The sequence below is a fragment of the Eumetopias jubatus genome, unplaced genomic scaffold (assembly GCF_037043125.1).
Source record: "Eumetopias jubatus isolate StellerSeaLion01/CBP00866 unplaced genomic scaffold, mEumJub1_p1.0 scaffold_9, whole genome shotgun sequence".
Lineage (NCBI taxonomy): Eukaryota > Metazoa > Chordata > Mammalia > Carnivora > Otariidae > Eumetopias > Eumetopias jubatus.
In genome coordinates, this window is record NW_028274815.1 from 118678107 (window position 1) to 118817943 (window position 139837).

Genomic DNA, 139837 nt, shown 5'->3' on the forward strand with positions numbered 1-139837 from the left:
CATCGGACGGTCAAAGCATGGATCAAGAGACAAGTGTGGGGGTAACGGAGCGCTCCAAGGGCAGGTAATTGCATCTGAAACCTTGAGTAAGGAGCGTAGCTGCAGTTGAGCAAGAAAGCAAAATGTTATCAATTTCCAGGCAATTATGTTGAATGGGTTTTGAGCGATAGATGGGCGGTATTGATTTGCACAGCCACTTGGCTTCTTTCCGATCCATGGCAGAGCCCCATTGTTGACGGGCGACTCTAGCCAGCTCATGTCTTGCCCCAGACGCCTGCCTGCACACCCGTGAAGGGGAGCCGAGACCTCATCCGCCCCTGACAGACACCTGGAGCTTGTCTGTCTGCCTGCCAGCCACTTCTCCATGGTTGAGATGCCATGGATCCGAGACAACCTCAACATGGCGCCTCTCATCAAAAGCATGTTCCAGAGCCCCTAACCATGGGGCTGAAGGTGCTCACTAGTCCACAGGCAAAGAGGATGGTGGTGGCCCTCTTTGACTTGGTGTCTCTGAGTTGGTGAGACGGTCAACCTTCTCGCCCCATCCAGCCCAGCCCCCAGGGCCACCCTCTCTCACCTCCGATGGGGCAGGTGTCCCTCCGCTATGAGGCGCTGCTCCAGCTCTCCGGACCTCGGGATCGGCGTTTGCTCGGTGGCTGAGTGGCGCTCCCATCATTTATACCTTCATTTTCCTAAGCGACGTCAGCGTCAGAGAATCAATTACCCACAAGTCAACCAAAGGACCGTTTTTAGCATCACACTGACAAACCCTAATAGGGGAAAGAGGTTTTCCCCATTGCAAATGAAGGCTTGGATGGAACTTTCCCTTTATCATGGAGGGAATGGACAGAGCACAAAGTTATGATATTATTCTGAGGTGAATGGAGAGTTTAATACTGCTTCTCTAGTAATTGGAGTAATTATAACAGGGAAACACCAAGGGTTCATTTACTCTCTGAGTTAAATGTGCCTTTTAAAAAAGTTGATACAATTTTGTTTGTCTGCGTGCAACTTTATTTCACTTTAGGGTGGTCAACGTTACAGATAAGCGTTTTTCTCTCCTTAGCGAGGAGCGTTGTTTGCTCTCTCTCTACCAGTGAGCACGATTTCCCCCTATTCGATTTACACCTGCTGCGGCCACTGCCCAGCAGAGGCAGCTAGCCCGGGGACTACCCGTTGTCATGTGTCAAGGCAGCTGATCATGGGTAGTTGCCTCAGAATGTGTGAAGGAAAGAGTTGGCAAACCTTGGGAGGGTTCTTGTGTTTCCAGATTTTGTGAGCCCGGAGCTAAAGAATCCTCAAGAACGGCATAAAAGCGTAAGGCAGAGGCACGGGTCTCCCACGCGACTGTTGAGTGGAAGGAGCTCTAAGCTTCACCCGCTGCTCCTCCTGGGTCTGTCAGTCATGACCTCTCTGACCCGCAGCAAGTTACTTCTGCCCTCCAGGCCTCCGAACCGCGAGGACTGCTAGAGAAGAGCGGCTTTCAAACTTAAAAAAAAAAAAAGTGGCATAGACCTTTCTTCAGAAATCTTCTTCTTCTTTTTTTAATATTTTATTTATTTATTCATAAGAGACAGAGAGAGAGAGAGAGAGAGAGAGAGAGAGAGAGAGAGGCAGAGGGAGAAGCAGGCTCCCCGCTGAGCGGGGAGCCCAATGCGGGACTCGATCCCAGGACCCTGGGATCATGACCTGAGCCGAAGGCAAGTCTGAGCCACCCAGGTGCCCCTCTTCTTCTTTTTTAAAAAAGATTTATTTATTGGGGCGCCTGGGTGGCTTAGTCATTAAGCGTCTGTCTTCGGCTCAGGTAATGATCCCAGGGTCCTGGGATCGAGGCCCGCATCGGGCTCCCTGCTCCGCGGGAAGCCTGCTTCTCCCTCTCCCACTCCCCCTGCTTGTGTTCCCTCTCTCGCTGTGTCTCTCTCTGTCAAATAAATAAATAAATAAAATCTTTAAAAAAAAGATTTATTTATTTGAGAGAGAGAGTGTGTGAGTGTGTGCGCTCCAGCATGCGAGTGGGGGGAGGGGCAGAGGGAGAAGGAGACAGTCAGGACCGTGAGATCATGACCTGACCGGAAATCCAGAGTCGGATGCTTGACCCACTGAGCCACCCAGGTGCCCCTTTTCGGAAATCCTCTGTGGAAGTGCAGTATATAAAGCAGATTTAAAACATGAGACTGCTCTGGTTGAAGAGGGGGAAGTGAAGACTACTTTTGGCTGCCCCTTGGGGGGAAATTTGTAGTTTCTGAAGGAGTCTCCTAGCAGGATTTTTGTGATCCTTCTTAGCCTGCACTGAGCCGTGTTTTTGGCACAGAGCACACAGGATATTTCCCATAGAAGCAGGGACTGAGTGGCACGTACCTAGAATAGACGCCAGGCCAGAGAGCAGATGTTGGGCACAGGGAGTAGGCTGGAGAAGCCATGGGGATCAGAATTCAACCTTAGCTGGAGCTCTTCTGCTTGCCAGGCTTTGTGCTAAGGGAGGCAGGCCTTTTCTCAGTTTTCTCATCTGTAACAGGAGAATGATAGGGCTCAACTGATAAGGCTTTTGGGTGAGGATTAAATGTGCCGGTGCATCAGGTATGGGGCCTGCTCTAGAGTAAGCCTCAAGAATGAGCTCTTACCATTGTTATTATTGTAGTGGTAACAAAGTGAGAAAACAGAGACACAGAGAGGTGACCCACTTATCCACGGTCACACAACTGGACAGAGGGAGAGCCAGGATGTGAACAGAGGTTTCTCACTTCCAAATTCAGTGCCCTGCACCAGGCGAATGTTCCCCTAAGGCCCTTCCTTGGCCTACCACTTCTTCTTCTACTCTTTTTTAAAGAACTTTAACAGTTTTGGGGCACCTGGGTGGCTCAGTCATTAAGCGTCTGCCTTCGGCTCAGGTCATGATCCCAGGGTCCTGGGATCGAGCCCCGCATCGGGCTCCCTGCTCCGCGGGAAGCCTGCTTCTCCCTCTCCCACTCCCCCTGCTTGTGTTCCCTCTCTCGCTGTGTCTCTCTCTGTCAAATAAATAAATAAAATCTTTTCTTTAAAAAAAGAACTTTAACAGTTTTATTGAAGTATAATTCACACACCATGAAAGGTACTTGTTTGACATCTATGGTTCGACAAGTTTTCGTAAGTTTGTAAAATGATGTCACTATCACACAACCCTGTTTAGAATACCTCTGTCACCCCACAAGTTCCCTTCAGCCTGTTTGCTATCAGTTCTGACTCCAACCCCAGTCTCAGACAACCACTGATCTGCTTTTTGCCTCTGTAGGTTTTTCCTTTGCTAGAAAGTTCATCTGAATTGTGGTGTCACATAATATGTACTCTTTGGTGTCAGGCTTCTTCCACTCACCCTCTTGTTTTTGAGATTTGTTGGTGTTGATCCAAGTGTCCACGGCCCGTTCCACTTTATGGCTGAGTAGCATTCCGTTGTACGGAAGTCTGACAGCTTGTTTATGAATCCACCGTGATGGATGTTTAGGTCAATTTCCGTTTATTCAGGGGCTATTATGAAAAAATGCCGCTATGAACACTCGGGTGCAAGACTTTGTACGAACGTGTGCTTTTGTTGCTCTTGGGTGGTTATCCAGGAGTGGAACTGCTGGGTGATGTGGTAAGTGAATGGTTAGCTTAAGAAACTGCCAAACTCTTTCCCAAAGTGGCCATGCCATTTATATTCCTGCACCCTTCGATGGAGAGCTCCCCAGGTGGTTCTGAAAGGAGCATTTCTTTATCCCACAAACACCTCTGAGGCACCAGAATTAGGCCCCCACAGAGCTCTCTGGGCTTGGTGTTCATCCGTCTCCGGAGGTCTGGTCCTATTTGTAACCTCAGGGGAGTGGGATGGGCCTTTCCCCCTGCACGACCTGTTTTTGGATGCTCAGAGCAAAGTGGCGTGCGCTGGTCTTCCGAGAGCTGCAGGGGGCAGGCGTGTGAGGGGCTGAGTAATTACGTCGGGCAGGGAGATCGGAGACAGACACACCGTTAAATGTTCCCAGAATGGAGAGAAGGGAAAAGTCACGGCAAAGCTGGCTGAGCATCACACGGGAGCAGAGAGAAGCCTAGAGCCTAAAGCAGAGACAAGCATGAGCCTGGGAGGCAAATGGATTTGGCTTGGAAACTCAGCTCTGCCACTTGCAAATTGTGTGATTCTGGGCGAGGGGTTTAATCTCTCTGGGCCTCGGTTATCGCATCTGTACAATGGGGGTGACACTAACTACCTGGACAGCTTGTTTTGAGGATCCAGAAATAGGCTTGTAAAGTGTTGGATGCACGTGGCAAGAGGAAGCTGTTACGGGAGTTCTTAAGGATCAGAGCCCCGAAAGCTGCGCAGGGTGGTGGCGAGGAGAGCTGGGAGCCATCTGGGAGGTGGGCTTCATTTGCAGTGTATTCTCAAGCCCCTTGAGGCAGAGGATGAGGGAGGAAGCCAGAAAGAGCCTTGAGAGTGAGAGCCCAGCCCCCTCCCCAACTCCTGCAGCCAGCCACCTTGTCCTTATCCCCTGAGAGGCGGTGGGAATGCCTCGCTCGCAGCCCGGCTTTCTTCCCAGGACGGGATTTAACCCAGAGTTAATTAGTGATCGTGCCTGTTCTAGGGGCTGGGGACTTGAGCTGTGGAAAGAAAGCGCCCCAGAGAAAGGCAGGCTCTAAAAGGCCCCAAAAGGCTAGGGCAGAGGGGCTCCACCGGGAGAGAGACAAGCCGTGCATTTGTGTTGCAAATTTCCAGTGTGTTGGAGCCAGCCATTCAAGGAGGGTGATGCTAAAGGCAGTGGGCCCCGGGAGGGGGGGGGGCGAGGGGGGGCGTCTTGGGGGCGGAAGGGCAGAGGAAGTCGACAAAGGGGGCCTGTCTGAGGGCCTCAGGCCCTGCTTTGTAAAAGCTGCTTTCATCGCCCTCCCTGGATGATGGCAGTGTTCCCAGCCTGAGGCCAGTGTGAAGGGAAGGGGAGGCCTGGACCCCAGACTCCCAGATTCCCTTGACACTCCCCACCCAGTGTGCCTTCTAGGCCTGTTTTTATGGAATCAGCAGAGCAGATGTCACAGGAGCGTTTATGAGTGCTATGTCAGGGTGAAAGACCAGGGTTCAAGTGGCTGGCCTTGTTGGGTGGCCTCAGGCAAAGCCTCCTCACTTCCCTGAGCCTCAGTCTCCTCTTCTGTAAAATGGGGCTAGTGGGGTCCTTTCTCCCGCTTCATAGCTTACCCAAGCAGAAGTGCCTGTGATTGGTTGGGGATCCAATAACCATCAGAAGTTCATCTCTTTCTAGAAAAGTCTGCATTTGGGAAGGTCATTAGGAGAGCTTTTTTAGAGAGGTGAAGTGGATTGTATTTAGCAAATCAATTAAGCAATTCTGGGTTGCTTGGAAATGTCACTCCCTTAAGTATTTTCAATGTTCACCTTGCTTGGAATTTTGGGGCCTGCCCCAAGGCAGTTATGAATGTTAACCAGGTTGGTTTTCTGGGTTGCTAGATGTGGTGTGGGTGTCAGGCACGATGGCACAGGAAGGCTGTCCCCAGCTGATCCTGGAGGCAAGCTCTCCCTGGTGGAGATCTGGCCAGCCTTTATTTTATTTTATTTTATTTTTTAAAGATTTTATTTATCTATTTGAGAGAGCACAAGCAGGGGGAGGGGCAGTGGGAGAGGGAGAAGCAGATTCCCCGCTGAGCAGGGAGCCCAATCTGGGAGAGTATGGTGGGGGCTCCATCCCAGGACCCCAGAATCATGACCTGAGCCGATAGCAGACGATTAACTGAGCCACCCAGGCACTCCCTGACCAGCCTTTAAAGGCCTCATTGGATCCCAGCTCTCCAAGAAGCATTCCCACACCCTGCTCCTCCCTTCTAGCCTTGCCTTGTGGTCGACGGATTTTATACGTGGAAGTGTCTCCTTTCCTGAGACACTTGGATGTCTGCAACCAGACCTGATGAATTTTTGGGCCCCCTAAAGCTTTCTTTTCCCAGCTTTATTGAGATATAACTGAAATATATAAAGCTTTCTCATCAAGGTGCGGTTCCTAAGACCAGCAGTATCAGTCTCTCCCGGGAGCTTGTTAGAGATGCAGAAACTCGGGCTCCACCCCAGACTGACTGAATCAGAGGCCAAATCCTCCTCTTTGTTCCAGGCTTTTAAAGGCGTCAGGCTCCTAAGATGGTCTCTGAAGGCCCTGTGGTTCTCTGAACAGGGAGGAGGGCCATGATCGCAGGCAGCCAGGAGGTGTCGCTGTTCCCCAGTCATTGGGGATGTCAGGTTTCCCAACAAACACCAGAGGCCCCCCTCCCTCCCCCGCCCCATGCCGGGTTTTGTTTGCTGTGAAATCCCGGAGCACCGAGGGGTCCGGGTCAGTTATGTCTGTCAGGCCATCCCCTCCTCAGCCACCCGGGCCGCCAGTCTTTCTCTGCCCAGTTCCTGCCCTGGGTTCTCAGCTATTGTTTCCAGTTAGGGGAGGCTGTGTGTTCCGCCAAGCTCAGCCCCTGCCCCAGGATCCCCGGGAGAAAGCCCAGAGGAGAAAACCCACCATATGGAGGCTTCTTCCAGCCTGGCTCATCAGGCAACAACATGGTCTGGCAGAGGAGGGGGCATCTCTCTGGTGGGAGGGCCCTTCTCCTTTGGAATCAGAGTTGGAGGATCTTAGTGACAATACGGCCTGCAGACACAGCAGAGGTTGTTGCCATTATTTGACTGTCTACAGGAAAAAACCCACAGCCTGTCTGGGACTCCAGTTTCCAGTTTCCTATCTGAACTGGGTGCCCAGTGTCAGGGCCAGGTTATGGCCTCACTCCGCCTCCGTGGTTATAGGGCAGCTAACGGAGCTCCATGAGCTGTGGATGCAGCAAACCTGGGCTCCAGAGTTAGGGCCAAAGATCGGGAGCAGAGCCACTGGTTTCTCTCCAGGGTTGAAGTTTCCAGTCTGGCCACGTCCGCCTGACCTTTCCCCACCCCATGTCATCTGGTCCCTAAACACCGAGGCCACGGGGCGGAATGTGGATCAGTTTCCACACCCAACCCCACCCTTGGAGCTGGAACTCTCCTCTAAACCCCAGAATCTACCCCTAATCCATGGCGGACGCCTGCCTTCCTGCCTAACTCCTGTCACTCCAGCTCCCGGGTCAGCCCCATTCACCCCCACCGGATCCCTTATAGGAATGCAGCTGTCCTGGATTGTGACAGTATAGCCGTAATAGCTCTTGATGCTTACCATGTGCTAGTCATGTAACATACATGATCTCATTCGATAACCTTAAGGGTTAGGAGCACGAAGTGGCCGCATTTCATGGTGGAAGAAGCTGAGTGTTGGAGACATTGGGTAACTCTCCGATCTCACTCAGCTAGTAAATGGGGGGGGGGACGGGGGCCCTCATGCGCTGGAGCAGTGCTACCCCCACCTCAGCCTCAGCATCTTAAGGCTGATCTCTTCCAGCCCCTCACAACAGGTATCAGATTTCCCTTTGAGCAGTATCGGTAGGGTCTCTGTGGACCCTGTGCGGGAGAGTGATAAATGTAATAAGTGAGGATTTCCCATGGCCCATGACAAAGGTGGCATTGCACTTTTCCCACGCACTTGTCGTGGGGATAGTGACATTTCTTACTAACATCAGAGCTTTGGTGGTTTCACCAGTGAGCTTGGAACCAAAAGTCACAGGCTCACTCACATCTTACCCAATTCACACATCCTTCAGGTTAGAAATAGACTCAGGCATGCCACGAGCGTTTCAGAATATTAATCAGTGATGGAAAATCCATCATTAACTTATTTGCATATTTCATCATTCATTCAGGCTTTCATCCATCCTTTGATAATTCATCCATCAGACATCAATGCAATTATGCCCGCTGGGTGCTAAGCATTACGTTTGGTAGCCAGGAACCAAGAAAAGGTAAGATACAATTCAAATCAATAGGTATTTTCTCCAGTGCTTGCTGTGGGCCATTCACCACGTTGGGGGCTCCAGGCGTTCTGTGGACTCACTCTGGTGGAGATTTCATTCTAGCTAGGAAGGCAGGTACCTACGGTCTGTAACAGAGGGGTGTGCCACGTGCAAAAGGAGCAGAGTGGGTGGGGGATCGGCTCTGCTAGGGCACAGCAAAGGCTGCAGAGGAGATGACATTGAGGCTGGGCCTTGAAGCAAAGGGAAGGAAACCTTACCACAGCATGAGTGGAGGCCGGGAGGCAGGATCAGTGCGTGACAAGTTGTCTGGTGTGGCTAGAGGGAGGGTCATCGGGCCTTTGTGTACATTGGACTTGGACCCCCACATTCAGTTGTCTGGGGGTAGGGCTCAGGGTTCTGCTTTTTTTTTTTAAAGTAGGCTCCACGCACACCCAGCACGGAGCCCAACGCGGGGCTCGAATTCACGACCATGAGCTCAAGACCTGAGCCGAGATCAAGAGTAGGACACTTAAGTGACTGAGCCACCCAGGGGCCCCACGGATTCTGCATGTTTAGCCAAGGCGCCAGGTGATTCTGATGCAGGTGTGACAGACCACAGTCTGAGAAACCCAGGCTACAGCTTCATTGGCAGGAAATACAGAAAATGATTCTGGAACCATGTGTGAAGGCCCAGCTGTGCAGGGTGTCAAATGCCATGCTTAGGAATGTGGGCCTTTTCTCTTCTCAGTGGAGAGAGCCCCATGGGAGGCTTTCAAGCCAGCAGCCCGGAGAGGGTACTGAAAAGCTGAGTGACCACAGGGAGGGAGCCTGGCTAGGAAGCTTTTACAGCTGTCCAGGCCTGTAGTTCTGAGGGCCTGAGCCAAGACCCACCAAGGAGGTGGTGGGGAGCTCATGGGGCTGGATTTGAGAGGGCTCTGGAAGATGGAACCACTGGGCCTGGGGCAGAAAGGACAAAGGAGGTGAAGGAGGGGGAGATGTTGAGAATGAGCTGCTGTTTCTCGCTGCGGGCCTGAGGGGTGGCTGGCTACTCTGGGGGAGCTGGTTGTGGGGAGGAGCAATGAGCTCTGATTTATATGCGGTGAGGTTTTAGGACTCCAGGGACCTCCAGAAGGAAGCAGGTGACAGGCTGGAGCTTGGAGCTGGGCCAGGGGCCAGTGAGGAGGAGGTAGTCAAAGTTGTGGAGCATGGGTGGGATCTTAGAGAGATGCACGCTTCAGGGCAGGTGGCCGCAGAAGCAGAAACAGGGGTCAAGAAAATAATTAGAAAACGACACTGTTGGGGCGCCTGGGTGGCTCAGTCGTTAAGCATCTGCCTTCGGCTCAGGTCATGATCTCAGGGTCCTGGGATCGAGCCCTGCATTGGGCTCCCTGCTCAGCGGGAAGCCTGCTTCTCCCTCTCCCACTCCCCCTGCTTGTGTTCCCTCTCTCGCTGTGTCTCTCTCTGTCAAATAAATAAGAATTCTAAAAAAAGAGAAAACGACACTGTTGGCAATTTACGACTTCCGTGTTGTGGATGGGGAAACCAGGACTGAGACCCATAAATGTCTTGTCTTTGGTCACTGTGCTCATCAGGGTGGAGCCTCAGGACTTTGAACCTGAACCTCTTTGGTTTTTTTTTTTTTTTTAAGGTTTTATTTATTTTTGAGAGCGAGAAAGAGAGAGACCACGAGTTGGGGGGGAGGGGCAGAGGGAGAAGCAGTCTCCCCGCTGAGCAAGGAGCCCAGTGCGGGGCTCGATCCCAGGACCATGACCTGAGCCGAAGGCAGACGCTTAACCGACTGAGCCACCCAGGCGCCCTTGAACCTAAGGCTCTTTGGCTCCAGCATCCATACTGTATTCTCTGCTGAGACTCCAGGAAGAAAAGCACATCCCTGGAGACAAAATAAATGGATTCATAGATTGGGGGTGGGAGGGTGGGAAAGACGCAGCAAAAAGAACTTGCAAGAGAAAGGTGGTAGGAAACAGTATATTAAGGGCGCTGTATTTTTCTTTACCTTTCCCCACTAGCATATTTTGAAGCAAATCCTAGACCTCTTATCATTGCCCCCATAAATATTTAAGTATGTAATCTCAAAAAGATAAGGGCTCTTTCTTGAACATAGTCACAATACCATTATCACACTTAAAAAAAAAACTAACAATAATTCCTATTAAGTGAACCTACTGAGGGCAATTTGACAAGACCTCAGAACAGAAGCCTGGCTTGCTTATCTTGAGCTGGTATTGTCACAAAGCCATGATAAGGAATTTAAATTTTCCCAAGATAATTACAGAGAAGGCGAACAAGGGATTGGAAATGCAGATTTGAGAAGCTTGTCAGGGCCCTGGGAAGGAAATGTTATAAAGGGGGGGGGGGAAGTCTGGAAAGATTTGCAGAGTACAAAAGAAAAGAATCTGCTTTCTGACTTCCCCTTTCCTCGCCCAAAGGCCTTTAGTCATAAATGTGAAATAGGAACCGGGTCTAAAGTGAAACCAAACAGATTAAAAATAACACAACGAGTAGTTGCTAAATGCAACAAGACAGAGTTCTGGGGTTCGCTTCCCACCAAGGCTCTCCTGACTACTCGCTTCGGAACTAAGGACCACTCCTCGGCTGGGTTCAGAATGCTAGCCTCCTGGGAGGCCCTGTAGATTGTTTATTAACTGGCTTACTAACTGGACTCTGCCCTTCTGCTTGGCATCAGGAAACCTGGATTCCGGGTTTAGCTCCTCTACAAAGTTGCTCTGTGACCTTGGACAAGTTATTTCACTTCTCTGAGCTGCTCTGCACCGAACGTGAGGGTGTGAGACCACAAGATCTCAACATTCCCTTCAAGTTCTGAATTCTCTGACCCAACGAACTCCTAATGAAATGTCCCTCATCTCCTGGGGTTTGGGATTTGGGGTGATGTTACCCGGTAGCAGCAAAACGCTTGGATGACTTAGTTGAACAATGCCATGGAGACATCCCGCGTTTATTATGCAGGTCTGTGCTTCCCAGTCACCCAGGGCTGCAATTGGTTGACCCCCCCCCGGAAGGAAATCCTAGAGGTGGCTCCATGGGCGCTCTCCAGAAACCAGTGGTGGGTAAAGCACAGATGGAAACCATACAGAGCCATCCGCAGATGGAGCCAGGTGCCTGAGGCCCAAGAAGCAAATGGTAGAAATAAGTTTAAGGGACAGCCCAGTGTTCTTTCTATGGCAGGTAAAGGGGCTGATGAATGGCAACCAGGGATTGGGGGCCGAGATGGCGCTGAAGGCAAGCGGTGGTGAGAAGCTGTCAGATCATGGAGCCACATGTTACTGGCATTCTGGGCCTTGGCCTGGGGAGCCGGGGTTGGAGGGGAGCCAGAGGAAGACTCACAGGAACATAAACCAAATGGGTAGGGGAGGGGTCCTCCCTGGGCCAGAAGAGCAGCCCCTTTTCTGAAAGGCTGTCCCCTTCCTCCCGCCCCAGCTCCTCACCAGCGTGAGCCAGTGCTGGGAAGGAGAGGGTGCGGCAGCGCTCCGCTCCAGCGGGCTGCGTCCCATTTTCTCCGTTCCTCCAGGGTGCTCTCTCTTTCCCATGACAGGCTTCCTGCCGGAGCACTGTCCTCTGCCTGGAAGGCGGCTCTCTTCTCCTGGTCAACTTCTGCTCAGACTGCAGCTCAAACCTGACGCTTTCATGAAGCCCTCCTTGACCTCCCTACCTAAGACAAACCACTCCATTTTTAGGTCCTTACATGATTATGTACTTTATATATATATTTTAAAGATTTTTGAGAGATTTGTTTTTTTTAAGATTGATTTATTTGAGAGAGTGAGAGCAAGAAAGACCTCAGAGGGAGAGGAAGAAGCGCGCTCCCTGCTGAGCAGGGAGCCCGAATCAGGGCTCGATCCCAGGACCCCGAGATCATGACCGGAGCCGAAGGCATCTAGATGCCCAAAAGACTGAGCCACTCAGGCGCCCCCACCATTATGTACTTAAAAAAAAAAAAAAAAAAAACAATAGCACTCATCACTGGTACAATTTCCAAATAGTTTTGTGATCCTTTTTAAAATTTCTTGAAATAACTTCATGCTTTCAGAAAAGTTGCAGGAGTAATACAAAGAACTCCCATATACTCTTGGTCCAGAGTCAACAATTGTTAACATTTTGTCACATTTGCTTTATTATTTTCTCTCTTTCTCTGTGCGTATGATAGATTATATAGGTTATATATACAAACTACATGTATAGCTCATATATTATATATATGATTGTTATTTTTTAACAACTTGAGGAAAAGCTGAGACATCTTGCCCTTTACCGCTAAATATTTAAGGATTATTTCCTAAGAACAAGATCATTCACTTACACAACCACAGCACAATTAAATCAGATGATTCTTTGAGTAATGTCTGTCTCTTTTCACTTACCTGTAGACTCCATGAGGTCAGGGGCTACTCTGGCTCACCGCCCGTGTGTGGGTCACCTAGCATAGTGTCTGGCGCATTGTTGGTGCTCTACAAATATTTGTTGAATGTATAAGAAATCCTGAAGTGGGAAGGACTTGTCAATGCTGCCTTCTTTCCTAGCCATGAGCTTTCTTGCTCAGCATGCTCTGGGTATTGGATGGGGTTGGGTGTTTGGATTTGTCTTCCTGTCTCCATTTCTGTGGGGAATCAGAATCCCACTGTGGTAAATTATAGTGCCCTGGAGATTTGGCTGCTGTCATTTTCAAATCCTCTCCAACCAGCCCTGGCCCTTACTCAGCCTCTGTCTTGAGTGGCAGCTGCCTTTCCTCTGGCCCAGCAGCACCTGTTGGCTATCGCACCCAGTTAATTAGCCCCACGAGAGAATTCTGGCAAAGACAGCTGGAATGCCAGCCAATCTTTCCATGCAATTGTTTGTATGAGGTGTTGGCCTCTGCCTTGGAATCTGCCCTGTAAGCTCTTGCCCACTAGGTGCTTTGAGCTACCTTGCAACCTGTGTTGGGCCATCCTTTGGGATGTTGTAGCCGCTTAGTTAACCGAGGACCCGATGGAGGGGACGGATGTGCTCAGGGCAAGCAGGAGCTGGAGCCCATAGCTCCTGGAATCCTGAGGTGGAGAGGTCTTTTTTTTTTAAGATTTTATTTTAATTATTTGATATATATAGAGAAAGCACAAGCAGGGGTAGGAGCAGAGGGAGAAGCAGACTCCCCACTGAGCAGGGAGCCCAATGTGGGGCTCGATCCCAGGACCCTGGGATCATGACCTGAGCTGAAGGCAGACGCTTAACCAACTGAGCCACCCAGGCGCCCCTGGAAAGGTCTTCAGAGATCTTTTAGGACAGTGGTTCTGTAAGTATGGTCCCCAAACCACAGTATTCACACGTCCTGGGAACTTGTTAGAAATGCCCTACCCCAGACCTATTGAATTAGAATCTCTGGGGATGGGCACAGCAATCTGTGTTTTAACTAGCCCGCCAGGTGATTTGGATGCATGCTCCAGTTTGCAACCCTCAGCTCTAGGCCAACCCCGCCAGTTTTCAAGGGGGGACCTCAAGCCCCGGGAAGGTCACCCTGATGCCTCCTTTCACACAGGACCCTTCGCTGCTCCTTGCTGCCTATCTGCAGCCTGCTGTGTGTGTGGTTTTTTTTTTAATGTTTTCAGAATCATAAATAAGCTTTTCACAGGCTATTACATTACCATGGCAACCTGGCAGCTAGCTAGAAAGAAGCAGGTAGCACGACTGCCTTGGGGTCTCAGTGGCACTAGAGTAATTGTGAGTTTCTCTCTGCTGGGGTCATTCTCTTTAGGCATGGCCTCTTTGTTTCTCTCCTCTTTTCCTCCTTCATTCTCCTCTTTGCTTCTCTGTTTGGCCCTTATTCCTACCTGGTCTCATTAGGAGCAACATGTGTTCTAATTGTTTTAGATCTTTCAAGGGCTGCCAAATCTGACCTTGGCTTTGACACTGACAATAGCACCGCAAGGTGGGCGGATGTGAGCAGGGCTATTTGACTGCGTTTGCGTTCCCATCAAAATGTTGTATTGAGGGGCGCCTGGGTGGCTCAGATGGGTAAGTGTCTGCCTTCAGCTCAGGTCATGATCCCAGGGTCCTGAGATCGAGCCCCACATCGGGCTCCCTGCTCAGTGGGGAGCCTGCTTCTCCCTCTCTCACTGCCTTTCCCCCTGCTCATGCTCTCTCTCTCTCTCTGTATCTCTGTGTCTCAAATGAATAAATAAAATCTTTTAAGAAATGTTGTATTGATTTTTTTTAAATTGATTAATTTAGCTTTCGAGAAGTTACATGCAGAGTGCAGAATTCAAAAGATAAAAATGGTGCACATTAAGAGGAAGTCTCCCCATAACCCGTGGTGTCCAGGTCCCCTGCCCGGCGGGTAGAGGGGGGAGCGCGTCCCATTACCTGTTTCTTGTGCATCTTTGCTGGGATAGCCCATGCACAAATAAGCATGTTCCTTCATCTCCTTTTTTATTTACACAATTGGCAGCATTCCAAATCCACCATCCTGTACCTTGTTCTTTCACTCAGTGATGTCTTAGTGATCCATCTCTAGCATTTCCAGTTGTCTCATGCTTCTTAATAGCTGTATATTTCATGGTGTAAATGTCCCATCATTTATGTAAACAGTCCCCTGTTGATGGGTATTTGGGTTGCTTCCAGTCGTTTGTTACTTTTCATTCCCATTTTACAGCTGGGAAAGCTGTGATTCGGAAAGGGAAGTGATTTGTGGATATTCCCAAAGCAATTGTGGGCATCTGTAGGCATCGCTCAGCTACAGAATCTGAAAAGAAAAAAAAAAAAAAGGAAGAGTTGATTGATCCCTGAATTACAGAAAAGAAGGAGCCATGCAGGCACCGGATTTCTTTTCTCACCCTGCAAAGTGTCTTATCCAGTTGAGTTACGTTCTGCTAACATTGCCTGATGACTGATGTGTAATCAATTAATTGTTTGTGGAAGGATTTTAAAATTGTCTTCCCTGCTATACAGGAACAGACGATGTTTTCCTCACTACTGCATCCCTAGCAAGTACTATATTCCTAGCAAGCCATGGGTATAGAGTAGGTGCTCAATAAATACTTGTTGAACGAAAGATCAAATGGGCCAGGATTGTGTGTGGTTAAGACAATGGGCTCAGAGGCCTGGGTTTGAATCCTGCCCCTGATACTTATTAGTTGTGCAATCCAAGACCCATCCCTCAACTTCTCTCCATCTCAGTTTTCTCGGCTGTGAAATGGAAACACTCCCTTGGGTGTGCTGGGGGAGAGCGAGTGAGTGAATACAGGCCAAGCATCCCTCACAGGGTTCTCTGTGTATAGAGAGCACTCTGTCGTTTCTCTCACCTTCTTTCACTGTCATGTCCTGTGGGGAAATTGTGAGGTGGGAACTGAAAAATCTTCAGAGAGGGGGGCATTTGAGCTGGGCCCTGAAATAGAAGTAGGATTCCAGCTTCTGTGGCGAGCGCCAGATCTCTTTACTGAGTTCATCCAACTACAAAATGGAGATGATGACACCCAGTTTCTGTCTCTCTCTGAGGAGATGTTCTGGCTTAAAGTCTCTCAAGAGGAAGATACCACACAATTAAAAGACACCATCATTATTCAGCTGGAAAAAGTGCCTTTACAGGACAAGTGAACTAATCCCTGCCAAATACGATTCTGCTTGTGCTGTGTGTAATTGAATATTTAGTGTGGATTTAACCCAGGGAGCCAACTGTGCTGTTGGTTAGAGTCAAGTTTAATGGGGCTCTTAATAAACATGGAGGCAATTAATATCATGCAGATGCTAGATGCATGTGAAGTTTGTGCTGCTTGTATGACTGAGGCATTTCAGAGAGATGAGAAGTTCTGGACTCCCTCCTTGGGGGGAACTGGAAGTGCCTGGACCTTTGCTTCTGCTGTAATCTCCTTCTGGAGAGTGAATGTCACCTACTCTGGGATGCCTTCCATGAATGCCAAAGGCGGAGTCCGATGCTTCTCCTGGGTTAGTTCTTCTTTTGTAGAACTCAAAATATCCTATTGTATTAGTTTGTTTCTATGTCTCTCCCCCACTGGAGCCTAAGATCTTGTCCCCAGTGTCTACCTGACATACACTTGGCACTCAATGAATGTCTACTGAATAAAACTTTTCAGGTTTCAAGACTGTGGGAGATCTTGGGTCTCAAGAACAGGTGAGAGTGTTTGGATTTTCCTGGGAAGGCCAGGTTGGTGTTGACATGTCATCTATCTTCTGATGGAAATTCTCTTTGCTGACCTCTCTAATGAGCCCAGCATTGTAATATGAGCCTCTCCTCCTTGTAGCAGACCTGCTCTTGGAAGATCCTAGAGCACAGGAACAGGACTCGGGCACCTGAGAGTGGAATCTAGTCCTGAGTTCATACTTTGTAGAAAGCAAGAGAAGAACAGGTCTTGGCAATCAAAGTTGGTTACCTGTTATGAGGCCCCTGGAGGCCCAGAGAAAGAGTCCAGGATGTGATGAGTCTCCACTGCTGTTTGGGCCCTGCTGCCTCTGAGGGAAACATGTCCCAGGCCTTTCTGGCACATAGAAGATACCCAGATCACCTGGAGGAAAGAGGACCCTTGTTTCGGTCCCGTGTCCTGGATTTATCAGGATCTGCCACACTTAGCATTCATTTATTTAGCTTCTTGGTTTCACACCTGAGCTGAACCTAAGGCAGAAGGGGGTGATGGAACACTGCAGAACTGGGCTCAGGCAAGAACCCCCCAAAGCCAGGTGGCTAACATCCTGCCCCTAGAACCGCCTGCTCTGAACAAGGCCCCCAACTCTGGACTCACCACTGCCTCTGACTGACCTTCACAGCTGGAATTTCTGCCTCCAGATTCAGTCTGGGTGGGGCAGGGGGTGGGGGGTGGATTCTGACGGGTCATGAGTACATCCAGCCTCTATGCTCTAGCAGGAACTGAGGTGAGGGTGTGTTTACCTCTTCCATCTGCCATAGTGGGAGAGGGGGCTACCTCTTCCTGTTTCTTGAAATTCTGACAAATGGAGGTTGGGCAGCCCAACTGACAAATGCCAGCTTCCCCCCCACTCCACGAATTCTGTATTCTCTCCCGTTACTCTTCAGGAGGGCTCCATCTCTTGGGCTCAGTTAGTCACACAACAAACATTCACTTATACCTCCATGGACCAGGCAGTGTGCTAGGTGCTGGGAGAAGTGAGCAAAGGAAACAGAAGTTACACTCTACTGGGGGAGAGACTGATGATGAATAAGCAAGCAAACAAGGCAATTGCAGACTGTGGTAATGCCATACAAGAAATGCGCAGGCAGCTGTGATAGAAAGTAAGAGAGGTCTGCTTAGAGAGTTTCTGTTATCTATACCTCCAAAATTAGTGGCTTAAAGTACTCATTTATTTAGCTCATGATTTTGTGGGCCAGGAATTTGGAAAACGCTGGGCTGGGAGCTTCATCTCTGCTCCATGTGGTTGGTGTCAGCTGAAGTGTCGGGGGCTGGAGAATCCACCTCCAAGATGGTTTCTCTTTTGGCCAAACTTTTGTAGTGAAAAATTCAAATATGTAAAGTCAAAAGGATTGAACAGCAAACACTCTACTTACCACCTAGACTGTACACTTAACATTTTACCATCATTGCTTGATCTCATATCTATCCATCTCTCCACCTCTCCCAGATGGCTTCTTCACTCCCTGATCTGGTGTCTGATGCTCCTTGGATTCTCTTCCTCCCATGTGGCTTAGACTTTTCACAGCTCACTGATTTCAGGCTAATCACCCTTCTTCTTCTTCTTCTTCTTCTTCTTCTTCTTCTTCTTTAAGATTTTATTTATTTAAGAGAGAGAGAGAGAGAAAGCACAAGGAGGGGGAGGGGGAGAGGGAGAGGGAGAAGCAGGCTTCCCCGCTGAGCAGGGAGCCCGACATGGGTCTCCATCCCAGGACCCCGAGATCATGACCTGAGTTGAAGGCAGACACTTAACCGACTGAGCCACCCAGGCGCCCCTCAGGCCAGTCACCCTTCTTTCTTGGCTGACTTCCAGGCCAGGTAGGTGCCATGCCTGAGGCTGACAGTCCCTTCCACAGTACGCTCTTGGTCAAAGCAGTCATGGGCAGAAGATCCTATGGTATGGGCACCGCTGGAACCATCTTTAGAAAAAACAACCGGCTAGAAAGGGTGGTCAGGAGAGCCCTTTCTGAAAAGGTGGTATTTGGGCTGAGCCCTGAGGGATGAGAATGAGCCTGGTTTGTGCAAAGCCAGGAGAGGAGAGCATTCCAGGCAAAGAGACCAACAAAGGCAAAGGCTCAGAGGTAGAAAAGCAAGTCTTGCACCTCGACTTTCCTTTTCCCATATTCAATCCAGCCCATGATCTGGGATGCTTCCTTCATGAAGCCTTTTCAGATACCTCAGTCCCTGTGGATTCTTCCTCTCTTTCTGGGGTGCCCATCTGGCTCACACAGGTTGGCTGGGTAGTCCACTGGTTATGTACGTAGTCTCTGTGAGGCTTTGGGAAATTGCTTAACTTCTCCAGCCCTAGGTCTCTTCCCTTGTAAATGAGAATAATTACAGCTGCCTTATAGGGTGGCTGGCAGGAGAATACTGATATATGTCAAGTGCTTGGCACTTAGTGAATACGCAATAAATGGCAGCTATAATTAATAATTACAAACCAGTTTACACTGTCATGTGTTCATTTGGTTTAGAAATTTTTTTCAGAGCAGAAACCATATCGTTTTCAACGTTTTCTTTCATGGTGCAAGCAGTGTGACTTGCATAGATATTATGGATCGGAGCAAGCATGGCCCAGAGCTCTTTCCCTTGCTGTGGTGCTAATGGAGCCATGCAGGGCACAGAGATGAGCAAGACTCAGCTGGAGCCTTCCAGGAGCTTCCAGAGAGTGAGCAATAATTATGCCTGCAGGAGCCACACTGGGGATCTTTTACCTTTGGATACAGAGTAACAGGTTTCAAGGCACCTGCACATCTGTATTAGTTTGCTAAGGCTGCCATAAAAAAAGTACCACAAACTGGGGGGCTTAAACAACAGATATTTATTTTCTCACAGCTCTGGAGGCTAGGAATCTGAAATCAAAGCTGAGGGCTGGGAGGAAGTATCAGTGTCGTGGCTTTCCCCTAACTTCCAGTGGTTTGCTGGCAACTTTGTCATTCCTTGGCTTGTAGAAGCAACATCCTGATCTCTCCCTTTATTTTCACATGGCAAGCTCCCTGGGTGTAGATCTGTGTCCAAATTTCCCCCTTAAATAAGGATGCCAGTCTTGTTAGATTAGTGCCTGTCTTAATCAGCTCATTTTAATGTGATTACCTCTGTAAAGACCCTACTTCCACATATGATTACATTCTGAGGTACTGGGGGTTGTGACTCCAACATAGCTTTTTTTGGGAGGGGACACAATTCAACACATAAAACATCTCTGTTTCCGGGCACCGGGATGGCTCAGTTGGTTAGGCGACTGCCTTCGGCTCAGGTCATGATCCTGGAGTCCCAGGATCGAGTCCTGCATCGGGCTCCTTGCTCAGCGAGGAGCCTGCTTCTCCCTCTGGCCCTCCTCCCTCTCATGTGCTCTCTCTCTTTCTCTCTCATTCTCACTCTCTCAAAATAAATAAATATAGCTTAAAAAAAAACAAACAAACTCTGTTTCCTATGACCCTCCTCATCCACACCCCACAGTGAGCCCCTTTAAGGGCAAGTACCAACTCTTGTCCTACATACCTGTGCCCTTCAGGCTTCAGCTTCTGCCCCCTTCTTATGCTCCAAACCTTTCCCACAGCCTTTCCACCTCCCACCATGCTCTTTCCTCCCTTTCTTTGCCTGCAAAATCCTACTCATTCTTCATTTGTTAGCTTAAGTGTTACCTCCACAGAGAGGCCTTCCCTGATCACCCTGTCTTGATTGTATCTCCCATGTTATTTATTCTCTCATGGTTTCCCCTTCTTCCCAACACATCTCCGGGTTCATATACATTCTCTGTGTGATTGATTAATGGAGGCCCCAGACATTAACCCCTACTCTGGGAGCACAGTGAGGGTAGGGACCCATCTACCTGCTGTTGTCCTCCCAGTTCCATAGTACATGGAAATCCAGGGCAGAAACTCCATAAGTATCTGTTGAAGGAATACAGGAATGCTACATTCTTGTATCCTCCATTCCACCTCACATAGTATGGAGTTAGTGGATGTTGTCTGAATTCTATTATTAAACTTAATTAATTTTTAAAAATGATTTTATTTATTTGAGAGAGAGAGAGATCACGAGCAGGAGCAGAGGGAGAGGGAGAGGGAGAAACAGACTCCCCACTGAGCAGGGAACCTAGGACCCCAAGGAGGGGCTGATCCCAGGACCCCGGGACCACCACCCGAGCCAAAGGCCAACACTGAACCCACTGAACCACCCAGGTGCTCCTCAGTTATAATTAGTGTCCTCTAAGAGTGAGCTCCTTGAGGGTAAGATTAGGTCCTGATCGTCTATGTATAGTTATCTATGCTATATAACAAATGACACTGAAAGTAGGGGCTGAAAGCAGTAACATTTATTATTTCACAATTTCACTGTATCTCCAGTAACCAGCACAGGGGATAGAAGATGTACTCAGTGAATTTTTTCTTTTTTTCCAAGTAGATTCTATGCCCAACGTGGGGCTCCAACTCATGACCCCGAGATCAAGAGCCCCATGCTCTACCGACTGAGCCAGCCAGGCGGCCCTCGGTCAAAGTTTTGAAAGAATTCTAATAACGTGCTTCTGTTTGCTAAGAATTCTTGTTCCTCTCCCCTCTTTGCAGGTTCCTAGCTCAGGGTCTAGCATAGAATTAAAGCGCCTATAGACGTCTATAAATGCCTGCTGAAATGAGCTGAGGGACAAAGGGCCTTAGAGGAACCGGGGAGGTCTGGATCTCGCTTCCCCAGGGATCCTCCTCCGGCTCAAACTCCCAGAGTTGGGACAAAGGCCGGAACCCTAGCAAGGTGGGCGGAGCGGAGCCCGCTGGTTGCACGGGGCGTCACTTCCGGGACCCGCCACGCGGAACCACTTCCGGGGGAGCGGCCGGGCGGCGCGGGAGGTGAGTGCGGCGGCGCGGCGGCCAGGCTCGGGCTTCGGGGCGGGGCGGAGTGGCCCGGGCGATGGGAACGGAGAGGGGGTTGGGCCCGGACGCCGCGGCCCGGCTGCTCCGGGCGGCGCTGCTCGGCCGGCCCCGGGGACGCCCTGCGCGGGACGAGAATAACTTCCCGAGGCGCTCGTCAGGAAGTTAGTTGCAGAGGGGAATTTGAGTCCCTGGGAGGTGGAGGGCCTCGCCCCGGTGTCGTCCAGTGTGTTCGCTCGGAGCCCGGGCCTGAACCCTGCGCTCGCTGTCGGGATCTGGCCTTTTCCTGCCACCGGCGGAGTGTTAGGAGGAGCCCGGCCTCCGGGGTCATTCCGGCCGGAGTTCGACTCCTGAGTGGGGCCCATAGTACTGTGTAATCGTGGGTAGGCCTTCTCTGGTTACCTCCCTGGTTCTCAGTTTCCTCCTCTGTAAAATGGGTACATAGGCTTGATCTAAGGATGAAATGAGATGGTGTATGCAAAGCGCTTAGTTAAGTGCACCGTGCGTGTTTTACGTAATGAACCAATATCGATAATATTAGCCAAAGTCCATGCTTTATTCGCATTTGGCTCAGTTTCCCCCAGTGCCCTTTTTCTGTTCCACGATCCTGTCCAGGGTACTGTATTACATTTAGTCGTCATGTCTCCTTAGGTTGCTTTGGGGTCTGCTAGTTTCCCAGACTTTCCTTGTTAGATCAACTTGACAGTTTTGAGTATTACTGGTCCAATATTTTGTAAAATGATCCTCAACTGAGATTTGTCTGATGTTTTTTTTCGCATGATTAGATGGGAGTTAGGGGTTTGGGGGAGGAAAACCACAGAGGTAAAGTGCCATCACATCACATCACATCACATCAAGGGCACATACTATCAATATAAGTTGTCACTTGATGTTAACTTGGATCACTAGCTTGAAGTAGTCCAGCTTTTCCACTGTAAACTTACTTCCCTTCCTCCCCTTTTCCATACTGTAGTCTTGGAATAAAGTCATTACATACAGCCCACACTTAAGAGTGTGGAATCATGCTTCATTCACATTTAAAGGCGGAGTATCTGCATAAATTATGTGGAATTCTGCATGGGAAATTTGTTAACTCTCCCCCATTTATTTACCTATTCAATTATTTATATCAGTAGGGGCTCAGATCTTTATTTTCATACTTTGGGTTTTAATCCAGTAATTCTATATTTTATTGCTCAAAGTGCTGCAGATTAGGGGCGCCTGGGTGGCTCAGTTGGTTAAGCGTCTGCCTTCAGCTCGGGTCATGATCCCAGGGTTCTGGGATCGAGCCCCACAACGGGCTCCCTGCTCAGCGGGAAGCCTGCTTCTCCCTCTCCCACTCCCCCTGCTTGTGTTCCCTCTCTAGCTGTCTCTCTCTCTGTCAAATAAATAAAAATCTTAAAAAAAAAAAAAAGTGCTCCAGCTTAGGTCATTGGGCTCTCCTCTATCCCTTTGACATGCCCCAGCGAGTGTGTGTGTGTTAACACTTTCTGTTCCAGGCTCATCCTGTATATTTCATGCCTCAGTCCTAGAATTAAACATTTCTCCATGGAGACTTGCTTCCTTTTATTGGAGAATGTACTAAATGCCAAGACCTGGTTGTTAGGTGTGATCATTGCTACGGGGATGCCCATGTTTCTAGACCCTCAGTGTAAGAGACAGAAGTGTGTATACTAATCTATATATATACATACATATCTATAAATATTTCTTTGTGTAGCTACGTGTATCTATATTAAGCTAAATCTGAGTTCGTGTCTGCAACTCTCATCAGTTCCACATGGATCTTTCTAGTCTCCTCTGGCTTATCTGTAACCTCCCACTCCATCTGTGACTAATCTAGCTCCCACCATCTACCATCAATTTACTCAGCTGTTCAATTTCAGGATATGTATATAGTGGTTTCAGAATTGTTAACGTCTGCCGCCTGTGGGAAGTAACTTTATCAACTAGAGAATACTGTACATATGCAGTTCCTTTTACCTTAAGTCCTACAGACTACTCATTTCCAAAGTTACTGAGGTCTGCACCTGATTCCCCCTACCCTTGCAGTAAAGTTGTTTTAATACATTTGTAATACGTTTAGATTCAGAATGTCACATTCTGTGTTCCATTCTGGGATACCCTGACCTCCTAAATGATTTTTTTTAAACATTTGCATACATTAAAGTTTACTCTTTGTGCTGGGAAGTTCTGTGGGTTTTAACAAATCCTTAATGTCTTGTTACTCACCATTCCAGTATCATACAGAATAGTTTCACCTTCAGGGATTATTATTATTTTTTTTAAAGATTTTATTTATTTATTTGAGAGAGAGAGAATGAGAGATAGAGAGCATGAGAGGGAAGAGGGTCAGAGGGAGAAGCAGACTCCCCGCTGAGCAGGGAGCCCGATGCGGGACTCGATCCCGGGACTCCAGGATCATGACCTGAGCCGAAGGCAGTCGCTTAACCAACTGAGCCACCCAGGCACCCTTCAGGGATTATTTTTAACTTAGTTCTTTCAGATTTTACCTCAGCAATGCCATTGGCTCTCTCTGCAAACTATATCCATAACCCCAGAGCTTATCACCCCCACTGCTGCTGCCCCAGTGGAGGCACGTCTTCTGGACTGTTTCACAGCAGCCTCCTGACTGGTCTCAGCGTTCCCACTCTTGTCCCCCTGCAGTCTGTTCTCAACACAGTGGCAGCCAGAGGGACTATTTTATTTTTATTTTTTAAAGATTTTATTCATTTATTTAAGAGAGAGCGGGAGCACAAGCAAGGGGAGTGGCAGGCAGAGGGAGAAGCAGGCTTCCCGCCGAGCAGGGAGCCCGATGCGGGGCTCGATCCCAGGACCCTGGGACCATGACCTGAGCGGAAGGCAGACACTTAATGACTGAGCCACCCAGGCGCCCCAGAGGAACCATTGTAAAATGAGTCAGACCTTGCCATCTTTGCTAAGTACCTTTAAGTGGCTCCCCTTTTACTTAGGGGAGAAGCCAAAGGCCTTATAATGGCCAGTCTGGCCCTACACAGCTTGCTCACTCTCCTGTTCTCCTTGATCATAAAGCTCATTCCTGCCTCAGGACCTTACCCCCGCCGTTCCTCCAACCTCGGGTACTCCAGCCTATATTTAAATGATGTTCCTGTCCTTTCGTTTTGCCTCTGCTGAAACGTCACCTTCTCAGAGAGGCCCTCCCCTCACCACCTCATATAAAATTGTACTCCCTCTTTATATTTTCTCATAATACTCAGCTCTGACATTATATTCCATTTGTATATGTGTGAGTGCCTCCATTTGAATGAAAATTCCATGGTGGGAGTTAGAATAATACTTGACGCACAGTAGGTGCTCAATATGTGCCCCATGAATGAATGTCTCAGACCACTAGTGTCTGGCATTCAGGGATGAGCCTCAGGGGTTTTAGTAACCTTATGAAATTATTTGTCATGTTTGGTAATAGATGAGTAAGTGGTTTTTATTAAATTCTGGTAGGGGTATGAGATTTCCCCAACATATAAAAACCTCTGCTCCTGTTCTTTTTTTTTTTTTTAAAGGTTTTATTTATTTATTTGACAAGAGAGTTAGAGAGAAGAGCACAGCAGAGGGAATGGCAGAGGGAGAGGGAGAAGCAGGCTCTGCACTGAGCAGGGAGCCCGATGCGGGACTCGATCCCAGGACCCTGGGATCATGACCTGAGCCGAAGGCAGACGCTTAACCATCTGAGCCACCCAGGCGCCCTCTGCTCCTGTTCTTAAAGCAAGTCTGGCGCACCGCAGGGCTAGAGACACCGCAGGACAGTCAGCTCTGCCCTGACTCACTGGGAAAGCCTAAGCAAGCCCCGTGCTTCTCCACTCCTACCCCCTCATTGTTAAATGAGGCAGTTGGTTGAGGCATCTGCTCTTGCTTTCCAGGTGGGAAACAGGCATAGGCTTCATCATTCACCAAATATTTGAGTCAGGCCCTGGAACAAACTCAGGGTGGGCCCAGGGCCCCTGCTGTCCAGGGCCTTATATTGGAGCAAGTAAAAAACATTAGACTCCAGACTCCTTATTTCTCAAAATAATAAGAAATATGTTTTGAATTTTGGCCCAGAACACACATACTTGGATGTAAATGGATGTAACTGAAAAAAAGCTTCAGGATACAATACTGACCCTTACTAATGTGATTATTTTTCCTTCCTTCCTTTCCTTCTTTTCCTTCCCTCCCTCCCTCTCTTTCTTTTTTAAGAGAGAGAGTGAGCTTGTGAGCAAGTGGGTGGGGGGGAGGGCAGGGGCAGAGAGAGGGGGAGAGAAAATCCTTAAGCAGGCTCTGCGTTCAGAGCCCAGAGCCCGATGTGGGGCTCCATCTCACTTCCCTGAGCTCATGACCTGAACTGAAATCAAAAGTCGGATGCTTAACCGACTGAGCCATCCAGGTGCCCCACTAATGTAATATTTTCTATTGTCATTTATTTAGTTAAATCAAGTGTTGGCTAATGAAGTTAAAAGGAAAAACTGCTGCTTGCAGCCCCCTAAGTGGTTTCCATGGCTCACTGATGGGTCACAGCCCTGCACTTTGAAAACCATTGACCTAGTGGGAAAGAGCTCAGGCTATGGAGGAGCCAGCCAGTTTGAAGCCTGTCTTTTCCTCTCATCAGCCATGTAGTCCCTGAGCAGGCCGCGTAACCTCTCCAAGCCTCAGTTTCTTCCTCCTCATTAGTAATACCTGCCTCCCCAGGTTGTTGCGAAGTGAATGAGATACTCACTGTGAGGTGTGGTGCACATCTGGCAAATGATTTGTTCCTTGCTGCTGCTGCAGCCATGGTGGGGGGTGGGGGGGTGCAGCCTCGCACAGGGAGTCTGAGGGCAACTGCCTCCTACTTGAGATCTGAAGGATGAGTAGGACTCATGTGACTTCTGTACTCAGGAATTGAAGACCCAGAAACACTGGCAGGAAGGCTGGGAAGTCAAGCGCAGGGGTGCAGAGAAAACTAGGTAAGAGTCGTAAAGCATACACAATCTTTGTAGGGCATTTTGTGTTTTCCAGAACCTTTTCCCAACCACTCCCCTGTAACACCTGTGCTGTCCAGTATGGGAGTCCTCGCTTGAACGGTGACGATTACGGTGACAATTCACATCTTCCTAGCCTGTTTGGCTCTTCGGCCAATGAAATCAAGTTTATACATGGTTGCAGTCACAGTGTTCATACAAATTGTTGTCTCTTTTCAGTGAACGTTACTTTGCAAAGACTTTCCACTGACCTGATATGCGTTGTTTATATTTGCCATTTTAGTGAAGGGGGAATATGCCACGATGTGCCGTAATTGGGTTAACTGCTTCTTTATTGTTGGATACTTTAGTTGCTTCCTGTTTTTCAGTATCATGAATAGCGCTGCTGTGAACTTTTTTGTACCTGAAGCCTTTTTTGTTTTGAATTGTTTCCTTACTGTAAATTCTAGGAAGTGAGTTATTCAGTCAAAGGATATAATCACTTTTATGGCTCTTGTTATATATGGCCTTATTGCCATTAAAAAAAAAAGCCTAAATGCATTATAGCTTTGAATAAATATTATTGTTGTTTGGTTCATGAGAACATCAAGTCTCCAGGAGGTCAAGAGATGGGCCCAAAGTATAGCTAATTGCTGAGTCAGGCTTTTTGCCCCCCACCCTCAGGCCCCATCTTTTTATTGTATTCCAAGTATTCATAACAGTGTTGCTATTGGTAACACTAGTTAATCTAAGTATTGATAAGTTCAGTAGGCTTGTTACAGTCTTAAGCATAAAGCTTGGGACCAAGGGCATTTTTAAAAATGTAGACTTTAGGGGCGACTGCGTGGCTCAGTCGGTTAAGCCTCTGACTCTTGATTTGGGCTCAGGTAGTGATCTTGGGGCCGTGGGATCAAGCCCCGCCTTGGGCTCTGCACTCGGTGCGGAGTCTGCCTCTCCCTCTGCTCCTTCGCCTGCTCATGCTCTCTCTCAAATAAAATCTGCAAATAAATAAATAAATAAAAATGTATACTTTGTTAGCTGCCACTGTGAAGAACTGAGAACGCTTGCTTCCACCTTGGTGTTCACATGCTGGTGCCCTGGCAGGACGGCACGTTTCTTCCAGAAAAGCTGTTCCCGTGGCCGTCCTGGAATTCACTTCGGGGCCAGTTCATGAGCCACCCCAAACAATCTGCCTGTGCCTGAGTGTCGTCATACCTTGTATTTGACCAAAAATGGTATTCCTGAGCTCGTGGCCCCACCTGATCCACCACACTTGGATTCAGAGGATGTTGGGTTCTTTCCAGAAGTCAAATCCTTCCTGGGAGGATGAAGATCTGCCAGCTCTGAGGTTTTTTTTTTTTTTTTTTTTTTCAAAAGGGGGCCCAGGCTTTGAAGGTGGCTCCCAGAGAAAGCAGAAGCTATGTGAAAGTGGACACCCTGCTGGCACAGGGGTGTGACCTTCCCAAGTGCCCAGGTCAAAAGGGACACAGTACACCTTTGCATAAGTCCCACTCTGTTTACTGAGAAGGTTGTTTTGCTACCCTTTAGTCCCTCTTCTGATGATGGTGCAAAGCAACGAAACTGCAGTGCCACCGTGGAGGAAGGTCTTAGAACATTCTCTTTGGCCCAAGCCTGTGCCATAGGAATACAATGCAGGCCAAGTGTGTAATTTTACATTCTCTAGTAGCCACATTTAAAAAGTAAAAAGAAGGATGCCTGGGTGGCTCAGTTGGTTGAGCGACTGCCTTCGGCTCAGGTCATGATCCTGGAGTCCCTGGATCGAGTCCTGCGTCGGGCTCCCTGCTCAGCGGGGAATCTGCTTCTCCCTCTGACCCTCCCCCCTCTCATGTGCTCTCTCTCTCTCTCTCTCTCTCAAATAAATAAATAAAATCTTTAAAAAAATAAAAAGTAAAAAGAAAAAGGGAAATTTTTTAAATTGTAAAATATACATAACATAAAATTTACCATTTTAACCATTTTTTTCCTTTCATTTTAACAATTTTTTTTAAAGGTTTTATGTATTTATTCATGAGAGACAGGAAGAGAGAGAGAGAGAGAGAGAAGCAGAGGGAGAAGCAGGCTCCCAAGGAGCAGGGAGCCTGATGCGGGACTCCATCCCAGGACTCCAGGATCATGACCTGAGCTGAAGGCAGACGCTTAACCATCTGAGCCACCCAGGCGCCCTCATTTTTTTTTTTTTTAATTATTCATCACGTTACTATTTTTTTTTTTTAAAGATTTTACCTGTTTGACAGAGAGAGAGCGAGAGAGGGAACACAAGCAGGGGGAGTAGGAGAGGGAGAAGCAGCCTTCCCGCCGAGCAGGGAGCCCGATGCGGGGTTCGATCCCAGGACCCTGAGATCATGACCTGAGCCGAAGGCAGTCGCTCAACCAACTGAGCCACCCAGGCACCCCTGGGCGCCCTCATTTTAACCATTTTTTAAGTGTGTCGTTCAGTGGCGTTCACAGTGGTGTCTAACCACCATTACTGTCTATTTCTAGAAGTCTTTCAGCGTCCCAAACTGAAAGTCCCCCATTAAACACTAAGTCCCCAGTCCCCTCCCCCAGCCCCTGCTAACCTATATCAAGTTTCTGGCTCTATAAATTTGACTAATAGAGGTACCTCTTACAAGTGGCAGCATACAACATTTGCCCTTTTGTGTCTGGCTTATTTCGCTTAGCATCATGTCTTCAAGGTTCATCCATGTTGTAGCAGGTGTCAGAATTTCACTCCTTTTAATAGCTGAATAGTATTCCTTTGTACGTATGTACCACATCTTGTTGATCTGTTCATCTGTTGATGGGCTCTTGGTTGGTGCCATTTTTTGACTGTTGTGAATGCACCTCTGAACACTGGTGTACAGGTATCTGTTCGAGCCTCTGCTTTTAGTTATTTAGGGTATATCCTAGGAGTGCAGTTGCTGGATCATATGGTAATTCTGTGTTTAACTTCTTGAGAAACAACCAGTTTTCCAGTTTGTGTTTTTACTCCCTTGATAGTGTCTTTGATGTACCAATTTTTAAATTCATTCTGATGATGTCCAATTTATTTTTTACTTTGTTGCCTTTGCTTTTGGTGTCACGTCTAAGAAATCATTGCCAAATCCAATTTCATGAAGATTTTCTCCTATGTTTTCTTCTAGGAGTTTTATAGTGTGGTCTCTCCAGTTTAGAGCTTTGATTCATTTTTGAGTTCATTTTTGTATGTGGTGTGAGGTTCCAGCCTCATTATTTTGCACGTAGATCTGCAGGTTTTCCCAGCACCATGTGTTGAAAAGACTGTTCTTCCCCCATTGAATGATGCTGGCACCCTTGTTTGAAAATCAGTTGACTACCTATGTGAGGATTTATTTCTGAGCGCTCTATTCCATTCATCTGTATCCTTATCCCAGTACCACACTGTTTTGCTTACTGTAGCTTTCTAGTAAATTTTGAAATCAGAAAGTAAATCCTCCAATTTTTTTTTAAGATCAGGTGAAATTAATAACACAATTTAATCCAGCATATCATTTCAACATGTAATCGATATAAAAACATCATTAATGGGATACTTTACATGTTTATGTTCCTGCTATGTCCTAACTTGAGTGTGTATTTGACTTAACAGCCATCTCGGTTTGGACCAGCTGTATTTCACCTCTCGAGAACCGCAAGTGGCTCATGGCCACCATATTGGACAGCTCAGATTTAGCCAGAAATTGCATTGTGGCGCAGATCTCTGAAAACACAGAGGGCTTTGGAGTCAGGTGGGCCTGATTCCAAAGTCAGTTTGCCCCGTTCTTGCTGCGGTGGGCGGAAGGAAGCCCCTTGTGGGTGCCGTGGTAGAAGGGAAGTCGTTCAGTCATACCAGGGTAGGAGACAGCAATAAGGAAGGCATGTTGGGGAGGTGACACTTGAGCTCAGCCTTGGAGGTAGAATGGGGGCTTCACCAAGTGGTCAGAACGGAAAAGGGCACTCTTGGCAGAGTGTGCAGCCTGGGCAGAGGCCCAGGATTTTGAAAGAGCCCATGCTCTTGGAGAACTACAGGCAGTCCTTTCAGCTTGGCCAGGGTATTAGGAGTGGGGGCCCTGGTGAAAGGACAGGCTGGCTGAAGCTGGACCTGCCACCACTGGCTACCACTGCCCCCAGCATCTCTTACTTGGGTTACTGGCAGTGGCCTCCTCACCAGCCTCCCTTTTCTACCCTGCAGCCCCTCTCCCCACCAATCAAAATGTAAATCAGATAATGTCACTCCTCTGCTCAAAATCCTCAGTGGCTTCAGTCAATCCAGAAATGTCAGGGTCCTAGTGGGGTCAGCCTGCACTTCTCCCTGGTCTTCCCTCCTTGAGCGCTCTCCTCTGGCCATTTTGGCCTCATTTCCCTGCCCCAAGGCCTCTACGCTTGCTTTTCTCTCTGCCTGGAAATGCCTCGCTCGGATGTTCCAGTGGCTCACTCTCACACTTCATATCTCTGCCACTCAGTTCAGCGAGCCCCTCCTGTCTGTCACCCCGTACAAAATAAAACAGTGCCCTTCGCAAGTTTTGTTCAGCGCCGTTGTCACCAGCTGGGACAGCACGTCCGGCTGTGCTGTCGGCCTCTGCCCTGAGATGTAGGCCCCAAGAGAGCAGGGGTTTGTCTCTTTTGCTCTCTCTCCAGTGCTTGGTGTTCAGCAGGTATGTGTTGAATGAATAACTGGATGAATAAATGAACAAAACCTGAAAGGTATCAGACCTTCAAATGTATGTCGATTAGAGATTTTTGTTGAAGTCTTTGCCTTTACTTATTTTCCCTAGCTTTGTATTTGGAAAAAATTCAAATATTCAAAAAAGTTGAAAGAATAGTCCAGTGACTGTCCATGTATCTTCCGCTCAGGCTTACGTGCTGCTAACATCTCACCGTGACCGCTTTATATATTCTCGTGAGTATGCATGTGTTTGTGCCAGTGGATAAAAGTCAGTTGTAGAAACGTGACACTTAACCTTTGTGTTTAGAAGTTGGCTCTGGAGAGTGGTGACTCAGAGGAGACCACAGGCAGCAGGTGGCCGAGGCCATGGCCTCCGACCTGGACTTCTCACCTCCCGAGGTGCCTGAGCCTACTTTCCTGGAGAACCTGCTGCGGTACGGACTCTTCCTGGGGGCCATGTTCCAGCTCATCTGTGTGCTGGCCATCATCCTACCTGTTCCCAAGTCCCACGAGGTGGTGAGTCCTTCCCTGTGAGCCTCTTCTCCTCAGACTGGGTTCTAGGTCTTAAAAACAGATACCATGGCAGAGAAAATCAGTTAGGACTCTGCCAGATTCCCGCCTAGTGGCTTTGAACCATGTGACCAGTACTTTATTTCTTCACACGTGTTAAGGAGATTTTTATTTACTGCCTGCTACATGTCAGTCTGCAGCAATTTGTGGTGTCCGTCCTCATGCAGCTTCTAGTCCTTGAGAGAGGGGCAGAAAGGACACCTGTGGATGTTTCCATGAGAAGCCCAGAGCACTGTGAGGGTGCATATCCAGGGGGAGGATCTGGTCTTCCCTGGGGCAGGGGAATTGCATTTGCAAGGACTCTAGTCTAGTTCAAGTCACTGAACGACGATGACCGTGGCCAGTGCACAGAGGGACATGATGAGAGGCGTGGGTGGGGCCCGGAGGGTTTTAAGTAAGACACTGACAGGATCAGATTGGCTTTTTGTTGTATTGACTTTATTCTATAGGTCTTTTTATTCTGTAGCATACTCCCTCCTTCCACCACCCTCTCTCCCCCACCCTCCCTTTTCTCATGACACTGTTTTGTTGGAGAAAGCGGGTCATTGTCATCTACAGTATCCACCTCCAGGATTTAGCTGATTGCCTCTGTGCAGTGTCATTTAACCCGTTTCTCTCTTCCCTGTATTTCCTATGAGTAGCAAGTTCAATCTAGATGCTTGAGTGAACTCAGATCAGGTTACTTGGTGAGAACACCTCCTAGCTGGTGCTGTGGACTTCCTGTTACATGTCATCGATGAGCATGTGGTGTTTGCCTGTCACACATTTAGAGATTCCGATTGATCAGTGCGTTCAGGTGGTGTTAGCTGATCCTTCTATTGAAAAATCCCCACCAGTCTTTCACCTAAGTGTTTTCAGAATCCATTGCTGAGCTCCATTATTTCCTTGTGCATTTATTGGCTGGAATTCTTCAATGAAGAAGACCTTTTCCTCATTACCTGTATGGTTATTCTGAAATGCTCTTCATATCATAGTAAAGGCTGGATGAATGCTTGGTTCTTTCCCTTTATTAATTTTCAGAGCAGTGAGTTTGGACTCTAGCAACCTCCAATCTCGGCCAATGAAGCTTTGATTTTCACATCATTTTGAACATTATATTTGTATTTTTATTTATATATATATATATTTTTAAAGATTTATTTATTTGAGAGAGATGGGAGGGAGGGGCAGAGGGAGAGAGAGTCTTAAGCAGAATCCACCGTGAACACAGAGCATGACACAGGGCTCGATCTCACCACCCTGAGATAATGACCTGAGCTGAAACCAAGAGTGCGATGCTTAACCGACTGCGCCACCCAGGCGCCCCTTGAACATACATTTTAATATATTTGATAAGTTTTTAGGTTTTTTTATGCTCAAATGGTTTCAAGGGGAGCCTCATCACATTGTGTGAAATATTGTTACCAGGGAAGTTCATTTAAGACTCATTGCCTAGGACTTCTCTTGGAGACGGGTCACATAAACACCCTCTGCTTATGGACCAGAATTCCAGACTTCCAGAAGGAACGTAGGTATTCGGCATAAACCATATTGTTTGATTTAGGTACAGTGAGTCACTCTTACCAGTTCTGGGAATTGTGGAAACCACCCAAAATCCAATTTCCCAGGTGCCAGCCAGGCTTTCTAAAGACAGCAGGTTTTCTTTATGTTGACTCTGTTGCACACACTTACAATATATTTATTATAATTTAAAAATAACTACCTTGTTTTTTACTACTAACATTAAGACTCAGAATGAAATATAAGATTTCTTTGGGGTTCTTTCTGGCTTTAGAATATATCCCAGTAGGGATGTATGGTCAGAGTACTGGGTTTAGTAATTCTTGTCTTCATATAGTTATACTCTCATTGTGATATACAGTTAGGCTAATTTGCTTCAACTTTTTTTGGAATTTTAGGGATTTTTTTTCCCATTTTAATTTAATTAAAAAATTACATTAAATGTTTATGTACAGTATTTCTCCCAAAGTCAAAATGATACAAGATACAATTGAAAGTCTCCTTTAACCTCAATATTCTCCACTCTCTTCCCTTCCTTCCTCCATAGGTAATAATTTTTATTATTTTGATTTATTCTTCTTTTGTTTCTTTTTGAAAACATAAGCAGGGGCGCCTGGGTGGCTCAGTCGGTTAAGCGTCTGCCTTCAGCTCAGGTCATGATCCCGGGGTGCTGGGACCGAGCCCCACATTGCTTCTCCCTGTCCCTCTCTGCTGCTCTCCCTGATTGTGCTCTCTCTCTCCCTCTGTGTGTCAAATAAATACATTTTTTAAAAAATTAAAAAAAAAAACATAAGCAAATGCATATGTGTGTGTGGTGTGGATACACATACATATGTCTATATATAAATATTCTCCCCTTTGATACATAAAAGATGGCACACTATTAAATGCAGTTTCACATTGTTTCTTTTTTCCCTTAACAACATATGGTATATTCTGGAGATCCATTTTTCTTGGAGATGACTATGTCCCAGAGATCCTGCTCATGTGGCTGGGAGGCTCATGGCCGTTTACTGATGCAATGGAGAGCCCTGGCGAAGGACCAGCTTGGGGTGGGGCTGGGGAAGAAGTGTGCTGAGTTCAGTTTTTAACGGGTGCCTTTAAGATATCCAGGTGGTTCTGCCAAGTAAGCAGTTGGATCCACAGGTCTCTAGCAAGAGGAGGGTCTGGGCTGAGTGCTGATCAACATGAGGGAGCTGAGATGTAATTGAAGCCAGGCAAGGACTAGGTCTTCAGGGCGAGAACGTGGGCTGAGATGAGCAGAGGACCTGGGCTGCAGCCCCGAGGAGCTCCAGCATTTAGGGGTCAGGGCGGGGGGAAGGCACAGCCACTGAAGGCATGGGAAGCCTTGGTGAACATGGACGGACTCATGGCCTCTGAGGGTCCTGTCCATCTCCGTTTCTTACTCTGGTGTTTTGAGAAGGAGGTCACGATTGGAGTTTTTCCACCCACAATTGTATCACACTCTAAAAACGTAATCCCTGTGCTCTGGGGCTCTGTCCTCGCAGACACGGCATGCTATTGGGTATTATAAATAACAAACATTTTTACTGCCATTGGCCACCGATGAAGCCTGCTAGGAGTCCCGAGGGAGGGAGGTGATGAATGTTTTTATTTTACAGGCAGAGATGTAGAGTCAGAGGTGTGTGGCCTTTTGGAGAGCTGCTCCTCACCTCCTGTAGTGTTCTTAACCCTTCTAGCTGGTCACAGAGGCTTGGGTCAGTTTAGCAAACAAGGAAGAGGGGGTGCCTTTTACTCATCTCTTTGAGGTTGGTTTTTTTTTTAAGATTTTATTTATTTTTGTGGAGAGAGAGCATGAGCAGGGGAGAAGAAGGATGCGGGGCTCGATCCCAGGACCCCGGGGCCATGACTGGAACTGAAGGCAGACGCCTAACCGACTGAGCCACCCAGGCGCCCCTCTTTGAGGTTCTTAGTGGCACAGTGGGTTGAGGCCTGTTGAGGCAGGGAGTTGACAAAGGGCTTAGCTGTATGCCTGCTCCCCCCACTCTCCCGCTCTACCATTTAGAGGTTAATTTGGGACAACAGCCTCGTCTTTTGAAATATAAATATAGTACATACCATCTCATTTTAATTTATCTTGCAGTTTACGGGACTAAGGCTCACATAAGTGAATTGTCTTCATAACTGAAGCTTACTGTTTTTAGCCTTTTTTTTTTTTTTTAAGCTTTTCAGTGGATCAGTAACAAAAAATACAGTACTGGTAATTAAACTTTATCTGTGCATCAGGCCAACAGATGGCCCCCAGTTATGCAGGGGTTCTACTGCAGGCTTTCCTCCGTGTGCCCCCAGAAGGCAGCCTCCTCTTACCCCCCACACTCCCAAATAGATGGAAGGGAGCACGGTGCTCTGTGCACAAACCGCCTCACAAAGGGCGGGTGAGTGCTGAGACGGTGCTCAGAGGTAGAGCCTGCAGCTAGCTGGGATTTGGAATTTGGATGGGGCTGGAGAAAAGAAGGGGATTTTACTTGGGGCCAGGGAGCTCTTAGGGAGGAAGAGTGCCTGTGGGGATAGCTGGTGGGGACCCCGGGGAAGCCCGAGGGCAGGAGGGGAGTGGAGGGTGCCAGGAGGTGGGAGAGGGTAGAAGTGGGGGTGGGAGGACCCAGAGAACAGTCTTGCTCTCTTTGCCCTTTGGCTTAGGGCAAAATCATCCCTCTTGCTTGGCCTATAGAAACAAGGTTTATTAGTGGCTTCTTGGGTCAGAAGATAATATTTTTGGCTCTAGATGATGGGAAAGCCTTTGAAAAGCAAAAGAATGTCTTTCCTGTTGTTCCAGTAAGCCGATTTTTTGCGACTAGTTTATGACTTCAGTACTTCAATACTTAGCAGATTATTTGAAAGCTCTTTTGGGGGTAATCAGGGAAGAAAAAAGGAACACATACAAATGCTTCCCACCCCACCCCCTTCTTTCCGTAGTGCGAGCAAGAGCCAGTTTGCTAAATCAAAACTAAAGTCCTTCCAGTCTTAAGCCAAATGAGAACGTGTTCTCGTCGACACCTCATTAAACCAAGACCTGAGAAAACAAACATTTGTGTGAGCCTGATTGAGGCCTGGGCTGCACTTACTCTAAGCATTTTCTCATAGGCTGGATTCTAAAATAAGAGAGTAGATCCTACCCCATTTCTCTCTAGTCCAAGAGGGCACATGCATGTCATCTCTCATGCCAAGTCTGATGGATTGTGGGGTGGCCATCATGGATGGATTCTGGGCCTGCCTCTAGGCTCCAGGTAAAGTGAGTGATCATTAATGTCTGCTGTGAGCAAGCGCCTAGGGAGTCCTTGGGCTGGTCCACCATTCTCCAGTGGCACCTGCCCAGGGGGGGTTTCAAAGGCCTGGGCTGCACCCATGGAGATTCTGATTCTGTTGTTCACTGTAGCCCACATCAGTATTTACTTGAAGTGCCCAGGTGATTCTGTTATGCAGCCACTGGTCTAGTCTTAGACTCTTTCCCTGAAGCACAGACCAATCTTGGGAGGGTAGGAGGTGTTCAGTTCTACATGTTAAGTGTTAAGTTTGAAATACTAGCAAGGCATCCAAGTGGGAAAGAAAGAGCCAGTGAGAAGTTGGGATAGAGACCTGGGGGGTATTTTATCCACATGGCATTACTACTTGAAACCCTAGAGTTTCAAGAGTGAGTTGCTGAGCTTTTTCAGGGAAATTAAGATTCAGGAAAGGCCTGAACCTCGGGCTTTCCCGACCTGCTTGAAGTAGTTTCTGTGCAGTGTGGATATACTGAAAAGATGCAGGTGCCATCCCAGAGCAGGGTTGCAGCTGGGCCTCGGGAAGGGGTGGGAACCAGGACCCTGTCATTCACCATCTGCATCCCCTCGGTCTTCCCTCCCTGTCTGTCTCCTGTCTTTCACTTCTCTCACCAGGGCCCTGCTTCCTCTGCTCGCTGTCCCTGTGGTGAGATGAACATGGCCACTGACAGCTTCTAGAGTTTATGTCTTTCAGCTGCAGTGTCTGGAGGCTGCCTTCTTGCTTGGTTCCAGTTCCAGAATCCCCAGGAAAGGAACTGTAGCTGACCCAGCTTGGGACAGCTAGGGTCCGTGTGGTGGGAGGGGCAGGCCACATCCCAAAGGAGCAGGAGTGCTGTGCAGACGGAGCTGGGGTCTCCATTCTGGTGGCTCTCTCAGAAGACAGGGCAGAGCAGTGGGCAGAGGGGCCTGCGGTCTCCCAGAAGACCGCCGTCGTTCGAGGAGAGCACCTGTCCATCCCGGTCCCCCCAGACATGGGGCAGCAAGAGCTACAGAGCAACTGAGGAAAGGCTGCTCCCCTCCAGAGTTTGGCTTCCATAGAGTTCCTGGATCCTTAGGGGGTCCCTGGATAGGCTCCAGAAGCTCCCCGAAACTGTGAACAAAATGTGGTCTTTATGCTCAGGCGTACTTTCTGGGAAGATAGGCTATAGCTGTTCTGAGAGTGGGGTGTGGTGCTTTAATGAGGTGGGAGCCAAATTCCAGGAGTTTAAGGAGTGGGTAAGGAGGAAATATAGGTAGGGAGCCCCTCTCCCCATCTCCCAAAAGCTCGCTGGAGCTGACTCCCAGCCTCTTGGATGTTTCTACACAGAAGGTTGATCCAGTTAACCCTAACCAAGTGGGTGTTGACTTTTAGTTCAGCGACTCACGAAGCAGATAGTAGTGGTTCATCTGGCAGTGACTCATAGACTCGCCTGGAGCTCGGGTGCTGACTGTCCCCATCTCTTCACATGTATATGTCACATCTCCGCGGCTGCTGCCAGCCCCTAGGCCGGCACCTTCGCTTGCACTCTGCTGTCTCTGTGTGGGCCGCCACAGTCTCTTCTTGCAGGGACGGGGACTCTTTCTGTTGAAAGTTCTCAGAAACTCACCTCCAGCACTTTCTCTGGAAAGAGACTGTATTGGTTCTTAGAACTGGGAATTTCAAGGCTCAGCTGGGCTCAGAGGCTTCAAAGGTCTTCAGGGCTCTGTCTCCATCTCCTGGCTCTCCTGCGAGTGTTGGCCTCATTTGTAGGCCCTCGCGACGTGGCTGGGAGATGGCCACAGCCGCCCCCGTCTGCTGCCTTACCACTCATTATTTACAAGCGAGAGAAGCCGTCTCTCTGCTTGTGCTCACTTTCCAGGTCTCATGGAAGGTCTGTCCTTGGCTCTGGCTTGGCCACTTGCTTGCACCTTGCCCCATAGGTGGGAAGGGGCAGTGGGTACCATTTCTGTCCAGGCCACAGTTAATTGGCCACGCCTGTGGCCACAGGGACTGAGAGTGCCCCCTAGAACCACATGGGATCGAGAAAGGGCAGAGCTGCCATGGAAAGGGGGGTTGGGCAGACAGAGACAACTGATGTGCAGCATTGTGATCCACTGGAGAACTCACCAGAATTGACAGCAAGAATGGTGGCCTTTCAGTGTGATGCCTTCACTGTCAGCTAGAAAGCTCTGTAGTTTTGGAGCCCTGAAAAGGATGGATTCTTCCCGGCAGTGGCCTAGAAGTTCAGGACCCTGTTGAAAAGTTCTGTCTGAGGCTGCCAGAGTAAGTCATTAACTCGGGCAAGTGTATATTATACCTATTCTCAACACCTTAGGAGACAGCCTCGGAGAACTAACTTTGCAGTTTCTGCCCTGTATTTTTTTAAGCTTAGGAGCAGTTTGCAGCTGAATTGGGCGGTAGGGTGTTTTTTACTTAACGAGCCCTTCTGGAGAGATTGTTGTGTGGTGGGCAGGGTGACGGTATAAACATGGTTTTGAGATGTGTACCGTCTCATGGGAGGGACAGCTGGACACACAAAGAGCCACAGACCAGCCAGTGGGAAGGGCCTGCAGTTGTGCTGAATTGTGTCTGGAATAAGCTCCAAGGCTGTTCTCTGTAATCACCGTTCTCCTGGCCTGCCAGGCGCATCCTGGACACTGTGTCTTCGTTCGCCTCGCTGAGCCCCTGTGGGCGGCCTCCCCCACTCCCTGTTCCAGTTAGTCCTAGCCTCCTCTCAAGGGCACTGCTGGCTCCACCCCTGCAAGGTCTTCTCAGCCCCCACCCTGCCCAGGGCCTGGGCCAAGATTGCGCAGTAGGACGAGCGGGAGCATCAGCATTGGGCACACCTGGTCTGAGTGTGGCCCACCCTTCACGTCCTTAAGCCTGTGTCCTGAGCTGTTAGAGGGACAGCGTGCATTCCCAGCCCAGAGTTCCTGGGGATCAAGTGAGAGCGGGTGCGTGAGGATACACGCATGTAGCACAGTGGTTTTCTTTCCCTGGACCGCTTGAGAGGAAAGAATGGTTTTCGGTCTGTGTGGAGTGATGCTTTGTTCTGATTTATCGGACTGAAACCACACTGAACTGTATAGTGGAAATCATAAAATTCTGAGTGCTTTCCCTGCTGGAAGGGATTTGCTGCATTGTGGCACAGATTCGATTATTTGAATCTGATGAATAGCAGCAATTTTCTGGCCTCGTAAGCAGCTGTGGAACTGCTTCATTATTGATGAGGCCTGTGTCCACAGAGGACTGGTGCCTCCGCAGAGCCAGCAGCCACCTGGCGGGGGAGGTTTTCTTTTACTCCCGACAGCGTGATTGTCGAGGAAACTTAAAACTTGCTTCAGAGGAGGCTCGGAGTTCCCAGATTTGAAGGTGGGGCTGTAGTGCTTGGAGTCTGCCTAGCTTGTCCCAGCAGCACGCATTTGAGGAGAAATTAAAAGCCAGCCATTCATTCAGAGTCGTTCTTGCTGGCTAAGAATTTGGAGCTACAGCTCTTCGTGGCTAGGACCCCAGCATCTGAATCATGTGCATAAGAGCTGCTTTTGCTTCCCTGTAGCTTGGAAACTCGGCTGTGCCCCGTTGGACCAGTCACTGAGACTCAGTGAGCCTCAGTTTCCTTGCTTGTAAATTGGGCTCACAGTGGCTGGCTTGTTAGGGTGATGCAGGCTCAGTGAGTGGATGTTTGGTGCACATCGCTAAGTGTGTCTTCTCTTCATTACCCCGTGGCACCTGGCACAGAACTGCATCCCCTGCATGCACACAGATAGGTGGGAGGGCTGGGAACCTCAGCAGAGCAGGAAAGGGAACAGAGCGTGTGGGCAGTAGTTGGCGGGCTGGTAGCCGGGCAGGACAGTAGGCTGCATGGGGGGCGGCGAGCCAGGAGGCAGGGCCAGCGCCGGAGTGGAGTGGCCTTGAAGGCCACAGGGAGGCTCTTAGAAATTTGTCTCCTACGAAGGGGGGACCAGAAACACATTTAAAGCAGCAGACAGACATGGTCCAGACTGTTGTTTTAGAATAGACTGAAAGCGTTGGGGCAGGTGGCGAGGAGAATGTGGGGGAGGCTGACCCAGCAAGGGGGCAGGCAGGGGGCTGTGGGGTCTGGCCTGGTGCAGCAGTGTGTGTCCAGAGGGGCCAGGCGGAGTTGAGAGCCCCTTGGAGAGGAGAATGCGCAGGACCTGGGGCACATTGGATATGGGGGCACGAGGGAATGGCGAGAACTCAAAAATGACTTGGAGGTTTCGAGCTTGGGTAACTGGGTGAGTGATGATGGGGCCAGAAACTGAGGTGGGGAAGGGAGGAGGAGGTCTGGGGTAAGGAGGAGACAAGATAGTATGTTCAGATGACTCGGTGACTGTAATATGAACACACACCCGCTGTAAAAAACAAAGCCCGGCGTGGGGAGCACCAAGCCGCTCCCCTGACTCCCGTCGGAACTGCAGTTACAAACAAGCGGTCCTAATGACCCATCGGCAGAATCCGGAACGGGCTCTTCTTGTTCCCCTATCACCTGTGCAGCCTGTGGTTCCAGGTGCTGCTAAGTAGAGGGTGGGTTTCACAGTTAACTCGGGTTCTCGGTCTACAGCCCTGAGGTCCCCAGGACACCTGGGACAGACTCTACCCTGTGACCATTAAGAGCTGCAGTTCCCGTCCTGGCGCTGCTGCTCACCAACTGTGGACACCTTAGGCAAGTCACATCATCTCTCCGAGTGTTTCTTCTTTCGTCTTTCTGGTGGGACTCAGCATGGCACTTTGCGAGGCTAAAATAAGGCGTGTCCACACCACATAGCCCAGGGCCTGGTACGTTGTAAATACAGGCGTCGTGGCTCTGGTAGGCTACGCCTAGCCGTACTTTAGGGAATGTGTATTGGGTTTGACATCTCCTTGCGTCCTCTGTGCCCATGGGAAAAGGGAGACCTGGTCCTAAGTGTTATATATATATTGTAAATATTTATTTAAGTCATCTCTCCACCCATCGTGGGGCTCGAACTCATGACCCCGAGATCAGAGTACACGATCCACCGACTGTGCCAGCCAGGTGCCCTTAAGTGTTCTGTTTCCATGATGATAAACAAGAGTGAAGTTTCCATGGTTATGGGAGATCTTGCCTGATCTTCCATATTCATTCATTCATTCATTCATTCATTCATTCATAATTGAAGCTGTCTCAAGGAGTTCACAAGCTAGTAGGGAAAACCAACAGGAGAATGTGTAACTGTGGTAACGTGTAATGTGGCACCATGTGGTTCCTCAGTACCAGGGGGTAGGGGTGGAGGAAGGGATGTGCCTTGCTGGAGGTAGAGGAGCAGAGAAGGAAGACTAGACAGTGAGTAGGAGTGCATTCTTAGCTGGGCCAGACCACAGGGGAGGGGTTTGCCGCGTGGCCAAGAAGGGTGCTCCTCTTGTTAGGGGTGACCAGCAGAAGCCCTGGCAGCTGACCCAGTGTGGGGTCTGGAGAAGAGCCCAGAAGAAGCTGGAGATGTGGCCTCCTTAGGTGCCTTCCTGAATGTGGGGCATGAAGCTGTGGGAGATGGAAAGCCCCTAGAAGGTTTAAGGTGGGGGGATCTGCACAAGGCGTGGCGTAGAGCAGGGAGGTCAGTTAGCAGTGGAGGAACTGACGTAGGGACTTCGGTGCTGGAGAGCGTGACCAAGTCGAGAGTTAAAGAGGGTTGAATCCCCAGGACGCCGTGACTGATTGGCCCGTTGGGAGGAGAGACGGGTGGGGTCACTGGGGCTGTGGTGGCTCTGCCTTCAGGCGGGGAGGAGGACCTGGCCTGCTAGAGAAGGGACTGTGCTGGGTCTGGGACAGTGCGGTTGGACGTTCCCCGGGGGCGGGGGGGCGCCGGTCCCAGCCATCACACAGATAGTTGGGTCAGGAAAACGTCTGCTCAGGAGAGAGGTCGGGGAGGTACCAGAATGGATAAGGCACCTAAGAGAGGGTCTGTGGGATGAGGGAGGCTCTGGGGCTGGCAGGCGGGTGTCACCGTCCCTGTGGATTCTGACCTGGGCCCCACTGAAACTGGAGGGGGCACCCAGCTTTGAGTTTAGAGGGTCGGGAGCTCCAGAGATCCTGGCAGGCTTGGCATGTTCCCTGTGCAGAAACCATTCATCTTGTCAGGGCCTGTTTGTCTCAGGCACTCAGGGACTGAGCGGTTTGCACTGGCCTCGTAGGCACTGACTGGGGACAGTTTCCAGCTTCCAGGGTCTCCAGAGACTGTGCCCTGTGGGGTTTGCCTTAAACAGTAGCCTTCCCCCGCCGCCCTGGCCCGCTGTGCTCTGTCGGGGGGGTGCGGGGTGGCGTTGGGGGGCTGCTCAGCCTGTGCACTTGACACACTGGCTCCTCTGAGGTTCTGTTTTGTTTGTCTTTCTAATGGGCTTTCTTTCTTTCTTTCTTTTTTTTTTTGGCCAAGTTACATTACAGTGTCGGCCCAAGTTGACAGGCTGGGGGAGTCCAGTGCTGCCATCAGAGACCTGGCTAGGGGAGGGGCCCGCCCCCTTGTTATCTTAGGAAGCTCACACAGGGGTACCTGGGACTGGGCTGGGTCTTTACTGATGTCTCAGCAGGCGGGCTGGCAGGGGGGGTGGAGGGAAGGATGGCTGATAAGAGGGAGCTGACAGACAACTGGAGTAGGCCCCACATAGGTGTGGACTGCCCCTCCCCACCCAGGGTCACAGCTCTCCTGCCAGCCCGAGGGCTTGAGGTGCAGGGCCAGGGAAGGAGAGAAAGCAAAGCAAGCGGGAAGCTGGGAGTCGGCCAGTTCAACCGAGGAAGTGTTTTTCTCTTCCAGAAGTATGCTCCTTCTTAGTATTCTTTGTCTGCTTTTTATTTTCCCATTTTTAATAAAAACACAGGTACCGAGACACATTTCCTGACCCTAGTGCTGGGGCTGTGGGAGTGTGGGCACCTGAATAAAGGGGCTGCCGTTGCCAGGCGTTTCACATTTTCAAGAAAAGCTGGGAGTCTCCATTGAATGGGAAAGCTACCAGTTAGCTCAGATTTTTAAAAATAAACACTTTAGGCCAAGTGAAGTCCACCTGAGGGCCGGAGGAGGCTCGGGGGCCGTGGTCATTGTTCTCCAGGCCGGTCACGCCTCACTAACATCCTGCCTGACCAAGGCACGGTGGGACTTATTCCCCGGGGTCAGGGAACACTTCACCGGACTGAGTCCCCTCCAGATTCTTCTCTGACGTGAGCCTGGGGCTGTGGTTTTAAACCTGTTTTTTAAAACAGCAGAGCCTTTACATAAACCAAATCTTACAGGGAACAGGACACATAGAAAAACCAGGGCTGCCCAGGTTGTAGGGAAAGTCTGGAGTTCTGCCCCAAGGCTGCCCTCCACCCTCCCCCACGGGGCACCTCCGCCGGGCCCCACAGAACACAAGGCAGTGGTTGCCCAGCTGCGGGCCAGCGCTCTCCACCCCTCCCGGCCCTGGCATGCTGTGGGTTGAATGGGAGAAAGAAGACAGCAGGGCCAGAGGGGGAGCGAGCCACGGTGGGTCTGCCCCACAGCCGGCTCCTCGCCCGCGCTCTGCCTCGTACCTGCGCAGGGCGAGCAGCCTGCCACGGGGTGCGGCCACAGCCGCTGGGCACTTTCCATGCCATACTTGCCCCGGCGCACATCACTGTTACCGTTTCACAGGTGGGTAAACCAAAACGTGGGAAGGGGAAGTGAGTTGCCCACCGGTCACTTGGCTGGCATGTGGAGAGGCCTACATCCACCCATCCATCCATCCCCCCACCCGCTCCAAAGGTTGCCTCCTTCCTTGGGGCCTCTTCTTCACTGGGAACTGCCCTGGGGGCAGCCCCGCCCACCCAAGGCTCCCGGGTCCCAGCAGTGGTGGTTCCGTGGGCTTTAGTTTGCAAAGCCCCCTTCAGACAACGATCTCTTTCTTGCTGGTGTCAGGCTGGACTCGTCTAAACAGGACTCTCCTTTCTCTTGCCATGCAGGAGGCAGAGCCCTCTGAGCCCAGAAGTGTGGAGGTGACGAGGAAACCCAAGGCTATTGCTCTTTCTGCCAGCAAGAGGCCCAAGAAGGAGGCCAAGAAGAAGCGGTAGAAGAGGCCTGCAGAGCCAGGCGGCCGGGCGGGGGCCTTTGGGGGCAACGTCCTGTTCCCTCAGTCGTCCCAGGGTCAGGGCTGAAGTGGCTGGGCCGCTCTCTGACCACAGAGATCTGGACAATCATGACAGTCCCCAGGCCCCAGCTGGGCAGCCCACCACTTCCTCTTCCTTCTGCTTCCGGGACCGTGTGGAGCCAAGGGGACTAAGACACCCTGTGTGCAGAGGCTGGGTAAGAAGTCTGTTGGTTCAGAAGTTGGGTCAGCTCAGAATGACATTTCCATACTTCATCATTGTGTCTGGCCTTCAGGCCCCCACTTGTGGATTCACACTACATTTTAGGGCGCCTGAGTGGCTCAGTTGATTAAGCGTCTGCCTTCGGCTCAGATCATGTCGCAGGGTCCTGGGATCGAGTCCTGCATCGGGCTCCTTGCTTGGCAGGGAGCCTGCTTCTCCCTCTCCCTCTGCCTACAACTCTGCCTACTTGTGATCTCTCTCTGTGTCAAATAAATAAATACAATCTTTAAAGAAGAAAAAAAAATGATTCACACTACATGTTAGAGTCGTGATCTCAGGCTGACGAGCACCGCAGATCTGCTCTCAGCCTCCTTTGTCCCTGCTGTACGGATGGAGCCAGGCCAGGCCTGCCCTGTGTGTTTAGGGCAAGATGCCATGGCCACTGTGCTGTAGGTGGTCCCTCAGGCACAACGGCCAGGCCTGACGCTGACGGGAGAGCCTGCGGGAAAGCCGGCCAGGGTTATGCCTGCTTCTCCCGTGGCAGATAGAAGGGATTTGGCTGTATGAGTGCATGTTCTTGGGCCCAGACTTTCTTAGCCTCTGAAATGGGGGGCTTCTCCATCTCAGACCGACCACTTTTCAGCCCACCATGACACATTCAGCCTTTTGGCTTCCGTCCATACACCTCCCCTCTCCCCACCAGTTCCTTCAGCCCTAAAACAGTGAGGAAAAGTTCATCTGGGCAAGTAAATGTCAATAAACTGCCTCACATGCTGAACCTCCTGTGTGCTCCCTGCTGCTGAGGGAAAAGGGGAGCCTGGGGCCCTGCCCTGGGTGCGGGGAAGGGGCTCACCCCCAGAGAAGGGGGAGAGTAGGGCTGAGGGTGGTCAGAGCAGCGCTGCAGGCCGAGCCATTCCGGGATAGGTTTCAGGAAGGGTCCAGCCAACTGCTTCATGTGGCCCTTAGTCATTGGAAACACTCGTGAACGTCCATGCGTGTGTGAGAGTTTCCACCGGGGCTGGGCCCCACTCATTCCCCAGTTCCCATTGCCAGAGGAAGACGCTGCTTGTCTTCCAAGCAGCTTGAAAAAAACCAACTAGAAGGCTTCACGTGGCGTGGGGTGGGTCATGCAGGTCCAGTCACGTGCCCTGCATCAGCTGCCAAGGAAAAGCCTCGAGCTCTGGTAACTCTGATTTGTCGGGCTGCTTTCCAGTTTGCCAAACACTTTCCCAAACATCGTCACAACCAGTGAGGAGACTGTATCACTTCCATTTTAGAGATGGGAGACTGAAGTCCAAAGTACTTGAAAGTGCCAGAAGTCGGGCTTGGGTCTAAGTCCATTGCCCTTTCCTTGGTATTTAACAAATACTCAGGGAGTGTCCGTAGGCGCAGTGTGTAAGGGGCCCCACTAAGGTCTGGGAAGTCTAGGGGCTGGAGCTTCGGTGGAGCAGGACCAGGCGTGGCCAGATGTTTATTGAGAGCCCATTAGATGACTCGCACCTGCTAGGCTCCCAGGATGGAGAAAGGGGGAAGCTTGCCTAGCCCAGTGGGAGACTCAGGCATAGAAGGAGACTCGGGGTGGACAACTTGGTGTCACAACTTGGTGACAACGTTGGACAATTTGGAGTTGTGCAACGGGGGAGCAGCAGATCCTGTGGGGGCTGAGCAGAAGGATACCCAGCTCCGTCTGGGTGGTCAGCAGAGCCACCTGGCAGAGGGGAGGTGACTGAATGGAGTCTTAAAGCCTGGCTGGAGGTGAGACCAGAGGGAAATCATGCTGGGAGAGTTGGGGGGGTGGCGACCTCTGGAGTGGACGTACTCCAGCCTCCTGCAGGGGAGACAACTTCTGGCTCACAGGAACAAGGCTGCCTCAGTAGGTCCAACTCCCTTAAATTGTCTCCCTTGGAGGCTGTTCGCCAGAGAACAACCCTCAGAAGCAAGAGGGTCATCCTCTGCTCCACCAACCCCTCATGCCATGCTTACTGTGGGCAGAGTTTGCAGCCTTTGGCTCCCTTGACTGCCAGGACCCCACCTTCATGTGCTTTTCCTCCCGCATCACTGGCTCCTCCTCATCAGAGGGGCCCCAGGTCTCCGTCCTCGGTCCTCTTATCTCTGCAAACATCCCTCAGAGATCTATGTCATCCAGGCTTTAAATTCTACCTACATAACCTGCTGAAATCTCCCAAACAAATCCCTCCAGGCCCCCATCCTGAATTCCAGACTCCCATATCCGACTTCCTGCTCCTCTCTCTGGGTTCCCAACACACGTCTCAGAGCAAATTCCTGATTTCTCATCAGCAGTCCCAAGTCTGAGCTTTTTGTGGTGGTCCCCATCTTAAAGAGCATCTTGATTCTTCCCAGTTGCTCCCGCCAAAAACCTCGGACTCATCCCTGATTCCCCTTTTGCAGCGCCTCTCCACTTCTGACCCTTAAGTGATTCCTTGTTGACTCGACCTTCAAAATCCACTTCCCTCTGTTGCCTCAGCCCAGCCCCCAGCCTCTCACATGGATGCTGCAGCAGCCTCTTCATGGGTAGTCCTTGGTTCACACAGCTGCCCAAGGGGTCCTGGTAAAACCTGTAGGATCATGTCCCTCACATTCTCCCATCTCACTCATGGAAAGGTCAGAGTCCCCGCTGGGACCCACGTGCTTGCAAGGGCTTGCAAGAACCACTCCACCACCTTCACCTTTCTGCCCTTGTGAGAGGTCATGCTGCCTTTGCCCACTCCACTGCATCCTCACTGGTCTCCAGCTTCCTCAGGCATGCCAGAAGAGCTCTGCCTCAGGGCCTTTGAACTTGGTATTCCCACTTCTTCTAGGTACCATGTCTCATATGGTAGACAAAATAATGGGCTGCCCAAAGATGTCCATATCCTAATACCCAGAACCTGTGACCATGTTACCTTTTATGGCAAAGTGACTTTGTAGATGTGATTAAGGATCTTGAGACGGGAAGATTATTCTGGATGGTTGAGGTGGGCCCTGTGTCATCACAAACATCCTTATAAGGAGAAGAGGGAGGGAGGAAAGTCAGAAGGCTATGTGATGACAGAAGAAGGTAGAATAATGTGGGATCACAAACCAAGGAAGGTGGGGCCTCTAGAAGCCAGAAAAGGCAAGGGGATGGATTCTCCCCTGGAGCCTCCAGAAGGAACCCAGCTCTGCTAACCTCTTGATTTCAGCTTGGTGAGCCCCATTTTGGACTCCTGACCTCAAGAACTGTAAAGAATGACATTTGGGTTGTGTAAGCCACGAGGTTTGTTAGAACGGCAGTAGGAAATGGATACACCTCACTTCCCTTGGGTCATCACAGAGAGAAGCCTTCTCCAGCCAGCCAGTTTCAAATTCTCCCTGAAACTTGCTGTCCCTCATCACTTATTTTTCTTTCCTTAGCTTATATATTACCAGCTAACATACTAGGTATTATACTTCGTCTATGGTCTTATACCCCAATTGGAATGGGAGCACCAAGAAGAAAGGAACTTTATTGTTTTTCTTGCTCCTAGTTGAATCCCCAGGGCCTAGAAGAGTGCTGGGTGCATAGTAGGTGCTCAATAAATATTTCTTTATTGGCTGTGTAGTATAGTAGGGGAAGGTGGCCTGCCCTAACAATACAGCTTAGTGAATAAACATGACACCTGCCCAGATGGTTTACATGAATGATTTTGTCCTATCCTCAGAGCAACCCCATGAGGTTGGTAACATTATCATCCCCATTTTACAGATGAGGGTATGAAGGTGCCTGGAATTGAACTCAGGCAGCCTGACTCCAGTGCCTGCCCTCTGAGCCATGTTGCTGTTTCCTCCCTTTCTGCCCTGGAATTCTCATGGGGGTTTCTCTGGGGGAGAAAAGATTGAGCCCAGGTGCTGGAGGCTTCACTATCCAAAGGACTAAATCACTAATGGCAAAATTATGCTCATCAATGAGGAAGAGACTCTAGGGTGGAGTTGTTGCTGTTTTAATCTTACTGAGGTAAAATTCACACAACATAAAGTTAGCCATTTTAAAATGTACAACTCAGTGGCATTGATTAAATTTACTATGGCACCTGGATGGCTCAGTCGGTTAAGCCTCCGACTCTTGATTTCGGCTCAGGTCATGATCTCTGGGTCCTGAGATTGAGCCCTGTGTCAGGCTCTAGTCCTTCTCTCTCTGCCCCTCCCTGGCTCGAGCTTGTGCGCGCATGCTCTCTCTCAAATGAATAAATAAAATCTTAAAAAAAATTTAATGAAAAAGAATAAATTTATGATGTGCAACGCTCACCTCCATCTAGTTCCAAATCATTTTTGTCACCCCAAAAGAAAACCTCATACCCGTTTAACAGTTTCTTCCCATTCACGTTTCCGCCAGCCCCTGGCAACCACCAGTCTGCTATCTGTCTGTAGGTGTCGATGTACCCATTCTGGATATTTCATACAAATGGAACCACACAGTATGTGACCTTTTATGTCTGGCTTCTTTCTCTTAGTATGAGTTTCTGAGGTTCTTCCCTGTTGTAGCAAAGTGTAGCATTCATCCTCTTTAGGGCTAAATGCTATCCCATTGTGTGCATGCGTGTGGAGATGTAGCTGTGTGGTGTTATCAAAGGAATTTACATCTCTGATTTTCAGAGTCCACCAAATGGAGATCACACAATAACCTTGCAGGGCAATTGTAAAAATTAGACATGCCGGGCGCCTGGGTGGCTCAATCGGTTAAACATCTGTCTTCGGCTCAGGTCATGATCTCAGGGTCCTGGCATCGAGCCCCACATCGGGCTGCCTGCTCAGTGGGGAGTCTGCATCTCCCTCTGCCCCTCCCCCCCAATTTGTACGTGCGCACACGCTCTCTCTCTCTCTCTCAAAAAAAAAAATAGACATACTGGGGGCATCTGGCTGGCTCAGTGGAGCATACAACTCTTGATCTCGGGGTTGTGAGTTCGAGCTCCACATTGGACGTAGAGATTACTTAAAAATAAAAATCTTTTTTAAAGATTTTATTTATTTATTTGACAGAGAGAGACACAGCGAGAGAGGGAACACAAGCAGGGGCAGTGGGAGAGGGAGAAGCAGGCTTCCCGCGGAGCAGGGAGCCCGATGTGGGGCTCGATCCCAGGACCCTGGGACCATGACCTGAGCCTAAGGCAGACGCTTAATGACTGAGCCACCCAGGCGCCCCTAAAAGTAAAAATCTAAAAAAAAAAAATTAGACATGCTTTGTGTATATGAGGTGCTGGAAGCATAGTGGGTTAGTTTATAAATGGTAGCAGTGAAAACGATTATTCAACCAGATAAATTTATCATTAAAACATTCTGACCTTGGAGTGCCTGGCTGACTCAGACTCTTGATCTCAGGGTTGTGAGTTTGAGTCCCACATCATGCATGGGGCCTACTTTAAATAAATAGACAAATATTTTCCCCCTTCCCTGGCAAACGTTCTGATGTCAGGTCAGCTGTGATCTTAGCTTCTTCGGAAGACAAGGATGTCCTTAGCTGCTCAGTCCTGGGAAATGAAAGTTAAGGGAGGGGTTCTGAGGTTGAGTTCATGCTTGCTTTTGTACTGGCAGAGCTCTTTATATTTCTAGTAGATTTTGTTATCAGTATTTCCCTTGCACATTTATTCAACAGTTTTTCAAATAATGGAAGTTGAAAGCCACCAGGCAGTGAAGGGGGGGGAGGAGCTACCTTTAAGGAAATTCTAAATAAGCACACAGAAGGAGTTCATTAGTCATCAGGGGAATGCAAATTAAGACCACAGTGTGATGCCAGAATGACTAAAACGGAAAATACTGACCACACCGAATGTTGCGGGGGGGACATGGAGGGACTGGAACTCTCATACCTCACGGATGGACATGTCAAATAGTACAACCACTTTTTTTTTATTTTTTATTTATTTATTTTTTAAAGATTTTATTTATTTATTTGAGAGAGAGAGTGAGAGACAGAGAGCACGAGAGGGAAGAGGGTCAGAGGGAGAAGCCGACTCCCTGCTGAGCAGGGAGCCCGATGTGGGACTCGATCCGGGGACTCTAGGATCATGACCTGAGCCGAAGACAGTCGCTTAACCAGCTGAGCCACCCAGGCGCCCTATAGTACAACCACTTTAGAAGACCATCGGAGAGTGTCTTAAAAAGTTCAACATACGTCTACTCTGTGACCCAGCACTCCACTCCTAGGTGTTTACTCAAGAGAAAAGAAAATATTTGTCCATGAAAGTCTTGCACTAAATCCTAGCTAGAATATTCATAGCCGCGTTATTCCTAAAAGGCAAAGACTGGAAATAACCCAGATGCTCATCTTCTGTAGACTGGATAAACCGTAGCATATTATACAGCAAAATACTACACACCATAAATAAATGATCTACTATACATGCAATAATATGAATGACTCTCAAAACTATTATGTAGAATGAAAGAAGCCAAATATACTCACAAACACACAAATACAATAAACACTGGCTGTATTCATATGGAATTCTAAAGTAGACTAAACTGTGGTGATAGAAATCAGATCATTGGTCGTTCCCAGAAGGATTGACTAGGAAGGGGCACGACAAAAATTTTCTGGGTTGATGGAAATGTTCTGTATCTTGATACACAGTTGCCAAAATTGAATGCTTAAGATCAGAGCATTTCATTATGTATCAATTACACCTTAATAAAACATCTTCCTAGGGCACCTGGGTGGCTCAGTTGTTAGGCATCTGCCTTCGGCTCCGGTCGTGATCCCAGGGTCCTGGGATCGAGTCCCACATCGGGCTCCCTGCTCCACAGGAAGCCTGCTTCTCTCTCTCCCACTGCCCCTGCTTGTGTTCCCTCTCTTGCTGTCTCTCTCTCTCTGTCAAATAAATAAATAAAATCTTTAAACAAAACAAAACAAAATCTTCCTGTGGGCCAGGCACTAAGCTATGTGCTTTGTAAACATTATGTCGTTTAACTTGTCAGCAAATCCCATGAGGTAGATATTGTCTGTGCTTTACAAATAAAAAAAAACAAGCTCAGAAAGGTTAAGCAACTTACCTCGGGACACACAGCTAGAAAAATTAGATTAGAACTCAGGCAGTAGGACTCCAAAGCCCATGCCTCAAAGGTTCTCTCTTCTCCCTAACCCATTTTCTTTTCTAAGATTTTACAGATGGGGAAATTGTGTCTCAAATAGCACCAGAGGTATGCTCAATGCCACCTCTGCTCTTTGAAGTCAGACTTGAACTAGAACCCAGATCTCTGGAGTTTTCCTTCTGTATCACACGTCTTCACTTGGGCAAAGAAGTCAAGCTCACTCCTACTTCTGCCCAGCTCAGGGTTGGGAGCTAGAAGTACAATTTTTAAAGAGTTGAGTATAACATTCATATGATAAGAGACCCAAACCTAGAGCATAGATACTGAGACTTCAAAATGAGAGACTCAATTTTCCATCTGTCTTTGTACTGCTAGAGTAGTTCCAAAGGTTTTCTGTGAGTTGTGGCGGTTCACCATTCGCTCTCCCCGAAATTAAGCCATGTTACCCCCCAAGCGCTGTCCCTCCCCCACACACACCAGACTCACCTGTTACTTCCCTCCATGTCTTTCTCAAGATGTCCAAAGCCTCCAGCACATTCAGCAAGCTTCCCTCTACTTAAGAGGAACATGCATGAGTTCCTCACCCGCTCGTTGACAGAGTTCTAGAGGGATTAACATCAAGAACAACAAAAACAGCCCATCTAATTTGGTTTTAACTCACATCCAATGAGTCAACATTAGGAGTGGTTGTTGTCGGGTTGAGCCCATCAGGTTTTTTTTTTTTTTAAAGATTTTATTTATTTGGTCAATCAGAGAAAGACGTGTCATATGACCTCACTGATATGAGGAATTCTTAATCTCAGGAAACAAACTGAGGGTTGCTGGAGCGGTGGGGGGTGGGAGGGATGGGGTGGCTGGGTGATAGACATAGGGGAGGGTATGTGCTACGGTGAGCGCTGTGAATTGTGCAAGACTGTTGAATCACAGATCTGTACCTCTGAAACAAATAATGCAATATATGTTAAGGAAAAAAAAAAAGAAGAAGATAGCAGGAGGGGAAGAATGAAGGGGGGAAATCGGAGGGGGAGACGAACCATGAGAGACGATGGACTCTGAAAAACAAACTGAGGGTTCTAGAGGGGAGGAGGGTGGGGGAATGGGTTAGCCTGGCGATGGGTATTGAAGAGGGCACGTTCTGCATGGAGCACTGGGTGTTATACGCAAACAATGAATCATGGAACACTACATGAAAAACTAATGATGTGATGTATGGTGATTAACATAACATAATAAAAAAAAACCTCACATAAAAAAAGATTTATTTATTTGTCAGAGAGAGAGAGAGAGAGCACAAGCAGGGGGAGGGTCAGGCAGAGGGAGAGGCAGGCTCCCCACTGAGCAAGGAGCCCAATGTGGGGCTTGATCCCAGGACTCTGGGATCATGACCTGAAGTGAAGGCACACGCTTAAGCAACTGAGCCACCCAGGCGTCCCCCATCAAGTTGTTCTAAAAGCAATGCAGTCTTTGGTGTTTTTAGAAGGCACTACCTTGTATTTTGGGGCAATTTGGCTTAAACCATGACAGCTTCTTTTCCCCAGAACTTGGTTCTCTGAGAGGAAAAACATATAATAGAAATATATAAATGTTTATAATACATAAATATGTAAAATATATATGTTCCCCCAGCCTGTGTCCACTAAAAAGAAACTTCGTCTGGAGATTTCTTTGTCTCCTCTTCAAAAGTTGCAGAATGTATTTATGGTCTGCCGTTTCTCTGGAACTGGCAAATGGTGCTGTGAATGAATCACCCTGTTTCTTGGGAATGTTTTGCTCCAAGAGCTCGGGGGGGGGGGTACAACAAGATGATAAACAGCCTCTTGAATGATCTCTCCTCCCCTCACTGCAGGGCCTGAGGCCTGTGAGCTCACAGGACTGAAGGAAGCTGAGCTTTTGGAGTCGAGGAACCCTGGGCTTTCACGTTTACGGAAGGGGAGTGGCAGAGCAGCGCCCCGGCTGTCTGAGTATATGATTCATCCCCACTGCTGGTGGGCCCATGGACTTCATTGCTTTGAGGTTCAGCTTCCTCCTCTGGAAAATGAGGGCAGAAAGCTGATACCCCTTTTAGTTTTCTATCACCCAGGGGCCCTCCGCAACTCCATGGCCGCTTGGTGGAAGTGCTGACCCTGAAATATGGCACCTGCCTCCTAAGCCAGAGAAGGATCAAGGCCTGTGGCCCCCCACAAGACACCAACTGGTTTAGTTCAGTGGTGGATGGTTCAACAAACACACCCAAGGCCCAGCTCTCTCCAGACCCTGACCTGGGCACCGGGGACACCAAAGTGGATTAGCCGTGGCTCCCTGCCTAAAATTTGTGGGGCCAGGTGGACACACAGATGATTACAATAGACTGTGGCAAGCCTGCTGATACCATTCCTGAGGGGTTTTGGGAATGCAAAGGAAGACCCTGACTCAGTTGGTAGGAGAGTTCAGGAAAGCTTCCGGGGGGAAGTGACAGAGGATTAGCATCAGGTGGCATTGATGAAAGGAGGGGATGGAATGAGAACTTGGGCAAGCCCCTTCCCCACTCGGGGCCTAAGCCTCCCTAGAATACACTCATGGAAGACAGCCGACTCAGCGGATGGCCGTGGTCTCCCCACTCTGGACTGCTCAGGTGGGGAAAGTGTCGATGATTTTTGTTGAGCTTGGAGGGTGCCTGGTCCAGCAGCCAGGAGACGCTTTACCCTGGCATTCAAGGCCTGACGCTCCTTGGCTCCTAGGCCCATAGTCCTCTGAGAGCACAGGGGCGCCTACCACCCTCTCAGCTCTGGCCAAGTAAATCCCAGTTGGTGTGGGAATGGCCTGAGCTGAGAGAGGTGGGAGTGAGTCATCCTTCCCTCCCCTGACCCCGAGCCCTGTCCTCAGGCCCCTGGAGAATTGCTGCAGGGCAGGTGGGGGAGGGCTCTCTAGGCTGACAAAGGGCTTAGAGGCACAGCAGCTGGATGATATCAAAAGGGAAATTATTGTTCAGAAGTGTCCATCCCTCTGGCAACTTGCTGGAGTCCCTGACCCCAGGTGGGCAGGGCAGTGTCCGGGGGTCCTCAGTCCTGTCAGCTGCTCTGTCTCACCCCTGCCAGGTTGAGCCCCTGGAAAGTGTGAGGCCCACTTGCTCTCCACCCTTCCTCCCTTTCCCTCTGGACCCCCGACTCCCCTGCCCCTGCAGGCCTGGGGGCAGCTACAGTTGCTCTGTGGCTCAGTCCCCCTGTGTTCTTGTCTTCACTCATGTGGCCTCTGGGCAACGTCTGACCCAGGAGAAGCCCCTTCTGGGAAGCCCAGAGCCCCTTCGGAGGCCTCTTGCAGGCTTTTAGACACGAGGGCTCCTTGGAATGCTGCCTGCTTTCTTCTCATCCTATACATAACGTCCTACCCCAAGCCTCAGTTTCCTTGTCAGAGAAACGGGCATAACCAAAGCACCTTTTCCAAGGGGTTGGTGAAGGGATTAAATGAGTTAACACGAATAAGGCAGTTAGTGCCTGATGCAGTGTGTTCAATAAGTGTCGGCTGAAGCATTACTGATTTTTCAAAATCTCCATGGATACCTAAAGGGCTTCTCCAACATAATTTGGCCAAAACTGAACTCTTGACTTTTTCCCCTCAGCGGGCTCCTACCCAGGCTTCCCCATCTCAGTAAATGGCAACTCCGTCCACCCAAACTAGAAGTCTGGGGATCGGTCTCAATTCGGTCTCTCTGTGCGCCCACACTCCCGATCCGAGGGAGGACCGTGGGTGCTTCCCCCGTGCACTTGAGTCAGGCGCTTCTGGCTACCTCCCTACCAGGACTGAGCCACCTCACCCCCTCCCAGAGGGCTGCCCGCCTCTCTCTGCCCCCCTCGGCCCCCCTCCATGCAGCTGCTAGCGGGATCTTCCAAAAACATATGCTGATGTGCTCATCCCCTCCTTGTCCCTCCCCACAGCCCACGAGGCTCTGGGCTCCAGCCTCATCTCCCATTGCCCTCCTCGCCCTCACTGCTCCACCCAGAGCAGACCCCAGGGCCTTTGCCTGAACGCTCACCCCCCAAATCTTTATGTGGCCATTCTTTTCAACCTTCAAGCTTTAGCTAAAATTCATCTCCTTTGAGAAGCCCTCCCTGTCCTCCCGCCCTCCTGCTCCCCACTGACTCCCACTGACTCCCGCTCTAACATGTAGCACAGCCTGGATTTCTGCATCAGTAGGTTTGTTCTCTGGCTTACTGACCACCTCTCATTTCTCTTAAGGTCTCACCCTGTGATTTGAAGGCAGGCGCTGTGTGGGTTTTATGAACCAGGGTGCCACCAGACAGGAAATATTTCATGAACTCTTAAGGCCTCAGCCAGATCTCCAGACCTGGGCTCTGGGACCTTGGAGAAGTTACTCACCCTCTCTGGGCCTTGAGTTTCTAATGCCTGGCAGGTAGAGGGGTCCGGCTGGTGATGGCGCAAAGTGCAGCGGGGGGGAGGGGGGGATGCCGCTGAGCCTGGCCCTTTCACCTGCTGTGTATTTCCCAGGGCACGTTTCCTCCTGTAGACACAGAGAGCACTCTGTGTTTGCGGAGTTGAATCAAATCAAATAGCCCTGCCCCAAGGCCCTGGAAACACCTATACCGGCATCTCTAGGAATGGGAAGGGGGAGCTAGTTCAAGACCCAGGGAGCTAATTTAACTATTGGATGATTAAATATGTTTAATTATTGGGAGGTAACTGTGGTGGGAAGTTGAACACAGACCACAAGCGGCAAGAGGCCTGGTTCAAATTCGTGTTGTGGGGAGAAGCCTCCCTGCCAACTCTGGGCCTCCCCCATCCAACCATCTGGATGGGAGAGGTCTCAGCCAGGGACTGTGGCCCCAGGGAGCTGAGGCCTGAGCCAAGATGGGGGCTGGGATCCTTCCTGGCTCCTCAAGAGATCCCCACCCCACTGAGCTGGCATGGGCATGGGGAGAAGGTGAGGCCAGACTCAGGGCGTGCCTTGGGGCAGGGTGGCTGGCTCAGTTCCTGGTCTGGAAGCCTGAGCTAATGTGCTAGCCTCAGGCAGGGGCTGGAATAGGCCTGGCACTGCTCCAGGGGACCTGGGCAACCCAGGCCTGAGGTTCCTGTCCCAACAAGCATGGGGCCTATTCAGGGTCAAGCCCTGGTCTGGGCATGACCCAGACCCAACCTCTAACCCCTGGAGCTCTTGGTCTATGGGTGGGGGTGGGGAGTGCAAGGGTTAAAATGAGCCTTCCCTGTGAGAAGTGCCGATGGGGTCTGTGAAGCTTTGGCCTAGGCTGGAGGCACCAAGAATGCACAGGATTAACCAGGGAGGAGAGGCAGGGAGAAGGACATCCCAAGTGGAGGGAAAGCGAGAGCAAAAGCCCAGAGGGGAGACAGTGGCATGGGTAAGGGGGTGACCAAGATGAAGATGGGACTGGAGGGGCTTTCAGGGCCCCGTGTGGCCTCCTAAGTACGGGGTCTGGTTGGAGGCCACAGGGAGTCACTGAAGGACCAGAGCTGTGGTTTAGAAAGAGGAACACGAGGGCTGTTACAGAACGAATCGGGGACGGGAGATCAGACAGCAGGATGGTGTCTGGATGAGCCAGGCCCCACCTGGGTGCAAGGGACCAGAGGAGGGGTGGTTAGGGTGGTAGAGGCAGCAGGTCTTGGGGGTGGGGTGGGGGTGGGAGGCTGGAATGCCTGGTTTCTGGCCGAAGGGCCTGAGAGGATGGAGCAGCTGTCCCTAAGTGGGGGACCTGGGAGGGGTCGAGTTTCAGGGAACAGAGGATGTGTTCTGCTTAGGAAAAGAGGGATATCCTGGAGCCCAGGGTGGGCACTGGGGGACTGTCCTGGGGAAGGGTCTGCGGGATGACGGATGGATGCATGCAGAGCTCTGTGGGGAGGCAGGCAAGTGGAGACGCTAGGGCTGCTGGGGGGGGGGGGTTGTTAAAGCTGGGTGGTTGTCCCTTCCTTCTCAGATCTCCCTCCGGCTCCTTGGAGGCAGGGAGCAGGCTTGGTTAGGAAGTGTGGGGGGAAATGTTTCTGGAAGGCATGTGGAAACCTATTGGAGGTCTCAGAGGACTGGGGCTCCTGTTGCCTATAGCAGTGACCTGGATAACACTTCTATTGGCTTCCCTCCTTCCCTGGCTCTGCAGCTTCTTGGATCCCTTCCCAAGTGAACACTTGTCTCAGGGTTGGCTTCAGGAGGGCCTAAGATAAAGTCTGGTTGAAGCCATGGGACTGTGGGCTCCTCTTGGGCTAGCATGGGCTGTGTCCTTGGCCTTAAACCCAGGCCCAGGGCCCAAGAGCCCCCACCCCCGCCATTTCCGCCTCTGTAGAGGGTTTGTGGAAGTAAACAGGGTGAGCCAAGGCTGAGGGGAAGGAGAAGAGCAGGGTCCTGGGACAGCAGGGAGAGAACTGGGCACTTCCCCTGGGAGTTTCAGTCTTCCTCATCAGATGGGGCCAGGAGTGAAATGAGCATCAGGATCCCAGGCAGATGCACCTCCAGGGGCCAGCCCAGATCAGGTAGAGAGAGGTCAAGTGCATGACCAGCTCACCCTTGAGGACTTTGGCTCCCAGGAGCCCTGAGCTGTGGAGCTCTGGGACCAGGCCTCGTATTGGGCGTTCAGATCAGTCGGGGAGCAAAGACAGTGATCAGAGTCACAAATAACCTATATTACTTCCTATTGCCCCAGTAACATGAGCTTATGGTAGAAAACTGCAAAAGAAAAGACAAGCACAAAGGAAAAAAATAATTCAGCTCATTTATGCTCCCCGACTCCTAGGACGACCGCTAAAAACATGCTAGCGTTTATCTTTTTCCTATGCCCACTTTTTTTTAAAACGGAGATGGGATTATATTATTTCTTATTTTTTTAAAGGTTTTATTTATTTAGTTATTTAGAGAGAGCACGAGCAGGGGGAGGGGCAGAGGAAGAGGGAGAGAGAGGATCTCAAGCGGACTCCCCGCTGAGCGTGGAGCTTGACATGGGGCTTGATCTCATGACCCTGAGATCATGACCTGAGCTGAAATCAAGAGTTGGATTCTTCACTGACTGAGCCACCCAGGCACCCCGGGATTATATTATTAATATAATATATTAATATGATATAATAAAATATAAATAAAATGTTACACAACATTTTAATTTACTAATATAGCATGAGCTCTCTCCATGGCAAAATATATAGATCTACATTGTTAATTTTAAGGCTGCCATCGATGTCCACTTTATTCATGGAATCTTAAGCTGGCTGCACTAGAAATAATAGTAACCACAACAATATATCCACTGATGGAGCACCTAGCCTGCGTGTGTCATGCTAGTCACTGAATAGCCATGTGAAGTATGTCTTGTTATCTCCAATTTATAGATGAGAGAAGTGAGGGTGTGAGGAGTCAAGTGACTGGTTTAAGGCCACCGGGCTATCGAGGCAGGATTCAAAGCCAGGTCTCTGTAGCTGCTCTTTTTTTTTTTTTTTTTAAGATTTATTTTAGAGAGAGAGAGTTGCGGGGGGGAGGGGAAGAGGGAGAGAAACTTCAAGCAGACTCCCCACTGAGCGAGGAGCCCCACACGGGGCTCCATCCCATAACCCATGAGATCATGGCCTGAACCAAAACCAAGAATCGGAGGCTCAACTGGCTGAGCCACCCAGGCGCCCCCTCCATAGCTGCTCTTGACAATGATGTTCGGCTGCCTGGTGGGTCCCCCTCCTTGGGCCCCTATATTTGTTTCCACCCAGAAATTTGGATGAACTGGAGCCCTGTTGTATGCATTTCACCAGTTCCTCTTGGAGGGAAGCCTTATATTGGGGTTGGCACTGTCCCTCCTGCCCATTCTCTTAAGGTTCCCTGGACGTGTCACTGAAGCTCTTCCCTCAGCAGCTATGGAAACAACGCTGACCCGAGAGCGAAAGGGACTTGCCTAAGGCCACACTGTGCAGAGACTGCACTGGACTGGGGTCCTGGTTTCCGATTCTCTCCCCTGAGGGTGGACAAAGCATGTGGGATGCAGGGGGACATAGACGTTAGAGGCCCAAGCTCCAAAGGACCATCCCTGTGGCATCAGCCCCCAACCCTGACACAAGAGTTGCCATAGGCGACCTGTGAACGGTTACCAAGGCCAGGACTGTGAGGGGTGTCTGTGGAAGGCTTCCAGGAGGGGCCCGGGGTGGGGGGCTCAGTAGGGTTTGGACAAACGGAGAGAGAGGAGACGGCGGACCACACTACGCGGCCAGATGTGTGGAGGCAGGCACGGGACAAGGACAATGACCAGATGAAGGGTCTGGGAGTCTTTCAGGGGCCAGAGAAGACCCAGAAGCCCCTGGCCCAGCCTTTGGGGCAATCCCCTAGCCACCGCAGAGCCCGCCTGGGTAATTCCTGACCGGGAACCGAAGGAGGAAGTTGTAGAAGCAACCCTCAGCCGGTGACTGGGAGGCACGGCTTGGTTTCATTTCCAGACTGAGGCCTGGACTGGCTCTAGTGCCCACCCCCACCCTGGCCCATCCCCTGCTGCCTCTGCCCTTGGCTCAGGCCGTTGTGAACCCCATAGCCCAGGGAGGCCAGGAAGGAGGCATCAAGGCCAGGAAATGGGGAAGTCCTGTCACGTGGAAATGCCCCGGGAGAGAGGCCTGATGCCTCTTTCTCTGCCAGAGCAGACAGTGAACTCCGGAGGCCTAGGCTGCTGTTTCCACTTCCTCCCTGCCTGGCAAACCCTTTCCTGTCTTTCAAGACCCAACCTGAATGACCCTCATCTGGGCGGCTCCTGGAGAAACCTAGGCATGCTGAGAAGTGGTTACCTCCTCCGACTCTCCAGCCGGCAGACTGCCCTTAAAAGTCTATGGAAAGAATACCTTGTTCATGGAGTATGTGCAGCGCATAAGGCACCATGCTAGCTAGCTACCTCTTGGCCTTGACACCTTATTGGATCCTCTCTCAGCATCACCGGTAGTTGGTACAATCGCCAGGTGCTTGATGTCACTGGCAGCAGAGTGAGGCTGGGCAAGGTCACACGGGCTGCACATGGTGGGGCTGGATCTTTTGATGGGGAAGTTCATGGCTTCTGGCCCTCCAGCTTGGGATGCGTCAGCATCTGTTTTCCCCTTCTGGCTTGAGAGCCCCCAAGCGTCTGTGTCCTTGGACACCTGGCCCAAAGGAGGTGCTGAGCCATGGACGAATCTTTGAACTTCTTAACCTGCCTTCACCATGACGAGGACATAGCCTGGTGCCTTGTATACGAGAGGCATTTAATATGTTCTCGTGATATCAAGAGGCTTTGATCGTGGCCTATACCCCACAACCAGTTTCCCCTCTGAGTAACATCTTGCATTAGTATGGTACATTCATGACAGCTAATGAAACAATATTGGTATATGATTATTTTTTTTTAAAGATTTTATTTATTTATTAGAGAGAGAGCAAGGGCAGCAACAGAAGCAGGGGGAGTGGGAGAGGGAGAAGCAGGCTTCCCGCCGAGCAGGGAGCCCGCTGTGGGGCTCGATCCCAGGATCCTGGGATCATGAGCTGAGCTGAAGGCAGACGCTTAACTGGCAGAGCCACCCAGCTGCCCCGTCCTTGGCAGTTTTAAGGAGAACTGCAGCTAATATTTGTGGAATATCACTCTACTGGAATTTGTCTGATGTTTTTCTCATGATTACATTGGGATTACGGGTTCTGGGGAGGAAGACCACAGAGGTGAAGTGCTGCTCTCATCACATCATATCAAGGGCACATATTATTACCATGACTTACCCCTGTTGATGTCGACCTTGACCACCTGGCCGAGTTGGTGTTTGTCAGGTTTCTCCACTGCAAAGTTACCTCCCTGCCCCTGCTTCCACACTGTTCTCCTTGGAAGGAAAGAAGTCACTAAGGAGTTATGCTCCCCTCCTCAAGGGCAGAGTAGAGTACTAGCATTTTTTCTTCTTGAGTATCTACTTTTCAAAGCCCTCCCACAGCACATTGCTACAGTCCGTCTTTCCAACCGAGCCTGGGAACCAGTGGAAATGGAGACATTTCATGAGGGGGAAGTGGAGGCTCAGGGAGAGGTGTGGGGTGGGGGTCAGCGGTTGGGTCAGGCTCTGTGGGTCCTGCCTCTCCCTCTTGGACTTAAAATAGGTGAAGGTCATGAAGGCCGAGGCTCATAGAAGGTCTGGGCAGGATAGAACCGCCAGAGTATCACTCTCAGAGGGACTTGAATTCTGCCTGGGTTTGAATTCGAGGTCCTGCACTCCCTCACTGTGTCATGTCACCTCCCTGAGCCTCAGTTTCCTCATCCGTACCATGGGGATAACAATAGCTCCTACTTCATAGTGCTGTGAAAAACACGAGCTACTACACACAGAGCCCCAGAACGGGGCACTGCCCAGGAAGTGGTGTGCACAGTGAACGTGAGCTGGGGCTGTGATGATTATTTTTACAAGTGTTCTTTGAAGCCCTCCTGTTGCTGGCTGTCTCCTGTCTGCTCAGCAGGTTTCTAACCCCCTCTGATCTGGGGGGGTCACCGCTTTGGCTGCAGATTTCCGCCCTGCCCTCTGCCCTCCCACCAGGCCAGGCGGATCAAGGGCCCTGGCTCCTTTCATCTTTCCTCACATTCAGAGACATGGTGGAAGGAGGCCTGGGCTGGAGGGGGGCTGGCTCTGTCTGCCAGAGGACCCCCCCCCCCGACCCGTGACCTTGGGAGAGTATCTGTCCTTCTCTGGGCCTCTACTGTGGCCTGAAGGGAGCGGTGGGATGATGAACGGCTGAGTTTCTTGGCTCTTGGCCTTCACATGAACCTGGGGGGGGTGGGGTGGAAGGTGTCTCCCTTCTCTTCACATGGGCAGGTCTTTTCTGCCTGTGACAGAGGAGGGAAGAGTAAGGCTTAGCCTTGCAGGCAGAGGGCCCAGCAGGTGTAAGGCCTCCAGGTGGAATGATCTGCTATGATGGAATGACTGCAGAGAGACCAGCTTGACAAGGAGGGAGGGCGATCAGGGCCCGTGTGGGAGGCCTGAGTGGTTGGCAAGGGCCAGATCAGGCTGATGCACTGAAGAACTGGGCATCTCTGTGTCACCTGTAAAGAGCAGTCCCCCGGAACGGGCCACGCCCCTTCCACAGCCTCAAGCCAGAGCCTGCCCTCTCTTCCACCCTGTTCTTTCAACCTGAGCCCCGTGGCTTCCAACAGACAACTTGCAGTCCACCTTCTGGGGGAATGACAGGGCTGGTCTGGAATTTCCCGCTGAGAGTATGTGATGGGTCAGCTTCCTAGTCGCTGCTTCAAGGGTGAGCTGGGCACCGGATGGGCGTGGCCACTAGGCCACCATTGAACCAGAGCCACCCGTGCCTTGAGTGAAGTACAGATGGGGCCTCAGATCCCATGTCACGGGAAAGCTCTCCCCCAGGGGACTCCTGCCCCTTGTGTGGGTCCAGGCCTCCCTGACACCCTGTCCTCCATGTAGCTTTGACCCAGGTTGGGCGTCAGAGGGAAGAGGAAGTTTCCAGAGATATAACGTGTTGACATCAGTACTATCTGTCATTTGCTGGGTGCTTTGGGTTCGGAGATTGTCCTTATAGTATTCCAGGCCTGGCCCAGGGCTTTGTGTCCCGTTGGTGGTCCACAAATGTTTGTTGTCCATTAACGATGATGAATAATTTGTGGGTATTAAGCAATGAGTGGCTGTTTTACTAACAAGGCTTTAAACAGAATAAAGCACAAACGGTTGCTTATCCACCAGGCCAGGGACTCTTGCATCTGTATAATCACGGAAGCTGGTACAGTTGTTGCCCCCACTCCACTGATGAGTAAATGGAGGCTCAGAGAGGGCAGGGTCATATAGTCAATGACTGGAGGAGTTGGAATTTGAACTTTTGTATGTGGACGTCCCTAGTCTGTGTGATCTCTCCAGCCAACTGGGCGGTTTCTGCTCTGTGTTGGGCATGGGTCAGACCATAGTCCCTGCCCTCAGGGTGGGGACAGACTTGCAGTGTGCCTCCATCAGGGGTTTGTCAGGAAACATGTCCTGGAAGGGGTGGCATTTATTCAGGACCTTGATGAGCGGGGCCGGGGGGAAGGGTTGGGAAGCTAGATATATGGGGCAAGCATTCCTGGCTGGCTTACAGCCTGAGCAAAGGCCCAGGGGGGTTGGTTTGAAAATAAAACACTTCCACCGCTCAGTAATGAAGCCATCGTATTGGCCACATCCTCCTGAAGGGCGGGGCTCCTGAGAACCTCAGCCTCTGAGCCAGCCCTCAAAACCCGTAGTGACTCCAGGTGGAAGGCGGCATCTGTGCTTACAGAGCCAAGACTTGTCCCAGTCGCCCCCACCTCCTTCAAGAGAGCATGTAGGGGTATGAATCCGGGGGCCTCACACATACTAAGTGTAGATCACCTGTTTCATCTTCAGGAGAGCCTTCTGAGAGAAGCACGATCTTTAGCCCATATTGCAGAATGGCACACTGAGGCTTAGAGAAACAGCATGCTAATGGTCACATATACAAGAAGTGGCAGAGTTGGGACTTGAACCCAGATCCATGGATCCAAAGTCTGTGATTTTAAATCCCTCTGTCCTTCCAAGTCCAGAAGAAACCCAGAATTTTCCATTGAACTCCTAGGGATGAATGTGCTGAGCTTGTAAATATTTAGCACACTGGAAGGAAACCCCCCCTCCACCTTATTACCAAGGTGTAACTATTCCCACCAACTATGGCTAATATCAAGCTACCAACGTGACATCATTGACCTTGGAGTTGGAAAGAGATGAGCACAATTAGCTCCTATAAATGGTAAGAGTCAGTTCCAGCACCCACTGGGTGACTATCCTATTCCGGCTGAGTGTGGCCAGTGAAGGCCTTCAGGAGCGAGTAAGAGAAACTGAGAAACTTGCTCCTCCAGCCAGGGGCCCGCCCAGAATCCCCGGAAGCTGCAGTTAATCTTTAAGTCAGCCTCGCAAATAAGCACAGCTATTCAACCAGCCCAGGCTGGCTTCTGCGGCTGGCTCTGCCGCTGACTTGCTATGGGACTTCAAGGGCACTGCTGCCCCCTCAGGCCTCAGTTTACCGACCATAAGAGCTACCATTAACTGATACCATTAGCTGAGCACAGCCGCCTTCACCCTTGTCCGTTCTGACCTTCTCCGGAGTCCTCTGTCGCCACGTTCACTTCTGTTTTACAGGCGAGGGGAGGCGCTGGGGAAGTCGGTGGGCTTGAACCCAGATCGGGGTGCCTCTAGGCCTTGCTCATTCCTGGTCTCCTGGAGGCTCTCTTGTGCTCTGAGGCCTTTGCCTCCTATACTCTAGGGTTCGCCTCCCAGCTCTTCTCAGGAGGAGAAGCCTAGGCCTGGTGCTGTTGGACCAGGCTGGGCCTTAGTTTCCCATCTGTGAAATGGCAGAACTTTCAGAGAAGGAGAGAGGAAGCAGGTGGTGGTATTTAAAGCTGGTTTTAGACCCACCTTTCCCTATGCCATGATCCCTGGAGGACAAGTGAAGAGCCAAAGGTGGGGTGCAGTTCTGGAGCATGGGCTGGGAGGTGGTGGGGGTAACACTGTTGGCCTAGTGTTTGAGGGAACCTTTGTGGCATAAAGCAGCGTTTCCTTATTGTCCCCTTTCTCTGCTAAACTCCTTGCCCCCTGCATCCAGATGTAATTTGCCTCTTTATTTACTTGGAAGTGTGATTGCCACTAAATACTGGCTTCAGCCCCCTCATAAGCAGGAATATCTAGAACTCAATGACTTCTGATGAGCTGCCTTAGTTACTGTTTTGTTTTTTAAATGCACATTAAAATGAACACATATCGGGGTGCCTGGGTGGCTCAGCTGGCTAAGCATTTGACTTCGGCTCCAGTCATGATCTCAGGGTCCTGGGATTGAGTCCCGAATCTGGCTCCCCACTCAGCGGTGAGTCTGCTTGTCCCTCTCCCTCTGCTCCTCCCCTTCTCCCTGCTCATGCTCTCTCTCTCTCAAATAAATAAAATCTAAAAAATAAATAAAATATAATAAAATGAAATGAACACATATCTATTAAAATAAATGTTGCTCCTCCCCACACTGTTCCTCCTGCCCCAGTCCTTACTTTGGGAATCTCAGGTCAAGGCCAGGGTCCAAGGCCTCGGACCTTCCTTCTCTGTGCCTCAGTTTCTTCATCTGTAAAATGGGGATAATCATCAGTCTGCCCAGCCTAGGTGTTGTTAGGAATAGATCCTAAAGTCTACGTGAGCCATTAGTATGGTGCCTGGCAAAGAGTGAGGGTTTCATGAGTGCTGATATCATCATCATCATCATCATCATCATCATCATCGGTAATTGAGAAAGAGGTGAATTTGGGGTAAATAGGGTGGGTGGGCTGCGGGCGGTTAGGGAGGGCATTTTGGCTTGAGGGTATTTTGGGGTCCCACAAGGTGGGGCGCTCTCTCTGGGCGGGGCGGGGGCAGGGTTTCTGTGCCTGCGCCCCCTGCCCCCGCCCCGCCCGGACCCCCGGCTCCAGTGGGGTGGGGGGCCCGCGTGTGGGTCTCTCCTAGGTCACCCGCAGGGAATCCGTCCCCGCACGCTTCCTCGTTCCTCCTCCTCCCGGCGGCCTGCCGGGCCCCTCCTCCCTGCTCGCGCGCTCCCTCCCTCCCTCCTCTTCCCTCCCCGGGCCTCCTCCTCCTCCTCCTCCTCCTCCTCCTCCTCTCCTCTCCTCTCCTCTCCTCCTCCTCCTCCTCCTCCTCTTCCTCCTCCTCCTCCTCCCTTTCTCTCTCGATCTGTCTCTCCCGGCCGGGAATCCATTCCGGCCTGGGAGCCGGAGCGGCCAGGCCGCCGTCTGCCCGACCCCCTGGCCGTGCGGCGGTCCGTCCTCCCGTGCGTCTGGCTGCGGGCGCGCCCGCCTGCCGACCGGCCCAGGTGAGCGCCCCCCGCCCCTCCGCGGGCCCCCGGTCCCGGCCGGCATGGGGGAGCCCCCGCCCGGGACCACCGTGGCGTCGGATCGCCCGGCCGCGGGGGGCTCCTGTCCACCCCTCCAACCTCCACCCCCGGGTCCGAGCCGCGATCCCCGAGCGCCGGGCGGGCGCACGGGGACCTGCCCGGCGCGGCCTTTTGTTGTGATGCCGCGGGGGGAGGGGGCTGGGCGGGGGGCTCCGGGGGGTACTGTCGGCCCGGGGACCACCTCCGGCTCACCCTTCCCCTACGAGCCCCCTGAGAGCGGGAGCCGGGCCGAGCCCCCGGGCCAGGTCTAGGCCAAATCTGAAATCTGAGCCTGTCGGCGCCGCCTCTGGCCGCGGCTGCCGGGCCTGGCGCCCCCCGGCCGGGGATGGGAGGTGGAGAGGGGGCGGGCAGGGTGGGCCTGGGGGCGCCGAGCCAGGGGCGCCGGGCCCGGGCACCAGGACCTCCCTATCCTCCTGGGGCTTCGGGTAGGGCCTGGTGCCGCCGGTCTGGAAGGGACTGGGCCACACTGTTGGTCCCCGCTGCCTCCAGCCCCCAGCCTCGCACCTGGCAGGCCCAGCCGCCTGCCTGCTCAGAAGTTGGCGAAACTTTTGGGTTTTCTCCACCAGGCCGGGTCCATCTTCCTGCCTGGGCTTCGGCTGGGGGTGAGTTTGAGTGCCAGCCAGCAGGGCCAACTACTTGCCTTGCCCTGTGTGGTCAGATGACTGCCTACCCTCTCTGATCTGGGGGTCCTGATCAGTGACAAGTGGGTCCGGTTGGGACTCCTGGGCCGGTGGAAGGATGGGGGTGAACAGAAGAGGCTCACCTGTGGGGTATCAGGTCCGCCTCTGGGGCCCTCTGACCGGACAGTGGGCAGAACAAGTGAGCCTTGTCCAGGTGGGGTCCCTGAGCTTCAGGACCTCCACAATGGGGGCAGTGGTCCCTGGGTTACCTGGGGGGAGTCCAGGCCCAGCCACAGTGCCGCTGACATCAGACTTGTTTCAAGAGGCCAGGCTGGTCCTGTTACTGACCCCCTTCTCAACCTCCTGACTGGGCAGACAAGACACCGAGATTTCTTGTCTCACTGGGTGACCTGGGCCAAGGGATGGCCCCTCTGAGCCCCCGCATGTGGAATGGGGGAATCTCCATGAAGGAGCTTGGTGTGTAGTAGGTGCTCAATAAATGGGCGCTTCACTGGATGAATTGCCTAAAATGGGTGGGGGCTGAGGGTGCTGGTCCTAGTGGGCTCGTGTCCAAAGGAGGATGGATTGGTGTCTGAAAAGCCACCTCATCACCCCTTGAGAAAGAGCTTGAGCACAGTCCTGCCATCCAGCAGCTGTGTGGCCCTTAAGCCACTCAGTGCTTCCTTGGGCCTCAGTCTTAAGTATAAAATAGGCCGCATGGAGAAACTGAGGCTCAGGGAGGGGAGTGAGTTGACCAAGCCCACACAGCTTGAAGCTGGAATTAGAACCTACACTTCAGAGACCCCAGTCTGCCTACCTACACTTCAGAGACCCCAGTCTGCCTGCCTTGCACCCCTCTCCAGTGTTGGGGGAGCAGGGGTTTCCCAGTCTGGGATGAGGCACGCAACAGTGTCGGAAAAGACTGTACTGATTGATGAGTGATTGCATGGAAGCCACGAGGCCCTTTTGGTGGTGTGCTGATGTGGTATGCCTTGGTGATGTGGTCTTTCCACCCAGGAAAGTGATTTACAATGTGTCACCTCTCTCAGCTGACTGCCTGCCTAGGCCCTCCTGGGCGGCCCCTGGGCTTTTATCCTGAAGATGTCCTGCCAGCATTGCCCTGTCCTCTGTGAGCTGCTTATCTGTTCTTGTTCTTGAAGGCTTAGCTTCAGGCCCACCTCTTCCAGGAAGGCTGCCTGGCTCTGCCTCCTCTCCCCAGCCTCTTCCTGAAGCATGAACTCTCTCCAGCTCACAGCACCGTGCCTGCTTTGGCTTCCTCCCTGATTGTGACCTGGTGGGTGGGTGGGTGGGTGGGGGGTATGTCTGGCTCCCCTAAGCCCCAGGAGCCAGGGAGGAGATGGTTCAGTGACCTGGTGACAATTACCTACCCGCCCCCCCTCCCACCAACCCCCTGGTCCTAAGTTGACCCCATTTTCCCAAACCTGCCTAGATGCAAACATTCATGACCCTGTATGAGCATCTGCTGTATACTAGGAGCTTCAAACTCAGGCTGAGCAGTGTGGTGATGGGGTTAGTAGTGGGAGTTGTAGGAGGCATCAATCAGGAGGCTTCCAGGAGGTGGTGCTGAGGGAGAGCAAGAAGTTTGCTCAACAAAGAAGGAGGGAGGGTGGTCTTTCTTCCCTTCTATTCAGACACTTCCCAGGGCCCCTGGAGTTGTGGAGTGTGGTCAGCCTGGGTAGGTCCTTGCTGTGGAATTGTGAACAGGTCCCTGGCCTCCCAGATATTTGAGTCTAGAGGGTGAGCCAAGTAGCAAACAAGTTGCCAAATAAATTAATATATAATCACAGATGCGATAAGGGCTCAGAGAGAGAGGCGTGGATTGCAGAGGAATCTTGAAGGAAGTATGTAGGAGTTGGCCAGGCATGGAGCAAGGGGAAGGGCTTGCCAGCCAGCGGGAACTGCATGTGCAAAGGCCCTGAGGTGGGGGAGTGTGTGTTGTTATGGAGAAACAATGGGAAAACCTCTGCGTCTAGAGTGTGGAGAATTAAGGAAAGTGGGTGAGAGGTGAAATGGGGGGTGTTTTGGGGGGTGTTATCAGCAGGGCCGGACCGTATGGGGCTGTGTGGGCCTTGGGGAGGAGTTTGACCTTCATCTTCACACAAAGGGCTAATCGGTGTCCCCCGTGTGAACAGCCTCATGCTTAAGGCCAGGGGTACAGAGCTGTTCAAGGCACCTGGTAGAAATAGATCTGTGGGCTGGACTCCATGTATTCTGTGGGGGCCTAGATCAGGAGTCAAGAGGAGGAGGCATTTGAGGTTGGGCTTTGAAAGTGGAGTAGGAGTTCACTGGCCAGGAAGGCAGGAGAAGCGGGGAGCCAGCAGTTGGTGAAGTGCATGCAGGGCGGCTGGAGGCTGGGAGTGGGGTGGGGAGCAGGCAGTGGTCATCTGGAGACCAGAGGTATGGTAAGGGCTCAGGAGTCAGACAGGTCTGTGTTTGAGTTCTGACCGTCTGCACTTGTTATGTAGCTTTGGGTCATTCACCGTATCTTTCTGAGACTTTCTTTCTTTGTCTTGAAAATGGAGACAATAAATATCTCCCTGTCAGGCAGCTGCTTAGGGAAGGGGACCTGCCTTGAGCGGTGTTCCACTGGGTGGTCTTGTCGGCTGTGTCTCTTAAGACTTTAAGTGGATGAGCTCACGGAGCCCGAAGGTGCTGGTCTGGGCAGGAATGGCCTGGGAGAGGCCTCCCGTGTGCTGGGTGATTTGAGTCCTGCTCAGCCCTTGCTATACGAGGAGGGTCAACTGGGGAGAGCACTACTGGTCTACCTCAGCCCAGCTTCTCGAAAGCCTGCCTTACGTGAGATTGATCCATTTTCCAGAGGTAAATACTAAGACCCAAAGAGGAGAAGCCACTTCCTGCCTGGGTCGTGTGGCTCCTACACCTCTCTCTCCCCTTGGGTCCCTACAGTCCTTTACTTCCTGCCCCCCCCAACTGCTCTTACCCCCTTATCTCCACGGTAAACCACTCTGGTTTCCACTCAAGCCACTGGGCGGGGCGGGGGGGGGGCGGGTACTTCCTCTGGGGGCACCTCAGTTTCCTCATCTGTGAAGTGGGGATAATATGAGTCATGCTCCTAGGATGCCCAAGAGGACTGAAATAAAGCATTTAGCACACATTAACTAGATAAATCGGGGTGGGAAAGACCCAGACCTGACTCAAGTCCTTCCTCCTCTGGCAGCGGAATCAGTTTCTGAAGCTGTAAAATGGGCCTGGGGCTTACCCTTAGTAGGGCCAAACGGAGAGTGGGAGGAGGTTGTACCTGCCTTTACCTGGTAGCTGGCTCTGCATCACACTTCTGGGAAAGGTAGGCCCAGGGCATGCTTCCCCTGTGTTCAAGGCCCCATTCCCACTGTACGTCCAAAGGAGCCTCGGCCTCTGCACACCTCCCTTGTGAAGATGGAATGCGCTCATTTCTCCCGGTGCCTTGAATCTACTGGATGGATGCTCAGTAACTGTGACATTCTTCTCGCTCCCCCTCCCTCGTGGGGGCTCAGGTAGTGTCCAGTCTTAGGATGGCCCAGGCCTGCACTGCGTGTTGAGAAGCCTTCTGAGGCCCAGTCTTGGCTTCCCGGAAATGAGTGCTGTGACGGAGTAGTGATGTCTGCCGTTGGCGGAGGATTAGAGCAGGTTGTACACGTGCATGGGTTTGTCATTCCTGGTCTGTTCTGACCTTCTCTTTTCACAGATGGGGGAATTGAGGCCAGAAAGACCCAGGACATATTATCCAAGCTGGGAGAAAAAGGCACGTCTCTTGTCTTTTGATCCAGGGCTCTCTCGACTCGGCCAGCCTGCCGCTTCCCACAGGACAGCCTGGGTGGGGCCGAGTCCAGGGGTAGATGAACGGGGAGGACCTCAGAGCCCACAGCCAGAAGCAAAACCCCTGTTCCCCGGCTCCCTGCTATAGGACCTTGAGCAGGTGACTCTCTTCTAACCTGGGCCCCAGTCCCTCTCCTCCCAGCAGGGCTATCCAGAGGAGTTCTGGAATAAAATGAGAAGCATCTCCTGCCCTGGCCCTCAGTTTCATCCTCTGCGCAGTGAGGTCTTTTCCCTCACTGAGGCTCTGCGGTGGGGATCCTAGCTGGGGGCTCCTCCAGGGCAGGCCTGACCGAGTCCTCTTTGAGCCCATGTGGGGCTGTTAGAGACTGTGGGAACGAGTCCTCTGAATCCTTAGACCTGCTGGGCTGCGAGGCCAGCACAGGCTGACTCCTGGTGCCGGGGGCGGAAGTTGGGGTTGGGATGGTGTCCGGAAACCCAGCTCCCCTGTCCAGGCCTGATTACCGTCTCTCGGCCCACCCAGATTTGCTGCCCTGCCTTTGACTCTGTCTGATGTGGATGTCCTCACGTCATGCCCTCTCCAGCCAGGTCACTGCGAGGTGGCCCATTCCATCCTTTGCGCCGGCATGGGGTGGGCAGAACTTTTGTTCCCATTACACAGGAAAGGAAACTGAGGCTCAGAGGGGACAAGGGCTGGGGCCACTGTCTCCCAGCACAGTAAAGTGTGAGCCCAGACTTCTGGCTTCTGGGTGATTTGTAGCATCCGATTCCCACTGAGTGTGCCCCCAGCTTGCCTGAAATCCTTCCCAAGGAATAGGGTTGGGGGTGTGTTGCTGAGGGCAAGTGGTCCTGACTTTCTGGGCTTCTGCTTCTGGATGGATCTCCATTCGGATCTGGAGTATTGGATCTTGCAGGGAGCCCCCAGCTCCACGGATTGGCATCTCACGGGTGCTCAGTGGGTACTCATGGCATTAAGGGAGTGGACATAGTGAGGCTTTTTTTTTTTTTAAGATTTTATTTATTTATTTGACAGAGAGAGAGACAGCGAGAGAGAGAACACAAGCAAGGGAAGAGGCAGAGGGAGAAGCAGGCTTCCCGCCGAGCAGGGAGCCCGATGTGGGGCTCGATCCCAGAACCCTGGGATCATGACCTGAGCCGAAGGCAGATGCTTAACAGCTGAGCCACCCAGGCGCCCCCATAGCGAGGCTTTTGGAGCCCATTGGTTCTGGGTTCCAATCTTGACTCTGCCATTTGCTGTGTAGGATTGTGGGAGAACAGTCGCGTGGGGCCCTAGTATCCTGTCTGTGACACGGGGATGACAGTGCCAGGACCAGCGTTGACAAGGTGGTGTGAGGATCAGATGGGCTAATGTCGGGCTGCTTTGGCAGAGTCCGCACACAGCAAGTGCTTCATGGTTCTGGGGGCCCGTGATTATGAAGGCAGTTCCCTGACAAGGCGGGGATTCGGGACTGGAATTGCGGGCCAATTGACCGGGGACTCCCCGGGGCTGAGACTGGATGCTTGTGCCTGTGGCAGGCCTGTCCTACGGGACGTGGCCGAGGGGAAGGTTAACCAGAGACGGTGCTCGTGACTGGGTGGATTGGAAACCACCAGCGCCGTCCAGCCTCCCTGAGCCCAGCTCCCGCCTCCACCCACCTGTGACTTGCCCACCTGCGACTTGTCAAGGCCTCCCGGTGCCCTGATCCCTGGCACTTGCGGCCTCCTCCCTGAATGGGTCCATCTGTCCGAAGGTGACCACCGATGGAGCTGTGAGGGCTTCGCATCTTGGCCTGCCTGGCCTGCGAGGCAGGAGCTACTGCTGGCCTGGTGCTTTTGGGGAGGTCGCTGAGGCTCAGAGAAGGGCCAGGTGGGCCCGGGGCTCCTCAGCAAGGGCTCCTGGAGGTGAGCTCTTCTCTGCCGCACCCTGGCCACACCCCCATTTCTCTTGTACCCAGGTGGCGCTTTAGCCACCTGTCTCCCTGTGAGCCTGGGTTGTCCAGCCTCCGTGGGCCCTCACTGTCAGTACTTGTCTCAGTGGCTAAGAAGCCTCTGCCTCCAGAAGGCTTGTAGTGACCACCCTTTGTGCCCCAGCCTGAGTCCATTCTTCCCTCCTCTGCACCCTGCTGCCCCTTCTCTGCCTTCCCTCATGGCGCTGGCACGTTCTGTCCCAGATGGCAAGTCTTTTTGCCTTGTAGGCAGTACGGGGGTGACCATCACTCCACGGGTGCCGCACTTGACAGTTTACAAAGCGCTTTCCACAGCCCCCTCTGGGCATCCCCGGCAGGGCCAGGGGGAAGGCAGAACCATCATAATCGTCTTCATTTGGCAGATGAGGAAACTGAGGCCCCAAGACAGGGTCACCCCAGCTGCTCTCTCTGCTTGCGCCGATGGGACCGAACCCCACCCCCACGAACCCCCAGTCTCCTGAGGCAGGAACCCCTCTCTCAGAGCCCCATGAAAGGATTTGGAGGTTCAGAGAGGTGAAGTGACTTGTCTGAGGCCACACAGCCTGCAAGGCGGGCAGAGCTGGGAGGGTTCCTTCTAGGACTCAGAGAAGGGCCAGGTTGTGCCCACGTTCCCACCCCTTCTGAGTGGAGACCCGATGCAACCGTGATCTTGAGGGAATGGTGACCAGCCCCTGGGGTGCCTTCAGAAGTCCCTGGCTCCCTCAGCACATCATTGGGCCCTGGGTCGGGTCCTCCCAGCATCCTGCAGGGCAGCGGTTCCAGCCCCATTTCACCTCAGACAAGCGAAGAGACTTGCCCAAGGTCACCCAGTGCATAAATTTGGACCCAGGACCCCGTGAACTCTACAGGCCTGCCCTGCCTCGTCCAGGCCGAGCCCTTCTTTGCCTCCTGTCTGACCCCTGGCCTTCTTCCAGGCCCTCCCCGGCATTCCTCTCAGGGCGATGAGGCCAGGGGACTGCTCTGGGAAGTCCCCCAGCCCCCAGCCCCAGCCCCAGGGCTTCTCCTCTGCCTCCGACTGCTGTCACCCACAAAGCTGTGTGACTTTGGTGAGTCAGTTCACCTCTCTGTACGTCCGCTTTCCTACCTGAAAAATGGGCCTCATGACAGTATCCACGTCATGGGCTTGTTCTAAGGATCAAGTGAGGTGCACCATGCTTTCAGCAAAGCCAGCATATAGCGTGCACTAGTAAATGTTAGCCGCTATTTTGTTATAATTTGTATCAACTTGAAGAGGAAAGGATTGACAGTCCCATGCTCCAGATAGGAAAACTGAGACTCAGAGAAAGGAAATAGCATCCACCAGGCCACAGAGGGATGTCACAGGTTCCTGGGGGCACATCCCACTTTCCAGATGGGGAAACTGTCCCCTCCCAGGACTCAGTTTTTTCATCTGTGCAGTGGGTTTGTGCATATTGTGGGGAAATAGTTCTATCACATCAAACCAATGTGGTTCCTCAGTCAGCAGCCACCTTAGGGTGGAGGTTGGGGGAGTTAAGGGCTCCTGTCTAGGCTGGTGGGGGCTGTGCCCTGTGCACTTTGTCCCTGAACTATGCCAAGTTCTCAAGGCTGGGCCTGCCTAGGAGGCTGAACCAGGCCTGGCCAGGCCTTCTGGGTGCCCTGCAGCTACCGGCACCCAGGTCCCACCGCATCACCTGGTTCACCCGCCGCCTCTGCTGTGTGCCCTGGACGGTTGGCTTCTCTTATTGAGCCTCAGTTTCTCATCTATGAGAGGGGGGCAGGCGTCTTTCTTCACTGGGCTGTTGGGAGGACTGGGTAAGCTCATTTCCGCCCAGATGCCTGCCCATGCCAGGCTTAGAGAAAGGCCCCAGCTAGTGGTTATTACGGTGATGAGAATGGGCAGGATTCTGCCTGGCAAGAAGGGGGAACAGCATTCCAGGCAGAGGACCCACGTGAGCAAAGCCTCAGAGATAGGACAGTTTAGGGAGCACCCTGTAGTTAAGTGGGGGCAAGTGGGTGTGGACTGCCACCTTCCAGGATTTAGACTAACCCTGAGGGGAGGGGGCAGGGGTCAGCGTGGCTGCGGTGATGTTGACCTTCCCGCCCTCCGAACTGCAGGTTTCCTTTCAGAGCCTTGCGAGCAGCCACCTGTGCTCCCCACCCCCCTCCCTGCCAGGTGTTCCCGAAGGCCCTGGAACCAGATGAGCCACAGTTCTATTTGGGGACAATTCTGCTGTTCCCGTTTCTCTCCTGTGCCCTAGTTTTAGAAACGACGTGGGTTTGGTTACCAGTTGGCCATTTGCAGAAAGCAACCCCCCCCCCCCCACCACTCCGCCCATACCTTAGATCTGTGGGCAGCATGGGCAAAATAGGACTCGTTATTGCCTCTGGGAGTTGTTCCTGGCCTCTGTCCCTGGATTCTCTGGGTAGGGAGTTGGCAGCTGGACTCTTGATTACCTGCTGCTGGACCCCAAGGGATGCACCCTGGGACCAGCCTGCACTCCGGTGGAGGCGGACACAGAGCCTGATCATTGCCCTACCACAGGGTAGGCACCGTAGGAACTCAGTCAGCAGCCCATTACAAGGCCTGAAGGGCTTCCTAGAGGAGGTGACACCTGGCTTGAGTCTTAAAGGATGAGCAGGAGCTCACAAGGAAAAAAGAATGGTGAGGGCAATCCAGGAAGAAGGGAGAGCCTGGGCGAAGATCTGGAGGTGGGAACTCACCTGGTGGGTGCAGGCAGAGCCTGGGGAGGTGGGGAGTGTCAGCTCATGTGCAACGTAGTTAGAAGGTGACTAGGTTGACCAGGCAAGGCCTCAGTACCTTGCCAGGCTTTGCTGAGGCCTTCTGCTAAAGGTGTGAAGGGAAGACATAGAGAAGGGTCAGACCTCTCTAGCGCTCAATTACTGTTGTCAAGTGAAGGTAGCCGAGGGAGCCTGGGGTTCCAGATGGGGATCAAGAACCCCTATCTGGGGCAGAAGGTAGGGCCTGGTCTGGGGCCTTGGAGGGAGCAGACCAGGGAGGACTTCCTGGAGGAAGCGGTACATGACATTCCTGAAAGGATGGCATAGTTCTCTGTAGGGAGGTGGAGCTTGAACCAGAGCCTGAAGGTGTGGTATGAGCAGCTCCTCTTGTTGGAGCCCCGAGTGGTAGAGTTTTGACTTGAGAGGTGCTGGTGCTCATCCATGGAGAGCCCTGAGCACCTGCTCGGGGAGTCTACATGCTGTCCCTGGGGCTGAGGAGAGACTGCTGGGCAGGACTGGCTCATTCAGCATTGTGGCTTTGGTGAGGTGGCCCTGGAGAGAAGGTGGGCGCCGGCCAGACAAATGGCAGGTCTGGGATTGATGGGGGAGCGGCAAGGTGAGGGGTGGGGGCCTCAGCCCCGCTCTGCCTGCCTGGACATCCTTTCCCTGTGGAAGCCCGCCTGGCAGGAAGTGGTGGAGACGTGTTGGGGCCTGGCTGGCCAATTCCGAAGGCGCCTGGGACATGGGCTGGGCATGGGGCAAGTGCTCTGGGTTCAGGGCCTGGCCTCCTTGCCTTGTTGGGCAAACCTTGCCAGGGCAAAGGTCTCCCTGCTTGGGTGCAGGGCTAGACATGGTTGTCCATTTGTGTCTCCAGAAAGGCCCCTCCACCCTCTTGAACCCAGAGGGTCTGTACTCCAGGCAAGGTGGGTTGAGAACCATGGCTAAAGACTGCTGCCAGATGGACATGGGTTTGAAACCCAGCTTTGTTTTCTGTGGGCCGGAAGACCTCGGCCAAGTATCTTTGTCGTTCTGAGCCTCAGTTTCCCCATCTGCAAAATGAGGGTCACCCTAGAGTCTTCTAGGGCTTAATGAGATTTCAGAGGGCTGTGCCCAACACCATGCCAGCCCCTGGGGTCTGGCTTGGAGCTGTTGGCCCAGCTGACCAGGGGTGGTGGGACCTGCTAGGCGGCTGAGGGGTGGCTTCCGGTCTGCCCCGGGCTCAGCGCAGGCACCGAGGACAAAAGCCCCTTTGTGGCGGGACAGATGGAGCCTGGGAGCCCCCCTCTTTAGGGAGCAGAGGGCCGCCTGCCCCTCCTCCTCACCCAGTTCCCCGGCGGGGGAAGGAGCTTCCTCAGACGGAGAAGATGGGAAATGAAAGTCGGGTTGTGCAGGAGGAGGGCTGGGCTGGCTGCAGCCGTGGGGGCCAGAGCCTGGCTGTGAGCTTGGGCGGATCTGTCCCTTCTCTGGGCCACCTTCTTAGGGCCCTGAGCATCCCTGGCAAGTCCCAAGCCCACTGTTCACTTATCCATCCGTCTAGCCATCCTCCCATCCGTTTGTCCGTCCATCCATTCAGTAATTACCAGGTATCCACTCCGTGCTAGGCCTTGTGCTTTCGGCCAGTGTGCACTCTGACCGGGTGGTAGCCGAGCAGCCCAGCTGTTAACTGTTTCGAATATTACACCGCTGCAGGGCATTCAGCTGTGAGTGAGACAGGAGTGGTCCCTGTCCGCCTCAGACGTGTGTTCTCACGGTGAGCTGTGTCATCAGAACTGTGGGCCGTGCTAGGAAGGGGAAGTTGGAGGTGGCCGCTTGGGCTGGGGGAGGTCAAGAGAGGCCTTCTGTGAGGAGGTAGCTTTTGAAATGAGACTCAAAGAGAGGGCAGAGCTGGCTGGGTGTGTTGCCATTTGAACAGGTGGTCAGGAAAGGCCCTCTGAGCCTGTGACGAAGGAAGTGAAGGAGGGACAGTCTGGGGACAGTGTGCTCTGGGCAGAAGGAGCAGCAGGGACAAAGGCCTGAGCGAGCGTGTGCACTGGGTTCTCAGGGAAAGGGGAAACAGTGGGTAGTGCAAGCAGATCAGAAGTGGAGGGGGGGGCTGGGAGAGTCCTCTGTAGGGGCCTGGGAGGCCCCTGTGAGGACTTTGTCCTTTGTGTTATAAGGGCCGTGAAGCAGGAGCAATGGTTAAGACTGACATTCCAGAGAGGCTTTCTGCCCCCAGTTGGCCAGCTTGGAGGAGGAGGCTGGACCTGGACTAGGGGGGTGGCTGTGGTGAGAGGAAGTGGCTTCAGGACGTGCTTGGAGGTGGGACTGGCAGGCCTTGGAACTGACGGCAGGAGGAATCATCTTTCCTCCTTGGGCTGCTGGTGATGAGGGGCTGAGTCCCCGCCACAGACCACTGTGGCTTCTGGTTTGTGTTCGTTCCCTCCCCCCAGTCCATCTGGAGGCACAAATTCCCAGTGCCTCCTTCACTTTGTCCTGAGGGCTGGACTGAGCCTTCCAGCTCCCGTGGCTGCAAACAGCTGCACACATGAGGTGACAGTGGCAGGACCCTGCCCATTTTACAGATGAGAAAACCGAGGCTGAGAGTGGTACGCCCACGGCCTGGGTTACACAATGGGGTAGGGCTGGGGCTTGGCCTCTCAGGCCTCGGGGGATCTATGGATTTGGGGAATATGGACCCTGCCTCCCCAGTTCCAGTTAAAGATTTCTGGGTGTACCTGAGATTTCTTTCCTGCCCTGAGCTATCCTGGGGAGATGGAGGCTGCTCAGTGTGACCTCAGGGGTGGGGTCAGGAGCCTGGACTCTCACTTGCCATGTGACCTGGACCTCAGTTTCCTCTGCGGGGGGTCCCTAGCTCACAGCGTGTTGGGAGGACAAGTAAAGTGGTCATGTAGAGTGTCATGCCTGATGCCAGGCATACGGTAAACACTAAGTGATCAGCAGGCAGTTTTATGATTGCTGTTTCTGTAGGGACTAAGGACCTGTGTGTAAGTCTGGCCTCTGGCTATGTCCACCCACGGCCGCTGGGCTTTGGGGCAGGGCTGCAGGTGCCAAGTGGTCTCTTCTAGGTAATTCCACACCAGAGGCCTGAAGGTCCCTGGAATCCATGCCCAATCCACTTTCCACGTGGGGAAGCTGACCACAAAGCAGCCATAGGGGCAGAGCTGGGTTTTACACCGGGTGGCCTGCAGCCTCGCCCCGCCCCTGCTCCACTCACTTCCAGGCCAGGCCCTTCTCCTTCCCTCTAGGGCTTCTAGGCTGGGGACAGGTGGAGACAGGTCCTGGCGGGAAGGGAGCCTGCACTCTACAGGGCAGGGCAGGGCCTGGAGTCTGGAAGGGGGTCCCTTTCCTGCCCAGGAAGAAACCCGAGAGGGGCTGGAATGGTTCTGTCTCTATGGGGCGGGGAGTGGTGGGAGCTCTGGGGTCCACTTGGCCTTTGCCCTCCCCCGGGCTGCGGGTCCTATCCCCAGAGGCACCCGGCACTGGCACCGGCACCCCGCAGCCGAGCCTGCAGCGCCCCGCCCCGCCCCGGCACTGGCAGAGCCGGTTTGAGGCCTGCCCGCCCTGAGTGTGTTTGCGGGACCAGACATGTTGCGGCGGCCCTGGCCCCGTGGATGGCCCCTGGCTCACTCTTCCCTCCTTGCTCACTCAGCAAACATCCCCTGGTCCCCGTTCTGTGCCCGGGCCCCGTGCCAGGTGGGGCTTGGGGCCTGGAGTTGTGTCCGACTTGCACACTGCCCTGTGTAGGTCAGGGAGGTCAGAAGCTCTGCCACGGCGATGCGTCAGGCAGTGGCCGGGGACAGGGGTGGTTGGGGTGTAGCCTGTGGGGGTGGACAGACCCAGCGCCAGGCCTGTACCTCTTCATTGTCTGGGGCCTTGGGTGGGACCCATTCATCCTTCCCCCCTCCCCCCATCTCTTCCTCCCTCCTTCCCTGCCTCCCCCATCTCTCCCTCCCTCCTTCCCTCCCTCCCCCATCTCTCCCTCCCTCCGTTCCTCCATCTCCCCATCTCTTCCAACCCCCTTCCCTCCCGCATCTCTTCCTCCCTCCTTCCCTGCCTCCCCCATCTCTTCCTCCCTTTCCTCCCTCCCCCATCTCTCCTTCCCTCCTTCCCTCCCTCCCCCATCTCTCCCTCCCTCCCACATCTCTTCCTCCCTCCTTCCCTGCCTCCCCCATCTCTCCCTCCCTCCCCCATCTCTCCCTCCCTTCTTCCCTCCCTCCCCCATCTCTCCCTCCCTCCTTCCCTCCCTCCCCCATCTCTCCCTCCCTCCTTCCCTCCCTCCCCCATCTCTCCCTCCCTCCCCCATCTCTTCCTTCCTTCCCTCCCTCCCCCATCTCTTCCTCCCCCTTCCTTCCCTCCCCCATCTCTGCCTCCCTCTTTCCCTGCATCCCCCCATCTCTGCCTCCCTCCTTCCCTCCATCCCCCCTTGTGAAGGGTCAAGGGGGACAGGTGGGGAAGCTTTGGGGGAGGGGACAGCATGTGCCAAGTCTGAAGGCTAGAGGGTGATTACAAGTTGAAGGGAGGGCCGAGGTGGAGGGAGGAAGGAGAAAGCAGTGGGCCTCCATCCTGTGAGCAGCAGGTAGGAGCTTTAGGCCCTCTTGCCAACCGACCCGCTGTCCCCAACCTCAGGCTCAGATGCCCCCTCCCCCGGGTCGGGCAGAGGCATCGTTTCATGGGTTAAGTAAAGGGAGGGCTGCATGCCCCAGGGTGGGCCACCTGTGTGTGGGCTTGTGGTTGGGGGGGGAGGTGGAGCTCAGGGCTGACTGTGTGGAGGGCCCCGGGCCACCAGGTGCTCCTGCCCACCAGTGTCCCTAGAGGGAGTCCCTGCCTGGGTGTGGGTGGGGAGGAGCGGGCACTCTGTGTTCCCAGAGCGGAGGGGCAGACCTGCTGGCAGGGAGCAGCGAACACTGTGAGCCCCTGAGTGCCGTGGGCAGAGGCCTCTGGCTGGCAGTTGTCTCCCCCAAGGCCCATCAGCCATCGGCCAGTGGGGGTGGGGCGGCAGCCGGGAGCCCCGAGAGATGACCTTGGAGAGGCTGGGAGAAAGCAAAACTTGTCACCGCAGTGGCCCCAGGGGTGGGGGTGGGGGTCGGGAGTGGTATCTGCTGAGGAACCCTTGGCAAGCCAGGGCCTCTGAGCCCGGAGATGGGGCGTGACTTGCCCGAGATCACACAGCGATTCTGATGGAGGCCTTCCATTCAGCCAGGTGGGACCTGGCTGGGTCCCTGAAACCTGCCTGTCCTGGGCCTAGTGCCTTTTGAGAATCTTCTCTTCAGTCCCGGTGCCCACACCCTCGTTCAGGGGCCAGACCTGCCTCGCTGTGTGACCCCGGGCCTGGGCGCCCCCACCTCTGAGCCTCAGCTCTTGGTCTGTGAAGGGGGATGATGTCTCACGAAGGCTCCCTGACACCGGGGCTGTGACCTCCTGGCCTGTGAGCCGTCCTGCTCACCCCCGGGCCGGGCTGCCTGGCCTAGGCTCTGGGGTAGAGAGGCCAGAGTAGGGTGGGTGAAACCTCCCAAGCCCGCTGACCTCACTGGCCCCAAGATGCTCCCATGGACGGGAGGACCCGGCAACTCCCTTCCAGTGACTGACCTCTTGGGCCTTGGGGCAGGGGGATGGTGGGAAGTAGGTGTGGGAAAGCTGGAGGCACCCACTGTGTGCCTTTTTCCCCATTTTTCTGCTGGGGAGACTGAGGCTGCAGGACTTAACACTGACCGGCTCCCTTCCTTTCTCTTAATGATCCTACCTTTAGGCCTTTGCCCAAGTTGTCGCTTCTGCCTGGATCATACTTCCCCTCCCTCTTTTCACACACTGCCCAGCCTTTGGACCTCAGCTGCGATGTCCCCTCCTCTGGGAAGTCCACCATGGCTTAGGACCCTTCTTGCCCCTCCAGCCCACTAGAGCTGTAGGTTACTGTGCTCTGACAGGATCGCTGTGGGATGAAGGCTCAGTTACTTTACCCTGCCCCACCCCACACCCTCAGGGGCCTGAGAAAACCTTCATGGCCTCCCCTCTCAGTTTTTCAGGCCTTTCTGATCTAAATTGCCAGACAGATTCCCTCTAGGGCCTCGTTCAGACCTCTTCAGGCCTGGGCCAAAGACCAGCAGTGACCTAGTTAAGCTGGGACCCACACAGTCCAGACCTCTCACTTGATATCCCCCTGCCCATCTGACCTTCCTGCCTCAGGGCCTTTGCACATGCTGTGCCAACCTCCTAGACTGCCCTTCCCATGCCTCCTGATAGGTCCAGCAGAGACAGGATGGGCTTTGGTATCACTCGGATCTGTGTTGGCATCTGGGTCTTCACTTCCTGGCTGGGCAGCTTCCTGGAGACTTTATGTCCTCATGTGTGACCTGACTGTGGCCATGGCTTGCTTCAGGGCTGTTGGGAGCATTTGAAGGGGTAGTGTGAACCCTAGGTGGGAGGAAGTGAGAGGGGAAAGTGTGGCCATCAGCATGCCCCAATCCACACCACCAGCCTGCTTTGGAGCTGCTGATAGAACTGAGTCCTACAGAGGGAGCCGAGGTGGCCCTAGACCCTACCAAGAAGAGCCCAGCCGAGGCTCCTTCCTTGTGCCCTTCCCTGTAGGGGGAAGCTCTGAGAGGGAGGGACTTGCCAGTTAGCTGCTAAGAGGTGAGATTTTATCCCATCATTTAATCAGAGGAAACAGGTCCGTTTCCTCATCTGTAAATGGGGTACTGAGAATGGCACATAGTAGATCCTAAATACATGCTAGCTAATCCTACTGTCATTGTTCATATTCCCGCACTCTGGAGCCAGAGTCCTTTCCATATTCCGAAGCACTTGTAGGAAAACATCTCAGTTTGACAGGTAATTCTTCTGAGAGTGTGAAAGGAAAGAAGGACTCAGGTGAAGACCCTGCTTCCACTCGAGTGTGGGAGGCTGTACGGAGGCAGGAAAGGAATGCAGCCCCCGTCTGTGAAATGGGAGCGTTGGACTGACACCCTTGCTGCGCTCCTCTGGCCTCCTCCGTGGACAGGGCCGTGTGAGGAGGGAGGGGGCGGCAGTTGGGGCCCCAGGCTTGGAGGTTCAGAAGGGTCCCATGTTCACTCCCTATGTGGCCTTAGGTCAGCCACTCCCCCTGTCCTGGCCTCTATTTCCCCATATGGCTGGTCACTGGTCACAGAGCCCTGCTTAGCCCCTGATGTGTGGACTACCTGACGGAGACCAACTGGGACCAGTGGCCTTGGAGGGAAGGGCTGACGGCGGCCTAGGCCCGGAGCCCCAGGAGCCCCAGCGGGCCTGCTTCTGTCTTGGGTGGTGGCCGGGGCACCTGACTTGGCTTCTCTGAGCCTCCCCTCCCCCCACCCTGTCCCCTCCTCTGCAAGGCGGGGCTGATCGTCCCTGCATAGCTGGGTCCTGGTGAGAACCAGAGAGCTAAGCAGTAATGGGAACAATCACGTTCACAGTAGTAAGGGCCCCGTTTATGAAGCGTGGCCCTTGCATTCAGGGCTCTGCATCGGTTAGCTCATTTGCCTTTTGCTGCCTGGGGGGGGTGACCATGGGCATCTCCATGGTACTGGAGGAGGCTTTGGTCCATTTACCCAGGGTCCTCCCATGGGCCGCGGCGGGGGCCCCCCTAACCACAATGCTGTAGCCCACCTGGCTCAGGCAGGTGCCTGTTGGGACCTTGCCAGTCCCTCTCCCCAGAGGTGGGACTGATGGCTGCCGATGGGCCGTTTCCCTCCCCACCACCTCCTCCCTCCTCCACCCCAACACATTCCTGATACAACCTTCACCTGCCACCCATTCTTCCCCACCCCTGGTTGGGTCACTGTTATCAGGAGACATTCCTGGACTGGCTGAAGAGCTCCCACCTTGGGTCCTTCTGAGAGAGGTTGTGACTGCTGATATAGGTCCTGTTGGTGGCTCCCTTGGGGTTGGGGCCCTGGGACATGAGGCCACAGAGCCCAGACAGTTCAAGTCCGCTTGCAGGTGCTGCCTCTTAGGAGCTCTGCAACCTTAGGCAAGCACTATGACCTCCGTATGCCTCAGTTTTCTCACCTGCAAAACGGGCTGACCACATAGGGCTGCAGTGGGTTTATTGGGATTCAGGCATGGAGTGCATCAACCCATCAACCAGCCGTTGTTATCATCTGAGAACCAATTGTCCCTCCTTTCTGTGGGGCCCCCAGTTTAGATGGTGCGTGTCCACCTTCTGAGGGGTACACATCAGGAGGGCCCCTGTGGGCTTTTTCTTCTCCAGGCCTGCGGGGTGAGGGAGAAGGTGGAGCTCTTTTCAGAAGTTGAGAACCTGCTGTGTGACCTTAGGCCACCCCTGTCCTTCTCTGAGCCTCCTTTTCCTGGTCTGCTCTCTGAGCAGTTGGATGTGAGGTTCTGCCCAGTCCGTCCTTGTCCCCATCACTACTGTCTGTAATTCCTCCGTTGGCTGGTTTAGCCACCTGGCTATTGCCTGTCTTTCCCACCACAGTGCCTGGCGTATAGCAGGGGCTCAGCTAAGCTTAGTGGAAGGAGCCAACGAATGCACAACACTTGAGTGAATACCCAGGGCTTTCCTATTTCCAGGTCTTTGCGTGCATGGCTCCCTTTGCCAGGAGCACTGTCCCCAGTCATCTCTGCTTGTGGAACTCCTTCTCATCCTTGAAGTCCTTCTCAAATGCCACCTCTCCCAGCAAGCCTTGCCCAGCTTCTCCCAGTCAGAGAGGATTGCTGGTTCTCTGCACACTTGGTCTGAGGGTCTCTGCCGCCACCTGTTACGATCCAACTTGGTGTACAGGGTGACCGATCGATAAACAAGAAGGACTGTGCCCTGAATGGGCACCAGGCACAGCGGGGAGCCCTGTGCACAGGCTGTCTTATTGACCCCTCCACGACAACCTTGAAGGTAGTTATTATCCCTGTCTTTGCAGAACCCAGAAGCTCAGAGAAGTGAAGTGACTTTCCCAGGTATGAGAGAGAGAGCACCAGGATTTGAGACCAGGTAAGCCTGTATTTTTTCTTAAAAGGAAAAGAAAAAGCATTAACACACACAGTAAAAAAAAATTCATAGTACAAAGGAAGACAGGGAAAAGCCTTTCTTGGACCCAGGTCTCCTTGCCAGAGGCAACCCTTGGCGGGGGGGCGGGTTCTGGTGTGTCCTAGGGAGATGGAGGGACATGGAACACACACACACACACACACACACACACACACACACACACACACGATAGCGTGTGGTGTACCCTGTTCTACACCTGACTGTGTTTTCTTGACAGGGTACGTTGGGGATTTGTTGCTGTCACTGCTCTCTTTTTCACGGTTGCATAGTATTCATAGTGTGGATGAGACCTCGCGCCACACCCCCTGGCTCTCCTCACTCTCACCAGTGTGGGTTGCTATAGAATTTTGGGGTCTTTGCCAGTCTAATACTCGAACAGTGGCCCTCTGCTGTCGTGTTTTGTTTTGTTTGTTTTTTTAAAATATCACAGCTTTACTGAGATATAGTTCACATACCAAACAATTCAGCCATTTAAAATGTACGATTTAATGGTTTTTAGTATATTCACAGAGCTGTGTAACTATCACCACAATCAATTTTAGAACATTTTTATCACCCCCGGAAAGAAGCTGTGTACCCGTTAGTCACTCCACTCCCCCTCAGATGTTCTTCCTCTAGCTCTAGGCAACAACCAATCTTTGTTTCTATAGATTTGCCTATTCTGGACCTTTTGTATAGACGGAATCATACAGAATGTGGTCTTTTGTGCCTGGCTTCTTTCACTCAGCCTCGTGTTTTCAAGGTTCATCCATGTTATAGCATGTCATCAGTACATCATTCCTTTTTCTTGCCGAATAATATTCCATTGTCTGGATATAGTAACTATATTTTATTTGTCCATTCATCAACTGCTGGACGTGTGGTGGTTTCCATTTTTTGGCTATTATGAATAATGCTGTTACGACTATTCACGTACAAGTTTTTATGTGAATGTTTTCTTTTTTCTTGGGTACATACCTAGAGCAGACCTTCTGGATGATATGGTAACTCTCTGTTTAATCTTTTGAAGAAACGCCAGGCTGGTTTCCAAAGCAGCAACACCACTGTACGTTCCCACCAGCAATGTATGAGGTTTCCAACAACCTGCTGTTATCTGTCTTTTTGATTACAGCCCTCCTAGTGGGCGTGAAGGGGTAGCTCATTGTGGTTTTGATTTGCATCTCCTTAATGACTAATGAGGTTGAGCATCTTTTTATGAAGTTATTGGCCATTTGTAGTTCTTCTCTGGAGAAATGTCTATTCAAATACTTTGCCCATTTTTTAATCGGGTTGTTTGTCTTTTTGTTGTTGAGTTGTAAGAGTTCTTTGTATATCCTAGGTATAGAGCCCTTATCATCTATATGATTTGCAAATATTTTCTCCCATTCTGTGAATTCTTTTTACTCCTTGATGGTGTCCTTTGGACAGAAAGGTTTTTAATTTTGATGGCATCCAATTTATCCGTTTTTTCTTTTGTTGCTAATGCCCTGAGTGTCATGTCTAAGAAACCGAGGTTGTGAAATTTATACCTATATTTTCTTATAAGAATTTTTTCAGCTTTACTTTGCATACTCAGGTTCATGATCCATTTTGAGTTAATTTTTGGTGTAGGGTTTGAGGAAGGTATCCGGCTTCCTTCTTTTGCATGTGTATATCCGGTGTATGCACCATTTGTTGAAAAGACTGTCTTTTCTCCATTGTGTGGTGTTGGCACTCTTGTCAAAACTCAGTTGACTGTAAATGTGAGGGTTTATTTCTGTCCCTCAGTTCTGTCCCATTGGTTTATACCTCTGTCTTCATGCTAGTACCATGGTGTCATTCATTCATTCATTCATTCATTCATTCATTTAAAGTAATCTCTACTCCCAACTGGGGCTCTAACTCACCATCCCAAGATCAAGAGTTGTGTGCTCTACCTAATCTGAGCCAGCCAGGTACCCCCATGGTGACTTGATTACTGGAGCTTTTCCCCAAGTTTTGAAATTGAGAGGAGTGAGCCCTCAAGATTTATTTCTCTTTTTCAAAATTGTTTTGGCTATTCTGGGTCCCTTGACCTTCCATATGAATTTTAGGATCAGTTTGTCAGTTTTTGCCAAGAAGATAGCTGGGATTTTGATAGGGATTGTGTTGAGTCTGTAGATGAATTTGGGGAATATTGCCATCTTAGCAATGTTTAGTCTTCCAATCCATGAACATGGGGTGTCTTTCCATTTATTTAGATTTTCTTTAATTTCTTTTAACAGTTTTTGAAGTTTTTTAGAGTGTAAATTTTGCACTTTTTTGGTTACTCTAATTCCTAAGTATTCCTTTGATATTGTAAATTATTTCTTAATTTTATTTTTGGATTATTCATTGCTAGTGTTTGGAAATATAATTTAATTTTTATACATTGATCTTATACCTTGCAGCCTTGCTGCACCTGTTTATTAGTTCTGATAATTTTTTAGTGGGATCCTAAGGAACTTCTGTATACAAGATCATGTCATCTGCAAACAGAGATAGCTTTTTACTTCTTCCTTTCTAATCTGGTTGCCTTTTGTTTCATCTTCTTCTCTATTGCCCTGCCTGGAACCTTCAGTACAATGTTGAATAGAAGTTATAAGAGTGGACATCCTTGTGTTATTCCTGATCTGAGGGGGAAGGCATTCAGCTATTCACCTTTAAGTGTGATGTTAGATAGAGGTTTTCACAGATGCCCTTTATCAGATTGAGGAAATTCACTTCCAGGGAATTTGTTGAGTGTTTTTACCATGAAAAAGTGTTGGATTTTGTTAAATACCTTTTCTGCATCTATTGAGATTACTGTGTGTTTTTTGTCCTTTATTCTATTTGGTATGGTACATTACATTAATCAGTTTTCAGGAAGTTAAACCAACCTTGTATTCACCTGGTCATGATGTATAATTGTTTTTTGAATATAATTGAATCCAGTTTGCTAGTATTTTGTTGAAGATTTTTATCTCTTATATTCATAAGAGATAGCCGTCCGTAGTTTTCTCCTTATTTATTTTTTTTTAAATGATGTCTTTCTCTGGTTTTGGTATTAGGGTAATCCTGGCTTCTTTGAACAAGTTGGATGGTGTTCCCAGTGAAGGTTTGGTATTTATTCTTCTTTAAATGTTTGGTAGAGTTCACCAGTGAAGCCGTCTGGGCCTGAGTCTTTATTTGTAAGATGTTTTAACATTACTCATTCAATCTCTTTACTTGTTTTAGCTTTATTCAGATTTCCTATTTCTTCTCACTTTTGGTAGTTTGTATTTTTTTAGGAGTTTGTCCATTTCATCTGAGTTATCTTATTTGTTGGAGTAAGAATGTTTATAGCATTCCCTTATAACCTTCTTTATTTCTGTAAGGTTTGTAGTACTGTTCTCTCTTTCATTCCTGATTTTAGTAACTTGAGTCTTCTCTGATTTTCTTGTTCAGTGAAGCTAAAGGTTTGTCAATTTTGTCGATCTTTTTTAAAGAAGCAACTTTTGGTTTTGTTGATTTTCTCTGTTGTTTTTTTATTTTCTATGCCATTAATTTCTGCCCTAATCTTTATTTCCCTCCTTATACTTGCTTTAGGGTTAATTTGCTTCTCTTTTGCTATTATGTTAAGGTGGAAGGTTAGGTTATTGGTTTGCGATCTTTCCTCTTTTTTATTTATTTCTTTTTTCTTTCTTCTTTTTTAATATAGGCATTTACAGCTATAAATTCACCTTTAAGTTCTACGTTTCCCGCATCCCATACATTTTGATACGTTGTGTCTTCATCTTCATTCACCTCAAAGTATTTTCTGTTGTTTTGATGATTTCTTTGACTCGTTGGGTATTGAGGAGTTTATTAATTTTTACATATTTGTAATTTCTGTTATTGATTTCTTAATTCATTACATTGTGGTTGGAAAAATACTTTTTATGATTTCACTCCTTTTAAATTTATTGAGGCTTGTTTTATGGCTTAGAATATGGTCTATCCCAGAGAATGTTCCATGTGCCATGTGCCCTTGAGAAGAATGTGTATTGTGCTGTGGTTGGAGAATTGTGTACATTTAATTTGCATAATCTTATAAGTGAGGTGAGCGTCTTGTCATATGTTGAAGAGCCATTTGGTTTGCTGTAAACTATCTGTGATTATTTTTCTTATTTTGTGGGAGTTCATTATATATGAAGGGGAAAACCCTTGTCTCTCATAAGAGTTACAAATATTTTTCTTAGTTTGTTTGCCTTTTGAATTTGTTTATGATATTTATTGAGCCATGCAGACATTTTAGATTTTTATGTTGACAGATTTATCATTTTAAGAATGACTTTTAGAATGTCCTGTGTTAAGAAATGTTTTTCCCATTTCGAGATTAGAGAATTTATTCTCTGCTCCCCTTTTTAAGCTTTTTGGTTTTATTTTTATGTGTTTTAAATCTGATGGATCTGGAATTTATAGGCATATGGAGTAGGTTTGAAACCCAACTTTGTTTTCTGATGGCAGGTCATTGATCTCAGCTCTATCTTAAAAATAATTTACCTTTGGGGCACCTGGGTGGCTCAGTCATTAAGCGTCTGCCTTTGGCTCCGGTCATGATCCCAGGGTCCTGGTTTCGAGCCCTGCATTGGGCTCCCTGCTCTGTGGGAAGCCTGCTTCTCCCTCCACCTCTCCCTGTCCCTCTCCCTCTGCTTGTGTTCCCTCTCTCTGTCAAATAAATAAATAAAATCTTTTAAAAAAAATAATCTACCTTTTTGGACTGGCATGGAACACCACTTTCATTATGTGTTAAATCCTCGCATGTCTGGGGCAATTTTTGGACCCTCAGTTCTGTTGCACTGATTTGCCTGTTTTCAAAGTGCTGATATGACACAGTTTTAATTATAGTAATTTTCACTATCTGGTCGGGCTATTTCCCCGTCATTACTCATTTTAGGATTTTTCTGGCTACTCACATACATTTACTTTTACTTGTAACTTTAAAATTGATATACCTAGATTTAAAAAAAAATCCTGTTGGGGTTTTTATTGGGGTCACATTCAGTTTTTAGATTAATTTAGGAAGAATTGATATTTTCATAATGCTTTCTTTGATTTTCTTTTCTTTTTTAAAGAGATCTTATTTATTTATTTATTTGAGAGAGAGAGCGAGAGCACGAGCGTGAGCAGGGGGAAGGGCAGTGGGAGAGGGAGAAAGGATCCTCAAGCAGATGCTGCTGAGCGCAGAGCCTGATGCGAGGCTTGATCGCACAACCCTGAGATCATGACCTGAGCTGAAATCAAGAGTCAGTTGCTTAACCGACTGAGCCACCCAGGAGCTCCTGATTTTATTTTCTGATTGCTGTTGGTATATAGATACATCATTGATTTGGGGGTATTAACTTTTAATTTCCTTCCACTTTACTTAATTTTCTTTTTGTTTAAAGGTTCTGTGGCAGATTCTCTTGGATTTCCCAGATACGTGCTGAATACATCTGCAGATGACACTTGTCTTCTCTTTTCTAATTTCATTTTATTACTTCCATTTCTTATTCTTAGCTCATTGGATTGGCAAGGATCTCAGAGCAAGGTTAACTAGCGGGCATGCTTGTCTTTTCTGGACTCTTTCCCTGTGAAGTAGCTTTTCTAGGCCTGGGCTCCTAATGAACTCCACCAGACAGTCCCTCCACGGCCATGCACAGAGCTTGGCACATAGTAGGAATCTGGGAAGCCTTTCCCTCATTGTTAAGAGTGATTACAAAAGAGCGAGGATCTGGGGCACCTGGGGGCTGAGTTGGTTAAGCATCCGACTCTTAATTTTGGCTCAGGGCATGATCTCAAGGTTGTGAGATTGAGCCCTGTCTGGGACTTTGTGCTCACCGTGGAGTCTGCTTGTCCCTCTCCCTCTGCTCCTCCCCTCGCTTGCACTCTCTCTCTCTCTAAAATAAATACATAAATAAAACCTTAAAAAAAAAGAACAAGGATCTAAAAAAGGTCTTTCACAGTAATGATGATGAAAGCTAATATTTACTGAGCACTTCCTATCTGCTAGGCTCTCTGTAAGTATTACCTCATGTTTTCTTACAAGACTAGTTATGTGGGAATGATTATGCTGAATCCCAGTTTTGATAAGGGGTAGACTGAGTCCCCCCTTGGGGCTGCGTGACTAGGAAGTGGCAAGCTGGCCTCTGAACCTGGCGTTCTAGCTCTGGGCCTGTATTTTTGTGATGCTTCTGTTTCCCTGGAAGGTCCAGAGTTATGGTCCATGATGTCAGAGGTTGGCCTCTGACCCCTGTGTTGCCTCTGTGTCAGGGAGGCAGAGATGGTGGAGTGTGGATGCACCTGGAGCAGTGGGGGCTGTCTGCACAGTGGGCGGTATACCAGAGGTGCTTTCTGATGCCACTCTCCTAGACCTTGAGCATCCCAGCCCTGGTGCACTCGCTGTGTGGCCTCAGGCAAGGTTTGGCTTCTCTGAACCATGGTCCCATCTGTTAAGTGGGCAGTTATAGTCCCTACTTCCTTGTGCTGTCAGGACAGTTGAGTATCAGCTGCACGTAAAAGTCTCGGCTCTGTGCTCGGCATTCAAGGCCTTTGACACCTAACGCCCGCCTCCTCTTGCATTGTTCCTCTTATCCCCTGCAGTTAATAATGACAGCAAACACCATTGTGTGCTGTTTCTCGAGTACTTGTTCTGTGCCTGACACATGGCCTCTCTTGTTTGATCCTCAGATTGTTAGGTTTATTATTATCCCCATTTTAGAGATAAGGAAGCTGAGACACAAAGGGACTTGCCCAGGAAGATTTAGCTAGTAAGTTGTGGAGGCAGGATTTGAACCCAGGCCTGACTGGGTTCCTCACTCTTAAATCCTAAAACCCTGGCCTCCCTCTGCCCTTAGAAGGAGTGGAGGGGACACTCTTCAGAGTAGGGAAGGAAGGGGCCGTGTGCTGTGACTGAACAGCAGTTTATTCCCCAGACTCTTATGGGTGTTGTGAGCGATTATGTGCCTGGGGCGGGGGCATGGCCAGGTCAGGAGGTGAGGGAGAGCCTGGTGCCCTCCAGCAGAGGGGCCATGGGAGAGGGCAACAGCACCAACTGTGCAGGGCCTGGTGGACCCGGGAGAGGGGTTTAGGCCTCATCCAGAGGGGAGTCATGGGAAGCTCTAAAGTGTGTGTGTGTGTGTGTGTGTATTTTTTTTTTTAAGTCTCATTAAAAAACAATTCTTGACAAAGTGATTTCTAAATGTCAAGTGATATAGCACATAAAGTAAAAAAGGGATTTTCCTCTCCCTGTCCCACACCCTTTGGATGAAACATCGTGAAGAACGTGGAATCCTTCCAGAACTTTCTCTGCACCTCGACAGCCCATGCACGTGCTCTCGTAGACGCACACGCACACGCACATGCCGGCTTCCTTTAGGGAACCACCGTAGCTCAGGCGTACTCCCGCCGGCGCCGCCCCGAGCCCTTGGCGAGCGCTGGCTCATTTACTCCTCTCACCAACCCCGGGACTTAGGGAGCGTTATTGGCCCTCCTTCTCCAGCTGAGGAAACTGAGGTCCCGAGAGGCCCAGAGGACAGTCTGCCGCGGCCGTGCCCTCCCTGGGCCTACCCGTGCGTCTGCTCGGGCTGGTTAGCTGCGCGGCCGTCCCGCGGGGCACCGACCGTCGTTTATTCATCCGGCCCCCCTCTCACGAACACGGAGGTCGTTTCCGGCCTTCTGTGGGGAGCGCGAAGCAGCGGAGGCCCCCGTTGCCCATGTGCTTTCCAGAGACGCCTCTGGCTGCAGGGAGGAGGGTGCCCCGCGGACCCCGGCGTCCGGGCCCTGGAAGGCAGGCGCCCCCCGAGGGAACGGCCCCGGGGGTGGGAGAGGGCTCCGTTCGAGGAAGATTTGGGGACGTGGGAGAACCAGGGCCGAGTCACGTGACACGCGACACGTGACGCGGGGCCGGGACTACAGCCTTGGGGCGAGATGCGAAGTCAGTCGGGGACCCCCTGAGCATGAAGGGCCGGGGCGGCGAGCCGGCTTCCTGGTGCCTCTCATGCACAAGCCCTCAGTCGGGAGCCTGTGGTCGGGAGCCTGAGGTTAGGAGCGGCTCCCCAGAGGAAAGGGGCCTCCTTCCTCTGGGAACCTCAGGCACCCCCAGTGCGGAGGCCTCACCACTTCCCCTGGGCCCCCCAAGGGTCTGTCTGTACCTCAGAGTGTGCAAGTGGCGGAAGAGATGTGGGATTGGTTCCTCTCAAATGGGCAACTCATGGTGACTTGGCGTTTGGGCCCCAGAACCAAAAGGCCCAGAGACAGGGTCCTGCCTCAGGAAAGGAGCCTGGGGTCTGGGAGGGTGGTCGCTCCCGAGGTCACACAGCACACTAGACCCCACCCTAAATGTGCCTTGAGCACACTCTGCTTTGTCCAAGCCGGAAACCTCTGGCTTTCTCTAGGAGAGGGGCCTGGGCTGCCTTATCTGCCCGTGCCCCATCCGCCAAGGGCATCTGGCTAGTCCACCGGAGAGATGTCCTGAGGGCAGGGGGTAGGGCCACAAGTTCCCGCAGCAGACCCCATGAGCAGCGCCTGATTCCTGCCTGCCCAGTGTGGTTCCCTGTCCCCACTCACCCTCTCTGTGTGACCTCACACAAGTTCCTCAACCTCCCTGTGCCTTAGTTTCCTCATCAGTAAAACCGGAACACTACTAGTATCTACCTTCTAGATTATCGTGAGAATTTGACAAATGAGTATTTGCAAACTGCTTGGAGCAGGGCCTCGACAAGGTCCAGGCCCTGGGAGTTTTCGAATATCCAGGAATGATGCTTGGTCCCCACAGCATGGCATTGTAGGAACAAAGCAGGATGCAAATCATGTCTGTGCTCATTTAGTCTTTTGTCTATTCTGCAGGTATTTCCAGAGCAATTAGTAAATGCCAGGCCTGTCCTGACCACTGGGGAGGTGGAGGTGGATATGACCCAGGCCCGCCTGCAGGGAGCTTGGTCAAGGGCGATGGATCCCTGTTTTGTTTATAGTCATACATTCCCATGATGCCCAGCTGCTTGTCCTCCCGGGGCAGGGCCAGCAATGTGCCGCTCTGTCCCGAGCATGTTCCGTGTGCCTTCCTTGTTGATTCTCCCAACAGCCCATGACATGTGCACTGCTGTTCTCCCTGACTGACAGAGCGGGAAACTGAGGCACAGTGTCCCATGCTGGGGTGGCAGGGCTGGGATTCAAACACTCTAGTACTTTAGCTCTTAACCTCCACACACCTGCCTCTCCACAAACACTTGTTACTTGTATAATCAGATTTAACCACAAAGACCAACAAAACAAACAGAACAGAAACCCCACAAACCGACAAGCTTTGCAACCGGAGACCAGGCCATCTTACTTGGGTCTTGAAGGCTCTCTTGTATTTTTTCTGAGTGCCCTACTAGGAGTGGTCTTGGTCAGTGTAAGAGTTTGGGGCCAGGAGCTGTCTTTTTTCCCTTGCCCCCTCCCAAGAGGGCACATGCATTTTCTAGATGCTGCGGGGAGGGTGGTGGTGGTGGTGGGCTTAAGGTCCAGGCCTGGCTCTCCCTCTTTCTCCACAGCACACCAACCAATGACTCTTTCTCCTCGCCTTGATTACCTCCAGTGACAGGGGTCTCACCCTCCATCATTTAGTTTATTCTAAAGAAAGTTCAGGCTCCTAGGGAGTTCTCCATTTAAAAATAAAAAAAAATTATACTTAAAAATATTATATTTCTTATTTCCTCTGAAAGTCCCACAAACAGGTATCCTGCTAGCACATGTGTCCTTGGACACAAGGCCCGGCCAGTTCGTCTCTGTGTCCCTCTGTGGGCTAGCATATCACCTGCTGCACAGTCAGTGCTATGAATGCTATACCAGGGAGCCATTGGGTAGGGAATACAGTGGTTGGGGCCCAGCCTCCATCAAGCCTGGGGCTGCGGGTAACTGGGTCAGTAGGACCCACGGGACACTGACTGTGTGAGTGCTGATATGACCCCAGTAGATTGGATTGCATAGAAATTGGTCTTCTTTGTCCCCAGGCCTCTTGGCCTGTCCCTCAGGAGGCCCTGGTGATCCCTTGGGCTGTTGAGCAGGTCTCCTCAGGGCCTCCCCAGCCCCACATTCTGAGCTGGATGGTCCCCAGGGAGCATGCAGGCCATGCCCACATTGTGCAGCCCGTCAGCCTGAGGCCCAGGGGGCACAGGAACTGCTAAGGTTCCCGTAGGGAGGAGAGCTTGCAGAGCTGGGCTTGTTGCTCAGGGCCAGTAGTCTTGCCTAAGGCCTCAACCAGTCAAGAGCGCTTTTCCCCATCCATGGGTTCCCAGAGGAAATTCTGGACTGATTCCAGGGCCTCCAGCATTCCCTGGAGAATATTCCAAACCCATCTTGCCAATATGTCTAGAACTACACAGTAGTAATCATAGCTGATGTGGTAGAGTACTTACCTTGTTCACTTACCAGGGACCCCGATGACCCCATCATTTCCAGATTAAGAAATAAGGCACAGAGAGGTTAAGTCATTTGCCTGAGGTTACACAGCTGATTAGGGGTAAAGGTGAGATCTGAGTTTGGGGAGTCTGGCTCCAGAGCCCACCCTTAACCACCGTGTCATACCCTGCCTTGCACATGCTCATAGCATGCTTTGGGAGGGTTGAAGGAAGGGAAGGTCTGAGAGGCTCTTAGCATTGGAACTTTCAGAGGCAGAGCCTGATAAATTGTGACCCAAGAGTCAGCCATGGCGATGTCTCTTTCTAATCATATCCATACAACAGCCCTGAGAAATCTGCTTTATCCTTGTTTTGCAGATGAAGACATTGAGGCCCAAAGAAGGGAAGTGAGTTGCTTAGGGTCACATAGCCAGGAGAAGTGGAATAGGGCCTCTAGTCCAAGACCCCTGACTCCACACCAGGTGTTCGTGCTGAGACCTCAGGCTGCTTCCCAGATCCTCTGGGACAGCCCCTGCCTTCCACCAGGTGAGGTGATGACCCATCAGGGCTGCCAGGATGAGGGAGTGGGGAGGGGTGGCCATGATGGGTGGGAAGACCCTAGCCAGGCTCACTGGGAGCTGGGGCCAACCAGGATCTGTGGATTGGGAGGTAGGAGGCAAAAGGGGCTGGCAGGGTGGTGGGCATCACTGGAGAGCTTTCAATTTCCTTTTTCTGAGCCACGTGTTATCAAGGAGAGGTACAAAAGTCAGGGGGACTTAGACCAGAAAGGATTTGGGGAACACTTCCCAAGGAGGTGACTTTTGAGCTGAGAACCAGAGGCATGAGTTATTCTTGTGAAGTGGTCGGGGAACAGCATTCAGGCAGAGGGAACAGCATGTGCGAAGGTCCTGTGGCTGGGGTGAGCTCCCAGACATCTCTCCTTCTTCCAGCCTCCTGCTGTATCCCTGCCTTGGTTGCAGTTTTTAGCACCTTTCACCCTGGTGTGAGACCATTTCAGTCAGTCATGTATTTGCTCAGCAAATCCTCAGCGAGCCCTCTCCTATGAGTTGTGTGCCTGGGATATAGACATGACTCAGATACTGTCCCTGCCCATGACAGACAGAAACTGACTCAGGGGGAGGTGGGGGAGTTTGGGCCTACTGATTATGAGTCATTTCTTCTGTGCTTGGCCCTGTACCAAGGAAATCATTTATGGGCTCCATCATTATCCCCACTTTACAGATTAAAAAACTGAGGCTCTGAAAGTCTAAGTTACCCAAAGAGGCTAGTACCCTTCTTTGGGCCTCAGGGTCCTCATCTGTAGAATGGGTGGGGGAGTGGAGACTGTTTAAAGGGCCCAGGCCCAGCAGTCCTTCACCCCAGGATGCTTTCTCCTCTCCAGCCAGGACCATGGGCAGCAACAAGAGCAAGCCCAAGGATGCCAGCCAACGGCGCCGCAGCCTGGAGCCTGCTGAGAACACCCACGGTGGCGGCGGGGGTGCCTTCCCCACCTCACAGACACCCAGCAAGCCAGCCTCCGCTGATGGCCACCGAGGCCCCAGTACGGCCTTCCCCTCCGCAGCTGCTGAGCCCAAGCTGTTCGGGGGCTTCAACTCCTCAGACACAGTCACCTCCCCGCAGAGGGCGGGGCCGCTGGCTGGTCAGTGGGCCTTGGGAGTGTGGGTGCCTGTGGGCCGGGCCTCTCCCTGCCGCTGCTTCTCTCGCTGAAGGGGAAGAGTCTATGGGTTTCTTGGGTTTGGGGACTGTTGGGAGTTTCCTGGAGGCGGTGGGTGGGGAAGGGCTTTATAAACTGGAAAATACGGTGCACATCCATTGCCTTTGAGGGTGAATCTGGAGCATAAAGGGATCTAGATATTATGGGACTGTAGTGGGGAGCTGAGGCCCAGAGGGTCAAGGGGCTATTTGCTCAGGGCAGCGTGGGGACCGGGTCTGAGGCTTTGCTTTTTGCTCTGGTCAGCCCAGAGATGGGTCAGGAGGCCTTGGGTGGCAGAGGGGGCAAGGGAGGTTAGGAGGGAGTTCTCTGGTCCTCGGGGCCGGCCCAGCGCCGCGATGCGCCCTTGCGCCCTCTGCTGGCGCTCCGGGGGTATGGCGGCCCTAGGCAAGGGATGCTTCGAGAAAGATGCCAATGTGGTGCCAGAGACACACAAAGAGCCACACGCACAGTCAGCAGCTCCTAAGATACCTATGCAGACACTTAAACAAGCTGAGCTGGAGACACCATCAGAGATACTCACAGACACGCCATGTACATAGAGACCCGCTTAGGGACACATGGATGGGCACAGACACACAACCATGCAGACGCACACAAATACAAACATAAATGCACACATAAGCTCATACTCCCAGATTAAGACAGGCGGGCCGTCAGAAGCCCCTCAAAGACACACACAGGGTACAGACACAGGCTCTGCTAGCAACACCATCACCGGTACCCAGAGGCCCACAGATGCACACACGTGCTGTGAGCACACACAGACACACAGGGACACAGGGACACTCGTGGATGCCTTAGACACAGACACACCCCCAAGTGAGAGGAACAGACCCACACCCATTCATTCGTGGGGCCCCTCTGTGCTGGGGACACGGCAGTATGCAGAGCATGGGGGAGAAAAACAGAGCAAGGCTTATAAAATGTGTAGCGTGTTCGAAGGTGGGGCTGCCAGGAAGGAACAAAAGGGCAGGGAGGGGTCTTGGGGAGTGCGTCGGGTGAAGGTTGTGGTTAAAATGGGGGACAGAGAGGGCCTCTTTGAGGGGACAGTACCTGGAGCCAAGATCTCCCCAGGTACATTGAAGTACCTAGTCACACAGAGAGAAACAGGACAGCCCAGCCAGGCGCAGAGTCCTTCATTCACCCACGGTTGCTTCTTGAGCACCTACTGTGTGCCAGACTCTGGGAACAACACAAAGATGCCTGTTATTGGGGGCTTCTGGGTCTGTGGGGAAGATGGGCACTCAACCGAAGCCAACACTCAGGATCGCCTAGAGCCCAGTGGGCACATTCACATGTGAGGAGATGCACACGCCTCCCGTACACCCTCACAGGGCTGCCCAGACACGCGCACGCAGGTGGACACGCTGCAGGCCACCCCCGTAAAGGTGACCTCGCCTCTGGGCTGGGCTGTGACGGTTGTGGGAAACCCTCCTGTGCACCCCTCTTTGGGGCTGTGGCCCTGGCCATTCTGACAAATCCCACCCCTCTCTGCAGGTGGAGTGACCACCTTTGTGGCCCTCTATGACTATGAGTCTCGGACAGAGACCGACCTGTCCTTCAAGAAAGGGGAGCGGCTCCAGATTGTCAACAACACGTGAGTGACCCCCTTCCCCGTCTTTCCTTGGGACCCTATCCCCTGGACCTGGTCTTGGGCCAGAGCCACTTCTGAGCATCCCAGAGCCAGGGACAGCACGATGGGTAGCCGACATGGCTAGTGTCAAGGCTGGCCGGGGTCCAGGGAATAGTCCTGAGCCTGTGGGAGATGAGACTGGTGGTGTTGGTCAGGGCTCCCAGGGCAGGGATCCGGGCTCAGTAACTCAATAGAACACAGCATCCCAGACCTCACAGAGGGGCACGTGGTCAGGGTAGGACTGGACCTGGGACCCGGGACTGCAGAAAACAGGGCCTAAAGCTGGAGGCTGTGCCCTCAGAGGTGCCCTCTTTAGGGACCTGGGGTTGGAGGGCCTGGGGCAGCTGGTTGAGCCCTTCTCTAGCTGCAGGGGGTGGGGCCCAAATTGGGAGGGGACAGAGGACCCATACTGGGCGCTCAGCGTGAGGGGGGTTATAACTGGGATGGACGTCTGGTTCACCTCCAGAGTCTCCAGCCATGGGGTGGGGCATCCTAGGGCCAAGCTGGCTCTGGGGCCCCTGTGAGCAGGGGAGCAGAGACAGGGCGGAATGAACTAGTGAGGGATGGGTAGAGCCCTAGCCATGGGGTGGGGGTCCTTCCTCTCCTCTTTCCTCCTCTCCTTTCCCTGTCAGGAGTGTACCGGGGGTGGGGCGCAATGCCTGTCATGGGGGGGTGGTTGCAGGCTTTGGGCCGTATGCCCAGGGGTGAGGGGTGGGGAGCGGCTCAGTGGGGCAGGGGGTTGTTCCTGCAGGCACTGCCAACAGAGGGCAGGGCAGAGCTCAGCACCTGCTGCGTTGCTGCCTTGGCAGGGCCTGCTGTACCCCCTCATCCTCAGTTGGACCCCCCCCCAATTCCTGGCTCCTGCTTGCTCCCTCCGGCCCCCTCTCAGCTTCTCCCTCTCTCTGCTTCTCCCCCTCTCAGCTTCTCCCTCTCTCTGCTTCTCTCTCGCTGGCCCTTAGGAGGAAGGTGGATGTCAGGTGTGTACACACTCCGTAGGTGGCGGGCCGGGGTCGGGGGGCTTTGCTGGTTAAAGGGGGGGTGGGGCTGCTGTCTGCATGTGCCTCCACTGCATGTCCCTGCCTGTGGATCCTGGCTCCCCTGGCTGCCCCCCTCCAGCTTCCCCAGCTGAGGCCCTGCCCCCAACCAGTGTGACCAGGTCCTGACTTTAACCCTGGGCAGCGGTTGGGGAGGGTCCGGTCATCCCCTTCTCACGCGCCATATCATGCCTCCTCCCCACGCACCTTCCTGCCAGCCCGGCCGCTCTCCGTCCTGACCAGTCGGCCTCCGCTGAGCGCCAGCCAGCTGTATGCAGGGTCCAGTGCCGGCCCGGTGAGGCCCCGGGTGGAGAAGGGGCCTTCCCGGAGCCAGCGTGGCCGGGGGCCCGGCTCCGGTCCAGACCCAGTGACAGGCAGAGGGCAGGGCCAGGGTCGGCTCGGGCCTGTGGTCCCTGCTGTGTGCCCCCCGCTGGTGGGGACTGCAGGGACTGGAAGTTTCAAGCAAGTCCTCGAAGGAAGGACAGTGATGGTCTGTGGCCGGTGGAAGTGGGGGGAAGGCAGTCCCCTGAGAGGGGCAGCTTGCGGGAGGGTGCAGGGCTGGAGGAGGCGGGATGCCCTCAGGGCTATGGAGAGGCCAGAGGTGCTGAGGTTAGAGTCGAATTGGTCCTTGAGCGTCCTCAAAGGCCTGGCTAAGGAGGTTGGACATCAGCAACTCCAAGTGCGTCTTGCTCGTTCATGCCTCCCTACCCTTGTGCATGCTGTTCCCTCTGCCTGAAACACCTTTCTCCCGTCTCTGCCTGGCAAACTCCTATTCACCCCTCAAGATCCAGCTCAGGACGGCCTGCTCTGTGAGGCAAAAGGGAAAAGAGGTGCCAGGTGCTGTGCCAGGCGTTTCTACCCATGTCCTCGTATTTACTCCTTGATGCAATCCTGCCAGGGCTCTGGTGACGGGGGAGGGGCTGTCTCCCTTTTGCAGGTGAGGAAACTGAGGCTCAGAGATGTGAAGGCCCTTGACCAAGGTCACACAGCTAGCAGGTGGCAAAGCCGGGATGGGAACTCGGGCAGCAGATCTCTCCCCATCTTTCCGCCCCTGGCGTGTCAGAGTCCTAGTGCCGCTCAGTGCCCTGGCGGTTCCAGCGGTTTGCATCTGCCTCCCCCAGACCGGGAGCTCCCGGGGGGCTGCTCTCGGATCTGCCACCTTCGTGGATCCCCATATCACCTGTTGCTCAGCACAGCGCAGGCTGCGTCCCTGGTGTTGCCGAGCAAGATGAACGACTAGTAATCGGCCCCCACACCTGCTGTCGTGTGGGCGCCTTATTTATGTGGCACCACAGCCCCAGCAGGTGGAAACTCTGATTTGCTTTACTTTGCACAGGAGGAAACTGAGGCCCCGGGAGGTGAGGTGACTTGTTCGAGGTCGCACAGCTGGTGGTGGCAGAGCTGGGAGGGGCGGGCAGGCCCTCCTACCCAGGGCCGGAGGAGCCAGGGGGAGGGAAGGGCCCCTGCTTCAGGGGAGTCTCTACCAGCGGTGATGGGAAGGGCACCTCAGGCTGCGGACACAGCTTGAGCAAACAGGGTGTGGTGGGAGGGAAGGCTCTGGAAGCTTAGGTTCTGCCTCTTTCACCTAGAGCCAGAGGGCTGTCCTCCCCATCCTTTGTCTGGCCCCTCCCCTCCCTTCTTCCTGTGTTCCAAGTAGGGCTGAGGGTGTTGGGCCAGGCCTGGGCCCGCAAGTGGTTGAGTCCTGTCCATGGGAAGCCCTTGGGTAGCAGTGAGGCGCCATGACTGAGAGGGGCACCGGGAGCTCTGTCCCCATTACAATGCTCAGGCACCCCTTTGCCTGACAAGTCTGGTGGTGGTAGAGGTGGGGCACCAGAGCAAGGGGAGGGATAGGGGGGCCGGGGGCACTTAGTAACAGATGAGTCACCCAAATTTGAGGTGTTCAGGCCTCATAGCCACCCAGGGACTACCCTGCATGTCCTACCTCCATTATTGCTTAGGGCCCATGATTTACTCCCACCCCTGCCACCAGCCCCGGCCCGACCCGAGTGAGGGACTTCCTGAGGCTAGCCTGTGGCTGGGCTGGGTGTTGGGGACAGGGAGAGCTTAAGGACTAGCCTGTCTGTTGTTAGGGTTTGGCTCTGGGCCTGGGTCCTCACAGGAGCTGGCCTGGAGACCCTGCTCCCTGGATCTTCATGCCAAATGGCCTTGGGTCCCAGAATCCCAGGTGCTATGTGGCCTGGGTCTGAGGAAGCCCACCGGGGTCTGACGTCCGACTGTCCTGAGCCCCCAGCCCTGGTGTCTGAGTCTCTAGGAGTCGGGACCCTTCTGGGTCTGACTCTGGGTTGCTCCCCAAACTGCCCTTTCCTCCTACCCGGATTCCAGCAACCTCTTTCGGGGAGCCGTCCAGCAGGCGCTGATGTCTCCCCCCTCGTTCCGGGTACTCCAGTTCCACTTCCCACCACAGGGCAAGGGTTACCTTTTTACCCTCCTCACACAACCTCCCCTGGTGCTGCCTCCCCACTGACCATGTGCCCAGGCCTCAGGGAACCCTGGCTTGCCTGCAGTCCGCAAAGTGCTTTTGTGACCAGTCCCAACAACCCAAGGGACCAAACCAGAATAACTTCCCAGGTTCTGAAGCTGCCATACCCCTGATCCACAGGCCAGGCTGGCTGGCTCAAGGATTAGGTCCCAAAAGAGTATGAGGTCACATAGCTAGTGAACAGCGGTTGGGATATAAAACTGTAGCTGGAGGACTCCCCGTCCAGTGCTTTTCTGCTGGCCGCACGTGGGAGGGAGAGGGGTGGGGCAGGGAATGTTTGTCATTCCCTTCCGTCCTTCCCTTCTTCCTGTCCATTTGATAAGGACCAGCCACCCACCCCCCACCCCCCGCTGGAAGGTGCTAGATGTAGTAAATCGGCTCAGCCGGATAGATTACTTCCAAGTCTGGGCTTAGGTTGGTGTCCCTGCCGGACTGGACCCATCATGGAAGCTATGGGGCCCCTCATGGGGGACCAGCCCCCACCCTTGGCAGCTACCCAAGGTGGGTTTGAGCCTCCCGGGCCAATGACATAGGATGATATGGCTTGACAGCCCCATTTCACAGGTGGGCCTAGATGATGGCCACCTTGATTATCTTCATTGACCCTAAGCCTTGCTGCTGACTGATTTATACACTTTGCCTGCAAGGGAGAGTCTGCCAATATTATTTCCTTTTTATAGACAAGGAAATTAAGCCCCAGAGAAGGTAGGGTACTTGCCCAAAGTCACACAGCAAATCCTTCCTGGAGACTGGGACTGAGCTGCTTTGGTATTTATTTATTTATTTAATTTTGTTGCTTTGGTTTTTAAAAACATTTTGGAGAGTGGGGAGGGGCACCATAGAGACACAGATTTAATTATTTTTCTTTTTTAAGCCAAATCAAGGTACTAACAGCTCATGTACATTGAGCCCCAACTCTGTGCCAGGCCCTGTGCTGGTATTTTATATCCTTGGAGGGAGGCGTGAATATCCCCATCCTACAGGTGGGGAAGCAGAGGCAGGGCCAAGGTCACGTAGCCTGCAGGTGGTGAGCGGGATGGTGTGCAGGGTGGTCTGACTCTTGGAGCTCAAGCTCTTAGACATCTCTCACGCTGGGGCCAGGTCAGGGTTGGACCTTGGGTCCATTGTGAGATTGTGGTACACCTCATCCCTGCCTTGTGAACTAAGTAAGACCCCAAACCTGGACTTGAAACCCCAAAGTCACATGTCAGGGAGCTGGAGGATCTGCTGGCTGAAGTCTGGGTAATGTCAGCAGGGCTGAACCACTCCCCCCGTCCCGCCTTGATTCTGGGGCCCTGCTTGGCTGGCCTCTGGGCACATTGCTCCTTGCTGGCCTTCCCCTCTGAGTGCATGGATGGAGGCTCCCCAGAGGCTGGCCAGTTTGCAGACTGTGGCTTTATCAATCTGTCTGGTTTTGTAGCCTCTGACCTAGATCTTGGCCCAGTCTCCTGCCCCCAGCCCTGCTGCCTCCTCCTCTAGGTTCCCCTGGCTCTCCTGAGGGTCTCTGAGCCTCTGAGTGGCCTGGGGAAGCTGCAGGGGTCCAGGAGGACCTGCTGTGTCTGGCTGTGGGCACTCGGGCCCTGGTTCTCACCCTTACCCTGCCATTGATTTGCTGTGTGGCTTTCGGCAAATCACTGCCCCCCTCTCTGTGCCTTAGTTTCCTATTGGTGAAATGAAGGCTTTGACTGGAAGATCTCAGCTGTTCCCTGTGACTTGAGTTCTTGCTTTGTAGCTTTGGGCAAGTCTTTGCCCAACTCTATGCCCCAGTTTCCTTACAAAGAAAGTACTAGGTTACTCCAGCCTGGGTGCTGTGTGGCTTTGGGCTGGTCCCTCAACATCTCTGAAACACAGTTTCCTCATCTGGGGGCTGAGGCCTGCCTTCCTCACAGGGTGGCCTTGAGGATCACATGGGACAGACAGATGTGGACACCCCCAGGTGTTTGCACAACAGGGGGATGGATGGTGGTCCTGGGCTTCCAAGGGCCTTCCCTGAGGTTGGCCTTGCCGCCTTACTCCAGAGCCTTCCCTCTCCAGCAGAGACCGCCATGTGAGCTCGTGGCCCTGCCTGAGCGTGCGTGCAGCAATTGCACGGCTGGGTATTCCTCACAGCCCCAGGCACGCTCCCTTTGCTCTCCGGAAGCACTCTACCCTCTGCTTCAGCCTCGAGCCACCCCACTGAGCCCCCAGGTCTGGGTGCTCACCTGTACTCTGACCAGTCTTTGGAGAGTTCTCCCAGCCTGCTTTCCCCTTGCCTCAACTTCTCTATCTTCCCCATGGGCTGAAGAATATGTCAGAGGCAGCTCAGAAGAACCAGGAGCCAGGAATCCGGGTTCAGGGCCAGACTGTGCAACTGTGGGCAAGGGCCTCTTTCTCTGGGCCCTGGCAGTGAGGAAGGGGGAGCACATCCTGCTTGCTATGTGTCTTCTCAGGGTCACGGTCATGGTGAGGTCCAAAGGCAGCCTTGGAGCGAGAAGCTCCGCAAGCTCTCAGGCCCCAGTGTACCCTGTAGGGGAAGATTCCTTCTGATCTGGGAGTCAGGATCCTGGGCCTGGCTGTGTGACCTTGAGCAGAGGCCTTTTCTTCTCTGGCTCATCTTCCCATCTGCACGGTGGGAATGGAGGGGGGCTGAGCCCTATTTCCCAGGCAGCCTTTCCCACTGGCCTCCCCTCACTCCCCCTGGACCCACCCCCGTCCCCTTTGGTTGCTTTGGATGTGAGGCCTCTGTGGCTTGTCCCCGGCCCCCAGCACCGCCTGCTCTCCTGCTCTCTTCCTTGCTCTTCCTGCCTCTCTCTCTCACCACCCCCATCTCTGCCTCTTCTTTCCTGTTGGGCTCTCGCTTTCTCCTCTCTCCTCTGTGTCTCTGGACCCCCGCTCCAGCCAGACCTGGTTCACATTCAGATGGCTGCAAAGGTACTTTGCCCCCTCCCCGTTCCCACCCAGGCCCAGGGGACCCGACCGTGCGGGGAGCTCCTCTGCCCCTGTCCCCATCTCCTCCTCACGGGGCAATTAGTGTAGAAGTGCCCTGGGCATTGGGGCTCTGCCACCTCAGCCCCTCTGACATGACTCTGTGTGACTCTGGGCAAGTCCCAGCCCCCTTTGGCCTCAGTTTCCCCTGTAGATGGGTAGGCTGCAGAAGGAGGCCTGTAGTTTTCAGCCGAGGACTCCCTTAGGGATGGCCAGTGGTTTGTGACAAAGGCAAGCATTGCTCTAGTTGGCAGGGTTAGTGCCTGGATTGTCACCAAGCCCCCAAAGGACCACCCCCTACCTCCACCCAGGTTTCACCCACTTCCAAATCTCAGGGCTTGGGGAAGCTTCGAAGATCTGACTTGACATCTATCTTAGGCAGGAATCATCTCTCCTGTTACAACTTGCTTGCTTCCCAGAGACAGGGAGCTCCCTCCCTCATTCCCGAGACAGCTCTTGGCATCTGGAGACGGCTCGGTCTATCTGAAGGGGAAGCAGATTACTTCCCATCCGAGGACTCTGCCCCTGTGAATTTAGGCCTCAAGGCTGACCAAGTTCAGTCCTGCCACAGTCCTGGACAAAGTCCGTCTGAGTCGGCTTGGGCCAAGAGGCATCTGGGCTGGGGTGAGAAAGAATCCCAGGCCAACGTGGCCTGGCAGCACGAGACTCAAGCTGGCCCCACAGCTCCCAGCGCCTCACTTGGCCTTGGGGACCCCGAGCACAGCACCTGTGAAGATTGCAACATTGGGGCCCACCGCTGATGGCTCCTTCTCCTTTGCTCCTTCCCTCTCCCCCTCCTTAGAGAGGGTGACTGGTGGCTGGCCCACTCGCTCAGCACGGGACAGACGGGTTACATCCCCAGCAACTATGTGGCGCCCTCCGACTCTATCCAGGCCGAGGAGTGAGTACGCAGCCTGGTCTCCCGTGTGCCCCCCACCCTGCTGGTTGGGAGCTTGTCTCCTGGGCTGGAGTGGGTGGTCTGGCTGCCTAGGGCCCCAGCCACATCCTAGAGAGGCGCAGCGGGTCGATGGAAGCCGAGATCACCAACACCACTCTCCTTCCTCCTGCCCCAGGTGGTACTTCGGCAAGATCACAAGACGGGAGTCAGAGCGGTTACTGCTCAATTCGGAGAACCCGAGAGGGACCTTTCTAGTGCGAGAAAGCGAGACCACGAAAGGTAGGAGCACTCCTGCTGGCCAGTGGGAACAGAGTCTTTGTGGGTTGTTTGAGTTGGGTATTGTGGAATGAATAGGAGTGTGGTACCTGGAGTAGGGTAGGAAGAGCCCTCCAGGTAGAGACAGTGGCGGGATCAGAGGCAGGGAGCTACATCTGAGGAACACTGAGCTAGCTGGGGTGGCCAGAGACGCAGCAAGCCGTGACACTTAGCTTCTCTGGCCTCAGTTTCCTCAGATGACGTGTGGGCACAGGCTGTCGGGAGGCCTGAGGGTCACACAGCAAAAGACTTGTTCCCAGGGTGAGTGCTGATGAAGTAGGCCCCTCTCCGTCTCCCTCTCCAGAGGCTGCTAGAGCTGGGCTGGGTGCGAGGAGCCGGCTTTGCCCTCCCCCAGCAGTCCTGGTCCCTGTTCTGCCCCTCCCCCAGCTGGAGCACACGGGCCACCCCCTTTCTCCCTAGCCCCTCTGCAAGTGGAAACAAAGCCGGGCCATGTCCTGTGGGCCTGGGGTTCAGCGGGAGATGGGAAGCAGAGCGTCCGTGTCGTGGGTGTGCATTTGTGAGCAGTTGTGTGGCCGTGCAGGCTGTGTGTGAGTCCAGGCGTGTGTGTGGACGTGGAGTGGGAGTTGTCTGGGTGTTGCCGTGTGGGAGTGGATCGTGCCTGGGGGCCTGGGGAGTGTGTCCCGCTGTGAGCATGGGACACACGTGCACGGACACATGTGGGCTGGGCCTGGCTTTCGGCTCAGGCTGCAGACGTCTACGTGTACGTGGCCTGGGCCATCTGTTAGTCATGGTTGCTTGATGCAGGCTCTAGAGACCTGGTTACAGTCCTGTGTGCCTGACTTGCTGGGTGACCTGAGGCTAGCCGCTTTCCTTCTCTGGGTCTCATTTTCCCCTTCTTTACACTGGAGATGGTAACCCGTACCTGAGCACTCCCTGGAGGGCCATGGGCTGTGGGGGCTGTACCCTACCTGCTGAAATGGGTTTTCTCTGGCTGTTGAAGCCTCGATCCCAGGCTCAGATCTCTTGGGCTCAGGTTAACAGGGGCTCCTAGCCAGGGCTGCTAGGCAGGAGGAAACTTTTCCAGCCAAAAGCTTTTCCAGGCTCAAGAGAGGAAGGGGGGAGGAGGCCACCAGGGCTGGCTCCTCTTACCCTTGGCGGCCTGTAGGCCACACCCAGCACGTGGCCTTCTGCCCATGCCGCAGCCTCAGCCGACCACCCGCTCATGCCTGAGCCCGGGATGTGCAGGAAGGTGTGGGGCACAGAGAGTGCTCCTGTGAGAGTGGAAGCAGGTAAGCCAGGGACACACAACCCACTAGGGCCATTCCCGGCTCCTGGCAAACATTTATTGAGCACCTACTATGTGCCAGGCCCTCTTACATGTGGTCTCAGAACTTTCTGGCATCCCTGAGAGTCGTCCTGTTGTGCAGAAGAGGAAACAGGCCCAGAGTGGGCAGGCGACCTGTCCGGGTCACCCAGTTGGGATATACCCTCAGCCTCAGAGGTCTTGCCAGGGCCAAGAGTGGCATGGGGAGGGTCTCCGATGAGGGGCCCCTCGGCTCACTGGGCCCCGCCTTGATGGCCACCCCAGGGCTGGGGGCTCAGAGACCTGGCTGACCGGCCCTGGCTCTGCCCTGGGCTGGGGCTGCCGCTCTGGCCTCCCTGTCCTCCTGCGTTGGGCAGGCACAGAAGGGCACTTAGCGCTGTGGCCTGGAAGGGTGGGTGGGGGGTGATGGGCGTGGGGGTCACTGCTCCTCTCTGGGCCCGCCTTGCAGGTGCCTACTGCCTCTCCGTGTCCGATTTCGACAACGCCAAGGGCCTCAACGTGAAGCACTACAAGATCCGCAAGCTGGACAGCGGCGGCTTCTACATCACCTCCCGCACCCAGTTCAGCAGCCTGCAGCAGCTGGTGGCCTACTACTCCAGTGAGGGCCTGGCAGGCGCGGGGCGGGGGCTCTGCCCTCCTCCCAGGGCTCTTGTGGGGGGCGCTTGGGGCCAACACGGGCTGGGGCTTCTGTGATCCTGGAGTGTGGGGCTCCTTCTCCCCCCACCGCCCCTCCTTTTTCTTTCTCCCTCCCCCCACCACGCCCACCCTCCTCTTCTCTTCCCCGGAGCTGGCTGGGGAGCAGCGAAGGAAGGGAGGGGGCTTAGGCCGGTTTGTCTCTGCAGCCCTAGGACCAGTCTGAACCGGTTACTGGGAGAGGAGGGGTCGGCTAGCCTGGGCTGCAACAGAAGGAGGAAGCACGGGGTTGGGGTGGGGGGCAGGAGCCAGGGCGAGGGCTCCCGGGACACACAGGGGCACAGGTCCTGGGGGTGGGCATGCGTGCAGTATCTGGACCCTTCAGGGCTTCCCTGGGGGCACCGAAGGGTCAAAGGTCTGTGTGTCTTCATGTGCGTGGGTCTCTGTGGGTGCCCGCGTGGCTGTGGCCGTGGCCTCTGTGTGCAGGTGTGGCCTAGCTTGAGAGCGCCAGTTACTCCCCATCCTGTGCCACCTCCTTTTCTGTCAGCTGGGCCTCCGCACCCCTCTACCCCCTGCCACCCCTCTGCCCCCTTGGCTGTCATTGTACGGTTCATTCTGAACACTGTTCCCCGACAGCAAAACCCTCCAGAGATTACCTGGGAGTCTCAGGATGAAGACCCCCACGTGGCCTCTGAGGCCTTGGCTGCTCTAAGCCTCGCTGGCCTCCCTGCCTTACCCAGGGCCCCTTGCCCCCCATTCACTCTCCTGCAGCCCCTCTGGCCTCCTTTCCGTTCGTGCAACCCGGAGGTTTGTTCTTTCTCAGGGCCTTTGCACGTGCATGAGGCAGTGTGCCCTCTGCTTGGAGTGGTGGTCCCTAGTCAACTACTTCCTCTCCTGTAGCGCCAAGCTCAGGTACCACTTCCTCCGGGAAGCCTTCCAAGACTCCATCCAGCCCCTCTGCTGTTGCACACACTGCTCTCCTCCGTCACACTCGTGGCCCTGGGAGGTGATGAAGGGAGGCTGGGCTCCCCCAGCCCTGGGAGCTCCCTGAGGGCAGGATTCCACTGAACTCACCGAGATGACCACCCTTTAAAGTCTGATGAATGAATGAGTGAATAACTCTGTGAGCAGATGCGTGAGGCAGTGTGGCCTGTGTGGGATGAGGGTGCGTGACACTCAGGTGTGGGTACCTGGCCTCGAGGGCATCCCATGTGTCCCTGGAGCCTGCATGCATACCATGCGTATGTCATAACCATGGGACAGGGAGGCCCCCGGGCAGATGCCGTGCCTGAACTCTACCTCCCCGCCTCTGTCTTCAGAACATGCTGACGGCTTGTGCCACCGCCTCACCACTGTGTGCCCCACGTCCAAGCCCCAGACTCAGGGCCTGGCCAAGGATGCCTGGGAGATCCCTCGGGAGTCCCTGCGGCTGGAGGTCAAGCTGGGCCAGGGCTGTTTCGGAGAGGTGTGGATGGGTAAGGCCTTGCCCCTGCCCCCCAGAGGAAACCATGGTCCCCTTGGGGGGATTTTGGTGTCCCTATCTGAGAACCAGACAGGTGTCTATCCCTTGGGACAGCTCGGGGCACCCGTGGCCTGCCCCCGCGGCCTGCCCCTGCCGCTTCACCACCACGAGTCTCAGTTGCTTCTGCTGAACAGTGGGCTCTATTTTAAATGTGGAGCTCCCCCACACCTCTGCAGACTATGGCACTTGTTTGCCAAGAGCTGCTCGGGGCTGGGCATCGCGATTCCCTGAAGATGCTGTGTGGTCTGGGCCAGGTGGCTCCACTCTGAGTCTATCTTCCTCAGTGTAAAATGGGGCTGGGGATAAGAGGACCCACCCGTGGGGTGTGAGAGAATGCTGGCCCAGCGTGCATCCACACATTAGCGTCAGCCGTGGGAAGAGAAGCCTCAGCTCACAGAGGGAGTGCTTGGAAGCACAGGGTCTGGCATGTTCTGGGCCTGTTAATGATCTCCTGTCTAACCCTGGAGAAACGGCAAACTGTCTTTGAAAACAAACACCATGCGGCCCTGACAGAACCCAGGCCCCCTTCTGCTGCCTGGTTCCTCCTGATGCGGAGGGATCGGGGAGGCTGGTGCGAGGTAGGCATGACGGGTGGAAGCCCGTGGCTTCCGCCAGGAGTCACCGTGTGCCGTCACGTAGGCCACGGCGTGCACTCGGCATCACTGTCCCCATGTTCCTCCCTTCGGGGGAGAGCAGAGAGGGCTGCTGGGTGGAAGGCCGTGCAGGGACAAAGGCCTGCAGGCTGGAGGTCAGACCAAGTCAGGAAAGGGGCGGTGCTGGCTTTGAGCTGTGGAGAGGGGAGAGGGATGTTCCAGGGGCTCATCCCTGGTCTCAGGAAGTGCCAGATACACATCCCCAGACGTCCTGTGCTGCGCGGGCCCTAGAGATAGGCCTGGGCCCCGGCCCTCAGGTGGAGGCCCAGAGACTGGGAGGAATGGGTCCCAGGCCACTCATCAAAGGACCTCGGGTCCAGCTGGCACAAGAACTCGGACTCAACACGCCGGCCTAGCCGACGGCTTCCCCCAAGGCCTCACAGTTTGAAAGCCCAGATAATAATCAAATGACAAGTGTGGCTGTCATTCACGGAGCCCTCACAGCGGGCTGGGCCCAGTGCCTAAAATCTCACTTGATTCTCAAACAGCCCCACAGGGAGACACGACAGCGTCTGCATTTTCCAGGTGAGGAAACAGGCCGGGAGGAGGGAACTGACCGCCCCACAGTCTCACTGCTGTCAGGAGGCAGAGCTGGGAGTCCAACCCCGGCCAGTCTGACCTCCAAGTCCTCGTGTGCCTGATCCGGGCCTTACTTTTTAGAGAGCATGGCTTGAGACAGCCTCTCGCTGGCGCCGGCTTTGTTCCGAGGCCCGCTCTGCTTCCCGTCCCCAGCCCCGTTCATTTGCTAACTCCTGGCTCATCCTCCGTGTGCTGCCCAGAAGGAACGTGGTCCCTCAGGAGAGAGCAGTTGAGTTGGAGCCATGATCCTCCATCTCTTAGGCGGATGTGCTGCTTTTGGGGACCTTCCTACTGATGACAGCACTGACAACAGCTCAGCAGCTGCAGTTTCTTGAGCGTGTACCAGAAACTCATTTAACCCTTGTCATAGCCTCCTGTGGAGGGTCCTGTGGGCCTCGGTGGGACTTGTCACATTCTGGCTAGGCCGGCCAGAAGCCAAACTGGTTCCCAGGCAGGCAGATCTGGGTCCCTGTGGGATGGGAATAGGGGGGGCCTTCACTGAGGCAGCCTGCACCCCTTGCCCCCACAGGGACCTGGAATGGAACCACCAGGGTGGCCATCAAAACCCTGAAGCCAGGCACAATGTCTCCGGAGGCCTTCCTGCAGGAGGCCCAGGTCATGAAGAAACTGAGGCACGAGAAGCTGGTGCAGCTGTACGCAGTGGTGTCTGAGGAACCCATCTACATCGTCACGGAGTACATGAGCAAGGGTGAGGCCCGAGTGCCCGGCGCACAGATGCGCGGGGCAGCTCCTTGCTGGGCAGGAGGGGACGCGCTTCACGTCCCCCCAGGTCTAGACTGTACGTTTTTTTAAAAGAAATGGAATGGAATAGAGCCAACTTGTCATGTCAATGGAAAGTCATACCGAGGGTATGTCTTTCTCATGTTCTTTTGTTTTTAATGATTTCCCACAATGCACCTTGTCTCCCCCAGTTGGCTGGTTTTCCAACGCCACCTGCCCTTCTGCAGCTGAAAGGGAAGTCCCCCACCCCTCCAAGCTGAGCCACTTATAGGTCAAGGCCCTGGCTTAACCTGTCCTTAATTCTTAAATTAAGTAAACTGTTCAAAATTTGCTTTTTGGAGGCATAATTTACAAGTGATAAAATACACCATTTTAAGTGTCCAGTTGCAGGACACTCTGGGTATCCCTTACGACAGTCAAGCTACAGGAGCTCTCCATCACCCCAGAAGGTTCGCTTGTTGCCCCGTGCAGGGCAGTCAAGCTACAGGAGCTCTCCATCACCCCAGAAGGTTCGCTTGTTGCCCCGTGCAGGGCAGTCAAGCTACAGGAGATCTCCATCACCCCAGAAGGTTCGCTTGTTGCCCTGTGCAGGGCAGTCAAGCTACAGGAGATCTCCATCACCCCAGAAGGTTCGCTTGTTGCGCTGTGCAGGGCAGTCAAGCTACAGGAGCTCTCCATCACCCCAGAAGGCTCCCTTGTTGCCCCGTGCAGGCAGTACCCTCCAGCCCTAAAGCCAGGCAATATCTCCTGCTCTCTGTCATCATAGGTGTGTTTATTCTAGAACTTCCCATGTGCCATCTTTTACATCTGAGGTTCGTTCTTGTCACACGTATCTGTAGTCTGTCCCTTCTCTATTGCTGGGTAGTAGTAGTCCGTCATAGGGACTGACCACAGTTTCTGTTCTCCCGGAGGGAGACATTTGGTTGTTTCCCATCCTGCTTTGCCTTCTGAGTGACAGACGCTGAGCGAGACTTTATACAGAGGTGGGTTTGCGTGAAATCGGCTGTGCCGCTTAAAGCCTGGTTGTTGGCCTGCCTGGTGGACGGGATCGGGGAGACACTGCTTCCTGGCCCCGGGGGGACAGGGCGGGGGCTAGTGCTGCTTTCTCTCTGTCCAGGGAGTCTGCTGGACTTTCTCAAGGGGGAGACAGGCAAGTACCTGCGGCTGCCTCAGCTGGTGGACATGGCTGCTCAGGTGAGTCAGCCCCTCCCACGTCCCACAGCCTTGGCCCTAGAGCACTCAGTCCCACCCAGCTCAGCCACTTCTGGCCTCTCGAGGGCCCCCTTCAGGTGGCCTGCCTTGACTGCCCCTCCATGCTCTCTGATCCCACCACATTTATTACTGGACGGAGAAAAGAGCCCTTCGCTGGGTATCAGAAGTCAGTGACATGCTGTGGGACCTCAGGCCTCAATTTTCTTTGTAAAGGTTATTTAGTCACTCAACAAACATGCGTTCGTACTTGCTTGCTGTAGGTGGTGCTCAACAATCATTTCTTCATTAATCCTTATCCTAGTCAGGGGAGGTAGGAATGGCTGTCCCGCCATTTGACATGAGAAAACAGGTTCAGAGAGGGGACTCAGGACAGCAGCGAGGGCCTGGCACTCATCCGTATCTGTGGGGCCTCTGGGGCCTCTTTTTCACGGTCGCCCTGCTTCCCGGGCTGGATCTTGTCTGTGTTTCCCCTTTGCCCTTGCCCTTTGTCCTTCGTTTCCTCTTTCTGCTGAGCACTGGTCCTGCATTTTGTGCCAGCGGTGTTTATTGTAAGCTGACTTCCCTAGCCAGAAGACTGGGAAGGGTAGGGTGACCCGGTGCCGGGGGGTGGTGGTGCAGGGACTGGGGTGGTCCCTGAGCCGGGTTCCTGGGGTTCTGCCTGCAGATCGCCTCCGGCATGGCCTACGTGGAACGGATGAACTACGTCCACCGGGACCTCCGTGCTGCCAACATCCTGGTTGGAGAGAACCTCGTGTGCAAAGTGGCTGACTTTGGGCTGGCTCGGCTCATCGAAGACAATGAGTACACGGCCCGGCAAGGTGGGCAGGGTCTGGGCCAGGGCCGTCTGGCCTTCTCCGAGCCTGTTCCTGCATCTGTCCAGTGGGGGATGAGAGTGGTACCTCCTGGCAGTGCCATCCTGACATTCTACTGAGCCTCCCCTGACATTTCTCCCTGCTGCAGGTGCCAAATTCCCCATCAAGTGGACGGCTCCAGAAGCGGCCCTCTACGGCCGGTTCACCATCAAGTCAGATGTGTGGTCCTTTGGGATCCTGCTGACGGAGCTCACGACAAAGGGACGGGTGCCCTACCCTGGTAAGAGGGCTCCCCGTGCCCCATCTCTGGTCCCTGAACCCCTCTGCCCTGGTGACCTTGGGCAAGTCACACCCCTTCCCAGGCCTCAGTTTCCCCATCTGTATAAGAAAGAGTGTGAGCAGCTGATCTTAGGGAGGCTCTCTGGTCAGGGCTCTCAGCCTTGGGGAGGCGACTTACCCATGGTTACACCCGCCATCCTGGGCGGGAGGCCCTCTCTGTTGCCCTCACATTCCTGCCCCGACCTGACTTTCCTCACCGGAGCCAGTCTCCTCATGCTTCCCTCCTCCCACAGGGATGGTCAACCGTGAGGTTTTGGACCAGGTGGAGCGTGGCTACCGGATGCCCTGCCCGCCCGAGTGTCCCGAGTCCCTGCACGACCTCATGTGCCAGTGCTGGCGGAAGGAGCCAGAGGAACGGCCCACCTTCGAGTACCTGCAGGCCTTCCTGGAGGACTACTTCACATCCACCGAGCCCCAGTACCAGCCCGGAGAGAACCTATAGGGGGCAGGCTATAGGGCCAGACTGGCTTCTCGGCTTGGATCCCGGGCTGGGTGGCCCCTGATGGAGGTCTTGACTCCCTCCGCCTGCCCGCATTGATCTCCTCTGTGGGGCTGAATCGCCAGTGAGGAGGCCTCTCCCTCTTTTGTGGCACGGAAGGGCTTGGGGCTCGGGGCGGCCCTGAGGACAGGGTCCAAGGCTGGCCTCGTGACTGCGTCCTCCCAACCTTCCCTCCTGGAGCTCTGTGCGGCTCAGCAGGAGGAAGCGGGAAGAAGGACGGACTGAGGACACCCTTTCCCAGCCTCAACCTGCTCCTTGCATTGGCCCCTTCCCACTTCCGTGTCCCCCCCGGTCTGCCTCCAGAGCTGGCCGAAGAGCCTTTCCAAAGAGGAGTGCTGGGCCCCCGGCCCTTGGCCTGCCTGCCACCCTGCTTCCTTGCCATCCATTTCTGAAACACCTGTTGGTGGAAGCTGCTGGGTCCAGACCCCTCTGCCGTGGGCTCCCAGGCTTGGGCAGCTGAGGTGTAGCTTGACTTCATGGCGGTGGGTAGGGTGGGCACCTCCCCCAAGGGACCCTTAGAGATCACCAATTCCTTGTCCTCATAGTACCCATGGGGAAACAGTCCAGAGAGGGGATGGGACTTGCCCAAGACCACAGAGCAGTTCAGGGTTGAGGTGGGTTCGGAACCCGGTGCTCCCTCTGTCTTCCTCAGGGACCAACAGGATTGTCCTTGGAGGCATCATGGACAGACTGGGGCAGCCCAGGGAACCAGGGGCCCGAGGCTGAGTTAGAGATAACAGACAGAATCCTGCTGTCGCTGCCTGCCTGGTGGGGCTGTTGTGCCGGAAGAGAGTGGAGGTGGATGGAGGGCAGAGCTAGGAATGAGGGGTGACGAGGCAGGTGTTGGGAAGCAGATGTCAATCAGAATGTGAGTGGTTTTTCATCCTCGGAGCTAGCCAGCCATGAAAGAGAGTGAGCTCCCGGGCTCTGGAGGCAATCAAACAGAAATAGAAGATCCAAGTGGTTGGGAGGCCCTGGCCTCAAGAGGGAACCCCTGGTCTTCCTTTCCCTAGTGTGTCCTGTGTCATTTCAATGCCTGGCGCTTGCTCTCCTCCCCAAGGTGGCACCCCTCAACTCACGAGTAGGGAAAGGAGTACCTAATGCTGGGGTGGGAAAAGATGAGCGTCCACTGCCAGGCGCCAGACCTGGCTGTGGGACCTCAGGTGGCCCCTGTGTCCTCTCTGGGCTGCAGTGTCTGCCTTCCTGGGTGGCCGTGGTCTCTGTAACTGCTCTGCTCCAGACCCTGTGGCCTGGCATCACTTGGTGAGCCCAGGCGAGGGCGTCCGGAGACGTGCCGGCCTTCGCTCTGGTGTTTAGCCTTAGGGTATGTGGTGGCTCCTCTCTGAGCTCAGTGTGCCCACCTTAAAAGGGGTGGCTGACGGTTTGTGGGCCTTTTGCCAAGGGCCCCTCTGTGTGTGTATGTGTGTTGTGTGTGCACGTGTGTGTTCCTCCATGTGTGTCCATATTTAACATGTAAGAACACTCCCCTGCTCTGTTCCCCAGACATGTACATTTCCCCCACAGCCCCCCATCAGAGCAATAACACTCCTGCTGCCAGGGGTTCTCGAGCCAGCCGGGCTCCGCCAGCGGGAAGGGAGGCCACGCGGGGCCTGCCCATGAAATTTCAACTTTTCCTTTCATCCGTGTTTATGACCCAAGTCTGTTGTCCGTCCCAGTCAAACCTGGGCTTGCTTACCCCGGTGCGCTCTCAAGCCCCCTTCCAGGTGCCCGGGGCCCTTTGTATAAGGTGTCCTAATACTGTTCTTTCTTTCTTTCTTTCTTTTTTTTTTTTTAAATAAACAGTGTTTTGTAGATTTCAGATGACTATGCAGAGGCCTAGGGGACCCCCAGCTCTGGCGGGGCCTGGGGGTCTCGCATTTCACGGCCCAGGCTTGGGGGGGAGGGGGGATCCAGAATTGGTTGTAAATACTTTGCATATTGTCTGATTAAACACAAACAGACCTCAAAGTTTGGCCAATGGTTTATTGAGCATCTCCCGTGTGCTAGAGAGTGAGAGGGGTGGGATGTGAGGACAGCTTGCGGTCAGGGGGCCTTTGTTCAGGCCACACTGGTGGCTAGAGGGCTCTAGGCCAGGGGCAGACATGATCAGATTGGAGATAGCCACTTCGGAACGTGGCCGAGTGCGCGCGCCTGCACCTGCATAGGGAGGGAGTGCATCTGGCAGAAGGCTGGCTCGTGTCTGGCACGCTCCCGGGGAAGCCAGGACTCCCAAAGCGTGAGCAGTTCGGGACTCAGATGCCCTGGGTGGGTGGTGGCAGTCGACATTCTGGGGGCCGGGTGGGACCGTCGGGCCTGTGTGGGGTTGCGGACGTGTTTAAGGGGAGATGTGTCTGTGTGCGCTGTGTGTTTCCCAGGAGTGCTGGGCTGGGGTGGGGCTGGAGCCCCCAAAGTCCCGGCTTCCCTAGAGAAAAATCCAAAGACCTTTCCTCTCCTCCCTTTCCCCCCCACCATGAAGGGACACAACTGGGTGGGTAGTTCTGGGCAACAGTCTATATGAAGAAATTTCTTTTACATCAGATCATACATGTATCTGTGTGTCACCTCTGGCTGTAATAATGGTCTAATCAAAAACAAATTTCACCAAAATTAGGACATTTCTCTCTGCAGTGGTATTTTCACAAGCCAAATCCCCTAGTATCCAGGTCAGAATGGACACCCAGAGACTCCATGGGTGTGTGCAGCTCTTGGGAGCGTAGGAGCACGGATGTTTGTGGCTTGTGTCTTCTGTTTGCTCCTGGGAGTGTGTGCTTAGGACGTGTGTGCCTTCGTGTTCATGTGGGTATGTGCGTGGGCCTGTTGACTCATGGGCGTCTGTGTAGGTGTGTGTGGGTTGTCTGTGAGTCTGGGCTCCCAGGACTGTGTGTCTAGCTGTGTGAACCTTTTGTTCACATGGGTGCGTGATTGGGAGGTTGGGCATCTATTCGCCCAGGGCTGTGTGTGTCTGTATACACACATGTCCAGGGTGTGTGCTAGCCTGCAGGCTCCTGGGGCGAGTGTGTACCTGGGTATCAATGGGGTATGAAGCCAGTGTGTCTGTTTTCTCCAGCTGTGTGTGCACGGATTTGTGTGGATCGCGTGAACACCTAGGGAGGGTGGGGCACGTGTCTGTGTGTGTGTCCACGTGGGGCTGTCGTCTGGTCTCTGCCCATTGGCCTCTGTGTCCCCTTCTCTCTCTCTCAGAGTGTGTCTGTCTGTCTCTCCGTGCTCTGGCTCACAGTCACCGGCTCTGGCTGCAGGCTGCTGGCCCGTTCAGTCAGACATTCATGTGGAAGACTCGTAGTGAAGATCTGCCCGGGGCCCCGGGGCAGCCGTGGCCCATGTGGAGGTGTGAGCTCCCGCGCCCGGCTGCGTCTCTGTGCCAGGCCCTCCGTGCCGGGTGTGTTTTTCTCAGCAACCCCCTGCCTCCACTCTCCGTGGTTTCACCAGCCTCCTTTCCACTGCTGCCCCTCCAGCGCGTGTGGTGTGTCTGGTGTATGCGTGCGTGTGAGGGGTGTGTGTACATGTGTGGGGGGTGCATGTGTGTGTGGGGTGTGTGCGGTGTGCGGGGTGTGCGTGCATGTGCAGTGTGTGTGGGGTGTGCGGTGTGTGGGGTGTGCGTGCATGTGCAGTGTGTGTGTGTGTGTGTGTGTGCGGGGTGTGCAGGGTATGCGTGCATGTGCGGTGTGTGCAGTGTGTGCAGGGTGTGCGGGGTATGCGTGCGTGTGTGGGGTGTGCAGGGTGTGCATGCATGTGCATGCATGTGCAGTGTGTGCGGTGTGTGATGTGTGCGTGCGTGTGCGGGGTGTGCATGCACGTGCGGTGTGTGTGGTGTGTGCGTGCGTGTACGGGGTGTGCATGCATGTGCGGTGTGTGCGGTGTGCGTGGTGTGTGCGTGCGTGTGCGGGGTGTGCATGCATGTGCGGTGTGTGCGGTGTGTGATGTGTGCGTGCGTGTGCGGGGTGTGCATGCATGTGCGGTGTGTGTGGTGTGTGCGTGCGTGTACGGGGTGTGCATGCATGTGCGGTGTGTGCGGTGTGCGTGGTGTGTGCGTGCGTGTGCGGTGTGTGTGGTGTGTGTGGGGTGTGCAGGGTGTGGGGCACGTGCACCCCCTGCTCCCTGCCGCCTCCCAGGCTGTGGCTCTGCTCCTTTCATCTCCTCACTCCCTCATGAAATTCTGACCAGACCCTGTGCTGAAGGCACGTGCGCGCACACACACGCGTGCACACACACACCCACGAGGTCCATTGTCTGCATTTTCTCTCATCTCATCTCTTCCCATTTTTCCATCGCGGGCTCCCAAAAGCTGTGGTTTGCAGAGAGACAAAGGGAGACTGACAGAGCCAGACAGAAACACAGAGACGGAGCTGGGAACAGCCAGGGAAGGAGGCCTGGAGGGCGTGTGGAGGGAGATGGAGCGCTGTCTATCCGTCTATTGTTCATCCAGCCGTCGCTGTCCCCATGTCCCCCCCCGAGGGCTCCTCCCACCCGGTGCCCAGACCTGTGCCGCCCTCGGAGGGTGACCCGTGGGATGCTGGGTCTGTGTCTCTCTGCCTAGCTCTGCCTGTGTGTCCATCTGTCTGTCGTCTGTCTGCTTCTGCTCCCCCCATGCCTCCCCTTTGCAGTGGTCTCATTAAATGTTCATCTTTCTCTTTGTCCCACCGCCAGGCTGGGGTGTGTCTGTGTGTCCTCATGTGTGTGGCTGGATCTCTGTGCCAGTGGGTCCGTCTGTCTTCCTCTACCTCCCGCCTCCACATCTCTGCAGTTTTCCTAAAGATCCTCCTTTCCTGCTCCTCCTTCTTTCTGGTGCGTGCGTCTGTGTGCATGTGTATCTGTTCATGGGCCTCTTGCCCACTCTCTTTCCCTTCCCCAGGACTCCTGGGACTTGGCCTCTGGGGTGATTCTTGGCCCCAGACTTGGTCCCATGCTCCCTCCAGCCTCGGCTTCAAGGCCTCCCTCCTGGATGGTTTCCCTGGCGACCCTTCCCTGGACACCTCATCCTTAAATGCCCCAAACTCACCTCACCTCCTGTCCACTCCCGCTCCCTCTGCAGAGGGCCCCATGATGACCTTTGTGGGCCCTAGTTGGCTTTGCCTTCATGGGCCCCTTCCTCCATAAGAAATATTCAAAATTCCATTACAGTATTGGTGTAAAGTCAAATATATTATTATATATTAAAACATTGTTTGAGGGGCGCCTGGTTGGCTCAGTTGGTGGACTGTGCGCCTCTTGATCTCTGGGTCACGAGTTTGAGTCCCACCGTTGGGTGTAGGGATTACTTAAAAAAAAATTGAGCTAAAAGTCTATTTGTCTTCTGATTTTAAGAGAAATTAAAATTGTTTTGTGGGCCCCTAAAAGTACTGTGGGCTGTGGATTTACTGAGCATCTCCTCTGTGGCTGGCCTGGGGAAATGCTGCTCCCGGCTGGCCGTGTGTCCGCTTTGCCTTCTCCCTTCTCGGCTCTTCCTTCTTCATTCCACCCTCTGTGGTTCGCCCTTGACCTCAGGGTGAGTGCGTCCACCTCTCCCCCACTGTCTCTCTCTCTGTTCAGCTCTCTCTTGGCCTGGCAGCTTTGTCCCTTTCTCCGGCAACCCCCCATAATTCATTTATTCCCCCAACAAACATGTGGCCCTGCCATCTGTCCCTCTGGCCTTCTGCCCTCCTCTCTGGGAGGCACGCTGGACACGGCACTTCCTGTTCGGGACAGATGAGCAGAATGGCTGGTCTCGGGAGTGTAGGGATGGGGTCCTGAGTGTGAACAGAGGGTCAGGGGACTCCCCGAGGAGGCAGAGCCGAGCGAGCCCTGAGGACGAGGAGCAATGGGTGAGGGGGGGGGACAAAGGCCAGGGGGTGGGAGCTGGCAGAGCCAGGGTGGGACGGCCATCGAGTCATCACGTCTCTCTCCTGGGGCTGTGACGGTGTGTGAGAAAGCCCGACAGGGAGACAGACAGACATCCAGACGGACGTGGGAGAGGGCGGGGGAGATGCATGGAAGTCTCCTGCTTTCCTGTGTTTATCTCCCATTTCTCTCCTTCCCTTTTCTCTCTGAGGCTTATCTGAGTCTTGTCTCTTCTCTGAGTTTCCTACATTTGTCTGTGTGCACACACGTGTGGTTTGTGCATGGTGTGTATGCGGCCTGTGTGCAGCATGTGTGGGGCGTGTGTAACATTTGTGTGGCGTGTATGTAGTACAGTGTGTGTGCTTCACGTGTGCCATGTGTGAGGGGTGGTGTGTGTGTGTGTGCAGTGTGTGTGGGATAGTGGTGTGTGTGTGAGGGGTAGTGGTGTGTGTGTGTGTGGTGTGTGCGGGGTCGTGGTGTGTGTGTGTATGAGGGGTAGTGGTGTGTGTGTGGGTGGTGTGTGCAGGGTCGTGGTGTGTGTGTGTATGAGGGGTAGTGGTGTGTGTGTGTGTGTGCGGTGTGTGTGGGATAGTGGTGTGTGTGTATGAGGAGTAGTGGTGTGTGTGTGTGTGGTGTGTGCAGGGTCGTGGTGTGTGTGTGTATGAGGGATAGTGGTGTGTGTGTGAGGGGTAGTGGTGTGTGTGTGTGCTGTGTGTGTGGGGGGGTAGTGGTGTGTGTGACGGGTGGGGTGTGAGGGGTAGTGGTGTGTGTGTGGTGTGTGGGAGGGGTGGTGTGTGTGTGGGTAGTGGTGTGTGTGTGTGTGTGTGTGTGTGGTGTGGGAGGGGTGGTGTGTGTGTGTGGTGTGTGTGAGGGGTGGTGTGTGTGAGGGGTGGTGTGTGGGAGGGGTGGTGTGTATGTGTGTGTGTGGTGTATGTGAGGGGTGGTGTGTGTGAGGGGTGGTGTGTGTGTGTGGTGTGTGTGGGGGTAGTGGTGTGTGTGTGGTGTGTGGGAGGGGTGGTGTGTGTGTGTGTGTGTGTGTGTGTGTGGGAGGGGCGCTGGGTGTGGCATATGGTCCCTCCGGACTCCCTCACCGTTGCGGGAGCCCAGCATGGGCTGTATGTACCACACATGCATTCAGACATCTCTTTCATTCATTTGCATTTAAAATCCCAATTGCAGCCTTAAGCGGCAGCCCAGCGGGGCTCGGTGCATCTCCCTCTTCCTCAGCTGATCTTTCTCTTCCTCCTTCTTCATTCAGTCTCCACCTCGGTTTCCTCTTTCCAAACTCCTCTCTCAGGGCCGTTCTGCTGCTTGGTTTTAGACTTCTGTGTCCTGCTTGCATGTGTGTCTGTCACCTTCCCCTCCCCCCATACCGTCTTTCTCCCTTTCTCTCTTTGTTTGCCTGTCTTTCTTTGTCTGTCTGTCTGCCTCTGAGCTTTAGCGTGACTCTATGTGTTCCCCAGCAGTAGGTAGGTTTCCCCACTCAGATGTGACCGCACAGTCGTGTGTGTGTGTGTGTGTGTGCGCGCTCCACAACATTCTCCCCCCACTCATTTACTCAGCCCTCAGCGGTTGCTCGGAGCCTCGCAGGCTTGCGCTCGCTCGCGTCTGTGTGGCCCTCTGGGGGGGGGGGGTCCTTGAGCCCACGCCCCCTCCCCGCCTCTGCAGGCTTGTTGGGTTTCCAGGGTGGGCAGCTGACGCTGCCCTTCAACACTTGGAGGGTCAGTGCCATCCACGGGGGGGTCTTCCTCCTCGGCTCTTCCCAGAACACTCCTCACGAGACAGCTGCTCCTGCCCAGCCGTGTGTGTGTGTGTGTGTGTGTGTGTGTGTGTGTGTGTGTGTGTGTGTGTGTGTGAGAGACAGATCCCTCTCACCCTCTTGCTCTCTGCTCCCCATCCCCCCTCTGGCTCCATCTGGATTTTTCAAGACATACTGCTATCTGTCTCTCTCCCACTTCCCCAGACTCTTTCTCCTTCCACATCCATCTCTGAGACTCTGTCCGGCATTTGCTTTCACTCTGTGGATAAGCATACGGTGATCTGTCTGTGTATCCATCCATTTGTCTGTGTGTCTGAGAGTTAGTTCTAGGCCCTCTTCCTAACCCCCATTGCTGGACCCCCTGTTGTCTTCCCCTGCACAATACGGGGCCATCTGGGCCCCCACACCAGCCTCCATCTCCCCCCTGCCCTTCTGTGTGAGCTCCTGGGCCCCTCACCAACTCCCCTCCCTGCCCCCTGCCCCTGCACCCCTTGAGGCCCATCCCAGACTCAGCACCATCCCTGCCCCTTGCCCCACATGTCTGTCACCACGCAGAACAGGTCACCTTGGCCGGGCCATTCCATGGTCGTGGACACTTGCTCCAGGAGCCCCCAGCTGCGAGTGCCTCCAGCGCAGGGGGCCTGTGTTGGTGATTCCTTTCCTGCCCTGTGGGACCCCCTCCTCATTCAGGTCTCTCCTGGAGTCTCTATCCCTTTCCATGTGAGGGTCTGAACGTCAGTGTTTCTTGGTCACATTACCTTTTTATGTCCCTTTTCATCAGACTTTGTCCTTACCTGGGTATCGGTGTGTGTGTGTGTGTGTGTGTGTGTGTGTGTGTGTGTGTGTGTGTGTGTTTTCGTTCCTCTCTCCCTGTCTGACACATACCTCTTTCCTTCCCTCTCTTATCCTTTCTCTCAGTAAAAATAAATAAAATAACTTACATACCATAAAGTGCACAAACCTTAAGTGGAAAACCTCAGTGAATTTTACATGTGTCTACACCTGTGGATCCCCCTTCCTGAGCAAGACCCAGACTGCCCAGTGCCCAGAAGCCTCCTTCTCCCATGACTGCCCCCCCAACCCCGAACCTATATTCTGACTGTTACTGTTTACTCTCAGGGCGCGGCGGGGGGGGGTTGGTTCTCACTGTGTATGTGTGTGACATTCTGTCTGTCTGAGGACTTTCCTAGTTGCTGCTTCCCTTCCGGGAGTTCCTCATCTTTGTTCCTTCCTTCAACAATTGTTAGTACCTCCTAAGACTGGGCTGTGTGTCTAACGCCCTCCCTCTCTCCTGCTCCCCCTGCTTCTCCTCTAAGCCATTATTGAATTCTGCTTCCATTCTGTGCGTCACTGCAGGAGTGTGTGTGTGTGTGCGCGTGTGTGTGTGTGTGTCCCCGCTCACCCACTGCCTCCCCCTCACTCACTGCTTCCCCCACCTCTGCCTCTCCTCTCCCGCTCCTGGGGGCTCCATCTAGATTTTTCCAGGCCTTCCCTCGCTGTCTCTGAGGGGTGGGTGAGAGCTGGCTGTCGCTGAGCTAGTGTGCATGTCCACCCCAGCTCTGGCCTCGCCACCCCCCCCGCCCCTCCCATCTCCCCAACCCCCTTTGCAAACTCTCTTTGCCCACAGTTGACCCATTGCCATCGGGTTTCTAGCTGGGATCTTGGAGCCAAGCCCCTGACCTGGGCACGCACCAGGTTCATCTCTCCCAGGGCAGGATCCCCTCCTCTAAGCCTCACCCTTCCCCTCCGCCTTCCGGTCCCAGGGCTGTCTTCACGTCAGCACCTCCCTCTCCCTCCCTGTCCAGCTGCATTTTGTGATCAACGCCCCCAAACGGCTCCCACCACGACCTCTCCCACCTGCCAGCAAACCCGGGGTCTGCCTCTGTGGAGTCCGTGACTCTGTGTCTCCGGACTCTCCCCCGACCTCCCAGATGGCTCTTTCTCTGTGTCTTGCCCTCTTTTCCCTTCCGGCTCGAGCCTGCTGACCTCACTTACACTGGGCCTCACCTCTCCCTTTGTGGGGACCACCCCCAGGGAGCAGATCTCTCTATATACCTGCCTCTTGGACTTTCCATAGGCACCACTGCCCATTCAGCACCAGGTCCACCCCTGGGCTTGTGTCGCTCCCCTTTCCCCTCCTTGCCCCCTTCCTATTCACATGGTTCCCCAAACGGGCCTTGACCCATTCCTTCCTCTCCATTCCAGCACCTTGCCTTTGCTTGGGCTCTGTCCCCTCCCCTGGGCTATGCTCCAGTGTCCTCACTGGCTTCCCTGTCCCCTGCCACCTGTGGCAGTGCTCTGGCCTGCACTTGGCCTCCCAGAGTGACCTTCAGACATCTGGCAAATTCGGTCATGTGTTCAGTCAACAAACAGTGACTGAGCACCCACGGTGGGGCAGGCCTCAGGGTCAAGGCCTCCATGTGGCCTGGTACCCTAGGTGGAAGGGGGACCCAGAGCCGGGTGGCCTGGGGTGTGGCCCATGGCCTCTGTTGCTCTTCCTCATCTTCATCTTCTCACTTCTACCAACTCCCCGCGCATCTGTGTCCGATGGCAGAGAGTGCCTTTCCGTCCATCTCAGAGTGAGGGTCTGTGCGTCTCTGTCCATGTCAGGCATTTTGAGGTCTGCCTGTGCACCCGTCCCTGTGCACCCAGTGTGTATGTGAGGCGCTGCTCTTCCTGTCTCTCTCTCTGTGTGTGTGTGTGTGTGTGTGTGTGTGTGTGTGTGTGTGTGTGTGTGTGGTGTGTATGCTGGCTAGTCCCGTCCGTGTGCAGGGATGAGCGTGCGGGGATGTCTGTCCGGATGTCAGGAAGGGTCCCTCCTGGCCGTGTCTCCTTGTGTTGTGAGGATCACTGTGTCTCTGGTTGTGTCTCCCCGAGGGTAGGGGTCTGTCTGGGTGATTTTGTCCATGTGTCCTTCTCTCTTTGGGGGCTTTGGAGATGCTGCAGGCTTCCTGTCTGTCCCGTTAGCCACCGATCCCGCTGCCTGGCTATCTGCCTCACGACTCTCCCCCCACCCTCTGCTTCCTTCTCTGTGTCCCCGCTCTCTCCTGGGGGCTTTGTCGGGGTTGTACGTCACCGCCTGTGTCTGGCCGCCTTGCAAGCCCGCAAGCAGGAGGCGTGCGTCACACCTCGTGCCGAGCCCCGGCTGCCACAGCTGCCACTGCTGTCCCCTCGCGCGTCATTCTGGAGGCCCTGGCTGTGTGGGGGTCTTGCCTCACTGCTCAGCTCCCCTCGCTCCCTCCCGCCCTCTGTCTGAGCCTTTCCGGAGCTTTCTTCCCCTTCCTTCGTGTGGCAGGCCTGCATCTGGGTGCGGGCACCCGTCTGAAGTCCCGTCCCCTCCCCTCCGGCAGTAGGCTGGGGTTGGGGGGCCTGACATGACTCCTCTTATCCTTTCTAACCCCCTGTCCTCACTAGGGTCCACCTCCCTCAAGGGGCATGTCTCTGTAGAACCCAAGCAAAAGCACTCACCTCAACCTATGGGAAGGCCTTTTGGCTCCCCTTCTGTGGTCCCTCCTCACCTCCGACTGCTCCAGCCTCCCTGCTCTTGTCTTTCCCTAAATGCAACACACTGCTCCCACCTCAGGGCCTTTGCACTTGCTGTCCCTGCTGCCTGGAGGGCTCTTCCTTGAGATCTGTATGCTTGCTTATGCCCTTCAGTTCTCTGCTCCAAAGTTTCCTCTTCAGAGAGGCCTTCCCAGACCGCTTGGTCTAAAATAGCATCCCCCATGGCTCTCTGACCCCTACCCCGCTGTATTTGTCTTCAGAGCACTTACCGCTGCTGGCTGTCAGCCTATATACTGATATATTGGCTTATCTTCAGTCTTTCATGCTAGTGCGCTGTGTGCCTCAGGAGGGCAGGGAGAGTCTGTCTGTTCGGTGCTGGGTCTCCAGCTCCTAGAACACTGTCCTGCATGCAGAAGGCACTCATGTTTGATGACTGAGTGAACAATCTAATTTCTAAGCCCTGTCTGGCCAGAGTGCAAGAAAGTGCCTCTTCCTGTTCACCCCATCTCCTAGTTCCATCCTGGCCTTCCCAATCTGCCCACCCCCCCACCTTGGCTAACTGCAGCCTGCACTTGGTGGCTCAGACACCTGCCTCCTCACAGTCTCCCTGTCTCGGGTCTTCCCCCATTCTCCTGGCAAGGCAGCATGGATCATACACTCCCACCTCCAAGAAGTGGTCAAGCCCGCCCCACCTCCTATACAGTCTCCTGCTTCCAAGTCCCTCCCCCCACTCAGCCATACCTCCCTCCTCACCTAGCTGTCAAGCCCCTACACCTTTGTATGTGCTGGTCCTTCCAACCGGAAATCCCTTCCCCGAGTGTCTGCTTAGTGAACTCCTACTTTTTAAAAAATGAAACACATTTTTTATCCAGGTGGAATTCATATAACAAAATTAACCATTTTAGTGAACAGCTTAGTGGCATTTAGTACATCGACTATGTTATGCAACCTTTGTCCAGTTCCAAAACCTTTTTTTATTTGCCCCCAAATAAAATCCCATACCGGTTAAGCAGTTGCTCCCTGTTTCTCCTCCCCTTTCCTGTCCCTGGCAACCATGGACCTGCTTTCTGGTCTGTGGATTATCTATTCTGGATATTTCATGTAAAAGGAGTCATAGGAAATGTGACCTTTCGAGTCTGGCTTCTTTCACTTAGAGTAAGTTTTTTGAGGTTCACCCACACTGTGGCATGTATCAAGACCTCATTCCTTTCTTATGGCTGAATAATAATGCATGGTACGATTTATCTGCAATGGCTTTTGAGTCTCAAAGGGCCCCCTGTCAAAGGCCGGACTCTCCTTTCTCTGGCCTTCATGTTCCTGGGATAATCTGGGCTACCCTGGGCTAGCCAGTGGTTTCTGGAGGGAAGGGGCTTCCCGAAGAGCTCCTGCCCCACCATGTGCTGGTCCAGGCTCCGGGTCACCCGGGCCCAGGATGGCGCTCCTGGCAGGCAGGTGCGGGAGGGACTCGTGGGGGAGGAAAAGAAGGGACGATGGAGGGGCCCGTGCGGCCTGGCCCCTTAGCTCCTGTTCTCCCTTGTCTTCCCCTCTTGCTCTGCGAGCCTGAGGCCCCAGTTTCCTCTCACCCTGTGTGAGGGTGGCTTCTGTCCATCTGGTTGTCTGTCACACCTCCTTCTCTGAAGCACTGGCTGACTTTTGAGCATCAGATGCTTTCCCGTGTGTGTCTGTCTCACTGTGCTGCACGCACACGGTCCTTTGCTCTTGGTCCATCTGTCTGTGCATCCGACTGTCCCACCGCACCTGCTCTAGCCCCGGAAGTCACACACACACACACACACACACACACACACACACACACACGCACACACCCCCTCCCCCCAGAATGAGAGAGGGGGTGAGAGAGAGCCCCCTGCATGGCCTCTCTCTGCGGGCTTCTTTCTTTTGTGCTCGGTCTGTGAGTCATTGGCTTTCATCCCTCTGTTCAGTCAACACCCCTGGCGTGCTGGGCTGTGCTGCGTGTGTGTGTTCGTGTGTGCATGCGTGCGTGTGAGTGCGTGCGTGCGTGTGTGGGGGGTGAGGGGGCGGGGAGGGAGGGAGGGAGAGGGAGCGTCTCTTCCCCTCTCTCTGCCCTCTGTCTCTAAGGCAGCACTGAGGGCCCTGGCGCTGAGGTCTTGTGTGTGTGATTCCCCAGCTCTGTGTCTGACCGTCGGGGTCTGTCCTTCTCTCTTCCCCAACACTAACTCTATCCCTCCCTCCCTCTCTCTGCCCTGCGCCTCTCTGTCTCTCTGTCTCTCTGCTCCCCTGCTCTCTCCCTCTTTCTCCTTCTCTGGGCCTCCCTCTCCTTTCTCCCTGATTTTTCCAGATGTGCCCATGTCTGACTCTGTCTCACACCACGTGTCTCCCTCCCTCCCCCCCCAGGCTCTGTCTTCTCCCCTTCCTCCTGGTCTCTAGCACACATGCAAGTGCGCGCGCGCGCGCGCGTGTGTGTGTGTGTGTGTGTGCATGCACGTGCCTGCCATGAGTGTGCCTTCCCATCTGGACCTCTTCCCACCCCCTCTGCCTGTTCCCAACCTGCTGGGGCTCCCAGGGGGTACTGCCTGGGAGTCTTGGCTTCCCGCCTGTACCCCGCCCAGCTGTCGCCTCACCCCTCCTCACACCCTCATATTTGCCATGAATCTAAACTCACCTCTCCTTCTGAGACCTGGTCTCCAGGGCTTCCAAGTTGCGGACCCTCATCATTCCCCCTCACTCCCCACACCCACAGGAAACCTTCATGCAGATGCTGTCCCCTAAGCAGCTCTCAGCCGACTCCTCTCCCCACCTCATCAGGACACCCCATCTCTCCCTGGGCTGCCTTGTGGTCTCCCTGCTTCTGTTGCCATCAGGGACCAGAAACAGCCCCACCTCCAGATCTTAAACCCTGTGCAAGGAACAAAGCCAACTTCCAGGCCCTGCCTGTCCTGGCAGCCTCCTCCCATACTCTCTCTCTCTCTCATCACTCTTGTACTCTTGTGCTCAGGCTTTGCCCTCTGCTTGGCCAGCCGGCTCAACGTTGCCCCACGCCTTCTTCCTCTTCTGTTTGGCAAACTTGTCTTCCACCCCCAGAGCCCTGCTTTGAGTTCTTAGGCCCTGGGACCTTTTTCTGGGAGACCCCTCCCCTGCCCGGGTCTCTGGATCAGCCCAGATGCACCACTCAGGATTGCAGTGGGCTGAGGGGACCAATCTAATCCTGGGAGCCTGCACACAGTAGGCAATCATAAATGCACCGCCAGCCTCCTCCAGGAGTAGTTCTCCCTGTGCAAGCGTGGGTGTGTTTGGGGGTTTGGGGCTCAGAGCCTCAGTCTGCCCACTTGCCCCTCTTACCCACTGCCTCCCTGCTCCCCTTCCTCCTATCTCCCCACAGTTTCAGGGTGTGTGTGTGTGTGTGTGTGTGTGTGTGCGCGCGCGCGCGCATGCGCACGCACACACCTGATCACCTCCCCCTGCTCCCCCTCTCTAGCTTCATCTCCATTTACTCTCAGTACAATTTTTCTTTCTTTTCTCTTTCTTTCAAGGCACATGTTTTTTCTTGATCTTAAAGGTAAGGCATCCATCTTCATGATAGAAAGTGTAGAAAATACAGAGATGCACTGGAGAAACAACAGAAGTCCCATTTCCCAGGAAGAGGGGCTCCTGGGAGCATACTGGGGAGTGGACCCGGTTTAGGGTTGTACCCTGGACCCCTCGCCCCGTGTGTGTGCATGTCCCTCGCACAGCCTCCACTGCCCGTCCTCTCTGTCTCCGTTGCGGCCTGCCGCTCTCACTCCCTGCCCTGTCTCTGGGCCTCTCGCAGCCTGTCCCTCTGCCCTGCCCTGGGGATTCCATCCACATTCATTTTCATTCATTCATAAAACCCATTCTGCAGACCAGGGAGTGTGTGTCTACGGGAGAGCATGCCCCTTCCCATTGCCCAGGTCTCACTGAATTTTGCCCCCACTCAGTGAGCTCCCCGGGGGTGCATGTTGGGAGTGTGTGTGCACGTGACTGGCTCCCTGGACGCCCATCTGCCTGCCTGTCTGCTTGCCGCCTCCCTCTCTCTGCAGCCTTTTTGAATTGCCATCTTGCTCCTGCCCCATCCCGTGTGTGCATGTGCGTGTATGTGCGTGTGCACACACACGGGTATGCCTCCCTCCACGCGGCTCTTGCCTTGCCTGCTTCCCCTCTGGCTTCCTCACATTTTGCTCTCCCTCCGTCTCTGTTGGTCACTCTCATTCAGAAGTTCTTTTGCTCATTCAAAAAAACGGAACATCATTAAAAAAAAAGTTGTCTGCCAGGAACACAAATTGCATGATCACCTTTGTAATAAGAAAAGCCCATTAAAGTTATAACCACAGCCACCATAAGAATAACGAGGGTGTTGGACACCCACTGTGAGCATCCAGGCTGAGTCATGCCCTGGGCTAGACCTGCGTGAGCCCGCCCGTTCATCCATCTCCAGTCTTCCCTGTCTGCCTCTTCTTTCTTTTCTTCTCTACCCGTTTCCTTCCTTGGAGATTTCTGGAATTTCACTCTGGCTGCCCCTGAGCGGAAAGAATAGGTTGTGCATGTGTCTGTGTGTGGGAGTACGTGTACTCGTGTAGGTGTGTGGGAGTGTGCAAGAGCCTGGGTGTGGGCACGTGAGCGTGTGTGAGCGTGCGTATTCGCTCACTCCCCCTCCCCCACCCCTCGCTGCCTCTGCAGCCCTGACAGCCCTTGTCCCCTGTCTGTGGACATTTTCTTTCTTTTAGAAATAACATTTATTGTTCTCCTTTGGTTTCAGAAGTAATACGTGTTCGCTGCAGGAAAGGTGGAAAATACCAAAAAGAATGCGCAGGAGAGTATAAAATAAAAATCCCCTGTAATCCCACCTCCCAGAGAGAAAGAAACCACTACTAATTTTGAGGGTCTTTTTTACAATCTCTTCCTTGTGCCTGGGAACCTTTTCTGTTCGTGTGTGTGTGTGTTTCTCTGCACTCTATTTCATCGTTATTCTCACTCATTCGTTCCTTCAAAAGCATTTGGGGGCCCCCACGCGGGACACCCCCATGTGTCTTTGTCAGCCCAGCAGAACCGTTGGAATGTCTTTGTCTGGGAAGGTCTGTCTGACAGTCTCCTACCTTTCTCCCTTCCTCCCTATTTTTCTCTCGGGTTTTATCAAGTGTGTGTGTGTGTGTGTGTGTGTGTGTGTGTGTGTGTGTGTGTGAAAGAGAGAGAGAGGGAAGGAGCTAGACAGAGAAGGTGAGCAGAAAGAAATGGGGTGCGGGAGAGACAGAGAGACCCCATGTCTCCTCCCCTTCCTTCGTTGTCTCTGTCCTGCCGCTTCCCTCCGGATGCAGGACCCACTGTGCTGGGGGCCTGCCTGTGTCCTTCTGTTCCTTTTCCTGCCTGTCTCTTTGTTCTCCAGTTCCCTAGGAATGAAGAAGAGCTAGAGGTTGGGGTTGGGGGGTGGGTAGGATAATGCTGGTGGAGGGCACAGCTTCCTCCATCAAGTAGAAGCTGGAAACTGGGCGGTATTTCTGGAAGGTCTCCTTGTGCAGCCTGCAAGATGAGGGCGGCAGAGGGGCGGGGGCCTGGGCATGGAGGGCCTGCCTCTTGTCTCCCCCTTGTAAGGGCCGGGTGGTGGGACATGGCTCCCAGGAGCAGGAGTGGGGCAGTTGGACCCTCCCAGCCTCTCCCCAAGGCCCAGGCTGCTTCCTTCTGAGAACAAAGCTGTCTCCCTCCAGGTCCACCTGCCTCTAGGGCTTTCATCTCCATTCCTGCTCTGTCTCTGTCTCTCGGGGAACACAGTAGAGAAGCCTCTGGACTTTGGTGCCTGACACCTGGTTCCCATCTTACTATGGTCCTCGGACTAGTGACCCTCTTCAGAGCCCGAGTGTCCTCGCCAGCAGAATGGCGATAATAAGAGTTTTGAGGCTCAAATGTGATGGCTCATGTAAAGAATGCTTAGCTCAGAGCCAGGCCTGCAGCAAGCGCTCCAAACTTCCTGGCTAGTTCTGGCTGCCACGGAGCTGCCCTCCCCTCTTCTCTCTGCCGGAATCACAGGGCCCGTTCACATGCCTCTCTTCCTCCCCGCCCCCCCCCCCCCCCCCACCGCTCCAGTCCCTTCCACACACAATTTCTTTCCCAGCTCCAGGCTCGGGGTGCTGGGCCTGGGCGAGCACATGCACGTGTGCACAGCTGCTGAAGTTTCCAGGAGTCCCAGCGCGGGCTCTGCCCCAGCTCCCTCCCCAGTCCCTGCTTCAGAGACCCTACCACTCCCCTTCGAGCAGCCTTCTGGGGTCTCCCCAGGCCTGTACCAGTCACATGCTGTCAGCACCCAGCAGGGGGGCCCCCATTTGCCTCTTGCCTTCCAACACCTGCTCTTGGCTGTCACGGCCTCCGGCCAATTCTGTCCCCAGGACTGCTCCCTGAAGTGCCTCCCCTGCCCCCACACCCTCCCCTGGCCCAGCCTTGGCCTTGGCACAGCCTGGACTTTCGGAGGCCCCCTCCATTAGCCTGCGGTGACTTGGATGACGTCCCGTCCCGGGGGACTGGGGAGCGCTGGGAGCAGGGGGCAGAGGCACGGCTCCCAGTCTGTGAGGCTCCTCCTTTACGCGGGGGCATCTGGCAGGGGCTGAGAGCCTGGCGGCTGGGAGGTCACTGCTTCCTGCTGGGGCCTTGCCCCGGATGCCTCAGTTTCCTCAAATCTGAGACAGAGGCAGGAGGAGAACTGAAGAATGCAAACGGGGGCTTAGATGAGGGCCTGGTCTGTGGCCAGCGCTCCGTGGGCACGTGCTCGGGGGGGCACGTGGTTGTTCACGACCCTCCTCAGGGCCCGGGGGGCCTGATCCATGACGTAGCCGGGGATCCCTGGCTGGCCTTTGAATGAGTGACTCAGAACGACTTGGAGAGAGGGGCTGACCGAGGCAGGCAGACTGACGGACAGATGGGCAGTGGCGTGAACGCACACGTGGGCATGCGCACAGCAGACACAGAGCAGGACTGGCCCTCGGGGCTGGAGGGACATTGAATTCAACCCCAGAGAAGGCCGTGAGGAAGGGAAAACAAAAGTTGGGGAGTGGGTGGGAGCAAGGCCCTCAGCAGGCAGCCCAGGAGCCAGACTGGGGCTGGCAGGGAGCCTGCCCTGCTGAGGGCATTGGGCCTGTGCAATCCCAAACCACAGAGACAGAGAGACATACACACAGAGATAGAGGCAGATGGAAGGAGGGACAAAGAGAGAAAGGAAGACAGAGGAAGAGAAGGAGACAACCAAAGGGTATCAGTGATTCAGGGAGAAACAGAGAGACATAGCCAGAGATGTAGAGATCTAAAGACAGACAGAGAGACAGAGGGACACACAACGAGATGAGAGAGAGAGTCAGGGAGTGGTGTCAGTGAGACAGGGAGATAGGGAGATGGCGGAGAGAGCGTGTGAGCGAGGCACACACACAGAAGACAGAAACAGAGAGGAGTGTGTGTGTTTGTGGTAAGTCTGTGGGTGTGGGGGGGGTGCACCAGACCCCAAATAGAGACAGACAGTCCATCATTCAGTCAAATGCCTATCCTGTGCCAGACTAGGGGACCCAGAGATGGTCCCAGAGGTGAGAGCAGCCAGGAGGAATTCCGGGTTTTGCCCTGTGTGCCACAGGGAGCTAGTGAAGGTTGTAGAGCAAGGGAGTGATCCCCCTGTCACAGTGGTGGAGTTTGGTGACAGGCCTTCTGGCAGCAAGTGAGCAGGAAGGATGGTGAAGGGGATGGGAGGGGCTGGGCGACAGTTGGGGAGAGGGAAGGGGGGTCCACCCAGGTGGGGCTCTTCCAAGGTGACAAATAGATATTCAGGGAATGAGTGGGTGAGAGAAACCATGGAGGCCTGTGGGCAGCAGAGATGGGGGAGGGAAGGCTGGGGATACAAGCAGACTTCAGCAGCACAGGGTGCCCACCTTGAAGGCTTTGGCTATGGCTGTCCCCTGGCATGGGATGCAAGCTTCCTCCCCTCCCCATCCCGTTTACCTGGCTCCCTCCTTCTGCTCCCTCATGGGGCCCCTCCTGTCAGCCCCACATGGACATCCTGCCTGGGGGCTCCCGTGAGCCCCTGGCCCATCCCCATCCCTACTGCTGCCTTATTCTTTCCTACCAATCTATGGCTGATCCTTGAATAACTCAGATTTGAACTGCATGGTCCACATACATGCAGATTTTTTTGGATAAATACAGTGCAGTACTGTAAATATTATTGTCTCGTCCTTATGATTTTCTTGATAACTTTTCTCCCCTCTACCTTATCTGATTGCAAGAATTCAGTATATAATACCTAGAACTTCAAAATTTGTGTTAACCGATGTTTATGTTATTGGTAAGGATTCTGGTCAAAGTAAGCCATTAGTAGTTAAATGTGGGGGGGGAAGTCAAAAGTTATGCCCAATTTTCCAAGTGTGCAGGGGTCAGAACCCTAATCCCCGTATGGTTCAAGGGTCAACTGTATCTCTACCATGTCTGCCTCCCCCACCAGACTGGCAGTGACACAGGGTCCAGCCAGGTGCATAGTCCCTCCCTGGAGCTTTGGCCTCACCCCCTGGCACAGGCCAGGCACTTGGGGGATGCTGGAGAGTAGCTGGAATAATGCAGAATCCAGCCCCAAATCAGGCTTCCTGCTTAGCGGGGAGTCTGCTTCTCCCTCTACATCCCCCTCCTCCCCTCCCCTTCTCTCCTTCCCCTTGCTTGTGCTCTCTCTCTCAAATAAATAAATCAAATCTTTTTTTTTTTTTTTTTTTAGGATTTGATTTATTTGACAGAGAGAGACACGGCGAGAGAGGGAACACAAGCAGGGGGAGTGGGAGAGGGAGAAGCAGACTCCCCGCCGAGCAGGGAGCCCGATGCGGGGCTCGATCCCAGGACCCTGGGATCAGGACCTGAGCCAAAGGCAGACGCTTAACCGACTGAGCCAGCCAGGCGCCCCGACAACACCTAATTTTATGTAGTCCTTCCTGCATGCCAGAAACTATCCTATGTCCCTTACCTGTGCTTTTCATTTAATCCTTAGAAAATATGTTATTATCCCCATCTTACAGACAGGGAAACCAAGTCTCAGAGAAGTCAAGTGACTTGTTCCAGGTGACACAGCAAGTAAACAGTGGAGGCGGGATTTGTCCAGGCTGTCTGGTTCCAGAGACATCCTCTAAGTGACGTAAGATGATATGTGTTAAGCATTTTCTCTCAACGTGTAAAGGGCCCCAGAGTCTTTCTCTTTTCTGTAGCTCCTGTCTTGCCCTGAGCACCTCGTGCCCTCTCTCTGTACCCTCTCCTTGGGCAGGACATCCCCTGCCCGCTGTGCTGGACCCCCCGAGTCTCTCCCTGCCGTCCACGAGGATGGAGATGGAGACACATGCCAGCACCAGCTAAGCCTTTCCACAGATGCCTCTGACTGCCCCCCCACTTTGTCTCTGTAGCCCCCAAACCTGTTTTTCTCCTGTACTCATTAGTGCCCACCGGCTGCAGCCAGGAGCCCGGAGTCGACGCTGACTCCTTCAGCTCCTGCTGCCCACGGCCATCTGTCTCTGCTTCCTGCTGACTCTCCCTCTGGGGCCCTTCCTGGCTCTCCACCTCTGCGCCCACCCCTCTACTTCTTGCTCAAACACCTGTCACCTTCCCAAGTCCCCTGGTCTGTAAACAAAGCCGCCCGTGTCACGTTCCTCATGGGGTGTCTCGAGGATTAGACGAATTTTGAAAAGCTGTTGCGGCAGCGCCAGGCTCACAATCCAGAGCTGCTATTAAAGATTAAATGGGTAGTTGTTATTAGAGATTTTCTGAATGAATGAATGAATGACCCAGCGGGCGCACCATTCTTCTCTTCCTGGACCTCCTCTCAGTCCCCGCTGTGTCCTCGAGCTGCTTTATCTGTAAGGCAGTTCTTGTTAACATTTTGGGAAGGATGGCTACCCTTTGAAAAATGTTGGATCCTTTCAGCCAGCATGCAGATCTCTCCCATCTCAGAAGATTCCTCCCTTGACTCTCTCTCTCCCCCAACTACTCCCTCCTCTTTTCTCAGAAAAGCTCAGGGAAAGAATTGCTCCCATTAGCCCATTCCTTCCACCTGCTGCCATCAGCACGCCCGCCCAAGGACATCCGTGTGGTCTCCAAGCTGAGGGTTTAAGAGACATGTACATTTTCCTGGAACTCTCAGCAGCATTTCGATGCTGTTCTCAGCTTCTAGGACACCCAGCCCCCATCTCTCCTCCTGTGCTTCCATGACTGGCTGCTGGAGAAAAGCTGAAGAACCCCTTGTAATTGTGGATGACATGTTGTTGAGCTCACGGCTGTCTCTGGATATCTCTGGCTCTGTCTCGCCTCACTTCCTTGGGAATCTTGCTTCATTCAGACCCTAGACTTGAACACCAGCTTTATGCAGATGACTCCCAGCTAGGGCCTGGATACCAGACTCCTGTGCCCAACTGCTCTCTGGACATTTCCATGGGGAAGTCTATGGGTAACTCAACTTGAATATGCTCCCAATGACCCTTGGACTTGCATCCACCAAGCTCGGCCCCTGCCCCACCTCTCTCACTTCAGTAACTGGCACAACCACCACCTAAACCTAAGACAAGGGCCCCACTTCTGACATGCCACTGCCCCTCATCCCCAGGCCTGTGTCCCCAGATGTCTTCATTTCTCCCTCCACCTGTTTCCCTGCCCTGGGTTTTCAATGACCACTCAAGTACTGATGAGCTTTGAGTTTCTCCTGCCTAATCATGATTTTAAGCCCCAGATCTGTATGGTCAGCCATTTCCTAGATGCTTCCACCTGGGTGTCCCTTGGCACCTGCCACGTGTCCCATAGTAGACTCAGCATCTTCCCCAACACATGCTCCTCCTGCTGGGGTCCCTGGGTTGGTCAATAAGACGACTATGTACCCTACTACAGAGGGTGGTACCCTCACATTATTCTCGACTCTGCTTTGCTCACTCTCCCAGTACTTCTCATTGGTTGGTCATTTGCCAAAATCTCACTGTGCCCCCTCAGTCATGGAGGACTGTATTTCGTGGCTCTGTCCTCTCTCTATTCCTAGTCCTGTGGCCATCCTTGCTGACTTCACACCCACTGATTCGTGCAGCTGACACCATGGTCTTGACCTCCTAAGTGCTGACAATCTTGTCCTCCACTTGACCTCAGCCATGATCACATCTTTGACCTTGTCACCCAATAACAGCTCTGATCTGAAATCCCAATTTCAAGCCATCCCAGTTCCCAGCCATCATCTGCTGTCATCCTCTCTCATTTTCTCATTTCATGGCTTTGATCTCAACAAGACCTTGGAAGTCAGCCTCCAACCATTCTTTCTTTGACCCCCACTAATTAACCATTCATCCCCACCTTGCTACTGACACTGCTCTTGTCAAGTCAGATCCAATGGTCAGTTCTCAGTCCCCAGCTTCCTTGTCCCATCAGCAATGTTGCATGGGGTCCAGCGCTTCCTCAGTTTTGGAGCATTCACTTTTCTGGGCTTTCATGATATGACATTCTTCTCATTTTCCTTCTTGGCTCTTCAGCTGGATCCTCCCATTTCCCCCAATATCCAAGTGGCTCCCTTCTCTTCTTCATCTACACATTCTCCTTAGGGGAGCTCATTTGGTTCAACTGTTGGGACATACTCTCTATTTCTGATGACTTGCCACCTTCCGCTCCCCCTGAACTCCAGACTGTACTGCCCATTCAACTTCTCTACTTGGATGCCCAAGAGGCCTTTCAAACTTGCTGTGTTCAAAGCTGAAATTGTTCTATCTCCCCCACACACCTGCTCTCTCCCCATATCAGTAAATGACAGCACCCTAACTCCCTAAAAGTCATCCTGGAGTCCCAAGTTGCCTTCATCACTCATACCTATCCATGCTTAATACACTGGTAAGTCTCACTGACCAAACCTCCCAAAGATCCCAAATCCATTCTGTTTTCTTCACTCTACTGCTCCATCCTAACTCAAGCCCCCATGGCTTCTCTGGGACAACAGCCCAGCCTTCCCCCGGGGATCCCTGCTTGTCCTCCTGTGTTCAATTCATTCTCTATCCACAACCAGAAGGATCTTACAGATTGAATCTTACAGACCACCACCTGCATAAAACCCTCCAGGGGTTTCCCACTGTGTTGAGCATAAAGCTTAAGCTTTGGGCCACCCCCTGCAAAGTCTGACGTGTGTGGCTCTGACCACATCTCCAGCTACCCCTCCTGCCACCCTCCCTATTACTCACTCAGTTCCAGCCCCACTGGCCCTCTGCTAGCCCTCCAACATGCCAAGCTCATTCCTGTCTCAGGACTTTAGCTTTGCAGCTCTTTCATCCTGGGAGCCCCTTCTCCCAGAAATTCACAAGGGTGCCTCTTTCTTCCCTACCCCTCAGTTCTCAGCTCAGATTCACCACTCCAAGGAGGCTTTACCTAATCATCCTTCTGAAGTACCCCTCCACTCCCCCAGGACTCCGTCTCACCACCCTGCTTTATGTTCCTTCTAGTTCTTAACAATATCCGAAATGATCACCTTAACTCACTTACATGGCCTTCTTTCTGCCTTCTATACTAGTAGGTCCATTCTGGGAGAGCAGGGGCTGAATCTCTTCTGTTCTCTGCTATAATTTTCTCAGTCAACAGTGTCTGGCTCATAGTAGTTGCTTTGTAAATACTCATGGCTGATATGCATGAATCTGATTGGAGACCAAGTCCTGTGAAGTCTGTTCCTTGACAGCTCTCATCTCTGCACCCTCCGTTCCAGCCCTCTGCCTCCCTGCCTTTCTCTACTGTGCTTTCTTCATTCTTTCCTAGCTTCTGAGTTCTCCCTCTGAACCTTCACAGGTGTGGTCCTCCCCTTGGGAGTGGATCATTCTGTGTGTGTGTGTGAATGTGAATTCATACCCACACCTCCATGTGTGCATCTATGGCTGTCTCACCATGGGTCATATTTCTGTCTCTCTCGCTTAATAGGTTTTGATCAAATTTCTGATTTGCTTCATTCATTCCTTTGCTAATTTATTACTTTATGAAGTTATTCCATATTTAAATACCTTGTGGTAGATGCTATGTTAGATAGTGTAGGTGTGTGTTGTGTGATTCACATACATGTGAATCACTCATATTCTGGGCCCTTTATCAGGTTTTGTTCTCATCTCTAGATTATACCATCCATCTAACCATCCAACCATCCATCCATCCATCCATCCATCCACCTACCTATCCATCCATCCATCTCTCCATCCATTATCTGACAAGTGCCAGATTCTGTTCCAGTGAGTGAGAATATGAATGTTTGTGCACAGTGTGCCTGTTTTTGTGTCCCCGTTGTCTGTGTGAAGGTCCATTTCTCCCTTCTTCACTGCCTTTGGGGCAAAGCCACATTTCCTTTATTTCTATGGAGGAGCCTTGTTGAATTTTCGCTCTGAGTCTGAGCATTTGCGGTGTGTGTGTGTGTGTGTGTGTGTGTGTGTGTGTGTGTGCGCGCGCGCACGCACTCGTGCTGGCTGACGGTCCCTCTCAGCTTTCTCCCTCTTTCTCTCGCTCTCTCTCATTCTGTGGCTTGTGGAGTTATGCTCTTTCTTTGGACACTCTCACTTCGTGTGTGTGTGTGTGTGTGAACATCTGTCAGTCTCTCCCATCTTTCCCTCTGGGGCTTAGGCTGAGGTGGTTCTCAGTCTCTGGGTCACTGTCATTCACACTTTGTCCATTTATTTGTTGATTCATCCACAAGAGGTTTATTAAACACATGCTTCATGCCAAGACCTGGGCCAGTCCGTGGTGTATGTGTTTTGTGTGAGTGCATGGCTGTCTGCTGTCCACTGCCTGTCTCCTCTCCTCTCCCTCCACCTGCCTTCACACCCTGGGGCCCCAAGTGTGTGCACCGGACCCCACTCCCCTGTTGCACATGCTCATCTTGCCCTTGGTGCTGACAGCCCTGCAGGCCACACTTCCTCTTTGTTCCTAAGTTGAAAACTCAAAGCCAATCCCCGGCTGGCCTTGGTACTTCAAACCCAGCATATGACAAGCTCACCACATCATTTCCGCACCTCTAATAGGTTTCTCTCCTTGTTCTCATTAGTGCTGTCATTGCCTGCCTGGGTCCGCAGCCAGGAGCCCCGAGTCATCTGAGTCCTCACTCTCCTGCCGCCCACAGCCCATCTGTTCTCCTTCCTGTAGAATCTTTCTCCAAAAGCTGCTCAGCAACCCCCACCCCCATCTTATCAGCCCCTGTCTCAGCCTGGGCCCAGAAAACTGAAGCCTAGACCACTGCATCCATCCATCTACCCACCCATCCACCCACTCAGCAAACTTGCCCTGAGCATCCACTGGATCTCTGCTGAGGACAAAGTTCCCAAAACCACATCCTACAGGAGCTCAGAGTCCAGGGAGAAGACAGACCAGTTATCATTGGATTAGAAGATGCGTGATAGGGGGTGTTCCAAGAATTTACGTCGCTATGGTCACTACACTGTGTATATTTGGGGTGTGTGTGTGACATCTGTCTTATTTGCTTTAGCTACTTTTTCAGACCTTCTTCTTCCTTCCAGATCTCTGGACTTGGTGTTCCCCAGGGCTGCAGTCTGCTCTTCTCTTTCCATGACTTCTCCTGCACCATGCTGTCCATGCCCAAGTCTCCAGAGACCCCCTCCATGCAAAAGCTCCCTCATCTATATCCACTGACCCTTCCTCAGCCCCACTCAGATGCCCTGGCAATATCATAGACTTACCAAAATAGGACGCAACTCCTTATCATCCCCAGCCTCACCCTTTGTGCCACTCCTCATCTCCAAGACCAGAAATCCAGACATCACCTTCTTCTCTTTTCCCTTGCCTTCCATCTCCAATTTAACTCCATTTTTTTGGGCTGATTCTTCTTCCAACATCTCCCTCCAGTCTCTCCCCTTGTTACTACCTATCTTTATGGCCAACACCAAGTGGAGAAACACTCCATCTTTCCCTGTCTCACTCTTGTCCATTCTTTTCTTCCATCTTC

At 53.1% G+C, this 139837-nt stretch overlaps 2 protein-coding genes across 8 annotated transcripts; both read left to right on the forward strand.

Annotated features, from left to right (window-relative positions):
- Positions 1-20809: 20809 nt before the first annotated feature.
- On the forward strand, positions 20810-44874 carry MANBAL (mannosidase beta like). Of its 5 annotated transcripts, none has more exons than XM_028118865.2 (4): positions 20810-20860; positions 25775-25842; positions 30807-31015; positions 43752-44874. In XM_028118865.2, exons 3-4 carry the CDS (start codon positions 30866-30868, stop codon positions 43857-43859), a joined length of 258 nt encoding a protein of 85 aa, XP_027974666.1. In that variant the 5' UTR covers positions 20810-20860; positions 25775-25842; positions 30807-30865; the 3' UTR covers positions 43860-44874. The 5 variants fall into 5 exon arrangements, with proteins under 5 accessions (XP_027974666.1, XP_027974670.1, XP_027974669.1 ...); XM_028118869.2 differs by having other exon boundaries at positions 30807-31012; XM_028118866.2 differs by lacking the exon at positions 20810-20860 and adding an exon at positions 20926-21045.
- An 8140-nt stretch (positions 44875-53014) lies between these two features.
- On the forward strand, positions 53015-115766 carry SRC (SRC proto-oncogene, non-receptor tyrosine kinase). Of its 3 annotated transcripts, none has more exons than XM_088026768.1 (14): positions 53015-53751; positions 83983-84053; positions 94823-94990; positions 95847-96104; positions 97677-97776; positions 105113-105211; positions 105384-105487; positions 107257-107406; positions 108761-108916; positions 110725-110904; positions 112054-112130; positions 112813-112966; positions 113109-113240; positions 113533-115766. In XM_088026768.1, the coding sequence occupies exons 4-14, from the start codon at positions 95855-95857 to the stop codon at positions 113739-113741; spliced, it is 1611 nt and encodes a 536-aa protein (XP_087882894.1). In that variant the 5' UTR covers positions 53015-53751; positions 83983-84053; positions 94823-94990; positions 95847-95854; the 3' UTR covers positions 113742-115766. The 3 variants fall into 3 exon arrangements, with proteins under 3 accessions (XP_087882894.1, XP_087882893.1, XP_087882895.1); XM_088026767.1 differs by lacking the exon at positions 53015-53751 and adding an exon at positions 65735-65934; XM_088026769.1 differs by lacking the exons at positions 53015-53751; positions 83983-84053 and adding an exon at positions 65735-65934.
- The last annotated feature ends 24071 nt before the right edge of the window (positions 115767-139837 follow it).

Coding starts and splice junctions, on each gene's coding strand:
- MANBAL (XM_028118865.2), top strand. CDS start 30,866: ATGGCCTCCGACCTGGACTTCTCACCTCCCGAGGTGCCTGAGCCTACT. Junction 31,016..43,751: donor TTCCCAAGTCCCACGAGGTG/GTGAGTCCTTCC, acceptor CTTGCCATGCAG/GAGGCAGAGCCCTCTGAGCC.
- SRC (XM_088026768.1), top strand. CDS start 95,855: ATGGGCAGCAACAAGAGCAAGCCCAAGGATGCCAGCCAACGGCGCCGC. Junction 107,407..108,760: donor GCTGGTGGCCTACTACTCCA/GTGAGGGCCTGG, acceptor CTCTGTCTTCAG/AACATGCTGACGGCTTGTGC. Junction 108,917..110,724: donor TTTCGGAGAGGTGTGGATGG/GTAAGGCCTTGC, acceptor TTGCCCCCACAG/GGACCTGGAATGGAACCACC.